The sequence below is a fragment of the Artemia franciscana genome, unplaced genomic scaffold (genome assembly GCF_032884065.1).
Source record: "Artemia franciscana unplaced genomic scaffold, ASM3288406v1 PGA_scaffold_32, whole genome shotgun sequence".
Lineage (NCBI taxonomy): Eukaryota > Metazoa > Arthropoda > Branchiopoda > Anostraca > Artemiidae > Artemia > Artemia franciscana.
The window spans coordinates 3050039-3194217 of record NW_027062665.1 but is presented as its reverse complement, the minus strand read 5'-3'; the positions used below and the strand labels follow the sequence as shown (position 1 = coordinate 3194217).

Here is a 144179-nt window from a genome sequence, read left to right as displayed (position 1 = left end):
ATACCAGGTGTATGTAATAGATATAAATAGTATGTAAATATATGTAATAATATGCGAGTGTTACAAATGATGTAATTATTATGTAAATCAGATATATTAATATGTAAATAAAGAGTTGCATATGGAAAATTCAGAAATGAGTTGAGGGATCTATTTTAGGGGTTTTCTGCTCCAGAACGATGTAGCTAGAAGAATATAACCAGTCTCATTGGATTTTAATAATAAAGATGAAATTCATGTTTTATCCAGGTATGAAACTCTAGGTGTATCCAGGAGGTACTTATCGTCATACCCCCCCCCCCCCGCCAACTCTCCCCTCAAATTTGTAAGAATGACTTCGTCGGGTTTGAGCTATGACAGGTGCCAGTCTCTCACTGCTGAAGGTGTTGCAGGTAGAACAGACTTAGGAAAATATTTGTGATTTTAGACTCTTTAAACTTGTCCTTTTTAATTATTTGGATCATTACGGATTAAAAACTGCAGCGTCATCCGATTAATGCTATAAATTTATGCCTAACTTCCAACACTCATGTTAGTGCTGAGGCTCTTTACTAAATCAATGGCGAGACTGTGTCATTTGTGGCACTCTAAAGATATCCGTTGCTTTTCATAATCAAACTTAAAAAAATGAAAAATAGAATTAAAAAAAATGAAAAAATAGATTGAAATAAAGAAATGAAAAATAAAATTACATCATTTTGTGGAACTGTGTAACTCCATATCCCTGAAGATAACCATTGTCTCAGAAACAATTCTTATATAAAACTTCCTTGTTTGTCTTAGAAAACTGTTTTTCCCAGTTCTTTTCTTCAAATAAAAGGTGGAATAATTTTCAGATGTGACAAAAGAACTAAAAAGATGATTGTACTCGCGCAATTTTTTATTACATGCAAGTTTCTCTTTGTAGCTGAGATGAAACTGAATCTTTGTACCCTCAAATACATTGGAAGCAAGTAATAGGAATAAGAACTAGATAAAACTGGCTAATTGGATAGAGCTGGAACTGGCTAATTGGACTAGATAAAACTGGCTAATCGTTTTACTAATTTGTTGGCGAAAAATGAAGATCACTAGGCAACAGTGGTTTAGTTAATGTGGCTTTTGGTACTGATTTTATATACGGATATAATTAACAAGCTGAATCCAAATATCAAAATAATTTAGGCTGGGATCTTAAATTTTGAAGATTTAATTAATCTAGCAGTCAAATTCAAATCTTGGTTTTTATTTCTAAGACAATAAACAAAACAAGAAACCTTAAAACAAATTAACATGAGTAGGGCTGACAACCCTTATGCCTTCTCAAACCACAACATAATTTGTACTTTACTATTTAAAAATACAAATAAATATGTTTTGTCAGTTTAATGCACATAATTATGCCGGTGCTTATTCCTTAAAGTCTTAATAATTTTTAAAATTAAAAAAGTGAAAATATTTGAAATGTGTTTTTCAGTGAAGCAAAAATTTTGTTCTGGTCTTGAGAAAATATGGACTTTATCAACTCTATTGATGTTAATTTCTGCTTGTTTTGAGTTTGACTTGGTTGTTTATTGTAAATTTTGCTTCTCTTAAAAATGGCACTAGAACGTTTGATTTTCAATCAAAATAGCTCCTTTAAAAGTTTTAATGATATTAATAGCTATGATAGAGCAGCACTGCCTGTGATATTGATTATATTCCCTTTTGGACCTCTGCCTGCATATATTCTTTTTTTTTCTTTATTGAAAATAAGAAAAAGTGCCCTTTCTCTTAGAAAGGGCACTAGAACGTTTAAGTTTCAATCAAAATAGCTACTTTAAAAGTTTTAATGGCATTAATAGCTATGATAGAGCAGCACTGCCTGTGATATTGATTATATTCCCTTATGGACACCTGCCTGCATATAGTCTTTTTTTTTATTGAAAATCCTCCTTAACGTTTCCTGAAAGTTTCACGTTAAAAACTTTAATGTGATTAGTTACAGTAAGCGTAGAAGTAGTGTTAAATTATGTACATAGTGGCTTCTAATTAATTCAAAATCTGCCAAAACTTGACCGGAAAGGTAATGTAAGCCGTTCTTCATATATTGCTTTGTTACCCTTTTGACTATCTACATACTCATAGTTTGTTATGATTTATCTCCATATCTGCCTAATTAATTCTTCAGAGCTTTTCCTTAATACCCTTAGCTTGTGTAGTAGCAAAAGTTGTAGTAGCAGTAGAATTAATATTAGTAGTCGTAGCTTTAGTAGTAGTAGTAGTAGTAGTAGTAGTAGTATGAGTAGAAGCAGTAGCATTAGGATGCAAATATTGTCTTTTCGTTAGTTCAACTTCACCCACAACAAGCCTTGTAACTTTCAAGTAAACGCACAAAATTATTTTTAAGATATTGCCGACATGCCCTTATTACAACCTGCATACTGACGGGGTATTTTGACTGTTTCAGTGGGATTAATAATAGTTGCGGTAGCAGAAGTGGTAATGGTAGTTACAGTAGTAGCGTGCAAACATTGCCCGTTTTGTTAATTGATCATGACATTTATCATTTCCTGAAAATACCAAATAAGTATACTTAGTCATTTTTGAGTTACACCTATTTGACAACCCGCATGCACATAAAGTGCATTGATTTATTTGGACAGTCCCCTCAACATTCTGGGAAACGCTCACCTGAATGCTTTTCATCTTTTGGAAAGTAAGATACCAATCTTGCTCAATAATATATACCATATGTAAACGATGAACGAATTACCTAGCTTAAAGCCTTTGCCCTGATGGCTGTAGGGGTTTTGGAATCCTCAAAGGCATAATTACCGGACTTTTCAACAATTTTGAACAACATAGCTGTCTCAAAATTTTGATTTTGAATGCGTTTTGGGAAATGATGAGTGTGGGATGAAGGGCTGGTTGCCTCTCAATAAGTTTTGACACTAAAAATTCTCATTAAATGAGCCAACACCGGAGTTTTGTTATCTGACCTTTGAACTGTTTAACAAAAAATGGCTATCTCAAAATTTGTATCGGATGGGTTTGGGGGGGGACTGAGGCCTCTCTGAAGACCAGACGACCATCCCTTTCATAAGAACCATAGATGCCCCCAGGATATAACTTACAACGCCTGCCCCGGGACCTGGGTGGTTGTGTCGACACTGGAGTTTTGTTTTATAATTTTTGAACTATTCTTAAAAAAAATGGCTATTTTAAAGTTTGAATCGGATGGGTTTGTGAACAAAGGTCGTGGGGATCTAGTTGCCCTCTGATCTCTTTTGACTTAAAAAGTGATCCAGAACTTTCAATTTCCAATCAAATGAGCTCTCTATGAAGTTTATATGAGCATCTCTTCCATAATAACCATATATTTCCCCGGGCTATAACTTACAACGCCTGCCCTCAGGCTTTGGGGGTTGAATCGACACCGTAGGTTTTCTTATCTGATCTTTGAACTATTTTCAACGAAATGGCTCTTTCAAATTTTTATCGAGTGGGTTTGGGGGAAAAAAGCGTGGGGGCTAGTTGCCCTCCTATCTATTATGACTCTCAAAAACTGAACTAGAAATTTCAAATGACGCCTCTCTGAAGTTTATACGAGTATCCTTTCCATAAAAACCGTATATGTCTCAGGGCATGACTTACAACGCCTGCCCCCAGGCCCTGGGGGGTTTTGTTGACCCTGGAGTTTTCGTTATATGATGTTTGAACTATTTTTATAAATGGCTTTTTCAAAGTTCCTCGGATGGGCTTGAGGAAAAAGGGCGTGGAGGGGATGGGACTACTTACCCTCCCATCTCTTTTGACTCTTAAAAATTGAACTAAAACTTTCAATTTCTGATGAAATGAGCCCTCTCTAAAGTTTATACGAGTATCCCTTTCAAAAGAACCATATATGCCCCCATGGCATAACTTACAACGCCTTCCTCCGGACCCTGGGGGGGGGGGGGGTCCTGTGGGGTCTTTTGTGTACACCGGAGTTTATGTTATATGATCTTTGAACTATTTTTAACAAAATGGCTGTCTCAAAATTTTATCGGATGCATTTTGGAAAAAAGAACGTTGCGGGGGGGGGGGGGGGGGGTAGTTGCCCATCGATCACTTTTGACTCTTAAAAAGGGCACTAGAAGTTTCGATTTCCAATTGACTCCCTTCAAAGGTTATGCGACGACCCCTTCCATATGAAGTGCCTTTTGGAAAAATAAATAACAAAACATTGGAGTCGTATAGCCTTTGCTATAGGCAATGCTATAGCGTTGCCTATCAAAATGGAATTAGAAATTTCAATCTCCAATCAAATGAGCCTACTCTAAAGTTTATACGAGCATCCCTTCCATAAGCCCCCAGGGCATAATTTCAACGCCTGCTCCGGGGTCCTGGGTGGCTGTTTCGACACCGGATTTTTTGTTATCTGATGTTTTAACTATTTTTAAGAAAATGGCTATAAAAATTTTTATCGGAAGGGTTTGGGTAAAAAAGAGGTGGGGGTTTAGTTGTTCTTGAATCTCTTTTGACTCTTAAAAGATTGGCTAGAACTTTCGATTTCCAATCAAATGAGCCCTCTCTAAAGTTTATGCGAATATTTCTTCCGTAAGAGTCATATATACCCCCAGGACATAACTTACAATGACTGTCCCTGGGCCCTCTGGGGTTGTCTCGACACCAGAGTTTTGCTATCTGACTTTTTAACCATTTTTAACAAAATGGCTATTTAAAAAAAACTCTGCTGTATTTGGAGATAAATGGTGTGGTCGGGGGGAGGGGGGCCAGTTGTCCTCCGATTTCTTTTGACTCCTAAAAATTGAACTAGACCTTTCACTTTCCAAACAAATGAGCCCTCTCTGAAGTTTATAGGAGCATCCTCCATATGAACCATATATGCCCCCAGGTCATAACTTACAACGCCTACCCCCGGGCCGCGGATGTTTTGGAGCATCTGAGTCATAACATCCTTCTACATATCCATTTAGCCAAAAAAATATAAATATGTAAATTTCATTTTAATTATTCGTCTGCCGAGAGCCAAAATCAAAACATGCATTATTTCAAAAACGGTCAGAAATTAAATAAAAAAAAACAAGTTTTTTTAACTGAAAATAAGGAGCGACATGAAAACGTAAAACGAACAGAAATTACTTCGTATATGAAAATTGGACGATGAAATTTGACGATGAAATTTGGACGATGAAGGACGATGAAATTTGGCAGGTGTATCAGGGACCGGACCAATTTGAATTAGAAATAGTCTTTTTCCCGATTTGATCATCTGGGGGGAGTGGGGGGCCCGTTAATTCGGAAAAAATAGAAAAATTGAAGTATTTTTAACTTACAAACGGTTGATCAGATCTTAATGAAATTTGATTGTTGGAAGGATATCGTGTTTCAAAGCTGTTATTTTAAATCCCGACCAGATCTGGTGACATTGGGGGGAGTTAGGAGGGGGAAACCTAAAATCTTGAAAAACACTTGGAGTGGAGAGATCGGGATGAAACTTGGCGACAAAAATAAGCACAAGTCCTAGATACATGATTGACATAACCAAAACGGATCCGCTCTCTTTGGGGTAGTTGGGGGGGGGGTGTAATTCTGAGAAATTAGAAAAAATGAGGCATTTTAAACTTACGAACGGGTGATTGGATCTTAATGAAATTTCATATTTAGAAGGATATCGTGTCTCAGAGCTCCTATTTTAAATCCCGACCGGACCTGGTGACATTGGGGGGGGGGGGTTGGGAGGGGGAAACCTAAAATCTTCGAAAACACTTAGAGTGGAGGGATCGGGATGAAACTTGGCGGGGAAAATAAGCACAAGTCCTAGATACATGATTGACATAACCGGAACGGGTCCACTCTCTTTGGGGTAGTTGGGGGGGTGTTAATTCTGAAAAATTAGAAAAAATGAGGTACTTTTAACTTACGAATGGGTGATCGGATACCAATGAAATTTAATATTTAGAAGGATATTGTGTCTCAAAGCTCTTATTTTAAATCCCGAACGGATCTGGTGACATTGGGGGGAGTTTGGGGTAGAGGAACCTAAAATCATGGAAAACGCTTAGATTGAAGGGATCGGGATGAAAATTGGTGGGAAAAATAAGCAGAAGTCTTAGATACGTGATTTACATAATTGGAACGGATCTGCTCTACTGGGGGGGGGGGTTAAATATAAAAAATTAGAAAAAAGACGTATTTTTAACTTACGAAGGAGTGATCAGATCTTTATGAAACTTCATATTTAGAAGGACCTCGTAACTCAGATCTCTTATTTTAAATCTCAACCGCATTCAGCGTCATTGGGGGTGGCAGTTGTGGGGACCAGAAATCTTATAAAATACTTAAAGCGGAGAGATCAGGATGAAACTGGATGGGAAGAATAAAAACTTGTCTAAAATACGTGACTGACATAACCGGACCGGATCTGCTCTCTTTGGTGGAGTTGGGGGGGGGGGGTAATTTTGAAAATTGAGGTAGGCTATTTGGAACTTACGAAAGCGTGACCAGATCTTAATGAAATTTGGTATTTAGAAGGGTCTTGTGCTTTAAAGCTCTAATTTTATATTCCGACCAGATCCTGTGACATTGGGGGGAGTTGGAGGGGGAAACTGGAATTCTTGGAAAACGTGAAAATTGGGGTATTTTTATCTTACGAATAGGTGATCGGATCTTAATGAAAATTTGATATTTAGAAGGAATTCATGTCTCAAAGCTCTTATTTCAAATCCCGACCAGATCTTTTGACATTGGGGGGAGTTGGGGGGGATCTTGGAAAACACTTGGAGTGGAGAAATCGGGATGATGCTTGGTTGATAAAATGAGCAAATGTCCTTGATACGTGATTGACGTAACCGTACTGGATTCTCTCTCTTTGGGGGAGTTGGGGGGAGGGGTTCAGTGATTTGGCGAGTTTGGTGTTTCTGGACGTTCTAGACGATGAAAATTGGTAGTCGTGTCAGGGGACTGCACACATTGACTTGATAAAGTCGTTTTCCCAGATTCGACCATCCGGGGGGCTAAAGGGAGAAGAAAAATTAGAAAAAAGTAGGTATTTATAACTTACGAGTGGGTGATCGGATCTTAATTAATTTTGATATTTAGAAGGACATCGTGACTCAGAGCTCTTATTTTAAATTCTGACCGGCATTAAGCCTCTGACTTTCCTTTTAAATCAATCTATTGATTCGCAGAATTTTGTTAAAGCTCATACCTTATGAGCTCTTGGCTCTTAGCTCTTCTTGCCTTGTCACAAGTGCCTTATGAGCTCTTAGCTCTTGTTATTTAATCAAGAAAAATGATAGTCTGGACGCGCTATAGACACTTGAAATACAATTACATGGTGTGTTTTGCATCTAAGTATATAAACCAATTTTATTTTTGTTTGTGCATGACAATAAGATAAATACATTTAAATATAGGCCGTAGGCCTATATTTCCTAATTCAACACTGATCAGATCAGAATTGACTTGACAAATTGACAAATTGACTTGATAAAGTCGTTTTCCCAACACTGATCAGAATACATTTATTATTCTGTTTACATCGAAAAGATTAAATTTTTTCATAAAACAAACCTAAGTGCACTTAGAAGGACTCTGAACGTGTCATGAGAATGCACGGAAAGATTTTTTCGACAATAGCAACAAAAATCACTGCAGCACGCAAAATTGGGCTATTGTAGGGTTCTAATAACAGACCATGGTGGCAACCTTATTACAGAGCAAGGCACTGTAATCCGATGGAGTTTTCAGTGTATAGTCGATTAGTGGCTGATTGGTATTTTTCCTTCTTTGCTCTTTTATTTCGTTTCATTTTTTCTTTTCCTTTTAATTATATAGTGGGTTTTCTGTTGGTTATTTTTTTTTTGTCATAGTAACTAGTAAAGTTGCCAGGGAAGAATACTGATGTTTACCTTAACTCGCAAAAAACAAAGGCCTCAATCAGTTTTATGTTCGTCTCCTATTTTAGTCATAAATGTATTGTTAGTGAATCAGCATCTAGTTATTTTTCTTTGAGTTTTCAGGGTATGGTTAAACTTCCAATATTAAAGGAGTTAATTTACAGAAACTGAATTCCTTGAGAACTTTATGAGAACTGACTTGCTTTGAGAACTCTAGTTCTGCAATTACCCCTTTGTTGGATTCTATCTCAACAGATAGACTGTGATTCATAGTTATGAGTGTCTTCACCTCTGAAGAACTCTATTGATGAAATAAGTATATGTTCTTTTCTAAGGTTAGGGTCAAGGTTCAATCGGATTTAATTAAAAAAAAAAACTTTGCATATTTCTTATATGCAAATGTTATATATATGTTTTTTAACCATTTTAATTGGTCAATGGTAATAATTGATTAAAATTAATGGGACCAAATAAAAGCAGAAGATGACATCATGACAAAATAATATCGTCTGAATCCACAAAAACTGACACTTTTGCATGGTTTTTCATCAATCGTACTAACATGCTTTGCTATCTCCCCCTTCTTGTGTCATCATTTTTTACCTCTTCTAAGTCATTTTTAGTTCAACGTTGAAATCTCCGGAAAGATATGTAATTGTTTAACGTAATTTTTTTTTGTAGAATTCCCCTCTGGTGCCTCAGAAACGTGGATGTCTGATTTGGACATTAATTATCACATCCATTACCTTTGGCATTTTGTCGTTTTTATGCTTGATGACCATTAAAGCGCTTGGACTTGAGAGTGAAGTTTATGGTTTCTTCCTTAAAGTGGAAGGTAAGCAATTTTCTTACTGTTTTTTGATTAATTGAGAAGACAGGCGTTTGATCTGGTGGTTTTTGCATTCAATGCCTGATACTTATGGATGCTCTATGGAGGAGAATAATTCCTTAAAGACCCCTCCCCCATATTTTCAAAAGTTACACATATATTATACAACTAATCGGCAGGCACATGAAACGGCAAAGATGTTAGAAAAATATTATACATTTTAAGGCTTCAGGCGCACTTTTCTTTCCAGAAGTGACAATATTTATCGGAAGTACTTTATAGTAGCTGATACGCAAGTATGCACCTCTTTACATAATCAAACTCTTTGCTTGACTTCAATCAATAGCAAACGAAAAAAAAAACAAACTAGTATATAAAAAGAATTAGATTGTCTTGCTGATTGATTTGGAGGGGGGGGGGTAAATAATATTTAGTTGTGCCTCCAATTTACTTCGACTGCGTCACTAACATATGAGGTCTTTAAATCATCAACTTTAAATCATCAAGGTAAGAGTAGAGATAAGCTGGGAGCTCTTCTTCAAACTGAATTTTGCCACTGATATGAGAAGGAGGAGGGTTTTAAAAGAATAAAATGGATAAATTTATGCACTATGAATGGGATAACTTGGTGGGCTTACGAAAGTATTTACCTGAGGGCTTATTAACCTAGGATTGGCCTTATCTTTCTGATCCCCTTGCAACTCTACGCTGCTAAAGAAACACGCTTAACATGCCATAGTCGCTCAAACAAGAACGGGTAATTATAAGGCCACTTAACACCCTTATACTGGCAGTCATGTGCATTTTGAAGCTGTGATATTTGCTGGTTTATTGTAGTATGGCTGTTTTGGCTGCTAATTTTCCACGTTCCACCTTTCCCATCACGTGCTTTAACTGTGTGTACACCATGATAAGTACGAGTCCTTTCAAGATCTTTTCAACTGACGAATAAACAGTTTGAGAGTTGATTAAACAGTTTGAAAAGAGCTCTTAGCTCCTCTGGCCTCGTCACAAGTGTTATATGAGCTCTTAGCTCTTATTTTTATTTCCGTTTTTTTTTCTCAGGACTTGCCTTCATACAGGGTAAATAATTGCTCAGGGTAAATATCAACTTTTTTAGACCGTAAAAGATCCTAGACTCAGTTGAAACACTCGATCAAGCATGGATGCTTGTCAAAAATATTACAGTGGAGATGGCGCCAGAGTAGTAATAGTGAGGGGAGGAGGGGGGAATGCATTTGAAGATGGAAAAAGAAAAGTAATTAATTTTTTAACAAATAAAATTCAACAAATTTTCAAATGGTGAAGATTCCTGGTAAAACTATCAATCTTTTAACCGGTACTTATAAATTTAACACCCAGTGCTCAAGAAGTGAAGTTAGCTTAATCCTAATCAAAATTACCGAAACATGATGAAATTATAGTACTTTAGAAACAAATTTTGGATATTTATTTGCACATTATGGGTTGGAGGGGTTGGCGGTTGGTACCTTGACTTAAAATAACCTACCTCCCCTCCCCCTACCTAATGTGCAAATAAATAGCCCAACTTATATAGTTCCAATGTATTCGGTTACCCGTCACTTGTTTTACACTGGGCGTAAACTAATTGTTTCTTAATACAGATAGATAAACCGGTTTGTTCTCTAGTTTTACACAGCGTAAACTTAAGTTTTGGCAGTAGAATACATAAGTACATTTAAAGTTATCATGCATTTAAATACTACGTATTTAAGATTAATCTATTAACAGGTCTCCAGTGGTATGCTCATCTCATTTATAGCTCGATAATAAAAATATCGCCAAATTTATCACGGAATCCCCTAATGCCTCTTTGCATAGGTACCTTGCTTTCCCTTTTTGATTTTAGAATAATTTTTCAATCTAACTCTCTTATATTTTTGGATGTTTGAAAATTAAACAGAATAGCCAAAGTTAATCAAATTTAAACTCATGGACCAGCTGTATAAAATAACCCTCTTTGCATTGATGCTTGGATCACACTGAACGTAAACGTGTTCAAATGAAATTCTTTACCAGGAGTGTGATTTTTGATGTGTAGTATATAATTGAGAAAAAACTTTGGAAAGTAGTGGAAAATTAGGTCAAGTTAAGTAAATGTGATAGTTACTAGGCGTGGATTGTCACTAGTGATACATCGCAAGAGGTGGCAAACCTGAGTGAAATGGGATTATGAAGAACCGATTATTTTTTCGAGAAGACACATTCTTGGGTAAATCCCTAAAATTTCTGGGATACTGGATACTCAGACAAAATCAGCCAACAAATTTTACCCGGCCATGAAAACTGCCAAGTAGCTTTGCTACTACGATACCCCACATTTTGCTTGGCGGAGCACAACTTGTGATTTAACCGTTTTTGTTTGAGCAAAAACTATTTTTATGTAAAAATGGTATTCGAGACAAAATCTGCCAACAAATTTCAAAACTGCCAAGTAGTATTGCTACTTTACTACCCCGCTTTTTGCACGGCAGGTTAGTACTAATTCCTATATTCATCCTCTCTATAGGTGGCATTGACATCCAAGGGGCTTGTCTCTGGATCTGGTCACTGTATCTGGGTTTGGCATTTTCTAGGGTTTATTTTTCATAGTTTATTCCAACGGTCATCTTTTTTTTTTGTTTTTGTAAGAATAATTTTGTTCTACGAGAACAATTTTCGATTTTGTTGGAACTTTTTTGCATTCTTTAAGAAGGTATTCTGGATTTTTTTGGATATTTTGTGTTTTTTATCAAGTAGGTACCATTTTTATTTTATTAGAACTACTTTGGATTTGTGTTAAGTATTTTTTGTATATTGTAATAATATTTTTATAAGGACTATTTTGGATTAATCTTACCCATCAAAAGTTACGAGTCTCAGAAATTTGCCAGATTCTTGAAAAAGGAGGAAACGTTCCCAATAAGAATATTATTGTAAATTACGCTATCAGATTCAGCAAGTTAGAGAACTTCACTATTGACTTTTCAAGCTCCATTCTTTACAAATGTGGAATTATGCATTCTGCCAGAAGAAAAGTCATGTGTGCGTTTTTATTTATTTATTCCCTTTGTTCTTCCTAGGGGTGATCGTATCGGACCAAAACGTCCTAGAATGTTGAAAGTCATTTTGAGCAAAAAGTAAATTTTTTAATGACCCTTTCCAAATACCAAAAAGATTGGAGGGTAAGTATCCCCCCCCCTTCCCATGGCTTTTTCTGTAGAGTTGTCTGGTTAAAAAGTTTGCTACAACCATTTTATTGGGCGTAGTCAGTATAATTGGAAGGCCTAATAACTATGTCTTTGGGAATGTGTGACCTCCAAAACAGCTGGAGATAGAGAAATATGTTGTGGTATTTGTTATAGGGGAGTATATCGACAATTTTCAGGAGAGATTTTCAATTGGGAGACTCACATACTGGGATGAATTTTTGGGGTTGAATTATTCAGGGAAAACTTTAAGCGAGGAGAAGTTGCCCGAAGTTACATAGCAATTTTTTTTACTTGTCGCACTCTCTCATTGATGACCCCCTTTACATGTGAGGATTCTATGGGAGAATATTTTCAGGGGAGTTTGAATTTTCGGGGGAATTTTTGCGTAGGAGAGGGATTTCCCAGAGGAGAAATTAACCAAGGGGGAGCTAATACCAGGAGAAATTTCCCGGCAAATTAGCAGGAGAATTTTCGGGGGAGATTTCTGGTTTACTTTTTATTATTTTACGAATAGGTGGGATTCTGTCATGGCTTTAAAAACGATCAGATATGAAATAAAAAATCAGTTGTTTCTTTTTGGTAAAATTAAGTTGAGGAGTATTTTATGCAGAATCGTAAGCAAGAAGCTTTTTCTTGGGGGAGGGGAATTTGCTATGAGGATGGTATTGTCGGAGGCAAAAAATTTGACATGGGAAGAACTTTCTATAAACGAATTTCCCGTGAGGGTTTTTTTCTAGGGAGAGAATGGATTTCCTGGCATCATTTGAAAAAATAGAAGAAATCAAATTAAAAAAAAAACAAGCTTTTTCTAATGAAAGCAAGGATCAACATCAAAACTTAACAGAAACAGTGTTCCGTATATGCAAGGGGTTCCCCCTCTTAAATATTCCACTCTTTACGCTAAAGTTCGAGCTGTTGTCCCAGTCCTTTAACAAAGATTCCTGAAACACAAGAAACAGAGCATTTTTTATGTACCAGAAAAACCTTTGGCAGAATTTTGAAGAGTGGAAGATTGAGAAGGGTACACCCCCTCTCAGAGGGAATAATATTTTTATTTTAAGTTTAAATGTTGCTCTTTACTTTCACTAGAAAACTTTGATTTTATATTTAATATTGCTTGTAACCACTTTATCTGATTGTTTATTTATACATTATTATGATATAAACAATTCAATTTTTTTGTCATTGGCAACTATACTAGTTACCGGCTATTACTGCTACTGCCTATTATATATTTAATATACTTTTTAGTTGTTGTTTTTTGCGTATTCTTAAATATTACTGATTTTGCTTGCTTACTTGTTTCTTCTTGTGGCTCAGAATATGTTTCAAAGGGTCTAAGTTAAAAGGTTCTTTTAATATTCATTGTCTGATTGAGGAGTTTAATTCAAATACTGAGCTAATTGCTAATAATAAGCACAAGTATGATAATATAAAAATATGTGTCTAAAAAATGGATTCATCTCAAGTCTTCGTATTGTTTGTATTTTGGTCTCTTCAATACTGTACATTCTTAAGGGTAGTATCACATTTTCGTTAGTGTTGTTATGTTAAACAATGACAATAAATAAGTCAAACAATTTTATTTAATTTTACCACGCTTTCCATCCGTAAACACCATACACCCCTCCCCCTCAGGTTCGAATTGGTTTAATATATCACTTGAATAACTGAACATGCTTCAGTTTTACCGAATTGTCCCTCATCGATTTTGGAGAGTCTAAGCACTGAGCCGTTGACGGATGTTCTCGATTACTAGGTGATAATCTGTGGTGCGAATATCAGGTGCCTTGCGCGTTCTGTAATTGCTTATGCATGATCGAAATCTCTGCAAGATGATGATATAGTCAAAAATTTTCTCGCTACGACCCTGATCACTGTACTACGTGGATTTGTGAATTTCTTTTCTGGCGAACAGGGTGTTCGAGTTGACAAGGTTGCAAATGCTGCCGAGCTGTTGGAGCCTTAGTCTGTTCTCACTTAGACGATCCAGAGTTACTGGTCAAACAACTTGTGACTATCGCTTACAGTAGCATTAAAGGTGCCCAGCAAAACTATAAAATCGTGAGGCGAGATATCAGAAAGTCCTCTGGTCTGGTAGGAAAAAAAATCATCTTTTGTTTCAGTTTCAGCTACATTTTTGTGGAGAATAACTGAAAAAGACTGTCACTTTTGTCTTACTTTTACTAAAATGAGCGAGGGTAATTCTATCTAACATAGACTGAATCAAAGTAGACAAACCTTAGATTTTTCGCTGAGGACCACTCCAATCCCTCTTCTCTTTGTGTTTTGTTATCCTGACAACAGAAGATGATATTCATCAGCAATTGGTTCAACTCATCTCTCAGCTAGACGGGTGTCTGTTATATTGGCGGCAAAACTGCAGATGGGGCTCAGTTCTATTGCAAAAGTGACTTTGTTTGTGGATCATTCAGCGTTATAATATTCCATGTGTTAATAGGGAGGCTATCTGGGTCAAAAGAATTCAAATGATTGTCAAATTTTTGCCTAGAGGCAAGGTTCTGGGAATCAAAATATCAATCATCTGAGGCAGTTGCTACACTCTTCACTGCAAGAAGTTTCAGGTGGAGCGTTGCTACTACAACAAACCCTAGGCTTAGGAATTCATTAAACCTAGGTAAGACCTATATATATATATATATATATATATATATATATATATATATATATATATATATATATATATATATATATCCTTGAGATGGGCTCCATTTGACCCATCAGAATGAGGCCACCCTTATCTAAAATAGGATAAAGATTATAAGTTTTTTTCAATACTTCCGCGTCACATTTTGACAGGCTATTAACATTTTGCATTGGAATATGAAGTATTTCATTTTTTAGACAAGGTGGCTTCACCTCCCATTTTGGCTTATCAGTCGCTACACGGATGCCTTAGAGGAAGGAAAAAAAACTTACAACTGTTATAAACGATGATTCGTTGGAATAAGAAAATTTTTTTCGAAGCATTCGAACTAACAAACGTGATTAGACCGAAAGCACGACACAAGCACCATAAATTTGTGATGGGTGAAAATTAACAGCCTGGACCGTCAAATAAGACTTGACATATTTGAGCGCCAAAGGATAAAAAAGAATATACATCCTTTAGACCATTTCTGGTGAATAGGGTGTCAAATCGATGTTTCAGTTTCTGGGTCTTTTTTACAGGGACAATTAGCAAGCTGGTCGCAAAACCTTGCTATGGCGGAGATTCAACTCTGGGCCCAGAATTGCCAAGCAGAGGATCAATCCGTTGTGCTGCATCAAGGGTTACAGCAAAGGGCATAGGAAAGATGTTTGAAATTGTCAAAATTGAACAAAAAATAAATATGTGGTTAGAAGATAAGTGACAGCGGGAATCAGAACGAGTTACTAACGAAAATGAAGAAAAAAGACGTTTGCGTCTAGAAGACTTGCAACAACAAGGACTTGCAAAAATTCTTCAGTTTATGCTCAGTTGACCGTGTTCAGTTTTCAGCACGGTTTTATTTTATTTTCCATCCATAAAAAGACATGAATAGTTAGACAACTAATTGTTCCTACAGTCTACTTCCCGCTTCGTAAGTACTTCAAAGTCTGTATTTGATACTAATTGACTAGTGTACTAGATTTGAAATATTTTGTCCGCGAGCATAGGAGTTGACAAATAGTATTGATAGTTTTCACTCCTTCTGATAATTTTGAAAACAAAAGTGATTTAGATTTTTTGCAAATTAATTCTGACCATTTTATATTTCAGGACCGTCCTACTTCCTTATGACGAGGTTCGGGATTTTGGAGTTATGTGGCTTATCCATAGTGTCCTGCTTACATTCAATAGCATCTCTCCAATTCAGCCGCCCCCACCAGCAGTGTCATCTAATATACTGCAGATGCTGTAATTGTAATGGTACATCACATGAACTAATATTAGCTACAGGTACGGCTAACCAATTAATTGTTCTATGGAAAGCCTTTTTCTTCGCAAAGAGAATCATAAACAGTTACACCGTTATCCCATGCATTCTTGCTATAGCTATTGATTCTTTCATCCCAAGGGTAAGAAACCTTCTATTTTCCCTTCTGTTTATTTTTTTTCAATATCTGGTATGCATGGTATACCAGAAATTATTGGATTTTAGGAAATGATATTGGTAGCTTACATTGAAAAAGTTAAAAAGTATTAAAGCGAATTATAGTTCTTGTTTTAGAAGACGAAAATATAATGGGCTGGATGAACCTTACGGGAAGTATATTTACGTATGGCTCAATTACTGTGAATAGTAACTGCTTGGTCAGTTTGCTGCTTGGTCAGCAACTGCTTGGTCAACTATCTTCTGGTTAGTTTTTATCTGGGGTACAAGGCTTAAAATTTTTCTAAAGAGGCTTATCCACCTTTTTCTTGATATGAACTGAAAGATCAATCGTTAGTGTTTGTACCATAGCCGATAATGTTGAATATAAAATTGGTTCCTGTTTGTGCAAGCTGGATTAGTCGAAAAAAATATGTAGGTACTGTTTGGTGTTACCTCCGACAACTATATGGTTGGAGTCCAATTTATATTTTAAACATAATTTTAATATGCAGTGAAAGTATAAAAGCCATTAAATTTTAGTTATGGATGTAAATCTACTCAAGGTAATAAGGCTAATAGATATTAAAATTTAGGAAAAATTGGCCTTTTCGAGCCTATTAAGTTGGCACATATCTGCCATTTTTTTTTTACAGTTCCACAACGCCTAGGGCGCGTGGTTTGTTCCACCTGTTGTAGAGGATTTCTGAAAATAAAGGCCCCTAGTATGAAATATGGCTTTATTCCGTTAACAGGAAATATGACTTCGACTTTCTGAATTCTGCCTAATAGAATGATGCCAAACAATTCAATGAAACTGTCTGAGTCCAATACATTTGATAAAATAATACTTTTCAAATTCCATTGGGCCATTGTGACGCACACCCACAAAAACAAAACAAAAAATGCAAGTTCAAAGCACAATTTTTCAACATTTTCGCCTTTCAAACACCTTCGTTTGTCATCATAAATTTTTCCAACTATTCTAAAATTTCTTTTCCTTGGGTCAAAAGAGGGTAGACAGCAGAGATGCTTCCAAGTAGGTTGTGTTGTCTTTGAAACGAATGCTGTTACTTCACCATCACTCTAAAGGAAGCTTTTTTTTTACTTTCAGCAGAAAGTCAAAGCATATTTGTTGTCAATACACACCTACTTATCAAATCAAAATTAGTGCATTAATATTCAAAATAAATTTAGAGCTCACAAACCCACAATTTCTATCAAAAACTAAATAGAATACAATAAATCATACGTTTTGGTTTAATGAATGTTCACTTGTGTGGGTAAGAGATCCATGAATCATTCTATTAAAACCGTACTATCCAGTTAGGGGCATAGTTAAGGGAGGGGATTTCCCTAGGTTGTGAGGGGGGAAGTTCGGTATGCGGTGCCAATACCTTCGAAATTGTAACTATTTACATTAGAAATCTAGCTTGTGAGTCGAAATTTGTCAGCATTTGTTGGACAATTTTTTGGACAAGTTCTTTAAATCCCTTCTCCATACTTAAAATACTAGTTGCATCCCTGTACCCAAAAAAGGAGAGGAGGAACAGCAGGTTGGATTGACAGCATGTTTGATAACAGACTTGCAACTTTGACAAGGGATGAAGAAGAGTCAGTAGATAATATTAATGAGGAACTAGAAAGGTACCTGAGTGAGGATGTCATTGAAAGGAAAAAAAAAGCTTCCTTTAGAGTGATGGTGAAGTAACAGCATTCGTTTCAAAGACAACACAACCTACTTGGAAGCATCTCTGCTGTCTACCCTCTTTCTACCCAAGGAAAAGAAATTTTAGAATAGTTGGAAAAATTTATGATGACAAACGAAGGGGTTTGAAAGGCGAAAATGTTGAAAAATTGTGCTTTGAACTTGCAATTTTTGTTTTGTTTTTGTGGGTGTGCGTCACAATGGCCCAATGGAATTTGAAAAGTATTATTTTATCAAATGTATTGGACTCAGACAGTTTCATTGAATTGTTTGGCATCATTCTATTAGGCAGAATTCAGAAAGTCGAAGTCATATTTCCTGTTAACGGAATAAAGCCATATTTCATACTAGGGGCCTTTATTTTCAGAAATCCTCTACAACAGGTGGAACAAACCACGCGCCCTAGGCGTTGTGGAACTGTAAAAAAAAAATGGCAGATATGTGCCATCTTAATAGGCTCGAAAAGGCCAATTTTTCCTAATTTTAATATCTATTAGCCTTATTACCTTGAGTAGATTTACATCCATAACTAAAATTTAATGGCTTTTATACTTTCACTGCATATTAAAATTATGTTTAAAATATAAATTGGACTCCAACCATATAGTTGTCGGAGGTAACACCAAACAGTACCTACATATTTTTTTCGACTAATCCAGCTTGCACAAACAGGAATTAATTTTATATTCAACATTATCGGCTATGGTACAAACACTAACGATTGATCTTTCAGTTCATATCAAGAAAAAGTTGGATAAGCCTCTTTAGAAAAGTTTTAAGCCTTGTACCCCCGATAAAAACTAACCAGAAGATAGTTGACCAAGCAGCTAACTGACCAAGCAGTTACTATTCACAGTAATTGAGCCATACGTAAATATACTTCCCGTAAGGTTCATCCAGCCCATTATATTTTCGTCTTCTAAAACAAGAACTATAATTCGCTTTAATACTTTTTAACTTTTTCAATGTAAGCTACCAATATCATTTCCTAAAATCCAATAATTTCTGGTATACCATGCATACCAGATATTGAAAAAAATAAACAGAAGGGAAAATAGAAGGTTTCTTACCCTTGGGATGAAAGAATCAATAGCTATAGCAAGAATGCATGGGATAACGGTGTAACTGTTTATGATTCTCTTTGCGAAGAAAAAGGCTTTCCATAGAACAATTAATTGGTTAGCCGTACCTATAGCTAATATTAGTTCATGTGATGTACCATTACAATTACAGCATCTGCAGTATATTAGATGACACTGCTGGTGGGGGCGGCTGAATTGGAGAGATGCTATTGAATGTAAGCAGGACACTATGGATAAGCCACATAACTCCAAAATCCCGAACCTCGTCATAAGGAAGTAGGACGGTCCTGAAATATAAAATGGTCAGAATTAATTTGCAAAAAATCTAAATCACTTTTGTTTTCAAAATTATCGGAAGGAATGAAAACTATCAATACTATTTGTCAACTCCTATGCTCGCGGACAAAATATTTCAAATCTAGTACACTAGTCAATTAGTATCAAATACAGACTTTGAAGTACTTACGAAGCGGGAAGTAGACTGTAGGAACAATTAGTTGTCTAACTATTCATGTCTTTTTATGGATGGATAATAAAATTAAACCGTGCTGAAAACTGAACACGGTCAACTGAGCATAAACTGAAGAATTTTTGCAAGTCCTTGTTGTTGCAAGTCTTCTAGACGCAAACGTCTTTTTTCTTCATTTTCGTTAGTGACTCGTTCTGATTCCCGCTGTCACTTATCTTCTAACCACATATTTATTTTTTGTTCAATTTTGACAATTTCAATCATCTTTCCTATGCCCTTTGCTGTAACCCTTGATGCAGCACAACGGATTGATCCTCTGCTTGGCAATTCTGGGCCCAGAGTTGAATCTCCGCCATAGCAAAGTTGTGCGACCAGCTTGCTTATTGTCCCTGTAAAAAAAAAGACCCAGCAACTGAACATCGATTTGACACCCTATTCACCAGAAATAGTCTAAAGGATGTATATCCTTTTTTATCCTTTGGCGCTCGAATATGTCAAGTCTTATTTGACGGTCCAGGCTGTTAATTTTCACCCATCGCAAATTTATGGTGCTTGTGTCGTGCTTTCGGTCTAATCACGTTTGTTAGTTCGAATGCTTCGAAAAAATTTTTCTTATTCCAACGAATCATCGTTTATAACAGTTGTAAGTTTTTTTTTCCTTCCTCTAAGGCATCCGTGTAGCGACTGATAAGCCAAAATGGGAGGTGAGGCCACCTTGTCTAAAAAATGAAATACTTCATATTCCAATGCAAAATGTTAATAGCCTGTCAAAATGTGACGCGGAAGTATTGAAAAAAACTTATAATCTTTATCCTATTTTAGATAAGGGTGGCCTCATTCCGATGGGTCAAATGGAGCCCATCCCAAGGATATATATATATATATATATATATATATATATATATATATATATATATATATGTCTTACCTAGGTTTAATGAATTCCTAAGCCTAGGGTTTGTTGTAGTAGCAACGCTCCTCCTGAAACTTCTTGCAGTGAAGAGTGTAGCAACTGCCTCAGATGATTGATATTTTGATTCCCAGAACCTTGCCTCTAGGCAAAAAATTGACAATCGTTTGAATTCTTTTGACCCAGATAGCCTCCCTATTAACAATGGAATATTATGACGCTGAATGATCCACAAACAAAGTCACTTTTGCAATAGAACTGAGCCCCATCTGCATTTTTGCCGCCAATATAACAGACACCCGTCTAGCTGAGAGATGAGTTGAACCAATTGCTGACGGATATCATCTTCTGTTGTCAGGATAACAAAACACAAAGAGAAGAGGGATTGGAGTGGTCCGCAGCGAAAAGTCTAAGGTTTGTCTACTTTCAGTCAGTCTATGTTAGATAGAATTACCCTCGCTCATTTTAGTAAAAGTAAGACAAAAGTGACAGTTTTTTTCAGTTATTCTCCACAAAAATGTAGCTGAAACTGAAACAAAAGATGATTTTTTTTCCTACCAGACCAGAGGACTTTCTGAAATCTCGCCTCACGATTTTATATTTTTGCTGGGCACCTTTAATGCTACTATAAGCGATAGTCACAAGTTGTTTGACCAGAAAACTTTGATAGTGAAAAAGAAACAGAGAGGAGTATCTGAAGTTGTGCAGCCAAGTTTTCATTTCATCAAATCACGGCACTACCAAATTCTTTGAACTTTCAAACTTTATGTTGAACTTGTGCGCGTTACCTCGCTCAAGTGCTGGTGCTGAAAGACAGTTTTCTCAACTAACAAACATTAAAACTAAGTTGCGAAATCGGTTGGAAGTGAAAACTGTGGATTCCCACATGCATGTAAAGCAGATGGTTACTCGTAGTGCTGCAGTCGGTGGATCGGTGGCAGATTCCACCAATATTACTTAACAACTTTTCGAGGTGGTACTACAAGGCTGACAACAAGGGTGAGCAAATAGAAAATGAGTCTGAACCTAACCTATTTGACTGACCAATCAAAAAACCAAATAACTGAAATCAGATTGCAGTAGCCGAAGTTTTTTTTCTCCAAAATGGTTAACCACTAAAAATTGATTTTTTTTTTTTTTCAAAACCGAAAGTGAAAGCTTTGAACAGATTTCTTGTAAAGGAATTCTGCATTAAAGTTTCCCTTCATACTCTCATATTCTTGTAATCTTGTACTTTCTTTCTTGAAAAACTTGGCCTTTTCTGAACCCAGGGTGTGGCTGGACCTCTGTATAACACTTCTGAATTGGAATCCGATTCATTCTGTATCTGCTCACATTTCATAAGCCTTCATAACATGGAATGCAACGTATGTGAAATCCAGCACAGTCTTTCCCTTATAAAGGTCTCTTCATGCTGTCTAGGTTTTTCGGGTCGGTCCATCTTGAGCCGCGAAGATGGCAAAGGCCTAGCGCAAAATATTTCGAATTTCTTAGACATTTGTTGTGCACCATTCTGCTTTTGGTGAAAAGGATTGCGATTAAATAAGCCTTTCCATTGTCTTTTACAGACGCCGTCGACCTCTTCTCAGAAGAAAGAGAGTGAGCAGAGAGAAACGGATTTTCCTAAAAAAAAACTATAGCTATTCTTGACGCCAAAAAGCCTTTTTCTTTGGTTTTCTGTGCTTTTTCTTTTTTATTTCAAGATTTGATTGAGCACATGTGATATTTATCTTGTCACTATTTGCAAAGAATTTGATATTTCTTTGTTTTTTGAAGAATAGATTAGCTTTATGCAGAACAAGTGATATTTGTCTTGTCATTATTTCTCTCCTTATCAAGTTTGATCTCTTGGTTAATTGATCTCATGAATACATTAATGTTTGGATGAAATAACGCTGTGGATGTGTATTTTTCCGAGAGTAGCGTTACCAAACACGTTGGCGAAAGCCAGGTGAAAAGGAGGTGAAGAACGTTCCAAGCCAAGCGCGTTTAACTCGCTTTTCGATATCAGTCTGCGTGAAATGGTCAACAAAATTTTGCAGAAGATCTGATATGCTACTGAAGGAAAAGAGGGAGCGAGGGCAATTAAGCCGTGTCGGCAGCGATAGATATCGCATCTGTGGTCTGCTGGCGCAAATCTTTTAAGCCCTATCTTCATTATGGCGTTTTCCGGCCGAGACGGCTGGGGCGGCTCATAGTGAAGACAGGTTTTATCGCCGTTTTCGTTTTCTCGCCGTACAGAGTAGTCATTTTGGCTGAAAACGTAAAAACTAAACAACGCATTTTGTCATTCATCTTAGTTGTGCTCCAACTTTTCTTTGCGTTCCTGTAACACCGCAAACGCAGCACAAATGATTCAGAATCTTTTGCAGTTCCTGAAATAAAACTGTGCTTTTGAATTTTTTGCCAAAAACGACGAAAATGAAAACTGTCGTCCAAAAAGCAGCAAAGCCGGCTCTGGTGCAGGAAAACCCCATAATAAAAACAGGGCTTTACTGAGTTTTCGGAAGAAGAATAACTATTACAACCGAAGGTTTGAGAGAACCCGAAAAATTGTACTGAATTCTTTTTCTTCTTCGCGTATTAGGCGATTTGAGGTTTTACATGGGATTTTACTTATTTTAAGAACTGCTTCGCTTTTACTTGAAAAAGAAGAACGTAAATCTGGCGCTGGAGTTGCGAGAAAACTTTAAGTCTTTTTTCGTCAACTTTTAAAGTATATTGGCTAATTTTCTAGGAGGACACTAAAAGAGTCTCTTTTTTGCTGCATTTGACACTTTAGTCCCAAAAAGCTTTGGCAACCCTGCTTGGACAGAAAACATTGCAACGCTGATCGGATTTCCCCTTCATCACCATCATTAAGTTTTCGGACATTTTGTTATTTTGGCTTGCTTTTCAGCCAGCCTTTTGGCTGGCTAAAAACCAGTAAAATAAAAAAAAAATTGGTAATTATAAAGCTCTTTGTACCCTCTATAGATGTAAAGTTGACCTGTTCTAATGGAAAACTAGGCTAACAAAAGCTGCAGGCATTTGGTGTGTATATTTAGGCTATAGAACTTTGTTAACAGAGTCATACTCTACTGCATTAATGTGCAAATATGTACCCTGCATTGCTTCCTGAATCCAAAATCATTGTTCTCCCTCAGGTAAAACAGAAGGATTTATGGTAAATATGGGATAGTCTATATTTCTTACCTTAAATAAAGAGAGTATACCACTTTATACTTTTTTTCGTTATTTACATCCTTTGTATTAATATGAATAGGACACTCATTTCTCAGTCTTCCCTTTTTGTGGGGAAAATGGTTTGTGTTAGTGTTAAAATGTGTGCTGAAGAAGAAACATGCAGTATAACTTATAAAAATGGTTTTCAAAAATGAAAAGAAAAGTATGATACAATTAGGCCTAAAAGGAAATAGAAGTACACTATCATATGTTATATATTACAAGTAAAACATTGTTTTACAAATCAGAGGTGTATTACTTATGATTAAAAGATGCATTATAATAAGTCAACCTTAATAACAACATGACCAGTTCTTTTTAATATTGCATCTCATATTCTACCTTTCTAGGGTTGAAATTTGTTCCATCACCTAGTGAATAGGCAAAATAAATTTGTAATCTGTTTAATTTTATGTGCTGGCAAGAGGGAGTGAGGAATAGAAAGAAGATTTATTTTTAGCTTTTGCCAATCTATATTAATTCATTGTCTTCCCCTACCTTAACAGTTTTAGCAAGTTAGCTGTAGAAGTACATGTCACTGTCTTAGAATTTTTGTCTTTAAATTTCCTTGGCATAAAGTAAAGATTTGAATATAAGTTGCTTCTGGCTGGCAAGGCTATTATAATTTTACCCTTATGTGAAGATTTATTTCAGCTCTTTCAAAGATGCTGTCCATGCTATTGTTTCTATTTCATTAATTGAGCAACAATTGTGTACATGAAATTTTTTATAATTTTCATTTCTAAAAATTAGCTACAATATTTTTATGAAATATTAGATATGTTTGTGCATCTGATACAGTGTTTTCTCTTTGCATGACTATATTTTCTTTTCTTGAAAACTGGCATTTCTTATTTAACTGCTCCTGCCTGTGGATGAGCACTGTGATGGCAAGGGGAATTCTGGTCCCCCTGGCCCAGGGAACTGTGTTAACCCAGAAGTTTTATTTTTCTGATGTCTGCAACAACCTAGGCACCATGTTGTGGTGATCCTTCTGTTGTTTTTGAACAACATACGTTTCTCCATGAACTTATGTGTGCTAACCACTTTCTTTTTTAAATGGCCAGAGGTACATGGTAGGAGGGACTTCAGTTGATGACTCATTAAAAGTTGAGATGGCAAGGCTAACCCATCCACAGTTTTTCTGTATTCAAGCAGTGCTAAAAAAAGGTCATCATTATTTTCTGACACCTTAGTCATGAGATTCTTTATTTAACTCAGGCACCAGAATCAGAATTATTTATCATAAAGGAGATACAAATTAAAAATTTAATCAATTTCTTTATTAAAGCCTTTTCACACCTTTCTTTAGTGCTCTTTCCATGACTGTTTTCAATCTTCTGTCATGTTCTTCTTGATTTGATCCATACACAAGAATATTGTCAATAATGATGGCTACACCTTCTAGCCCATCAAAGGCTTCTTCAATACAACGCTGGAATTTGTCTTGCACTGAAAGTAGAATAAAGGGCATTCTCAGGAAATGATAGCTCCCATTTATTGTGCTGAATTTTGTCATCTCAGATGCGGTTTTGGAGAGGACTAATGATCAATAACCTGACCTGGCATCCATTTTGCTGAAACCAGTTGCACTATGCAGCTTGGCTGTGACATCTTCTAGAGTAGGTATGGGGTAGTAAGGGTGCTTTACGCATTTGTTGAGGTCTACTGGATCTATGCATAATCTAATGGATCCATTTTTCTGTTCAATCATGACTACATAGTCAACATACAGTTGACCCATTCAGTTGGTTCTGTGACCTTTTTTATGAGTATCTTTTTCCATTCTGGGAAGCTCTATTTAAGTTTGTCCTTCAATGACTCTGGTACCCTTCTAGCTGGGTGGACAGTAGATACAGACCCAACTTTTAGATGTATATTGCATTCACCCTCAAGTCTTCCAATACCTTCAAAGACGCTATTGTACTCATCAACTATGCTAGTTTGTTTAGAGTTAATATTTAGTACCAGTTTGATGAGATTCAAGTGTGTGCTGGATCAATACCCCACAATAGGAGTAGAAGCTAAGTCAATCACATAAAATTTGTAAGACCCTTTAGGATGCTGTTTGTGGCTACAGACAAGGTCACAAGTGCAAATGACAGGGATTTGGGCTCCACAGTAGCTGGTCAATTGTTGATTTGATGGCAAGAGATTCAGCTTTGGGTCAAGCTTGATGAAGACCTTCTTGGGAATGACATTGGCTTGGGCTCCTGTGTCAATTTTAAAGCTGACTAACAGACAGTTGTTCAGCTTTAATGGAACAAGGGCTTCACCTTTGCCACTTTCTCTCTTGATGGCATCAGTGGCACTTTCATTCTTGTTACTGCAGCAGACTTTTGCAAAATCATTTGGTTTTTTGCAATGAGTGCAGATTTTTTCTTTTGCTGGGCATGAATAATTTGCTGAATATGGGGACCCATAAAAATAGCATTCTCTACTCTTGGGATTATTTGTAGAAGATTTTGAAGTTTTGCTACTGTTCTGGATGGTACCTCATGTGATAGCATCCACCTCTTGCTTAATGGGCATTGCTTTACTCTTGCAAAACGATTTCAACTGAGCCTGGGTTGTTTTGTGGGTTCTACATCTGGACACTGCACTCTCTAAGGTTAATGAGCCCCCTTCTGCCAACAGCTTCTCTTGAAAGGCTTGATTTCTGATTCTGCACACAATGCAATCCTGTATCATTTGATCTTGTTTTATGTAAAGACATTGTTTGGCTAAAGTTTTTAATTCTGTAACATATCTTTCAATACTTTTGCTTTCTAACTGGTCCCTCATCTGGAACATGTATCTTGCAAGCACAGTGTATTTCTTTGGGCTTGCATAACTTTTAAAATATTTAAGAAGGGCTCAACATTATTGGCTTCAGTCTGTTCCAATTGGAATGTGACCTTTTTTATGAGTCTATCTTTTTCCATTCTGGGAAGCTCTATTTAAGTTTGTCCTTCAATGACTCTGGTACCCTTCTAGCTGGGTGGACAGTAGATACAGACCCAACTTTTAGATGTATATTGCATTCACCCTCAAGTCTTCCAATACCTTCAAAGACGCTTTTGTACTCATCAACTATGCTAGTTTGTTCAGAGTTAATATTTAGTACCAGTTTGATGAGATTCAAGTGTGTGCTGGATCAATACCCCACAATAGGAGTAGAAGCTGAGTCAATCACATAAAATTTGTAAGACCCTTTAGGATGCTGTTTGTGGCTACAGACAAGGTCACAAGTGCAAATGACAGGGATTTGGGCTCCACAGTAGCTGGTCAATTGTTGATTTGATGGCAAGAGATTCAGCTTTGGGTCAAGCTTGATGAAGACCTTCTTGGGAATGACATTGGCTTGGGCTCCTGTGTCAATTTTAAAGCTGACTAACAGACAGATGTTCAGCTTTAATGGAACAAGGGCTTCACCTTTGCCACTTTCTCTCTTGATGGCATCAGTGGCACTTTCATTCTTGTTACTGCAGCAGACTTTTGCAAAATCATTTGGTTTTTTGCAATGAGTGCAGATTTTTTCTTTTGCTGGGCATGAATAATTTGCTGAATATGGGGACCCACAAAAATAGCATTCTCTACTCTTGGGATTATTTGTAGAAGATTTTGAAGTTTTGCTACTGTTCTGGATGGTACCTCATGTGATAGCATCCACCTCTTGCTTAATGGGCATTGCTTTACTCTTGCAAAACGATTTCAACTGAGCCTGGGTTGTTTTGTGGGTTCTACATCTGGACACTGCACTCTCTAAGGTTAATGAGCCCCCTTCTGCCAACAGCTTCTCTTGAAAGGCTTGATTTCTGATTCTGCACACAATGCAATCCTGTATCATTTGATCTTGTTTTATGTAAAGACATTGTTTGGCTAAAGTTTTTAATTCTGTAACATATCTTTCAATACTTTTGCTTTCTAACTGGTCCCTCATCTGGAACATGTATCTTGCAAGCACCGTGTATTTCTTTGGGCTTGCATAATTTTTAAAATATTTAAGAAGGGCTCAACTTTATTGGCTTCAGTCTGTTCCAATTGGAATGTGCTGAAGATATCCCTGCCCTTTTCTCCCACCCAGATAAGGAGGTATTCACACTGAGCTTTTTCACTCTTGTCTGCTGGTTGTCCAATAAGCATCAGCCATGCATGCTGTTCAAATGGGTTCCACTCATCTGCAAGGGATATGGCATTCCAATTGATGGATGGCTGCTGGGCTTCCATTGTGATGCTAATAGACTTCAATGCCAAGATCCTACTTCTGACATGTAATGATCAAGAAAAGCAATATGTAAAGGCAAGCATAGCACATGCAGCAACATACAAGAAAGCCCAAACAAGCATTCATTATTAATTACTATACTATAAATCATCACAGTAACTATTAGACAGGCTTGTTTTTTGGGAATAATGACATTATCGTTTTGAAAAATATATGACTATGTTTGGCAAAGTATCAGTAAGTAGATTATTTTCACAAAAGAACCCATTTAGTTTTTGATGAATTTCACAGGAATAATTTATTTTATTCTGTAATGTTGCAGCCTTCTTCTCAAACTGTGGCAAAACAAGATCTTGTTAAAGAAGCATAATATTTGGGCCAATTAAATATAAAATGATTTAAGACAATATCAGCACCCATGGCATGAGAAAGATTTATTATTGGTTAAATTTTCAAATCTGGGATTTCTTGTTTTATTACCAGATATTGGTTATTCATTTTTAAATATAATATTTCTAGAGCAAGAATTAAGTTTTCTCTATGGAATAATTGACTGTTTCAGGTAAACATAAAATTTTTACAAATATTTCTACAATTTGGCTTATCCACTAAATCCTCTCCATTAACAAACAAGGGTGGGCTACCATTATCTCCTTTCTTCCCTGAAATCCCTTTTTTCGCCATTTTATAAACTCTACTTGCAGGTTGTCTAAAATGTAACTTCTCCAGAAATTCTCAATACAAATTTTTCTTTGCTTCTGCTGTTTGGCAGCTAAAGGCTGCATATTGTCTTTGACACATTAGAAAGTTTTCATAGTTTGGGAACCGCCTCTACCTTCTTCTTGTCTCTAATAACTGTTTCTTTGCAATTGTACATTCATTGTTCCATCAAGCACTCAGTTTATGGTAACTAGGAACTCTTTCGCTATTTGGAGCCAGTTCTTGTGCTATTTCTAGTTGTGAATTTTAAATGTATCTATTTTCCCATTGACATCTTCATAACAGTTCACTTGTGACTCAACGTCTGTTTTTTGCAGTTTATTCTTAAAAGCTTCCCCGTTAATCTCCTTTAAATCAACTTTACTAGGTTCTTCATAATTTATATATATACTATTATCTTGATAAATCTCTACCAAAATGGGAAAAAGATCAGTTTATAGGGTAGATTCCTTATCACTTATTACTGAAACTTTTGGCGCTAATGAAGCTGACCATATGGTCAAGTCTATGGTCACTGATCTTCCTGTTCTGCTATTGATTCTAGTTGGTAAATCCTTTGGAGTAAGCAGGGAGATATCTGAGGTTTTCATTAAAATTCAAAGATTGTTTTTCCATTTCTATTATCATTTCCACATCCACACCAAAGACCATTGTGCACATTTAAATCTCCTATAACCAATAGTTTCTCCCCTCCAGGCACTTTATCTATAATTTTTATGGTCACTTTAGAGTAAGTTACTGTCTGGTATACAAGTATTGAATATATTCAGCTTTACTTTATTTTTAAGATATAGTTTGCATCCAACAACCTCCATTTGATAATCCTCCAGTATTGACAAATAAATTGGGATATAATTGATTTCCTTATTAATTCCAATAATCAATCCACCTCTCTCTTTATTCCATCTATTTAATCTCACTATTTTATAATCTCTGAATGATGGATTTATATATGGTTTCAAATAAGTTTCTTGAATGCAAAACATGTCAGTATTATTCTTAATGCAATAGTCTAGTACTAGATCCTAATTCACTTTAACCAATGATCTTGCACTCCAAGACATAATTTTTATGTTTGATTTAACAGTCAAAAAAATGAATTAAAAAAAAGGCTGCTATTTGTTTGCATGATTCCCAAACTTTCAATAAAATTACAGTTTATCTACTTTTTCTCTGATAGGCATGTTCTCTATGCATAAAATTTATGGTGAGACCAATCACATCAATCACATAATTATTGTGTAACATCTTGTGTTTGGTAGATTTCAACAAGGCGGGATTCTTTTTAATTAGTCTACATTTCTATATAACAATACAGGCCAAAGGAAAGATATTGACTACCAAGGTTTTCAGTTTTATTTGCTCCAGACACTTTTATAGGCTATAAAAAAATAAAAGAAAAAGGCTGGTAATATTGGTCTTAAGTTTCCCCTATTGAAAAATACAACAGTAACTTGCTTCAAGAAACAATTAGTCTACCATTGTTTTTAATTTATCAAAAGGATTGCTTTTAAGGGAGGAAATCCGTGTTGTCTAGGCCCTATTTATTTTTTAAGACACACAACTGTCATAATATTCTGTGGGGGGAATTTAAGACCCATATTAGCAGCTTATTGTTGTTTTTTTTTCAGCTTTATTTAGCCAAGGCTGCTAATATTGGTTGCAAGTGTTCCAAACAAAATTAGACTATAACATCCTCTTGTCTCATGAAACCAAGTGTCTTTAAAAACTTTCAAAATACCATCAGTGCATGCCAATGGCTTGGAACTTTTTTTACCTCTTCCCCCTTAGTAGTACCCCTGTTCTTACAACCTTTTCACAGCTCATTTGGGGACAATCTACTTGTCAGCTTAGTGTTTGTTATATAATACACATTGTAAGTACCATTTGAAGGATTTTTAATAGCCTAGTTGCTTTTGTAATTTTATAGATTTATCTTCTAAGTAGTCCTGACTGTAAACTAGTACCCAAATCTCTAATTAAAAAAATACCCTTGGGGAATTCTGACTGCTAAAGTTGTCATAATTTTCAGTTCTGGTCATGATCCTCATTTTTAATGCTCTTCAGCAGTTTTAAATGGTATAGCTGAAGGCACCATTCTTAGACTAACTGCCTAAATGATGTGCCATGATGATGCTAAATGATGTGCCATGTCTTCTATTAAATCTTGTCACAGTTTATGTTAGCAATTGTAGATTATTAATTAAAGCTGCTCCAGCTTCTGATACGTGATCTGTCCATATTGACTATGACATTCTTGGAAATTTGGTTGCTACATAGATCCTTGCCTTCAATATTAGGGAATATTATGAGCTTGATTTTGGCAAACATAATCAACACCAGCAGCCTCCAAGGTGATCTACTTAAAAGTTTAGAGATCAGGATGAAACTTGATTGGAAGAATAAGCACAAGTTCTAGATATGTGATTGACATCACTGGATTGGTTCTACTCTCTTTGGGGGAGTTGAGGGGGGTGTGTGTTAATTCAGAAAAAAATAGAAAAATTTAGGTATTTTTAACTTAGGAACAGGTGACCAGATCTTAATGAAATTTGATACTTAGAAGGAACTGATGTCTCAGAGCTCTAATTTTAAATCTTGACCAGACCTGGTGACATTGGGGGGAGTTGGAGGGGAAAACTGGAAATCTTGGAAAATGTTTAGAGTGGAGAGATTGGGATGCAACTTGGTGGTTAGAATAAGCAATTGTCCTAGATATGTGATTGAAATAACTGGACTGGATCCACTTTCTTTGTGGGAGTTAGGGGGGTCCAGTGCTTTGGTGAGTTTGGTGCTTTTGGATGTGCTAGGACTATGAAAATTTCTAGGCATGTCAGGGACCTGCACAAATTGACTTCAAAATGTTGTTTTACCTGATTTCACCATCTGGGGGGAGAGGCTTGAAAGGAGAGGAAAAATAAAAAAATGAGGTATTTTTAACTTATGAGTGGGTGATCAGATCTTAATGAATTTTGATTTTTAGAAGGACCTTGTGTCTCAGAGCTCATATTTTAAATCCCAACCGGCATTAAGCCTCTGACTTTCCTTTTAAATCAATCTATTGATTCTTAGAACTTTGCTAGAGCTCATGCCATATCAGCTCTTGGCTCTTCCAACCTAGTCACAAGTGCCATATGATCTCTTAGCTCTTGTTTCTTTTGTTATTGGTATTAGTTTGTTTTTTTGATGATATACCATGCTTAAGTATGCCTTTAGTCATAACAATTCACAAATGTTTTCCTGTTTAATCAGAAATATTTATGCTCTCTTTTGTAGTTGTTTGCTATGATTAGCAAAATTTGGTCATAACTCTTTTTTTTCTGACATAGGCATTTTCTTTCTTAAAGTTTTAACTCTTTAGTCAGAATGCTCTAAAGTGTGCTTTCTTTTTATAAAATCAAAGTATTTACATATTCTTACTGTTATTTTTATATTATTAGGAAGTAACTAAATAAGTAATATACACAATAAATAAGTAAATGAACAAATAACTAAAAAGTAAATAAATTATTTGAAAGTGGTAACTAAAACTATTTATTAGAAAATTATTCTTGTTAATTAGAACCTTGCTGGCTTTTGGCTTCTTTTTTTTTTACACTTCCTTTTTATGGTGGTGGTGGTGTAATAATATGTCCTCATTCAAGTGCCTTAATGTGGCAACAATGGGAACAGTTTCCTTTTTTTAATATATTATTTTTGAAAGTATATTCTACTATTAGATTCCTTTCTGTCTTTTTTTTGTCCAGTCTCGTCTGGTTTTGTTCTATTATTGGATATTATAAATGCCAAAATAGGCTCATTTTTTATGTAACTAACCTAATTTGTCTTTGATTTTAGAATAATCCAAAGATCCAAGAAATAATTTTTAAAACCGAAGGACAACCCAGAAAAAGACTACAAGGTATATATCAACTATGCCAAAAAGAAAATATCTGCAGAGGTTGCCAGGTAACAATTAAATTTTTAAGTGATATATATAACAACCAAAGACCTATTTAGCTGGCAGTTCTAAATTAAAAAGTATAATTTTTTTAACACTCTTTCATTATTTTTTTTTCATTTTATGTATGATTGAAAAAAAGTGTCAAGTGTTTAGATTATTTTACAATCTAAATCTAAACACTATTAATCCAACACCAAAAATCGTGATTTTCTCTTTAAGCCTATGAAAGTAGTACCAGTTTTTTGACATTTTCATTTCGTTTCTAATTATTAAGAGAAGACAATATGCTTGAGAAATTCTAAAAAAAAGGCACGAATGACGTGAGAGGCTTAAGAGGGTAAAGTTGTTTACCAAGATTGTAAGGTGTGAAAAGTTGGCAATGTGTGAAAAGTTGGCAATGTGTGAAAAATGCTTTGGGGGTGTAGAGGGGCGGTACATTACACTTACAACATTAAAATATTTGAAACATGATTGTAGTGGGTTGTGCCATCTGTGCTGCCCGGGCATGGTTTGTTTTACCCTATCCAATAACAACTTGAATGCGTCCACACTGGTTGTGGTCACTGTTCTTTCATTATGGGAGTTCAAACATGCCACAACATATCCCCAAGTTGTTGCTTTGTGCATAGTCAATTAGAAGTATATTATTTCCGTCTATCTCTCCCATGCTATGTGGTCCCAGAAGCTCAGAACAGTACTTGAGCTTTGCACCAACCACACAGAACATAGCCACATCGCCAACCACACAGAATACAATTTACTAGAGAACATCTTTAGTGGCTGTTTGCAGCATGTAGTAGAAAACATCCTTTTCTTTATCATCACCTTCGTTAGTTCGAGCATAGCAACTGATTACATAGCATATTTTTGTATGATTGGATATGAAGTGGGCTGACATTAGGTATTCACTAATGGGGTTCCAGTTCGTCATTGCTTTTTATGCAAATGGTAACATCATAATTCTTACTCTATTGCAGTGGACGAAATGGTGACCGCTAGATGCCATAGTATATCCATCCCCAAACTTTTCTAATCCAACTCCTGTCCTCTTGTCAACTCACTGAGATCAAGTATATTTATGAAGTAATGCCTCGTTTCTTTAAGAATTTGCTCTTTACTGCATATCTGGTTCGTCTTTCCCACGCTCCTATTTTTAGATTTGTTTTGTAGTAAACCGATCTGGGGGGATGCAGGGGTCGATATTTGGGTAGATAATGTATTCGAGGCTATTGTAAACGTTTGTTTGCAGATTTATTTCCCCTGAGGGTTGCCCCTCAAGATTTCAGGTGTTGGTTCTAATCTCCCTGCCCAACTCTCCTCATTAGTGGACTTGGGACCGTAATGACCCAACTACTTGCAAGAAAATAGAATAAATCATTTTATTCTCTTTGTTCACCCTATCTTTGTGAGGAAGGATCTTTACATGGTTGTGTTAAAGTTTTTTTTTGCTTCATAAATGAAAATGTGAATTTATGTACATGGAAATATCATTAATATGCTTATGCAGCGAGGAAGCATTAAATGTAAAAACCTAACAAAATAGAAAGAAAGCAAAGCAGTTATTAGCAAAAATATTTAAAAGGGAACAACTTATTATCCCATATTGACTATTTTTTTTATTATTTATCTGTTAGATTTTTTTTGCTTTTATGTTTTTTTTTTAACTTATGGGGTAGAAGATCAAAAGTGAAAAACAGGAAGGTTTGGTTTCTGCACCTCTTGAGTGTCTAGAGCTATGGTTTCTAACGTGGGGCGCAGGTCCCACTGGTGGGTCATGGCTATATTTTGGATGGTAATGAGTGGGACGTGGAACCGCCTGCTGACTTTACTTTGGAACCTTAATTTTGAAAAAAAATTTACATGTGAAAATGTAGAATTTTGTATCAGAAATTGAACTATATCCGAGCAATTTATTAAAAAGCTGCTTTTTTCATTAGATTATGTTTTTGATAAGTTCAAAGTTTAATTAAAACCAAATCAGCTGTAGTTAATAATTCGCACTACATTGCTTTCATAAATTTCAAGTGGCTTCGACTCAGAATTGTACTGTATACCAATAATATTATTATCGAATGTGCTTATATGGACTAAGTTCAAAGCTATATTTATTTATTTTTTTTTTGGGGGGGGGGGCTGAGTTTCCTGTACACCAAATTTTCAAGATATCTCACCATGTCATTCGTGCTTTGGTATAATTTGTGTGTTTATATTCCCTCTAGACAATTATTCAAATATTTTGGCATCAACAACATGAATCATTGCTGGTCAGTGTGCTTGATCACATTTTAGCTTTCTCTGAAAGTTTGAACTTAACACCCAAATTAATTCTTGAGATACGGTCTTTTGACAATGTACATACGCATTGCTTCTTTTGATTTAGTTCAAATTTCCCCTCAATATTGTAAAGGAGTAGGCTGGTAGCAGTAGTAGTAGTATTAGCAACAGTAGTGATAGTAGTAGTGGTAGCATGCAAATATTGCCGTTTTGATCATCTTCCCTATCATTTCCTGAGAGCTCCAAATAATATACCCAGTCATTCCCGAGTTACGTCTTTTTGAAAATCTGTATGCACAAAACGTATTTTTATTTAGTTCAATCCTCTGCTGATTTTTCTCTGAAAGGTTCACTTGAATGCCCTTTGACTCTTTAGAAAGTAAATAACAATAACCTTTCTCAATAACATTTACTTTATGTAAACAATGAACGAATTGCCTAAATTAAAGCCCTTGTCCTGAGGACTGTGGGGAAGTTGACACCCCCCAAAGACATAATTACTAGATCTTTTAACAATGCTGGACAGAATAGTTGTCTTAAAGTTTAGATCAGATTTGTTTTTAGAAATGGAGGCTTGTGGGGGAAGGACTGGTTGCCCTCCATTCACTTTTTACTCTTCAAAAGGGCACTATAACTTACGACCTGCAACCGAATGTGAACCATTCGACCGAAGTTTATAGGACGATCCGCTCCATAAAAACCTCATATGCCCCAGGACATAACTTACAACTCTTGTCCCTAGGCTCTAGGGGTTGTTTCCACCCTGAAGGCATTGTTATATGCTGTTTGGCCGGTTATATCACAATTTCTACCGGAAACGTTTGGGGAAAAGAAGGTGTCAGGGACGGGGAGGGGGCTAGTTGCCCTCGATCAATTTTGAATCTTAAACGGGAACTAGAACTTTAAATTTACAGTCAAACGAGCCTCCTCTAAACTTCAAAAAGCCACCCCTTTCATAAGAAACCTTGTTTTCCCCTGGGGCATAACTTAAAACCCTCGCCCCCGGTCTTTGGGGAGTTGGATCAACCCCAAAAACCTCATTATGTGATCTTTGTATTGTTTTTGAACAAGTGGATGTCTTGAAAATTGTGATTGACGTATTTGGGGAATACGACGTGAGGGGTGGCTAGTTGCCCTCTGCTCACTTTATGATTCTTAAAATCGGCACTAGAACTTCTGATTTCCCATCAAATGAGCCCCTCCGAAGTTTATATAACCACCATTTCCAAAAAAACAGTTATGCCCCAGGTCAAAACTTACAACCCTTGCCCTTAGGGTTGTGGAGAGAGGGGGGGGGGTCGTCATCAAATACATAATGTCTGTACCCTTCAACTATGCTGTACAAAATGGCTGTCTCAAAATTTTGATTGGACGTGTTTGGGGAAATGATGGGTGTGGTTGCCCTTTCAGTCACTTTCAACTATTAAAAAGAGCACTAGCCCTTTGAATTTAGAATCAAATGAACCTTTTTCAAAGTTTCTACGACAACTACTTCTATGCAAAGAGCCCTGGTCTAAGAAACACAAAAGAAATAATACTAATGCATTGTGTCCATATCACTCTTCACTTAGGACATGCAGTAGCCCTGAGTATGATTTTGTCAGTTTTTTTTTTTTTTTTTTTTTTTTTTTGGCGTTTGGAGTAGAAAAAATAAATAATCTTCGAATACGAACGAAAAAACAATGTTTTCTTTTTCAACCTGAATTTTCAAATTATAATCTCTCTTTGCCGGATTTTTCTACTTCTTCTCAATTTCCATGAAAACTAAAACAAATTTGGGAATTGGGTCCCCTGTAGACTTTCGCTTCCAAGATTGAGTAGACTGAAGCCAGTAATAGCTGTCAAAATCATGTCTAAAGGAGATCATTTCCCCTGGACATATGAAGCACCAACTATGGAGAAAGAACCCCTTGAGGAACAATCCAAGGTGGAGGAAGAAGTGTCGTTGCTAATACCGATTCTGAGGATATAGCCATTCCTGCCAATGGAGGATGACGAGTTTTCGGTGACTCTCCTTTTTTTTAAGATACGGCTGTTGCCCACCCCCTGCCGTTATGAAGTGGGTGGGTGGGATTATTGAGATGGTGTAAAACAATGGTGATATCTCGCCCCACCAAGTAAGGGTCTTCTAAAAAAAGGCAAGCTCTATAGAAAAATTCCACACGCTATATGCCATTTTCTTCTTCTTTGGGGTTTATCGGCAATGTGTCTTTGTGGCCTGAGCCTTGGCTCAATTTTATGATTCTGCCCATAAGAGTAATAGTATTTACATTTTTATTTTGAAAGTTGACTGTGTTTTTAGAATAGTACACTTTTAGTGATTTTTGTCTCACACATATGTATTGTCATACCACATAGACAATATCTCCATATTAATACTAGTCTCCCTAGATGGGTCTCCCTAGATTCTTTATCCCTCCTCCTATCTAAGGGTAGAGTTTTGACAATAATTATTTATGACAAAAGGAACTTTGACAACAATTATTACATAAAAAATGGCTTTTTATGGTGATTCAGAATATATTAAGTTTAATTTCATACATCGAACCTTATGAGCCTGAGAAAATTTGCCTGATTTTCGAAAATGGGAAAACACCCGTAAAAGGCCAGTAGCCCTAATAAAAACCACACCGTTAGATTAAGCGTAAAATGAGATCCCTACTGCGGAGGTCTTGAGCTCCTATCTGCTAAATTTTTTATTTTTATTTTTTCCTCGAAGAAAGAGCACGGACGCATGTTTATTGGTTTGTTTGTCTCTTTTCCAGGGGTGATCGTATCAAACCGGTCATCCTAGAAAATCGGGAAGGGGCTAATTCGAACGGAAATTGAAAGTTCTAGAGCGTTTTTACAGTAACCGAAAAAAATTGTGCCATGGGAAGTTTCGTTTTTTGCCATTTTGTGGCACCACGTTACGATTTTGCCCTATGGAAGGTCAAATTGTTATTGATTAAAAATTATGAAATATCTTTAATTTAAATGTGCCAAAGAACTATATATTTGAGCTTCCCAGTAGGGGAGGAAGTAATGCCAAACGATTGCGTATTCGTTCCTGAAAAGTTACTTAATCCATAAAAGTAAAGATACTTGAAACGGGAAAGCTGTCTCAAGCACCAATACTTTTTGTGAACTAGGCTCTGTTAATTTATGAAAACGTCCTTTATTTAAACCATTGCTTGCTGATTTGGAATAAGGAGCTCTTGAAATTTTTAATTGAAGTTAGAGTTTGACTCATTATTCTTTAAATTAGAAAAAGAAACGCCCATTAAAGGTACTTTAGACAGGAAACCTTGTTATGTATGCCTGAAAGGACGCGTTCTTGATTGTAAGGAGGGAACTGGTATCATGTGGCATATTTTTTGGTAAAGGATTCGTGTATTAGGAAAGGGGTATCCCCTTCCTCATTGTTTTCAGCGTCGAATGAAACATTTTAAATGGTAAAGTACGTTATTAGAGCAAATGGGCTGATGAAAATATATGGCGTAAAATCTATGAAACAAGATCAATCTCAACAGACAGAGAAAAAAAATGAAGTAATTTTAATAGCATTATCGCCCAAATTAGTTGGTAGCAATGACCAACCAGTGGGTTAAATCTATTGCCCCCCTTCCCCTCCCGAAAATTTTGGCTAGTGACCTCTCGTCGGTACCAAGCAGTGTCTTTAGGAAGTAATCACTTGTACGTACTTCTTAGTCCCAGCCTGTTACCACTGTGTATTTCCACAGTTGCCAATAATTTCATATTTTTAAATTATTTTGTTTAACTGTTATCTTATCCTGCTGTGTTTAACTCAACCCTAAAGGATAGTCTACACTATACATTCTGGTTATATTTTCGGATTTAAGTTGAATATTCCATAATTTCTTTCTTTCTTCATTATTTTTGTTTGTCTTACTTCCCTTTTGGCGGACAACGAGAATCCATATATAGAAGCCTGCCGCGTGCCATGCTGGGGCCTGGCGGCCCCATATATATATATTTCTCAAGTATGATGAAGAGCATAGATTATCTTTTTATTGGGAAAATTTGAAAATTTTAGTGTCAGCAACTGGTGTAATGATGGAATCATCGAAAAAGAAAACAAGTACAACGAAAGTTGCTTGAAGAAATCTTTCTCTATGGAATCAGTCAGCCTTGAGATCTTTAATATTTTCTTTTTCTCGTCTTTCAGGCTTAGCTTACCTACTCACTTCAATTTCAACTACGCTCCCAGCCTAGCTTCCTCTGAATTCTACTGAACGAGAATCCTACCCCCCCCCACACCCATACACCAACATTCTGTAAAAACGGATATTAATTATATTTTTAGTAATTATTTCCTATTTTCAATTTAGTAAATGCTCAAACTCAAATCCTCTCTGGTTGGATCGGCCTTTCTCCTGTTAGGTTTTACTGTCGTTATTCTGGTTCAATTTTGCCTCTTCCTTTGTCTTTTTTGACTCCGCTGGATAGAATTTTGAACCCTCCACTCCTATCTAAAAGCTAACATGCACGTTAGCCTTTTGGTTTCCTAATGCTTTGCTTCCTACTTGCTTTAATTCAGGTCCCCTCATCGTGTCTTAGTTTTTCTGAGCTACACTCAAAAGCTTCGAGGTCCTGTCGTGTTCTTTTGTACTAAGGCACCCTCCCCAGTTAAAGCGTAGAAATAAATGACGTTTATTTTATCCTTTTTTTTAGTTTTACTTTCGAAATTGCTTTGACCAGGGCACTCTTATTCTCTCAGTTTCTGCTCCACCCTTTCCTGTCATGGTTTCACTTTTTCTAGTATTAACCTCATTGATTCCGAACTTGTATTGTGGCATAAATTAGGGGAGGGGATCATGATTGTAAACCTTCAGCGTTAGGGTGGGGGGATTATTAATCATTGGAGATAGAGTGAAAGCGGGAGTGGGTGTCTGAATTAATTCAAGTATGACAGTACAAACTAGTTGAGCTAAATAATTCAATTATACCTCGATTTTATGTTAGATTGGGTGGAGGGTTTTCTATTACAAGACTAGATGGAATACCATTTGGTGAAGATCTAAAGAAGTCATAGGAGATCAATGAAGAAGTGAACTGTTCCTGAAGGGGTCAAGAAAGGTGCCTGTGGAGTAGATTCCACATCTCCTCTATCAGGTTTGGAGCCATGATTAAGACTAATTTTGCCAATTATGTCATTTTGAATCGGAGGAAGTTTTGTAGACCATAAATTGACTTTAAATTGGAAACGGTTGGCCAGCTATTGACAAAAAGAACTTAAATCATACTGAGAGTCGTCAAATCATAGATTTTCCCACGTTAAGGGCAGTTAAAAGCCTAACTGCAAAGTATATCAATATAGGAACTCTGCATAAATGAAAATTGGTACTCTAGGTAGCTTTTTTTCCTTTGAGTGCATAGATTTTGCGAAACTATTTAACAATGTCCAGTTAAGCTATTTTTGCAAGCCCAGTGGTTAAGCTGACATCAATATCTTTTTTTCTCTGAATTTTCTTCTCCTTACGTGTTTCTCCTCTTTCTTTGGATTCGCTGGACATCGATATTAAATAATGGTATTATCAGGTTATTCATGTTTCATATAATTTATTGTTGTTTGTTGATTATTTTCTTCTTTTATTTTAAATAGGTGTACGGCCCGTTTTATACATTAAAATGGAGCTGTGTCAGAAAATTACACTTCGCGAATGGTTAAGCAATACAACCTCACGAAATAAAAGGGAAATCTTCAGGATTTTTAACGACATGGTTAATGGCATTGAATATATTCATAATCAAAAAATCATTCACAGAGACCTAAAGGTAGATTGTTTTTTCCTTTTTTGGTCCTGTTTTTTGTTGTATACCTATGGATTAGCCAGTTATGTGCCTAGAAATTTTTCTGGAAGTTTTTTTTTGTGGGGGGATAAGTTTTTTCTAAATAGGTTGACACTTAAACTGACCAAACTAAATAAATAGGTTTTAATTCAAAGTTTTGTTTAATATATTGGTTTTATAAATATCTGAAAAAAATAGCTTGGAAAGAAGAAAACATTTAAGAAAATCAGCTAGATGTACAAAATTAGCTACTACTAATTATCACAAATGTGCAGAAATAGAAAAAAATTACTATTGGAGGGCTGAGCAGTGTTTTAAATTTATTCAATGGCATAACAAAGAAGAAAAAATGTTCAAAATATTTTTTTTTTCTTTCAGTTAAGTGCAAATCTTATTTGTAGTAAATTTAGCACCGTTTCACTACTCGCACTCAGGTTCATCTAAAGTTTAACATTCTTTGTAAGTCAATTTCCGTTTCTTTTAACTTTTAATTTGCTTTTTACTGGGAAACTGTTTTTATGGCACTCGGTATTTTACCAAGTGCCATGTAGCGATTGTAATTTTTGTCCGTTGGTCTGTTGGTCTGTCAGATTGTCGGTCCTGTTTTTACTACTTCGGGCACTTCCAGATAAGCTAAGACGATGAATCTTGGTAGGTATATCAGGGACTGGACCAGATTAATTTGTGGAGGGACGGTTAATTTGGAAAAACCAAAAAATGAGATATTTTTAACTTACGAACGGGTGATCGGATCTTAATGAAATTTGATATTTAGAAGGATCGCGCGTCTCCCCTATGCCTTCCCAAGGTCAGAAAATAATTTGCACTTTACTAAAATAAAAAATGAATGTGCATTATCAGTTTAATTTATTTATTTTTTATTAATTTCTGTCTATTCTATACTGACGTAGTCTTTTCAAGGAGAAAGACAATACTAGTTTAATTATTTTCGGTTTTCTTTAAGATATTATAGTTTGGCCTGCTATGTGTACACTGGAGAAAATTTTTCAATAGTTTTAATAGTTTTGAAAATTTGGATACAAATTGTAGTTTTTAATTTAGCTTTTACCTCCTCTAGTTGGCCTTAAAAATGAAACTTAGTACCTTACATGTCTTTTATCTCTAATCGCTTAACGTCATTTTTCTTTTCTAGGCTAAGCAGTAGCTGAGCAGTAAATTTCGCAGTAAAAACTAACCGTGTAAGCCTGTACACTGTTGCCGTCTTTTTGTGTGATAGCCTTAATTTTCACAGAAAAAGGCGTTGCAATAGACCAGGCTTCTTGTAATGTTAAAGTTAAAAGAAAAATCAAGGGCTTTCAATCTTAAATTCGTTTCATTCTCTGTAAAATTCTTGTTTATGCCTTTTTTCTCCTTCTTTTTCACATTTTAAGAGAAATAGAGCCCTTAACATTTTCGAACTAATTATATTTTTTGTTCATCCTTTGCTAAACGAATTTACTGCTCATCCTAGCTCTTCTGCTCTTCGTGAAGTCCAAGAAATCGCATCGTTAGTCAACATACAAGAAAATACATTGGATATTCTGATAGTTTATCATCTTGTTACTACTTGCTGTTCCTAGAGTCAGGAAGTAATTAAGGAACACTGATAAAAAAGGTTGATCAGCAAAGTTTTAAACTCGTGTAGTAATTAGCGTGTATCTGCCTACAAATTATAACAACGAACAATCTGATTCACGATTTGCGTCTGCCTGCAAGCTTTTAGTCAGGTGTCTTAAAAAAGTTGCCTCTACATCTGTTATCATTAACAGAGATTTTAATGTAGATATAACAAACACAATGTCTACCTGATCACATAACTTTCGGGGCTGCGCTCCTCCTCACTATTGTGTATGGCCTAAGAAGGATAGCTTTTCATATATTGGGCCAATTTCCTCAACTTCCAACTTAAATCACGATGTTGCTTCGTTTGTCAGTCACAAGGCCAAATTTTTAAAAGAAGGATTCTACTCTGACCACGTTCCTATCTCCACTTACTTTTATTCATCCCCACCTATGACTCAAAATATAGAATCAATCCTCAAAAGATTTTTAAAGCTATCTATAAAATCTATTGCACTGTCCATGATTTGGCACCTTTTCAGTATCAGGTGGTGTCATTGAGGTAAGAGATATTTCAAATAATTCTCCTGGTTTGACTATGAAAAAGAATCCAGCATCAAAAAGCACCCCAATCACCGGATAAAATTAATTGTGTAAGATTGTTATTGTAACTACTACGATCGGTCACGACTTTCAATTCAGACAGGCAGCTGAATGTAATACGGGCTAACAAGATGGTCACCGCAAGTGTATGACAAGAAAACCTCTAAATAATAGTTAGAGTAGAGTCATTATTAAGCCGATGAAGAAATCAAGCAGCAAACCGCATAATTTGGATAAGTGGACATCGTACACCCAGAGGTGGAAAATAGAATTATAGATATCTTTTTCAGTTCATCCTTTACTTCCAAACATAACTAACAAAAAATAGAATACTATTTCCCTCCACCCTGTGTATCTACGTGAGTCTATATTTAAAATAAGGAGATTAAAATTATTTTCCTCTAGCACAATGTGAAGCGACAGGCTTCAACTGCGCGTTGCAATTACCATTGAATTCGGTAGCTCTAGTGAGCCAAAAAGGCAGAGCGACTGATCTGGTACAGTACATCATCTGAATGTTTTGCTATGCTACTTTTGAGTGTAGCTGACTCAAACTGATCAACTGTAGATGGACAGTAGTTTATCCCCTACGGGGGGGGGGGGCAACAATACGGCAAAATAAAATGCTTTTACGACAATTATTCATTCTTAATAAGAACTTACCCTTGCCTCAAAACCTGACATACACTGAAAATTTTGAATTTTCTAATCCAGGGTGCCTTGACATAAAGAAAATAGTATATCTTTCCAAGAATAAGCTACCGCATTCTTTTTTTTTATTTCTGGGAAAAAAAATAGTGAACAATCACTTAGATATCTAAGAAAAATGCCATCCCACATCATATGCCGCCTAGTCACATCTAGCTTTGCCTTGTAAATTATATGCATTGATTATACGAATTATATTTGTACTTATTTTATTTTTCTTCTTTATTTTTGTTTTTACTATATATAAGACCGAAAATGAACTAACGCCTATGTGAAAGGGTAAAATAGTCAACCACTTAAAAAAAAGCTCTTTAATCTTATCTATACTTTTAACTCTAACATAGTAGGTTATATAACCATAAAAGGTTACACTTTTGTTTAATATAACCCTGATTCATGGTATATATTCCTACGCGAGAGAAATAAGTTTTCCATCATAGCTGTTATGACGGACTTTCCTAGAAATGATTTGATTCTGAAAAGTAGTCTTTTCATTGGCTTCTTAGTAATCCCCGAAGCCGTACCGAAAACAGGCGATGCACCGCTCCTGACTGTACCGGTGGTTTGCCCCTGCCCAGTTGGACTTCCTGGCTGAAGGGCCACGAAACGAAAATCATTGACAGCGGCATATGGGGGAGGGGGCACATTTTAAGAGGCAAGATGAAATAAAAACATAAGAATAGGCAAATGAAAAAAAAAAAATAATAATAGAAAAGTTGCAGGAATTTTTATATTTCACGATGAAGGAGAGAGCTGATGCTCACCTTATAAACTATATAAAGTCAGAGTTGATCCAAAGTTTTTGTTCAGGGGGGAGAGAAGGGGCTCATAGATTTTATTTATTTCAAATTTGTGCCAAATTTTCCCAATCTCCCTTAAACTGAATGATTTTTTTCTATAATATTTATACACCCCCCCCCCCCCCCTCCTCAGAAGTATTTGAGCTTTGGCTCTGTGAAAGACTACATTGTAGCTATGTTTCAATAAATATTTAGCTGGTATTTTAGATAGGTTAGGTTACATTTTACATGCAGCCCAACTATACTCAACCTTCCCTATTTCCCAAATACGCAGCAAAAAATTATGTATATCCTAGCTATATCCCATACGTCTCAGTTGTTTCAACCCCGTACCTGTATATCTAAATTCTAGAGTGCGTACAATGAAACCCAATTTGGAAGAAATATGAAATAGAGAGGAAAAACCTGTAATATTTCCTAGTAAATGATTTCATTTCAATTATTTAAGATATACATGTAACTGAAGAAAAATGATATATGAAAAATAGACAATACAGTTTCAAAAGAAATAGCAGTTTTCTAGGTGTCTCTGTGCAACAAAACGAATGACACTACAACAGAACAAATGGCAACATGGAGAGTTTCAATTTTTTCATAAAGCAAGTGACCACCATTTAAAACCAGACGAGGATTTACGCATAGCCGCACTAGGCCCAGGGACGCACAATGCCGAGGGGCTCAATTTTTGAACAATGTCGGGTTCAATTTTGGAAGCCTTCAACATATTTAATGATTCTATATGTGAAATGAAACACAAAAACATTGAAAAAAACTATTTAAAGATTTTTAGTTTAAAGATTTCTTTATTAGTCAATTCTTCCAAGTTTATACATAGTAAGCGATTATAAATAGAATGAAAAAGCAGTTGTACACTCAGCCTTTCTTTCTGCTATTCTTGGATATTTTCTAAGTGTTTCAATCAGAACTGTCCCAAGACTGATACAAGGCGACGATATACAGGACATCCTCTATGGGGGAGGGTAACATTGTATATATTTATGACCATAAAGCGGTTATGAAATTTTCAGAATAAGAAATAAAAATGGTTTTCGTATAGTGGATTTGATTTGCTTGTTCTAGTTGAAGACGAACAGAATACTTTGTGTGTGGTAGTTTGTGATCAGCTCAAAAGGTTGCTCAGTGGTTTTTCTGATAGTACTCTGCATTGGATCATTGTTTTATTCACTTGTGACTGGGTGTATTGATAATGCTGATGAATTGGACCTTCAAATGAAATTACAGCTTGCAAAGGAAAAGCAAGACAGGACAAAAGTCAAAACAATCCTCAGATTAAAGAAAAAACGTTCCGTTTTCAGTTTAACGTTCACCATGAACGTTGTGAACATTATTTTACATATCCTTAAGACCCTATTTTTCGCATATGACGTCATCTTCTCAGAAAACCCTAAGGCTGTTTAAATTTCCTTGATTGTAACATTTGTCATGGAAGCACTTGTTCCACATGTATGTAAACTTTTGTTCCTCATTCCATTTAAATTACGAGATTGTTCGGTATGTATGCTTTAAAAAAGATTTTAATTAATTTGCATAGGTATAACAGAAAAGGTCCGAAGCAATCATATTTAATCATAAAATCATATTTCTTATTCTAACAGACGAAGAAAGAATGTGATGGATAGTGTATTTTTGTAGGTGGGACAGGATTGAAAACAACAGTGATCAGACCAGTGCTGCAACAAGTACTCCAAATTTTTACTTAAGCATCAAGTATTAAGTACTCATTGTTTTTTTACTTAAGTATCAAGTAATAAGTACTCTCCCAATTCTTACTTAAGTATCATGTACATGCGAAAATTTTACTTAAGTAGTACTTCAAGTACTTACTCTATGCATTTTTACATAGCTATATATATACATATATATCTATATATATAAAAATAAGTTGTCTGTCTGTGGATCAGGTGACGTCATGTTTCTGTGTCGGCTGACGTCATGAAATTAGTTGTCGTCATTTTTGCTATGACGGTAACGTCATTAATGGTATTTAAGACATGCGTTCACGGAAAAATGTTTAATTGTAAAATGACTGAAGAACCTACAATGGCAACAGCCGAGGAAGCTGCTCAAAGAGTCTATGCCAAAAAACTTGCTGCTGATAGAGAAAGTAAGAAAAGAAAGCGTGCCGAGAAATCACAAGAACAGCAAGGAAACAGGCTTGCAGCTGATAGAGAAAGTAAGAAAAGAAAGCGTGCCGAGGAATCACAAGAACAGCAAGAAAACAGGCTTGCGGCTAAAGAACGCAAAACCGCGCAGTTAGATGAAAATCCACCTGGAAAGCGAGAGTCAAAACATATCAAAACTGAAAATGATAGCGATGATGATTGGGTTTGGGATTTTGACTTGGATAAGGTCATCAATGCCTACCAGATTTAAGTTAAAAAACAAAGGTTCGGCGATATGTACTTCATAATGACGCTGAAAAATAAAGAAGAAAAAAAAAACTGAAAAAATGTAAAAAACTAAAAAGAAAAAACACTCAAATAAAATTACAGACCGGGACACAAATGACAACCGACACAGAGGGAATATAAATGACGGCCAGGAACCTCAAAGAAAGATTACAGACTGGGACACCCGGACACAAATCACGACCGGGAATATAAATGACGACCGGGACGCAGGGAAACAACTACAACGGGGACGCCGGGAGCACAGGCTGGATATATAATTGACGACTGAGACACAGGGATTGTTTGAATAGAAATTACAGACCGGGACACAAATGACAACTGGGACACAGGGAATATAAATGACGACCGGGACACTCAAAGAGAAAATACAACCTGGGACACTAGGACACATTTGACGACCGGGACACAGGGAATATAAATGCTATTTATATGCACAGACAATGGGACAGCGAAGAATGTTGTATATTTGGATGTTTTACGTAGTTAAAAATATATATTTCTATTCACAGGTGGGACACAGCTACAATGGCGCGTAACTAATATGGCGCGTAACGACTTACGCGCGCGGGGGGGCGAAGCGCCCCACCAACTAGGTGTTGGGGTGGCGCGAAGCGAGTTGTGTGTATACATGTTTGTTTGTTTGTAAAAAGAGCGTTTGCATATGACGTCATTATTAGTACATAAGGCTTTGTATATGCACAGACATATAAATATAAATGCTATTTATATGCACAGACAATGGGACAGCGAAGAATGTTGTATATTCGCATGTTTTACGTAGTTAAAAATATATATTTATATCTATCTCTATTCACAGGTGGGACACAGGGACACAGCTACAATGGCGCGTAACTAATATGGCGCGTAACGACTTACGCGCGCGGGGGGGCGCGAAGCGCCCCACCAACTAGGTGTTGGGGTGGCGCGAAGCGCCACCCCAACAGTTAGTATATATATATATATCAAGCCCATGCTACCTTTTTGTTAAAGCCATTCTGAAGGCTTTTTAGCCCTTTCACTTGCCTATAACATGTCACCCCCCGCCATTCCTCTCCTGAAAATCTTAATCAAGAACCAGACTTTCAATTTTGTCGTTTTTAACCATTTTCTTCGTTTGGCAACACACCCAACAAAGTCCAAAAATAATCTGAACCGATTTTCAACACAACGGCTTGAAATGCAAAAGACTGTCAAAACAATTAAGTGCAGCCAAAAAAACTTCTGGTGATTAGTGTTCAGTCAAATCTGGCGCGTTTGAAGAAATACAGGGTTAATTTGAAACGTTTGGGAGTGGTTGAAAAAATCGGGAAAATAGAAAAAAAAACTTAGGATTTGGCTTTAAAACAGATAAAAGGTAATAACGTAGTCAATTCTTCAATAAGCAAAAACCTTAGCAAAAAAACACAAATTTAAAAGTAAAGAGTCAATTGAATCAGTTGCAGACTTTTTTAATTAGAGAAATCAAAGCTCAATAAAAAAAGAGCAGCAAAAATTCACACTTTCGGCAGCTAGCTGAAGGTCACTGGCTGTCAGCGTGCTGAAAGAAAAGAACAGTACGAAAATGAAGTCTTGATTCATACGACTTCAGCTTTGCTGCACATATCGAAAACGTGATTAAAAGTGCAAATGCTAGTCTACTGACTTTAAACGGTATGCTTAGGTTCAGTGCGAACACAGAGAGTATCAAGAATGCATACATAAAGTACATCCACCCCATTCTGGAATATACTTGCCCTGTTTGGGCGCCCTCAGCACTTAGAACAGCGTATCTTTGTCAGGAGCTTAAATTGATTCAGAAGTGAGTGGTATCGATCATCTTGGGCCGCTGTGACATCCCCTACGAAAAGGTTTTGAAAGTGCTTGGACTGTCGTCACTCCAAAATCGGTATGAAACACTGATAATGAGTTTTGGAAAGTTCTTGCTTTCTAAATCTTAGAACCGTGACATTCTACTTGATCAACCTCTACCATCAAGAACGAGAAAGCAAATAAGTTAGCTCCCGTTAAATAATTAATAATAATAATAATTTATTTGTTACCCGCTTGTTTTGACAAATTAAGCGGAGTAAAAACATTAAGGAAAGAAAAACGAAATAACACAAACAATACAATTAATACAGTCTAATCAAAGGGTGGTAAGGGCCCAAGCGTTGACAGGCCTCAGCACCTAATCTAGCATAGAGTTTTTTATAAACGAAAATAATATCAGTGGCACAAAACTTTCTGATAATCTTCTGATTTCTATAAGAACGCGGCAGATACAATAAATATTTACAATAACGAAAATACAAAACTCTTATGCCCTGCAAATCTTGATTATTAAACAACGGGCGCAAACCGGAAAGAAACAATATAGAATGATCGCAATATGTAGAATAAAGTCTGGATAAAGCCTTTCGTGAAAATCTGCCTCGGTTCGGGACAATTTTCGCGTACCGTTTTTTAAGTTTACTTTTAATATCATTTAGCCCACAGGATCGAAAAGCCGATAAAGATGAACAAATACTAATACCAAGCCACCGAAACGAAGAAACGAGCTTAACTGAAAAATAACCACAATCAAGATCACTACTTTGATGCTTAGCATTAAGAACTAAATATTCACATTTTTCAGTATTAAGTTTGAGGCCGATTTCCTCAAAAGACTTAGAAACAAGCTGGGTCGACTTAATTAGGCTAGATTTAGTGTGGCTGATCAAAAGTAAATCATCTGCATATGCAATGTACGAAAGATTAGTTAGGCCTAAAAAACATGATGGATTAATACGTGGCAAAACAGAATAAAGACAAGCATTAAAAAGATAAGGGGATAAGACTCCTCCTTGCCTAAGACCAGAATGGATGGGGATATTACCAACGTAGGTGTCACCTGACTTGAGTCGAACATATGAATTAGCATACCAAAAACGAAGAGTTGATATAATAGACACGTTTGCACCAAGTTGGATTAAAGAATACCAAAGTTGGTAATGACAAATTGAATCAAAAGCTTTTGAAACATCGAGTGCACAAAAATGAACCTCAAAACCATTTTTATGCGCTTCAAGTAATAGCGAAACTATAGCACGATGAGCATGTTGGCATCCTATATACGGCTTAAAGCCAAACTGATTAGACATATAATCTACATTAGACAGGAGATCAGGGAGCAAAACATATTCAAATACTTTACTTAAAGTACAAGCAACCGTAATAGGCCTATACGAAGCGCAACTAGTTGGGTCCTTACCACGTTTCAAAATTGACGTAATGTTACCAACTAAAAAAGAATCAGGGACTAAAGAAGAGCACAAACACATCTGAAAAAGTAACTGAAAGCGATAAACTAATTCCTCCGAATCGGTGTTGAGGTGAAAAGCACTGATCCCGTCTATATCATAAGATTTCGATTTAAGTCTCTCTACACTTCTTTTGACATGGTCAACACTAACGGGAGGTACATGACCTTGAATGATTTTGTTAGGCAACAGATTAGAACAGAGCTTGGCAAAACGAAAATGAACCGCATATATCACTGTATCGAAAATGTTACTATAATGATTGATCCATGATACATTAGGGATTCGGTCAGCCGTAGGCGATCTATCAAACTTCGCGATATTAATCACTTTTTTCCACTGGCTAGGAGACTTAGGAAATTCAGCACCATTGTACCTAATTTTTCGAAGATAGCGTTTAAAATCAAGCTTTGTTCTTTGTTTAATATCGAAAACATTACCCCTTAAGGGGCGGCCGCAAGCTATCCAAATTTTTAGCTACAACTTAGCCCGATTTTTTATTGTTTTGAGCTCTGGGTCATTCATCCAAATTGAACTTCTTGTTTTTGCTCTAAAGCGACATAGGGGAACAGCTACTTCTTCAGACCTCTTTAAGCACGATACAATGTGGCTATAATAAATATTAAGCTGAATTCTGGCTTGTGGGGACCCAACGCTTGTACACAACAGATTAAAAGGGACTTTAATCGTTGATAGAAGGCTAACAAGCGTAGAAAAATAAAGAGGCCAGTCAGCTTTGTTCCATTCTCTTTTAGAAATCCATTTTCTAGAATTGGGACGAAGGTTCTTCTCCGCAGTAGCATTAAGGGTAACAGTGAGGTATGGGGGGAGATGGTTGTAATCACGCTCATCCTGATCAACATGGACTTCGCCACAGATGAGACCAGAAGAAACGATACAATGGTCAATGTCTGAAAGTTAGCCACTATTATGGATATAGGAATGGGAGGCATCTTTCTTCAAAATTTTGTAACTATTCGGTAAGGAATCTAACAGAAGCTCAGTCCGCACTGATGAAGAGTTAATGTTACAGTTCAGATCACCGATTAATAACCAATCCAGTCCATTACTCTCAATGCCATTCAAAAGACTTTTTATTAATGAGCAAAATTTTGTAAATTTAGTTAAAACTTCGGAGGGATTTCTGGTCGCAGGGGAGATAAACATTAATGAGGACAAGGTTGGCAAGACGAATAGCAATATAACAATCACTCTCGTGATAGCATAAAGGGGGTGGTGAAAACAGCGTCTTTTTTATTAAACATGCTAGGCCACCTGATGGTCTGCCAGAGGTTTTGCGTGCACTTTTAGAAAAAACTGAGTGTTCGTTACTTCTCTGTAGGGAGTTTAAGCTCACTAAAGGTAGGAGATGCTCCTGGAGGAATAAAACATCAAAATTTTCTAATTTCTGATCTAAAGAAACGTCTTTATCCTTAGTACCGTTAATATTGAACGAACATATAGTGAAATTAGTCTTAGCACTCATTTTGTAGCATAGGACGATCGTTTCGACAGAAGTTCACGAAGAATTCGACATTTCCTTGAAAATGACACATGATTGCCTTGACAGTTCGCAAATTTTGGTGTAGCCTGGCACGGAGAATCAGGCGAGGATTCATGTTGCCCTGCGCAACGGGAGCAGCATTTTTCTTTATCACAATTTGATTTTAAGTGATTTGGTGATTGGCAATTATAACAGCATTTGGGTGGGCGTTGGTATTCGTAAACTCGATATATCTCATACCCAATCTTTATACCAAGTCGAAGTGCATTAGCGAGCGCAACAGCGTTTTCAAAAAACACTCTAACAGCCAAAGAATTGCCTATTCGCTTCGCATGAGTAATATTATTGCAATCAATTAACATTTCCTCATCAAAATTGGTCGGTATACCTTTAATGATTCCAATATATTTCGTTTCTTTTACTTTGACGTCACAATCTCTCATTACAGTTGGAACGGCATTGCAAAAGTTCCTTGCAGCAACCTTGTCAATTCGTACCACTAGCTTATCGCCAGAGGGCTTAATGATGTGAATACATTCATGACCTGGAATAGTCTATTATTTCGCGACGCTTGGCAGGATTATCTAATTCTGATGGGACTTTAGAAATAACAACGGTCGTCAGATCGGGATTCAATGACTGAGCGCCAGGGCTGATAAGAGGGGGGAATTTAAGATCATACGACGAAATCTTCTCACGGATTTGCTTAAGTTCCGAATCAATGCTTACAAGCTTTGAGGCGAAGCTAGAATAAGCCACAGCAGGAATAACAGGAACCTCGGTAGGTAAAATAATCACGTATGTAGGCAAAGACAAATTTTCGCTGTCGCATTTCTGGAAGATTTCCATCATGTCCTTAATGTGACGGTAATTAGCTTGATCGCCTTGGCGTCTTTGCACACGTTCACCCTCGTAAACATGAGACCAAAGTTCTATTTTAGCCGCCATAATAGACTTCTCATCGAAAAACCCAACAGCATGGTTAGCAATAACTTCATCACTTACTCCTTTTTTAAGATTTGATTGCACGAAATTCAACACCGACGAATGTACATATTCCGTCATAATGGTATAACCAACAAATATGGACAATTAGCCAAAGTCCAAAATCAAATCAGTTTATTACTCACCATGCTGTCAAACAGCTAACATCCGATTAAATTAGTTTCAAAATAATCCTTTTCAAAGTAACTGAATTCGTTATTTTCGTCACACTAAAGTAGACCGGTTTTACTCACGGTTCATAAATATCCAATTCAAACCAAATCCTTTTACTTTGAACTCCGAATCAATATAATCCAGTTATTTGAGATGTTCTCACTCTGAAAGCTAGGTTACAACTGAAAGCAAGAACAAACTGATATGATAATTCTTTCGCGTCGGTTTTCGTCGATATGTACAATAAGAGTCAATGTTTATAGTTTGATTTATCAAGCAAATCATCGGTAGCTGTCAAGTTTTGCTATTGAACCTGCCTACTACTACTACTATTTCGGTGACATTTATCACCCTCGGCGCCTTTGCAAGGAAACTGCCTCAAGTTTTCAAGTTACATTTCAGACGCGCAATGAAAATGTATGGCATCTACTTCCTACATGTCTGGTTTTCAATCAAGCAAGCCGCATGCTGCGTAGTCAATTTAGATGGTCAGTAAAACTCTCTACAAACGTATATTGGTAAATCACTGGCCTGAAGCAAGCCCGCTGATTCAGACGCATTCCATACGGTTGGTCAAACTGCAGAAGTTGCAACTTATCTATTTCTTGGAGTAGTTTTCACACCACGAAGTGGCAAAAACAATGAAATCAAATCGAAAATCTCCCGAGAAAAAAAGAATAAAAAAGTAGTCTTTCTCCGGGGATGGAATATTCGGTTTAAGGTTGGCTTCAGTATGGCTCATTTCGGAAAAGGATTATTTCTAGGCTTTGGGCAAGCCATGGGTAGAATTAAAAATCATGAAATTATGAGACCCAGACTAAAAAATCTTACAGCTTCACTACAGCTTTAAATTCTGAAAAAGGGATATTTTTTGCTTCTGATTTTCCAGATTATGGGTAAACTATATGCAAGATATTAAGCCTTATTCTAGAAATTGGGAATCTACTGACTAAATCTTTTCTGACTAAGACAGTCTAATTTTATTGACACATCCCAGGTAATCCCCTGTTTACTAGTAGTGCCAGGTCTTTATTGAAAGCCGGCATGCCGGTATTTCTTTAGTACATGTATCTGTTTTTCAGAAACTAAACACAACCCCGTGGTTAATACTTGAGCCGAGTGAATCAGGAGCTCTTCTTCACGTTTAACCCCACCTATTTGTATAAACGAACGTAAGAGGCCAATACCACCATAGCCCCTCTGTCAACTGAGAAATCTTTAACACTGAAGAATTTTAATGCACAAGGAATAAAAAGTTGGCACATAACATTCAAATTTTTAGGCCCCTATTAGCTTTGAGAAGAACCAGGCTTTCGAACCTATGATCTGCCGAGGAGCTACGCCTTGGACAGAGAATCACTCCCCCCCTTCGAAAAAAGACGCTCCACTGGCGCTGATGTAGGTGGTATGCAGTTAAACTTCCGAAAAACCAACTCCACCATAGGATCTCGAAACTGACACATTTTATCTAGAGTCACTTAGATAACGCAAGACTTCAACTCTTGTTGTTTTCATTTCATTTCAGTACGTCGTAAACTGTGGTCAGTTTTCCAGCTTGGTGGCATTCAAGAATTCTTTTCAGTGCATCATATTCAGAGTTCCATCTTGTAGCATTAGGGCGAATCAACTTTTTCTCAAAAACATCCATGACAAGATCGTTATTCTTTGAGCTGTGGCTTAATGAATTCCACACTGACTGACACTTTGCTCTGAAGTTTAACAGTGCTCTCCTGAAGTTAAGGTCTTTCTAAGGCGTGCTTTGCATCAGTTGTTGCCAACAGGTTCAGCGTATGGCTGCAACAGCGAAAATGCTGTGGCAAATACATCTCCAGCTCGTACTCAGACCCTTCACCTTTAAACTTATGAACATGGTCACTGTTGTCACTCGTAGTTTCCGTTCCTGGTTTTTTGTTAGAAGCTAAAGCGTGATTCACACTGCCACTATCTTCACATACAAGGGAAAAAGTTGTGGTAGCAGATTCACTTATGTTGACTGATGGTGACACTAAACCAACACGTCCATAAGTATCAAAAATTTCGTGCAAATCAGTAGTCTCGATATTATCTGGCTCACCCTCTTGAAAATCAATGTCTGTATCCGAGTCACCTTCTTCAATCTGTGGCTCAATGGTAAGCTTTGCATTTTGTTTGAATGCTTTTACAAAATTTGATGCATTGTCCGTCACAATAGCTCTCACTTTTTCTAAATTGGTGTCCAAACCGTACTCTCGAAAAATGCTGAAGATCATTTCAGTTATTCTGTCAAACGTATGTGAACCTGTAAATCTTCTAACAGCAAGAATCATTGGCAAAAAATGATTGTTACCATCTAAGACATGAGCAGTAACACCCATGAAACTCCGGTTTCTGCTAGACCAGATATCGCAAGTCATTGTGACGTAATCGGTTTTTTCCAAAATCTCAGTAATTCTTTTCTTTGTTTCGAACAGCGATTGGTCGATCTTTTTTGCTAACTTCTCTCTAGACATTATTGGGCCAACATACGGATTGAGCCCTAAAATCATGCTTTTGAAAGCTTCACTATTCAAAGTGCTTAATGGTCGCATATCCGTCACAACATAGTCCATGATCAACTGGTTAGCTTGTTCTTTCATGCATCTTAGCTTCTTTCCAAAGAATTCCCTTTTTACAGTTTCATTTTTAGTTTCATCTGATACATTTTCCCGAATTTCACTTGTTTTCGCTTCCCTGATTTTCTTGAATTTGTAGCTATAAACTCAGTGTATGCGGTGGGATGACCTGCCTGAAAATAAAAGATTCTATAGAGCAAGAACAACAGGTCTGGTGAATTCTAGCGGGATCAAATGTGGTGGTATTGTGTCAAATTCATTCCTGCAAATTCAGGTATTCAGACGAATCCGATTTCAGATTCGTCGCTCCATCCATAAGTTATAGGCCCTAAAAAATTGAAGGCAAAGTCAACTTTCTTAAAACTTGAGACCGCCACCCTCGCCCTGTTTGAAATAGGGTTTGTAATATCAGAATTCGGTATAATCCCTAATCTTAGGCATCTTTGGTATAGCTTTCATTTGGATTCATTGCTCCATTTGCAAGTTATACTAAATTAAACAAAAACCTCAATTTTTCTGAACTTAAAAACCACTCACCCTCGTTTTATTTGCGCTAGGGTTTTCATCTCAAAACTTGATGCGTCTCATGGTTTTGGGCATCTTTGGTTCAATTTTCATTGATATCCATCATTCCATTCGCAAGTTGCACTGAATTAAATGAAAAACTCAACTTTTTTTAGCACTTAAAGCCCCCTACCCCTCGCCCTAATTAAGCTAGGGTCTTCATCTACAAGTACCATGTGTCTTATGGTATTTGGCATCTTTGGCTTATCTTTCATTGAGATCCATTACTTCATTCGCAAGTTAAACTGAGTTAAACGAAAAATAACTTTTGTACCACTTAAAGCCCCTCCCCCTCCTCCTATTTGAGCTAGGGTCTTCACCTTCAAATTTAATGTGTCTTATGGTCTTGGGCACCTATTGTTCAATTTTAATCCAAATCCAACTGGCGGTTCTCTTGATTTCGCTATCCATTGCCCAGACGGACGGACGGACAGACGGATCCCAAAAAACCTATCTTGATGGATTTTTTCCACCATCCAAAAGTTGACAAGATGACAAAAATTAAACACTAATGGACTACAGTATTTAGGCAACATTTAGCACAAAACAAGGGATTTTAGCTCACTGACGACCAGTGAACTTTGAAATAATAATAAAAAAAATATTATATAACTTTTAAATGAAATTAAACTGAGTGATAATCATACTATAATTTTTTTGTCATAAACAATTACCTTATTTCACATCCAAAAATAGGACATGGAGCTATATGTGAGTTTACTCTAAATCCAGAGGCAGACTTTGGCAGTTCAGACATAATGAGGATTTTATCTTGAATTTTTGTCCATAAAATCTCTTGTGAGTCACAGCTTTAGTTGAACACCACCAATTCCCCATTAAGAGGTCGTTATCAGATTTTTTTTTAGAAAAAAGAAGCTGATTCTTAGATATAAATAAAGATTGGATCTATATAACAGCTATGTAGACACTGTATCATGAAGAAGAGTGTGAAAAAAATGTTTTATGACACAGATACCATCTGTCTGAATGCAATATTTTCAGTCTGAATCTTCAGGAAATCTGCATTAACTGTAGGTGCAATTTGATAAGTTTTTCCTCATAACAAGAGCTAATAGCTCATATGGCACTTGTGACGAGGCAAGAAGAGCTAAGAGCAAAGAGCTCATATGGTATGAGCTCCAGCAAAATTCTAAGAATCAATAGATTGCTTTAAAAGGAAAATCAGAGGCTCAATGCCGGTCAGGATTTAAAATAAGAGCTCTGAGTCACAATGTACTTCTAAATATCAAATTCATTAAGATCCGATCACCCACTCATAAGTTATAAATACCTAATTTTTTCTTATTTTTCCTCTCTCTTTAGCCTCCAGATAGTCGAATCTGGCAAAACGACTTTATCAAATTAATTTGTGCAGCTCCCTGACACGCTTACCAATTTTTATCGTCCTAGCACGTCCAGAAGCACCAAACTCGCCAAATCACTGAACCCCTTCCCCCAACTCCCCTAAAGAGAGCAAATCTGGTATGGTTACGTCAATCACATATCAAGGACATTTGCTTATTCTAACTACCAAGCTTCATCCCAATTCCTCCACTCCAAGTGTTTTCAGAGATTTCCCCCTTAAACTCCCCCCAATGTAAAAAGATATGTTCGGGATTTGAAATAAGAGCTCTGAGACATGAATTTCTTCGAAATCACCTATTTTATCACCTATTCGTAAGATAGAAATACCCCAATTTTCATGTTTTCCAAGAATTCCGGTTTCCCCCTCCAACTCCCCCCAATATCACAGAATCTGGTCGGAATTTGAAATTTGAGCTTTAAAGCTTAAGATCCTTCTAAATATCAAATTTCATTAAGATCTGGTCACTCTTTCGTAAGTTATAAATACCTCAATTTTCGAATTTCACTTCCCCCCAAATTCCACCAAAGAGAGCAGATCCAGTCCGGTTATTTCAGTCACGTATCTTAGACAGGATTTTATTCTTCCCATCCAGTTTCATCCTGATCTCTCGGCTTTAAGTATTTTCTAAGATTTCTGGTCCCCCCCCCAACTGCCCCACCCCTATGACGCTGGATCAGGTTGAGATTTAAGATAAGACATCTGAGTTACAAGGTTCTTCTAAACATGAAGTTTCATGAAGATCCGATCACTCCTTTGTAAGCTAAAAATATATCATTTTTAATTTTTCAGAATTAACCCCCCCCCCTAATAGAGCGGATCAGTTCCAATTATGTAAATCACGTATCTAAAACTTCTGCTTATTTTTCTCGCCAAGTTTCATCCTGATCCCTCCAATCTAAACGTTTTCCATGATTTTAGGTTCCCCCACCCCAAACTCCCCCCAATGTCACCAAATCCAGTCGGGACTTAAAATGAGAGCTCTTAGATACGACATCATTCTAAATATCAAATTTCATTGATATCCAGTCACCCGTTTGTAAGTTAAAAACACCTCATTTTTTCTAATTTTTCAGAATTAACCACCCCTGTCCCAACTACCCCAAAAAGAGTGGATCCGTTCTGGTTATGTCAATCATGTATCTAGGACTTGTGCTTATTTTTCCCACCAATTTTTATCCCAATCCCTCCACTCTAAGTGTTTTCCAAGATTTTAGATTCCCCCTCCCAACTCCCCCCCCAATGTCACCAGATCTGATCGAGATTTAAAATAACAGCTCCAAGACACGATATCCTTCCAAATATCGACTTTCATTAAGATTTGATCCACTGTTCGTAAGTTAAAAATACTTCTATTTTTCTATTTTTTTTTAATTAACAGGCCCCCTACTCCCCTCCCCCCAGATGGTCAATACCGGAAAAAGACTATTACTAATTTAATCTGGTCCGGTCCCTGATACGCCTGCCAAATTTCATTGTCCTAGCTTACCTGGAAGTGCCTAAAGTAGCAAAACCAGGACTGACAGACAGACTGACCAACTTTGCAATTGCTATATGTCACTTGGTTAATACCAAGTGCCATAAAAAAGGCATCGAGTGGTATGTTCATTTTATTGGTAAGTCATTTACATGAACTGTCATATTTTTTTGAAAATTTGTCAATTTTAAGAGCTCAAAAAGTGCTTCAGTTCGAATTTATGGTAGAAGCAATTATTATATTCGTAAAGAGCATAAAAAAGGCATAGAGTGGTATGTTCGCTTTATTGGTAAGTCAGTTATGGTAAGACAACTGGTACTGGGACACTTTAATCACTGCCTATTCTGGGACAGAAGCTTTGATTGGATTACAACATGTCCAATGCTGGGACAAAAGAATTAATCTTGGACACCCAATGTATACATTTTTCTGGGTTGCTTCCAAAAAACCTGTTGTCTTTTGTCCCAGTATTGGAAATGTTGCAATCCAACCAAAGATTCTGTCCCAGAATAGGCAGAGTGATTTAAGTGTCCCAGTACTGGTCATCTTACCCTATATGAACTGCCATAAATTTACCACAAGCCTACTTTACGTATTTATAGTTTCGTTGGAGGGGGATTTTAGAAAGCAAAAAAAAATGGATGTGCTTCTGTAATAATGACAAAGAAACAAAATGAGAATCTTGCTATATGTAGTAATACACACTTTAGAGCATTGGAACGAAAGTTGACATTTACCAATGGGCCATCAGTCCCTGGAGTGATGGAGTGGCCCATTAATTGATGGGATAAGGCTAACTATGACACTAAAGAAAAAAGACACATGACATAAATACAAATAGGCAGCAAATAGGATTTATTTACCTTCAAATGCTTGTGGAAGTTGGTCGTTGTATGTATGTGTCCCTTTACAGTTTTGTTAGGGCAAAACTTGCAGGATGTATTCACAGACCCGTCTTGGTCAATTTCCCCCTTCACAGTAAAATACCTCCCTTGGAGTATAAATGGAAGCTATTTCGCCATGCTGACTTTTCAGTTAGTTTGAGATTAAAGACGCTTATGATCAGGGCTGCCAAATTTTTTTTTTAAGGAGTGTGTCATATTTTTCCGAAAAAGTGCTTTTTGTGTCATCTCAGATTCCATAATGTGTCACAAAATGTGTCATATTTTTTTGCTACAGGTGGTATCATATTTAATTGTCAAATCTTTATTTAGAGTTTTGAATATGTAATCTTTTCCAAATCAGTTCAAAAAGGAGTAAACTTAACCTTATCCTATTATCTTGGGATCATGACCTTTTTGTGACGTCATGAAAGAAATAGAAACATTCGATTAAATTAATGTTACACACTATGAATTTGTGTCTGGGCGGCCAACGAGGCAAGTTTACATTTATAAAAGTTTTAGGGACAATCAATTCCGACAGCAAATTGAAAATAGACTTTTCGTATGACGTCGTAATCGTAATCGGCTCTATACGTAACCGGCTTTATTGGCTAAGCTTTTTATTTACTCAATATGTAAGCCATTCAACCAGCTTCAATCTAGTATTTCTGTCATATTTTTTGGTGCCTTTTTAGGCCAGATGGATTATTCTGAAGGAAAGAAATCTCTGGAAGTTTGTAATCTTGTCCAAGGTTGGATACCCCTCCTTTACTCCTAAAAATGGGAGTTGCTGCTTATGCACACAGCTTTGGTAAACTGCATGCTGTTTAAATTTTACTATTAAGTACGTACCAGTTGGCTACATCATATACTCAATCAAGAAGCCAATTAAGTTCAGATATTCAGCGTGCATTTTGATTTGAAATTTCCGCCTATGGCTGTTTTTTCGCGTGGTTTAAATTTTAAATATGGTTATGGCATCTGTCCTGTATTCTGCACTGTTTGTGTACTACTGCCACCGTTAGGCAGCACTATTCCCTTCCATTAATTTGTAGCTTTTCTGGAGGTAGAAAATTGAAATTTTACTTTTCTTTTATTACATTTAAAAAACAAGACTTGGATGACAAAAATGTGTAATTTTTTTTAATGTGTCATTTTTGTCGATTGTGTCATTTTTTATTGAAAAATGTGTCATTTTCGTCGATTGTGTCATCATTTCGTCTGAATGTGTCATTGTGTCACGCAACATCAAATTGTGTCATTTTGACACAAAATGTGTCAATTTGGCAGCCATGCTTATGATATAAAAGGTCCTGCTTCTTCTTTAAACATGCTGTCGGGAATTCGGTTTATTCACCAGCATCTGTTCTCAGCAACTTGTTACGGTTTTTGATAATAGATGTCTCTATTGCGCAATGTTTTTTTGTACATTGCCAAAACACACGCACACAAAAGTATTTGAAAAGTATTTGAAAAACAAGTACATTAAAAGTATCTTAAGTAATAAGTATTTCGTAATCTTACTTAAATATCAAGTAATAAGTACACCCTAGATTTTTTACTTAAGTACAAGTACAAGTAATGGAAAATTTTACTTAAGTAGTACTTCAAGTAAAAGTACTTCAAGTAAGTGACAGCACTGGATGAGACTCATCCACCTTCTTCTTTCTTTGTAGAGTGTATAATGGCGTATATAAAAGTGATGTTTGTTTTTTCATTATATTATCGATCATACTTCAATAGAAGATTCTCGTATGTACCGACAATCTTTGAAATGGGTCGTTTACATGCAGCCATTGTTCCAAAGTAGACAGACCTCCGAAAATTTCTTTTTTGTGCTTTCTTTATTTTACTCTGACTCATACTGCTGATTACAAACAAACTACCACACACAAAATATTATATCTGATCATCGTCGCCTTGTATCAATCTTGAGACAGTTCAAAGAAATTTTTAAGCTAAAAAATAAAATACAAAAAACACTACAGTTCTTTCCTCCTTGTGAAAATATTTGAAAAAAGCAAAACTAAATACTTCTAAATATTGCAAAATTTCGTTAAGTCTAAAAATAATATTAAAAATAATTTAGGAAATTTGCGAAACCCCTTCTCTTTCGAAAATTAAACTTTTATTGTTGGTGTGCAAATAGTAACTAAAAAATCAGAAGAGGAAAACAAAGACATAAAAGCGTGCTGTTCATAAGACAATATTGAGATAATAAATCAATACTTATTTTTTATAAGCGCCGTTTGGAGCTGTCTTTCGCATCTTATAACTCCAGAGGCTAGTAGCTGTCGTTGAAGGCCGGTTTATAGACAAATGCTTGCCCCTTTCAAAGTAAAAAAAAACAATAATCTTCTAAAACTTCATTTTAGCATTTCAGGCATCCTGCCAAAGAATTTTTTGGGTTGTATTTTTATCTATGGACGATAGTATTCGAACAACGGCTGTAGAAAACATTGAAAAGTTCTATTCAAAAGAAAACTATCAATTCTAAGGTTTATTTTAAACAATAAAGAACACTGTAACTCGATAAATTGCTGTTTCCCACAACTTTTGGCCGCAGATCCCAATTTTGGCTAAAATTGGGCCTATGTGTTTTAGGAACAAATTTATAGATAGCATTTTTGTTTTGACTATCAAAAGCCTTTGTGAAGGTGTGCCAGTTTTCAAGGAAACGCTCCCACTATCTGCTGCTACTACTATCAACTCACCGCAGTACCAAGTCGCCTGAGGTCAACACAGCTACACACGCTCTTTCTCCATCCAAATCTATTCAAAACCTTTCTATTTACACCCTCCCAGGAAGTTCCTATTTCCTCTAAATCTTTCCTTACAACTTCCTCTCAACCCAGCCACGGACGACCAGCTTTCTGTTTAGTCCTAGACGGTCGGCTGAAAAGGATAATCTTAAGTAATCTGTCATCCTTCGTCTGCAGAACGTGCCCTAGCCATCTCAATCTTTCTCTCATTGTAGCCCTAGAAAGTTGGATTCAGCCCCAATTGCTGTACAGCCTACTGTTTGAAATACGGTCAGTTAGTCATGTACTCAAAACAATGCGTTGGCAATTTCTCTGGAAAACATCTAGCAAATCTTCCCCCTTTTTTCGTAGCGCCTGTGTTTCAGGAACATATTTGACCACTGTCGTCACTGTAGTTTCCAATATTCTCATTTAGGTTTGCAGACTTATCTTCAAATGTTTTCTAACTTTTTTCAGCTGTCAAAAACACCCTGGAAATTGCCTATTCTACTTTTAACATCTTTCCTGCACCAACCGCCTTTACTAATAATACTTATGATTTAAATATCAGAAAATATAAAAACAGACAGAATCTTAATCTAAAAGAATAATTCGGGTTTAATATAATGTGTTCGAAAAAATCGTGGCCTCAACAATACCGGTTATATTTTGTTAGTTTTGGTGCATATTTTTTTTTGTAAGTACTATTGTTGCCAACGTAGTACAATTGCACTGTTTTTGGTAAAATGTAGAGGTCCAAAGTACAATTCAGTACATTAGGATGTATATTTGGTACATCCTAATGTACCAAGTTCAATGTACAAACAAAAATGTCCTTATTGTTTTGGTAAATTTTTCACTTCCTGTTTGGACGGTACAAATTAATTTCTTGTGGTGCAATTTAAGTCGGAAAAATGAAATAATTTATTTCACAGCGTTGGCAACGATGGTACTTATACTAGCAGCAGGATCAGGTGTTTACGCCTCAGTCTGCCCCTTAACAAGGCTTCTGAACAGGGCCGGATTTAATCTTTAGCACCCCTAGGTGCAAGCGGTTTGGAACCCCCAGACCCTATAAATTTTTTCGGGGACACAGGGATTTACGGGGAAATCCCCATAAATTCGGGGATAGTGTAAGCCCAGAACACTAGGCAACTCATGAGTGATAAACTAAAAGTAATGCAAGAGAGAGGTAATACCGAGCTCTGATCTGCCAATCTTGAGAGGTATCTGACAGATAATAAAGGGCTACAGAATTTCTGTTTTGTTTTAAAATCTCTCTCCAGTGAAGAGGCAGCAAAGTGCATCTGGCACTTTGACGATAAATCACATCTATCCAGTTTTAGTTAAGACAAAAATTCCCTATCCCCGAACCTAGTGAGGCTATGTGTAAATCCTGGCCTGATTCCAAATGATGGTCATTACTTTGTAAAACAATTAATCTTTCCATGTTGCCATTCGTTCTGTTGTACAGTGACACCTGGAAAACTGATATTACTAATAAAACTAGATGAAACATTTTTCAGATATAATTTTTGTTCAAGTATATGTTTTTTTTTTAAATAATTGAAGAGTGATAACAGCTAGGCTATTACTAAATAATTATAGGTGTTTTTTTGTCTTTTGCTGAAGCTCAAAGAAGTAAGTTGCACAAAACATGCTCATAATTTTGCGCGTGGATTTGGGTGTTTTTAAACTCTGTAATTACCAAAAGCACTCATGGGAGGGGACAGAATTGAACCGTTTCCTAAAACACCCTTTTTTTCTGATTTTTCATTTAAAAATTCGAAAGAAAATGCCCTGTCCCTCTAGATTTTGATAAAAAAAAAATTGCATCTTCATTTAAAAATTGAAGATATCCATCCCCCTAAATTTTCATAGAAAGGCTGTTACTAATCAAGTCTCACTGAGCTAAATCCATGTATTAATAACTAGAATTAAGACACAATTTGTGGTTATAATCGAGCCTCTACCCTTAGATTCTTTGCACACAGAGACTGAAAAGACATTAAACCTTATTATTTAAGAAAACACGATGCCTCATACCTACCCGGACGAACTTTCTGATATTATTTATACTTAAGTAACAACTACTTCTCAAAATTTCAAAAATACAATCCCTCCCCCAACCTCCCTAACAAATATTTCCAAGCCTAACTCCCAACAATCCCCTAAAAAATGATGCAAAGACTCATCCATCTCTCCATACATAGGACAACTGTAAGGACCATCCCTCAATCTATTTCTCCCTAAATATTTCCTACGTTCTCCAAGAGGCATAAAATTCTCCCTTACATACATTACCCATTTCAAATCATCCGGAGCCATTCCCAGTTTTAGGTAAATTTCTTCGCCCCATTTCTCCTTGACCTCCACATATATCCCAAGAGACGGCGAGGTGGCCTTCTCAGTTTGCTAAACCTAAACTTCCTGAGATTCTAGCCTAGTAGCAACTAACCTAGATGCAATCACTACCATCTCTCCTACCCCTTTTCCCTCATTCCAGCAATTACCTAGCCCTGCGCGGTCAATATATTCTTCACCTGATTTGGCCACGAACCCTTCCTCCTATCTTAAAGCATCATTAAAAATGCTTGCTTAGCTAGCCTATTATCTTCTATCGATGACACCCTTTCCCAATATTTAACCATACTAATTAACCTACTCTGTCTCATACTCTTTATTCCTATATCCCCTCTTAGCACTAACCCATTAAGCTTATTATCAAGGCCTAACATACGCTTAAAAAACCTTAACTGCATTCTTTCTAAATTCATATATTTTCGCATTCTTTAAATGCTACTTAAATGCATGAAGGATGACGGATTGCCAAAGATAGTCTTTGTTGGCCAACCATCTAAGACCAAACAAAAAGCAATTCGCTCCCGAAAGATGTGGAAGGATGTTGTGAGGAAGGATTTAAGGAAAATGGGAACTACTTAGGAGACTGTAAAGAAGGAGGCTTTAAATAGAGTGGGATGTATCCACATAGGATTGAAACCTATTTTGCTATCTTTGCCCACAATTAAAGAACTTTAAGAACCTGTCATTTCACTGTAATGGTAAAAATCGAGGTAGGTAAGTGACGAAAATGAAAAACGGCTTTTCGCTTCCTCACACCTCACTTTCCTTCCTCACAACATCCTTCCACTCTTTCTTTCCCTCTTTTCACGAAACCATGGGTACCAAAGACATATAGAGACACGTTTTGGCAAAAAAAAAATTGAACGTTGAGAGAATGAAACAAGAGCTAAGAGCTCATATGGCACTTGTGACGAGGCGAGAAGAGCTAAGAGCCAAGAGATCATATGGTATAAGCTCTAACAAAATTCTATGAATCAATAGATTCATTTAAAAAGGAAAATAAGAGGCTTAATGCCGGTCAGGATTTAAAATAAGAGCTCTGAGTCACGATGTCCTTCTAAATATAAAAATTCATTCAGATCCGATCACCCACTCGTAAGTTATAAATACCTAATTTTTCCTCTCCCTTTTGCCCACCAGATGGTCGAATCTGGTAAAAAGACTTTATCAAGTCAAATTGTGCAGCTCCCTGACACACCTACCAATTTTAATCGTCCTAGCACGTCCAGAAGCACCAAACTCGCCAAATCACTGAAACCCTCCCCCCAACATCCCCAAAGAGAGCGAATCCAGTACGATTCTGTCAATCACGTATCAAGCACATTTGTTTATTCTATCCACCAAGATTCATCCCGATTCCTTTACTCCAAGTGTTTTTTCCAAGATCTCCCCCTCTAACTCTCCCCAATGTCAAAAGATCTGGTCGAGATTTGAAATAAGAGCTCTGAGACCTGAATTCCTTCTAAAAATCAAATTTCATTAAGATCCGATCATCTATTCGTAAGATAAAAATACCCCAATTTTTACGTTCTCCAAGAATTCCGGTTTCCCCCTCCAACTCCCCCCAATGTCACAGGATTTGATCAGAATTTAAAATTAGAACTTTAAAGCACAAGATCCTTCTAAATATCAAATTTCATTAAGATCTGGTCACCTTTTCGTAAGTTACATATACCTCAATTTTCAAAATTACCCCCCCCCCAAATTCCACCAAAGAGAGCAGATCCGGTCCAGTTATGTCAGTCACGTATCTTAGAAAGGTTTCTATTCTTCCCATCCAGTTTCATCCTGATCTCATCACTTTAAGTCTGTTCTAGGATTTTCGGTCCCCCCCCCCAACTGCCCCCCCAAGTACGCTTGATCCGATTGAGATTTAAAATAAGAGATCTGAATTACGAGGTCCTTCTAAATATGAAGTTTCATGAAGATCCGATCACTCCTTCGTAAGTTAAAAACACGTAATTTTTTCTTATTTTTCAGAATTACCCCCCCCCCCAATAGAGCGGATCCGTTCCAATTATGTAAATCACGTATGTAAGACTTCTGCTTATATTTCCCACCAAGTTTCATCCCGATCCCTCCAGTCTAAGTGTTTTCCATGATTTTAGGTTCCCCCACCCCAAACTTCCCCCAAATATCACCGAATCCGGTCGGGTTTAAAAAAGAGCTGTGAGACACGATATCCTTCTAAATATCAAATTTCATTGAGATCCTATCACCCGTTCGTAAGTTAAATATACCTCATTTTTTCAAATTTTTCAGAAATAGCCCCCCCCCCAACTACCCCAAACAGAGAGGATCCGTTCCGTTTATGGCAATCATGTATCTAGGACTTATGTTTATTTTTCCCACCAGGTTTCATCCCGATCCCTCCACTCCACTCTTGGAAGTGTTTTCCAAGTTTTAGGTTTCCCCCTCCCAACTCCCCCCAATGTCACCAGATCCGGTCGGGATTTAAAATAAGAACTCTAAGACACGATATCCTTCTAAACATCAAATTTCATTGAGATCCGATCACCCGTTCGTAAGTTAAAAATACCTCATTTTTTCTAATTTTTCAGAATTACCCCCCCCCCCCTAACTACCCTAAAGAGAGCGGATCTGTTCCGATTATGTCAATCATGTATCTGGGACTTGTGCTTATTTTTTTCATCAAGTTTCATCCCGATCTCTCCACTCTAAGTGTTTTCCAAGATTTAGGCCCCCCCTCCAACTCCCCCCCTAATGTCATCAGATCCGGTCGGGATTTAAAATAAGAGCTCTGAGACACAATATCATTCCAAATATCCATTTCATTAAGATCCCATCACCCGCTCATAAGTTAAAGATACTTCATTTTTTCTATTTTTTCCGAATTAACAGGCCCCCCCAATCCCACCCCCCCTCCAGATGGTCAAATCAGGAAAACGACTATTTATAATTTAATTTGGACCGGTCCCTGATACGCTTGCCAAATTTCATCGTCCTAGCTTACCTGAAAGTGCCTAAAGTAGCAAAACCGGGACCGACAGACAGACCAACAGAATTTGCGACAGAAAAGTAAGCAGACGTCTTAGATGCATGATTGACATAATTGGAACGGGTTCGCTCTATTCGGGGTAGTTCAGGGGGGGGGGGGTTAATTCTGGAAAATTATCTTTAAAGCACAAGATCTTTCTAAACATCAAATTTCATTAAGATTTTATCACCGGTTCATAAGTTACAAATACCTCATTTTTCCGAATTACCCCCCCCCCCCCCAACTCCACCAAAGCGAGCAAATCTGGTCCGGTTATGTCAGTCATGTATCTTAGACTTGTTTTTATTCATCCCATCCAGTTTCATCCTGATCTCTTTACTTTAATTATTTTTTGAGATTCCTGGTCCCCCCAAAGACGGTGAAACCTAAAGTAGCAAAACCGGGACCGACAGACAGACTGACAGAATTTGCGATTGCTAAATGTCACTTGGTTAATACCAAGTGCCATAAAAATGACCAAGGTTGTCAGCAAAATGTTTAGGATAATCATTTTTTTTATTTACAAAGGCCTTTGGACGTAATTAAGCCGTTTTCTGCTTAAGCATCGAAAGAAAACTGACCCGTTTCTTTCGATGCTTGATTTATGCAGGCTTCTCTAAGTTTCGACAAGATTTTTGAAGAAACTAAATTTCGACTGGGGTGGGAGAGGGAAAAGGGAAACTGGTCTTCGAAGGGGGACGTCAACCCCCTACCCTATAGCAAATTATGACCCTGGCATGGTAAACAAAATGTGAAGGAAATTTAGGATCTAAAGAACTTTTTTCATTTTTTCTGCGCTATTGTGAAAGAGATATACGTTTGCTCTTGAGTCTGTAACCGACCAACAAAAATTGAAAATAAGACCAAACGCCATCTGCCCGGGGAAAAAGTTTTTCTTCTATCGCCATCTATTGCTTTTAGTTCTATAGAGCAACTGCAGGCAAAGTCTATTTTTTCTCACATTTCTTTCAATTTTTAGTAACATTAAACCATTTGAACCTACTTAATCAGCAGCACCCACCCAGTACTAGTTCCCATCTTCTTGGGGCTAGCCAACACCTGTGGTTGGTTTATGAACTAAAATAATTACAAACATTGAAGTTGTCTAAACGATTAAAAACTGAAAATCAATACGATCACTGTGAAATGGATAGAGAGCAATATTCGTATATGAGCCAACAAATTCAAATCGTGCTGTCTCAAGTGTCTGTGACGTGGCTGCGTTCTTTTCCCCAAGAAAAAAAAAATCCCCAAAATACAATTGACAAAAGCCATGTAAAAAACAAATAAGGACAATAGAGTGACATTTTCCAGGGACTAAGTTTTCTGTAGATTTTTATAGTTTCAGCATCTTCTTTTTTTGTCGGGAGATGGTTCAGAAACTCGGTAGATCTCCCAAATAATCCGTAGAAGCGGAAACACCAAATGGGAGCAATCGTGTCCCTCGGCAGCCTTTTTGGTGTTACTTTGGGTGGAAAAATAGTAGTACCTTCGTTTATAAAAAGTGTTACTTTCCAAAAACTGATTATCATAAAATTTTGCATGATTAAAAGAAAAAAAGTTTTTTTTTAACTGGATGTAAGGAGAAAAATTAAAACAAAACGAACGGACATTATTCTGTACATGAAAGGGGCAGTACCCTTCCCAACGCCATGCTCTTAATCCCAAAGTTTTTTATTGTTTTAAATAGTAGAGTTGTGACAAAGAATCAAAACTTAGCGTAAAGAGTGAGGCGTCGAGGAGGGGACAGCCTCTTTCGTATACGGAATAATTTCTATTTGTTTAAAGTTTTTACGCCCCTCCTTACTTTCAGTAAAAAAAATGTAATTTCTGAACGTTTTTCAACTAATGCAGGTTCGAATTTGGTTCACTGTACATGAAAAATTAAAACGAAATTTGCATATTAGTTTTGGCTGATTTATTCCGTATATGAAAGGTTGTCTCCTCAATACCTTGTTCTTTACACTAAAGATATTAGTACTTCTAAGAAAGCTTCTAATTCTAATTACACTGCTCCTGTTTTTCAGTAGCCGTTCTTAAAAAATTGGGACAAAAGGTCAAACTTTAGCGTAAAGAACAAGGTATTGAGGAAGGGGCAACCCTTCATGTACGCAATAATTTCTCTTTGTTTTGAGTTTTAATGTTTCTGCTTGCTTTCAGTAAAAAAAATGTGTTGTTTTTAGTTTGATTTCTGATCATTTTCTTAAATAATGCCGGTAAACCTGGCACACTCTTCATGAAATATCCCCCCCCCTGGAAATTTCATCCAAAGTAAAGTACACATATCCCGTCAAATTCTCTCCAGACGATCCATCCACTCCGTAAAATTCATTTCGGACGATACAGCATGAAAAATTCTCCATGGCATTCTTTCATCTAAATAAGGCTTTAACCTCTAATTGGGTTCTCGATCAGTCCAGAAACTTTCCCTTTCGTGGAAACTTCTTCTCAGAAATCAATATATGTGAAAAATAGGCCCCGGATAATTCTCCAGAACATGTAAAATTTGGCAAAGAAAATGTGAGACAATTAAAAAAAAGAAAATGTGTAACATTTTCCCTGGAAAATTGAGCCCCCCCCCCTATTTCCCTCCCCAAGGAAATCCTCCTTACCGAAATTTGACCGAAACACAAATCCCCCCCCCCGAAAAATGTCTGCATACTGCCCAATAACAAAAACTACACGTAAACAAGAGACAAATTTCATAAATTACAGGCCTCTCCGGACGAACTGTGGGGGGTCATTTTACACTTAAAGACATAGTTATTTGATATTTCAAATATATTGAACAAAATGGCTATCTTAAAATTTTAGTTAGATTAATTTGGGGAAAAAAGGGGTATGGGAGAGGAGCCAGTTGTCCTCCAATATCTTTATTCACTTGAAAAAGGGCACAAGAATCTTTAATTTACGTTCGAATGGATCCTCTCCTGATCTTCTAAGACAATTATTTTAATATGATCACCCCTGGGGAATAAAAATAAAATAAACAAGCATCCGTGATCTATCTTCTGGCAAAATTCCTTGTTTTTATGTATAGGAGCTTGAAACTTGTAGAGTAGGGTTCTCAGGTACGCTGAATATTATGGCGTGATTTTCATAAAGATTTCTTGAATTTTCAACGCTCGAGTTGAGAACTGTCCCAAAGAGAAAGCTGTCACACATCAAGGCAAGGGAAAAAACGAAAGCCGTAATTGTGACATTCAACTGTGCCAAATTCTTAACATTCTTTTGTATTCATTTGTCAATACATTAAATCTGAATTTCTTAGAAGTTTTAGTTCCACCTTACAGGACAGTTTTACCGCAAGTCCCATGTCTGCTGTTTAATACGCTTGAACCAGTTTTGATGTATCTGACAAGTTGAAAAACTGTTGAAACCCAATTGACGCAACAGTATTTTGCCGATTTAATGTGCTGAAACTGTAATATTTTGCTACAAAATTCTCACCATCCGTTTTTAGTTCCATGCTTTTCACCACGAAATTTCTTCGCATTTTTTACTCAACCATTTCTTTTCTACAACGTTGGAAATATTCAACCGCTTTTTTCTCGAAATTTTGTGTTTTTCACTTACGCGATTTCCACTTCCATGCAACGCTATCGAACAAAATTTGGGTTCTAATTCGAATCCCAGTATGGAGTTGCACCAACACGTGGATTAGGGCAAACAAGTCCCTCAGTTTTTTCTTAATTTCGGCTACCTTGGCCAAAGGCTCTGAGTTAACGCAAACTTGACCCACTTTCAAGCCTCCTCCCTCTCAAATAAATCTTGAAGTGTACTTAGGCTAGCAATCAAAATTAAGAATTCAGAAAATTTCAAACTAATTTAGATTTTTTTTTTTTTTTTTAGCCAAAATGCAAGGTAGATAAGTATGGTAGATAATCATTTTTTGTTCTTCAAGAAAAAAAAACTTTTCACAGACACTGAATTTCCAAAGATTAAGAATTTCCAATAGAATTTCCAAGGAATTCAAATACAAAGCTTTTGGGTCTTTTCGAACATATTTACAGAGAAACTAATGTTTTTTTTGTGCAACCGGGTCTCCAAAGCCCAAAGACACAAAGTGGCAAAACAATACCATAGACAAAGTGCCACACCTCTGTCTCGCTCTGGCTGAACTTAAACTTAATTTTTTCTTTTTCGAAACCGGATTAAGTCAGTGAGGATCATTTATAAACATAAAATAAAGAATACATGAGCCACAAATCTGATTTTGTCATTGGTTCAATGGTTTTCCTTTCTTGAGCCTTGTTATTCTTTTCACTTTCTTTTTTCCTCTTTTTGTGGAACTAAATAAAACAAATGTGAATTAATTACATCCATGTTTTCTTGGGTAAATTTTGGCTTGCTTCGAAAATCTGATTATTATGCATTTCGGTTTTGGACAATGTTTGGCTTTTGTTTCTTTGAATAAAATTTGTAACAATCAGACAAATTTGTACCACTAATTTCAGAGGATGATGGTGTATTACAAAAGAAAAACTAAACACAAAAAAAAATGTAATTAAATGGTAATTACTTCAAATTATTTGTGAGAATAATGACCATGAATCAATGAGGATCTAGCTCGTTAATTCACAAGCTTCCTAAACTCTTGCATGCACTCTTTGAAGCTTATAGAAATTGCTTCAATGAGAATAGTTTTTCTTACACAAAACAAATTTCAAAGCTTTCTCACCTGTATGCAGTCTCTGGTGCGTTTTTGAATTATACACTCGAGAGAAGATTTCGTCACATAAGTCACATTTAAAGAGTTTCTCAACTGTGCGCATTCTTTGATGAATGTTTTCAAAGTTGCTGCACAAGAAAAGGTTTTGTCACATGCATCACATTTAAACAGTTTCCTGCCTATATCTACTTACAGTGCAGGTTCAAAATATTCACTACAGAAAAGGTTTTGTCATATAAATCTCATTTAAAAGGTTTATCACCTGTGTGCTTTGTTTGATGCCTGTTCATAGAGTCCCGTCGAGAAAAGTATTTCTCACATACATTGCACTTGAATACTTTCTCACCCGTATGCACTCTGTGGTGCCTGTTCAAATGTGTTGCTTGAGAAAAGGTCTTGTCACATTCATCACATTTATACGGTTTTTCACCCGAATGCACTCTGTGATGCTCGTTTAAAGCATGCACTACAGAAAAGGCTCTGTCACATATATCACATTTGAACAGTTTCTCACCCGTATGCACTCTGTGGTGAGTTTTCAAAGTAGCTGCATATGAAAAGTGTTTGTCACATACATCACATTTAAATGGTTTCTCACCAGTGTGCACACTTTGGTGTCGTTTCAGATCGTATGCTCTAGAAAAAGCCTTGTCACATACATCACAATTATACATTTTTTCCCCGCTTTTTCCCCGCGATTTTCTACGCTTTTTATTTTGAAGGTGACGTTTTAAACATGTTTTCTGGTTTTTAAAGCCTTTTGTTTTAGATTCCGATGCACAAGAATTTGAGGAGCCACTCGTCGAAGGATTCTTTGAAACAGCTTCAGAAGTATTCCTCAATAAGCGTACTCCAGACATGTGAGGTGAAAAGCGACCTAAAAATTTTCAAAGTCTTGGGAGTTAAAATAAATCATACCTTTCGATACGCTTAACGACAAACTTTGTTTTCGATCGCTCTTTCCTCTCTCCTGCTAGTACCTACATTAATTTATAAAATTAACTATTCTGATTTAAGTAAAGAGCAAAAATAAAACTTTAAGTGATATAGGAAATACCCAGTTTTACAGAATTGAAGAGCCAGTTTTGCAACAAATATAAAACTTTTTTTAATGGATGAGCGAAAAGGATGCAAACCATTTGTTGAAGTCGAATATTTTTTAGGAAAGCGCAAAGCTGAACATTATATTATATAAAGCTAACCTTGTGCTTATACGTTTCAGAAATCATGGTTGTAACATGTTCAAGTTCACTGTTTATATAGCCATGTCAATTATTCCCGACAGACTTTACTTCCTAATAGTGAAGTGCAAGAATAAATATTTCCCTAAGACACAAAGACTATGGACGATAGCCAGCAAGAAAGGAGAGATGCCAGAAAAATGAGATGAAGAGGGGGCTCATTCCATGGGAAATTTGAAGTTCTAGTGCCCTTTCTATGAAACAAAAGAGATTAGAAGGCCACCAGCTGCTTCCCCACTGCACTCTTTTTCCCAAAATACATCTTATCAAAATTTCAAAACAGGAATGCTGTTCTAAGATATTCCAAAGGCCAAATAATTATGCCTCCGAGTTGAGAAAATCCCCAACTATCTCCGGGGCAACACGTCTGAAATATTTATGGGTGGGGGGAATAAACTTTGGAGGAAGTTCATTTGATAATTAATAAAAAGTTCTACTCCCCTTTATAAGCGTAAAGTGATCAGAGGGAAGTCAGCCCTTCTAACCCCACTTCCTTTTTCTCCCTAATACCTTCAATCAAAATTTTAAGGCAGCCATTTTTGTTCAAAATTTTTCAAAAGAGCTCACCCCATTCCTCAAGACAAGGGCTATAAGTTATACACGTCACCCATTATTACCATATGTTTGAAATCATAGTTTCTAGTGCCCTTTTTAAGAGTAAAAATTAATCGGATGTTAACTACCCCCTCCTCTCTACCAAGATAATAAAATCAGAGGGGTCGTCGTCTTATAAATTTCAAAGGTGGCTATTTGATGGGAAACTGAAAATTCTGGCTCCCTTTTAAGAGTCAAAAGCGACGAAGAGCAGCTACCCCCCCCCCCCCGAAGCCCATTTTTCTCCAAACAAGTTCCATTGAAATCTGGAAACAAAAATTCTGTTCAAAACAGTTCAAAGAGCAATTAACAATGCCTCCAGGCTTGACAAAAAAACCCAGAGCCAAGGGGCAAGGGTTGTAAGTTATCCTTTTGGGGTATATAAGGTTTTATGGAGATTAGTCGTATGAACTTTGGATGAGGCTCATTTAACTGGAATAATGAGAATTTATAGCGTCAAAACTTATTGGGAGGCGACCAGCCCTTCATCCCACACTCATCATTTCCCAAAACGTATTTTGGGTATTCTCAAAATCAAAATTTTGAGACAGCTATGTTGTTCAAAATTGTTGAAAAGTCCAGTAATTGTGCCTTTGAGGATGCCAAAACCCCTACAGGTAATTCGTTCATCGTTCATATGGTATATATTATTGAGTAGGATTGGTATATTACTTTCCAAAAGATGAAGAGCATTCAGGTGAGCTTTTCACAAAATGTTAAGGGGAGTGTCCAACTAAATCAATGCACTTTATGCGCTTGTGGGTTGTCGAATAGGTGTAACTCAAAAACGACAAAGTATACTTATTTGGTATTTTCAGGAAATGATAAATGTCATGATCAGTTAACAAAACAGGCAATATTTGCACGCCACTACTATATTGCTACTTCTGCTACCTCAACTAGTATTATTACCACTGAGACTGTCAAAATACCCTGTCTGTATGCAGGTTGTAACAAGGGCATGTCGGCAATATCTTAGGAATAATTTTGTGTGTTAAGTTGAAAGTTACAAGGTTTGTTGTGAAGGATGTTGAACTAAAGAAAAGACAATATTTGCATCCTAATGCCACTGCTTTTACTCATACTACTACTACTACTACTACAGAAGCTACGGCTACTACAACTTTTGCTACTACACAAGCTAAAATGTGTATTAAGGTTAAGCTTTAAAGAATTAATTAGGCAGATATTGAGGTAAATCATAAGGAACTATGAGCATGTAGATAGTCAAAAGGGTAACAAAGCAATATATGAAGAACGGCTTACATTATTTATTTATACCTTTCCGTTTAAGCTGTGGTGGATTTTGAACTAACCAGAAGCCACTATGTTTACAATTCAATACTACTTCTACGCTTACTGTAACTAATCACATTAATGTTTTTAACGTGAAACTTTCAAGAAACGTTAAGGAGGATTTTCAAGAAAGAAAAAAAAGACTATATGCAGGCAGGTGTCCAAAAGGTAATATAATCAATATCACAGGCAGTGCTGCTCTTTCATAGCTATTAATATCATTAAAACTTTTAAAGGAGCTATTTTGATTGAAACTTAAACGTTCTAGTGCCCTTTTTAAGAGAAACAAAATTTACAATAAACAGCCGAGTCAAACTCAAAACAAGCAGAAATTAACATGAATAGAGCTGATAAAGTCCATACCTTCTCAAGACCAGAACATAATTTATGCTTCACTGAAAAAATACATTTTAAATATTTTCACTTTTTTAACTTTAGAAATTATTAAGACTTTAAGGAATAAGTACCAGCACAATTATGTGTATTAAACTGACGAAACATATTTATTTGTATTTTTAAATAGTAAAGTAGAAATTATATTCTGGTTTGAGAAGGCATAAGAGATGTCAGTCCTACTCATGTAAATTTCTGATTGTTTTGAGTTTGAATCAGTAATTCATTGCAATTTCTGTTTGGTTAGGGTTTTGAAAAGAGAATGTTGCAGCAAACTGCATTAAAGAAAGTCGCCATCTCTATCAAGAAAGATGGGATAATATTATTATGCCGGATTACTGTGTCAGTTTGAAAAATGTTCCAATAAAAAAAATTAAGAATATAACACAAAACAGCTTCTGAAGTTTCAAATAGTTATTTTAGCGTGACGTTTCAAGGTTTAAATGTAACAGTACATTCAATTTAGTTTCTACAAGGATATCTAGAGTTTTTTGTTTTGTTTATTGTCTTAAAATAAAAACCAAGATTTGAATTTAACTGTTTGATTAATTATATCTTCCAGATTTGAAATCCCAGCCAAAATTATTTTGATATTTGGATTCAGCTTGTTACTTATACCGTATATGAAATCAGTACCAAAAGCCACATTAACTACACCACTATTGCCTAGTGATTTCGCAAACAAATTAGTAAAACGATTAGCCAGTTTTATAAATAGCCAAACTCGTCTCCAACCCCTCCGGAGGGGTGGTTTGCTTTCCTACTCTTCTTAATCGTAAAATGTCTAGACTGACCTCTTCTATGAATCTTGGACCTTTTTGTTTTGCCTTATGAGAAACATGTTAAGAATAGTGTTCATATGAGAATAATGTTCATTTACAATAGGAGCCAGAATACTAAGTATCCCTAGGGATTACCTTATGGATCGATGACAATTTGTTGCGTTCTTCAGTTGCATTAAAGTTCTATTTTTTGTGCTATATCTTACTTTGTTTTGGCGTTAAATAAAAATTTTAAAAATAAAAAAAAGCCGTAGAAATAAGCATTAGACATCAAATAAGCCATTATGGCTGATGTCTCCTTCAAAAGAAAATTTCCACAAATCTCTTTTAAAAGTAACATTTCACGACTAAGACTAATCTATCTAATAATCGCCATTCATGAATAAGTTACAAATGAGAAATTTGGCTCACAATCCGCGTTTCTAAACACGTTAAAAGCTTGTCTTAGAGACGTTAGTGACACGTTAAATGCGTGTCTCAACACTAAATTGAAAAGCTAAAAGTGTTTTTTAAACATGTTACTGACACACTAAACGCGTGTTTTAAACACGAGCGTGTTTAAACACGAGAGTGTTTGTTTGTTCTTCACTAGGTTACAGCTACTGTTGTAAACACTATTTAATTCTGCGACAAGCCTACTGTTTTAACTTTCATCAAATAGACATAGATCCATTAGATAATCCGTATCATTGACAGTTTTACAAGGTAGGACGATGTTTGACGAATAGCTGAATATTTTTTATCTACAACTCCGCAGGGGTTATACCGACTACTAAGAGGTTATATGCCAAGGGTAATATATCACTTAGACTCTATGTAAGCTTGGTTTTGGGGTAATTTTAAAATAGAAGCGCAATACAGTATATTTTCTATGGTCTACTTGTAACAAGAACTCATGCTGATGTAGGAAGAATTCTTAAAGGTTTATTGTTTATATTTCAAACCCCGAAAATGAACATAAATTAATTTGAATAGACAAAGACTTTCTGACGGAAGTAAAAAGACAAGCTCAAACACAAAGTGAAGTAAAAGTATAGTTTTGTGCTTATGCCATATATACCAAATATGCCTGAAACACTGGCTCAAATCTACCGACTCGCAACACAAAACAATCAAACAAGGGTGTTCGACTGATGAACTATTCAATATAAAAAAATCCTCATTGATTTATTTTTTATTGATTTAAAACCAGATGAAAAGGTAGAAGCCAATACAGAAATACTATCAGGGCCGGAGGAAGGGTGATTTGACTGATTGGGTCCAATCGGGCCCAGCGTTACCATTAAAGTGAACAAAAGAAAAAGATCTTGAAATTAAAACAATTTAAGTTTGCATTACCAGATGAGATTTGTTAAAGACTTAATAATATATAATATAAACTTTATAATTATAAAACTGATACCTGTAAAAGTTTCATGTCCAATTTATTGAATCTCCTCATGATAGTTCTCTATTAGAGAGATTTGTACTACGTACGTGAACTGCTTTACGTACTTAAACTATTCTGCAAATACATTTTATTTACATATTTAATATATAAAGGGGGCTCCGCAAAAATTTAAATCCAATTCGACCCAGCATCTATTCAATCCAGGCCTGAATAAAATAAAGAAAATCTGCATGAATGATTAAGTAATCAATGTTCGTAATAGTAAACGTAGTAGTAGCAGTAGGTCGTAGTAGTAGCAGTAGGTCGTAGTAGTAAAGTGTTTGAGAGAAAGTGACAAAGGTGTATTAGGATACCGTATTTCGCGTTATACGAAATACCATATTTTGCGAAACAATACATAAAAAAGCCATTTTAATTGAAAAGTGTTTGGCTGTTTTTCTAGATGCTGGGCAGTCATTCAAGAATGGAACCACAATCAAATACCCTTTTTTTCTATCAATATTTTCTGGCACTGATTCCGCTCTGTTCCATCAATTTCGTGTTCTCGGTAAAACACTGAACATTACAGAAAAATTATTCCATAAATGTAGGGACACATGTTTGTTGCAAAGATTGAAAATCAATATTGTTTTTTCGTCTTAAGTTTCAACGTTGTTTATCATTTCTATCAGGAAAATCGCTTTTTTTATTATTTTAAGCTGCAAAAAAGATACCCGTGCTTCTGCTAATAAAATGTTGAAAAGAAAAAGTGAGGTCATGGAATTGTACGAGTTGTATAAGAACCATTTTAAATATGTAAATAGCCACAGCCACAGCAACGGCTGAACTTGTTCAAACCCTTCCAAACTACAGAAGAGTTGCGAGCAAATTCACTGCTCACATTTTATAAAAGTAGATAAAAAAGTTAAACTAAGACTACTAATTAGAATTTAAAATTATTTGAAATTAAAACAAATTTTAAAATGACATACTAAGATGAAATTCCTCATTTAATTCATATGAAACATGAAGTTAATACGCAGGAAGTTAAAATTACTGACTGGAACGCACCCAATGTATATGGATGTTTCATATAAAAACTCGTTCGTAGCTACTCCATTAAGAAGAACTTCAATGGTTAGCGCTATATGTGTTGTGCCAAAAAATTGACAATTTAAGAAAAAGTAGGATCTGTAAGTAACACTTCACAGTCGTTATCTCTGTGACGAGAAGTTGGCATTTTTATGTATTCCTATTACTTGCTTCCAATGTATTTGAGGATATAAAGATTCAGTTTCATCTCAGCTACAAAGAGAAACTTGCATGTAATAAAAGATTGCAAGAGTACAATCATCTTGTTAGTTTCGTCATAATTAATAATAAAACTTGCATGTAATAAAAGATTGCAAGAGTACAATCATCTTTTTAGTTGAGTTCTTTTGTTATAAACTTCTGCAAATTAGTCTATCTTTTATTTGAACAAAAGAACTGGGAAAACAGTTTTCTAAGACAAACAAGGAAATTTTAAATAAGAATTGTTCCTGAGACCATGGTCGTCTTCAGGGATGTGGAGTTACACAGTTCCACAAAATGATATAATTTTATTTTTCATTTCTAGATTTCATTCTATTTTTCATTTCTTTAAGTTTGGTTATGAAAAGCAACGGATATCTTCAGAGTGCCATTAATGACACAGTCTCGCAATTGATTTAGTAAAGAGCCTCAGCACTAACATGAGTGTTGGAAGTTAGGCATAAATTTATAGCAATAATTGGATGACGCTGCAATTTTTAATCCGTAATGATCCAAATGATTAAAAAGGACAAGTTTAAAGAGTCTACAATAATAAATATTTTCCTAAGTCTGTTCTACCTTCAACGCCTTCAGTAATGAGGAACTGGTAAGGGGCTGGTACCTGTCATAGCTCAAAATCCCAACAGAGTCATTCTCACGAATTTGAGGGGAGATTTGGGGGGAGGGGGGGGGGGTATATGACAATAAATACCTCCTGAATATACCTAGAATTTCATACCTGAATAAAACATGAATTTCACTTTATTATTAAAATCCAATATGATTGGTTACGTTCTTCTAGATTTATATTCAAAATAAATTGTTGCAAAGCAGTAAACCACTAAAACAGATCCCTCAACTCTTTTCTGAATTTTCCATATGCAACTCTTTATTTACATATTAATATATCTGATTTACATGTTAATTACATCTATTGTAACACTTGTATATTATTACATCTATTTACATACTATTTATATCTATTACATACATTTGGTTGATATATTAATTTATATAGAGATATACACTATAAATATGAATAGGGAGATCTAACAAGAGCTAAGAGCTCATATGGCACTTGCGACGAGGTCGGAAGAGCCGAGAGCTCATATGGTACGAGGTCGAACGAGCCAAGAGCTCATTAAGATCTGGTCACCCTTTCGTAAGTTACAAATACCTCAATTTTCAAAATTACCTCCCCCCTCCCAATTCCACCAAAGAGAGCAGATCCGGTCCAGTTATGTCAGTCACGTATCTTAGACAGGTTTCTATTCTTCCCATCCAGTTTCATCCTGATCTCACCGCTTTAAGTATTTTCTAAGATTTCCGGTCCCCCCAACTGCCCCCCCCAATTACGTTTGATCCGGTTGAGATTTAAAATAAGATATCGGAGTTACGAGGTCCTTCTAAATATGAAGTTTCATGAAGATCCGATCACTCCTTCGTAAGTTAAAAATACGTTATTTTTCTTATTTTTCAGAATCCCCCCCCCCTGCAATTGAGCAGATCCGTTCCAATTATGTAAATTACGTATGCAAGACTTTTACTTATTTTTCCAACCAAGTTTCATCCCAATCCCTCCAATCTAAGCGTTTCCCATCATTTTAGGTCTCCCCACCCCAAACTTCCCCCAATATCACCAGATCCGGTCAGGATTTAAAATAAGAGCTTTGAGCCACGATATCCTTCTATAAATCAAATTTCATCGAGATCCAATCACCCGTTCGTAAGTTAAAAATACCTCATTTTTTCTAATTTTTCAGAATTAACCCCCCCCCCAACTACCCAAAAGAGAGCGGATCCGTTCCGTTTATGTCAATCATCTATCTAGGACTTGTGTTTATTTTTCCCACCATGTTTCATCCCGATCCCTCCACTCTAAGTGTTTTCCAAGTTTTAGGTTTCCCCCTCCCAACTCCCCGCCCCCATCACCAGATCCGGTCGGGATTTAAAATAAGAGCTCTAAGAAACGATAACCTTCTAAACATCAAATTTCATTGAGATCCGATCACCCGTTCGTAAGTTGAAAATACCTCATTTTTCTAATTTTTAAGACTTACTCCCCCCCCCAACTACCCCAAAGAGAGCAAATAAGTTCCGATTATGTCAATCATGTATCTGGGACTTGCGCTTATTTTTCCCATCAAGTTTCATCCCGATCCCTCTACTCTAAGTGTTTTCCAAGATTTTAGGTTTCCCCCCTCCAACTCCCCCCCAATGTCATCAGACCCAGTCGGGATTTAAAATAAGAGCTCTGAGACACAATATCATTCCAAACATCAAATTTCATTAAGATCCAATCACCCGCTCATAAGTTAAAAATACTTCATTTTTTCTATTTTTCCGAATTAACCGGCCCCTACTCCCCCCCCCAGATGGTCAAATCGGGAAAACGACTATTTCTAATTTAATCTGGTCCAGTCCCTGATACGCTTGCCAAATTTCATCGTCCTAGCTTACCTGGAAGTGCCTAAAGTAGCAAAACCGGGACTTTTAGTTTTCCCCCTCCAACTCCCCCCAGTGTCATCAGATCCGGTCGGGATTTAAAATAAGAGCTCTAAGTCACAATATCATTCCAAACATCAAATTTCATTAAGATCCAAATACCTGCTGATAAGTTAAAAATACTTCATTTTTTCTATTTTTTGCGAATTAACCGGGCCCCCACTCCACCCCAGATGGTCAAATCGGGAAAACGACTATTTCTAATTTAATCTGGTCCGGTCCCTGATACGCTTGCCAAATTTTATCGTCCTAGCTTACCTGGAAGTGCCTAAAGTAGCAAAACCGGGACAGACCGACAGACCGACAGAATTGGCGACTGCTATATGTCACTTGGTTAATACCAAGTGCCATAAAAACTATAGAGAGATCTATAGATTTATATATTAGAGATCTATATATCTTTATAGATCTATATTATTCTTATATGTATTTATAGATCTATAGATTTATGGCCTATTATTGGGTTTTCGCAAAAAAATATTCGCCCAACTACTTTTAAGAAAATATTTGGAAATGTTCATGTTGATGTAATGAGATGGCTAGGCCATGTTCTGCAGATGAAGGATGAAAGATTGCCGAAGACTGTCCTTTTTGGCCAACTGTCTGAGGCTAAACAGGAAGCAGGTTGTCCTTGTCTGAGGAGGGACGATATCTCCAATAAAGATTTAAAGGAAATGGGAACTTCGTGGGAGGGTGTAAAGAGGTAGGCCTTGAATAGATTGGCTGTAGGAGGAGTGTGCGTAGCTATGTTGGCCTCAGGCGGCTTGGTGACGCGGCGAGTTATTATTATTATTAGTAGTAGTAGTAACATATTTTGGATGCACACCCACTATACTTTACCCATATCCCCCCAAATGTACAAATATATAGCCCAAATTTGTTTCTAAAGTATTAGATTTTCATTATATTTTATGATATTTTACTAGGATTAATCAGAGAAACAGGCTTTACTTAGCTTCTATATAGATAGATGCTATAACAGACAAGTACCATTTAGTTTCTTCAAAAATCATTGTCAAAATTAAGATGAACCTGCATAATTCAAGCATCAAGAGAAACATTTCATAGTTTTCTTTAGTGCATTTTTGCAGTTATAGCACAATATGGCTCATTTTTCACTGTCATTTTCGCTTGATTAGGGAAAACTAGCAATTACTTCCTTACACTTAAAGTTAGCTACAACTTAATGCAACCCGATTAGGGAAAATTAGCTACAGCTACAATTAGCTAAAACCACAAAAACAGTTCAGTAAACACCTGCACATTAGAATAAGATAAAACAAGTTGTATCTTAAGATTAAGTCCCTTTGTCTAATTTTTGTTACATAAAACATTATCTGATACCTTGGAATCTAGAATGACTAAAAGTTTGAGATGTACCTTTATTGTCAGAACGTGTGGCTTCCAATACTAGGGTGTCATATTCAAACTTATATGGTCCTGAATCCCTGGGTAAAGAAAGGAAAGAAACATCTTCATGTTTCAGAGACAAGAGGTTTGGAATGTGAGAAGTCTATGGAATGTGTGTGTATATTCAACATACATATATACATTAAATCGGATGCATATGCAGGTTTTTTCGCAAATCTCAACTTACCAGGATGCACTGAAACAACTTAATTTGAACTCACTTGATAGTCGTAGGCATGGCTTAACATATAGATTTGGACGAAAATTGTTTGAATTCCCCAACTCATTGTTGTCTACTACCCAACCTTGAGAGCCCCCCAACTGAAGGACCAATTACTAGACTCTGACAAATAAAAAAGAATTATCCACAGTTACTGACTTGCTCAGCCTATAGTACTGAGAGATATCATTAATCACTTGTCCCATATTTTACCTGTCATTTTAATAATATTGACACAATTAATATTTAATGTTTGATTAATATAATGTTTGTTTATATTTTCCTCATGTCATGACAAAAATTATTTTTGTCATGACATGCTAATGCTAGCTCCAGCTATTGTAGTGAATAAATATATTCTATTCCATTCTAAAAACGTTTTTAAAATCTGCTTTTTATAAAGCATAAGAAAACCTGAAACATTCAACAAAATTCAGAATTATTCAGAATTAAAGCTTACTAAACAAATCCAAATGCTATTTCTTTAGTTAAGTTCAAAAAAATATACAGATGTTACATGTATATTCAATATTTTATTATACATTTAATCAGATGTATATGCAGGTTTTTTTCTCAAATCATCTTGACAATCTGCTTTTACAAAGCAAAAGACTGAAACATTCAACAAAATTCATAGAAATCCATTAAAATAGCATGTCTTGAATTAGCATAAATTAACAATGATTAAGTGATTAAGAAAAAACTTAACAACTCAATAATTAAACATAGATAAAGAAAATAAACGTTTTTAATCAAACAAACAAAGAACTTTTTTACAGAGATAGATGTAATCAAAATACCAATCAATTGGGGTTTTTTGCATCAAGTGGATTAGTTCCCAAAATTCAAAAAAACAAATGTAGCTTCCCAAAGTTAAGCAGCTGAATCCAACTAGCTTTATCCCTCTCTTACACATCTTGTAGCATAATATTCCTATCTGAGTTCAATATTCCCATCTGAGCTTTTATGAAAATTTATGAATTTTAGCATAACATTCCCATCTGAGTTCAATATTACCTATATTATATTTATAAAAGATCTTGCTGGCTCATTAATACCACACTTTTGTGGTAACATTTTGCTCATTATACCTAAGCACAAGAGAGAGAAAGAGAGAGAGAGAGAGAGAGAGAGAGAGAGAGAGAGAGAGAGAGAGAGAGAGAGAGAGAGAGAGAGAGAGAGAGAGAGAGAGAGAGAGAGAGAGAAATTATCCTTACCAGATGATTAACTGAGTTTATATGTGGAGAAAAAACACAGTCAATGTTTCACAAAATTGCCATCCCCCTCAGCTCTTAATGGTAAGATAAAAGTGTATATGCAGATACCCTTTTTTATAATTTTAGTACCACTTAATGAGTAAGAAGGATAAAAAGTGGAGATTTCATTTTACTCTGTAATAGAGAATTATACTATATAACTTACCTTTTTTGATGAAAGAGCCCTCAGAAGATGAGATGAGTTCAGACATATTTGGAATTTGAGGCAGATCTGAAAAAGATGGTAGGCCTAATGCAATTTGTGAAAGGAATAATACTATGATCAACACTTGAATACAGCATTCAGGTTTTATTGCAAAACTACAATAAACTCACTGTTTAGAATTATAGAATTTGTATCACACATATAGAATTGCAATCATTTCCATTTATGTTGATTGGATACTTGAAATTGCAAATCTGTAATAGCTTAGAAACAATTTTGGGCTATATATTTGCTCATCAGGGGGCGGGGGTAAATCATAGCATATATTAAATACAAAAACCAACCACTGCTGTATTTAATACATGCTATACTTTACCCCCTCCCCCTAATGTGCAAATACATAATAACTCCATCAGGTTGTGGTAATTTTGCATAAGTGAAAAGATGTTCAAAAAGTCAAAATGCATCTATTAACAATAGTTTCATGACCCTAAACAATTGTTCAGGTAATAGGAACATTGACTCATTTAATTTGTGTGGGTTTCAGAATAACACTCTGGCCATTTAGAATACCCCACTTAGCCATATTATCGGAAGATTCATTTTCAGTATTTTCAACATTTGCTGGAACCCACACCAGTAGTAGCCTATATCATTCCCCAAACACTCTAATGACCTGATAATTTGATGAATAGGCCTACTATGAACTATCTCATGACTAGGGTAATGTTCATTCATCAGGTAATTAAGGGCTGCTGCAGAGGACTTGATGAGATACACAGAAATCAGACTAATTACAATTTACAGACTTTTGAGATTTGCTTTTTACTTTAACATGAGTGTAGTTCAATTATCCACGTTTCGCTCTAATTTTGAGTTTAGCGCTAGTACTGCCAGATTAGAAGGAGAGGATTATGCTTTTTTGTAGCCCAAAGTTATGCTTTTTGGATTAAATTACGCTACACTTTTTGTTCTTAGTCCCATATTTCTTGACAAAGTGATCAGTAGTATATAGGCATTTATTCTGATGAATATACGTTGAATTTCGTTCTACTTGATAAAGGGTCTGAATAGAATCTGATAATAATAATAGTTCCCTTCAAGCTCGCAAAGGGAGTGAGGGCACCCTATAAACAAATAAAAGAAAAAGTGCAAACAGAATGACTAAATGCAGAATAACACAATTGTACTCCAAACTGTCTTTAATCTTAATGGATTGAATGCCCTTTGTAGCATATTATCATACATAGTCCCCAAAGTTTCACTTTATAAACATATAAATGGGTAAACATTCAGCTCAAATAATCCGACGTATATTATCTTAGCTTTCGGACTTGTTTTCTTGATTTGGGGATGAAGGGCCTACACAAAGGCTCGTGGAACTGTTTAGCCTTATCTTAGTAGCGACTTTATGAAAAGGACAGCTTCAATGCTTTCTATTTTCAACTTACATCCATTTTGCGTCTTTACATCACTCATCTTTGATAAAAATCTTTCCGAGTTTAAGTTTGAATATGATAGGGAAAGGACGCTCACGGTTAGTTCTGCCAGAGCTGGAAAAACGTTCTTCAGTGAAGTTCTTTAGTTCGATTAAACTTCATATAAATTCTCCATATAAAATTTGTAGTAATTTCGTTCAAATATTTTTTCTGGAGTCACTTAAAATACATGACAGCTTGTGCTACTGGCATTCAATATCTATAAGACTAAACAATCGGTTCACTACTTTACATTGTGACAAAATAGTTGTTCTTTCGCTTCTAAGGGCTATCTTGGCATTGACCAATTGAAGGGACTTAAAGAGGCATAATCGTGTGGGAATCATTTCAGCGTATGTGTTGCTGTTATAACACAAAAACCTGAACACTTTTTGGAAAGTGCTCACGTCCTCGGGAGTTACTTTATCTCTTTGTATTGATTTCACAAGATATTACAAATACTCATCTCCTGAAAAACGTCTTTTAATTACTGCAAATTCAATTTGTTTGACAAATTAATGTTTGTACAGTCTTTGAGGAACTTTTCTTGGAAAAAGTTGCTGCACACATTTTGATGAGCTTTTCAAAAACTAATACCACCTAGGAGTATTTTCGGCTCTTAATAAAAGGCTCCATTGCAAAACCTCTCACTGTTCAGCATCAAACACGTAACATTCCACTTAATCCAAAAATATATCATCTTAAATCATGCGTATTTAATTTCAGATATCTTTAACACGTTTTTTTCCAAACATTACATAAGATCATAACTACGAAAATTCATATGGTTAATTACACCGATATTAAATCAAGAGTTTTGTTTTAATTTAGTCAAAAAGTCATTTTCGGTGTTTGTCTTATTTTCAGATGTGATGTTACAGGTTACTCTACTTTTTCTCAGATTATTCTTTTTTAGGGAGGAATATACCTGGATGCTTTGCTGTCCCAATTGTCCTACATTCTGATTAAAAATACTAATTCTGGCAACATTGATTAACGCAAACTATCAGCAATGTGAAGTCGTGACTGCTTAAGACACGTCACCAATTTTTCTCGGGCGGCTTCATATCAGTTCAATTTTCTTATTAGTGAGGAGTTTTAAATCTATTTAAAACACTCCAAGAGACATATCATTCAAAGAAACAGACATGTCTTTTAAAGCATTTTATAACTCCAAGGGCATGTGCTACTTTCGAATAAACGGTAGTCTTCACTTCGTTCCGTGTTTGTGTTATCGTGACACCGTCTGTTGTACTCAATTAATCAAGGCAATCATAGCATACCCTTAACCCCAATGTGTATTACAATAGTTAAGCAAGAATCTGTTTTGTTTTTTTTGTACGGTAGAATACAGAAAAACTTCAAGCTGAGTTCATTTGGGCGAAGAGAAAGAAAAACAACAGAGATCTACTATATACATTTAACTTATTGCATTTAAATTACACCCAGTTTGGATGCCTTAACTAGGACACAATTTGAACAATGGAAGCCGCAATGAATAAAAATGAAAGTTTAATCTGCTTTTTATCTTCCTGGTAATAGGTAGGAGTGTCACAACGGGGAGAGGCAGAAACCCGAACTTTTGAGACTTGGTGACAATTGGACTATAATTCGAAATTAAACTGAATAATAATAATAATAATAAAAAAAACAAGTTTCAACACAGGGATCCCAGAGTAAAAATTTCAATCCGATTTCGATATTAATTCCATGGTCCCGCACTACAGGTCCCAAATTAATTGTACAACTTTTAAATTCTGTGAAGGAACTCGTAGTGCTCCGTCTAGCTATTAAATGTACCTAAGGATGAATAAAATCGTATAGTAAATTAAAAAACTTATGGTTGATTCCAACTTTTCTTACTAGGAAGGAGTTTCAAATCTGTCTAAAACATTTCGAAGAACATGTTTTTTAAATTAAAATAAACAGACAAGTTTTTTAAAGACCTTTAGAACTCAATAAGGAACATGTTACTTTTAAAATTTACGATAGAATTCACCTTCCTCCGTATTTGTCTTTTCGTAACACCTATTGTTGTACTCAATAAAACCCAGCAATTACAGAACAATAACATTAAACACAATGGGTATCACAATAACAAAGAAAACGTTTGTGCTTTGTATTCAGTAGAACCAACAAGAAGTTCCGACTTATTTCGTTTGGGGGTGGGGGGTTGAGTGCTTCTTACATGTACCTGAAAGCATTTAAATTAGACACAGATTGGAGGCCTTAACAAGGACAAAATTTAAACAATAGAAGCCACAATTAATGTAAATTCAAGTTTATTTTTGCTTAATATTTTCCTGTTAATGGGCAGGGGTATCACAACGTACCGTAAATTTGAAATAAATTGTGGATTTGGTTGAATTTTGTGCGAAATTTTCATTTTATTCCTCTTTTTTTTCCGAAAATCCAAGTCAATTTTCGGGAGATGTGATAATGCGAAATTCGATATCTTTATATTTTCACAGTTTCGGAAAATAGGCACAATTTAAACTAAGAAAGTAAAATCTGTTTCTTTTTAAAAACGTTATTCGCTTACCGCATTTACAGCTTTTGCATTGGTTTGACTTATTTTATTTTTCATCTTTTTTAGCAAAGTTGAAGAGTGAACGATGAAATAAGCAAGATATGGCCTTGGTTGCAATAGTTTAAGAATATACTTTCAACTCATGGCTTCTAAAATTTACTCTTGGCTTAGATTCGTTGATCTGAACTTAAATTTTCATCTGGGTTTTAAATAAAATAACAAATGAAGGTATTGACCCCCCCGGTTCAGCATCCAAAATTCGAAACAAATTAAAACTATCACTGCTCTTTCAGTGCTATCATAAATTTAAGCAGTTCAAATCTTTTGTTAATCCGTGACATTTTTAAGATTTTTTTGAGTTTTAAGATTTAAATAAAAAAAACTGCAACAAAGGACTCTAAAAACTAGAGCATAGGGATGGAGTGACCCCGGCACAAGAGGCGCCTACGGCTCGCCGTTCTTCCCTTAAATACACATCACCTATTCTATCTGTTAGCTCTTATTCCCATTTACTGGTCAGAACTCAGATTGGCGGTACGCAGGCATACTAATACAATTCCTCCCCTCCGGGGTATCGGCAGCGCACAGCAGGTAAAACGGTGCGGTGTTGGAATTCAAAAAATACAATGAAACATTTGAATAGCTTAAAAGTAAGGAATTCTTTGACTTGTCAGTCAAGTTTAGATTATATTCAAAAAAGGCTGGATGATGCTTTAGTTGTGAAACAGCGAATCGGTAAATCTAATGCTATTAAATCTGACGAAATGAATAACTATTTATTGCAAATTATAGCACTAAATTCGTCGAAGAACATTAAGAATCTAATGCTCTCTTAATTACAAAAGAGCTGTTTCAGTAAGCTTATTTTTGTGGGTAAAATTACTATGCTTAATTTATTATTGCTCAGTATATTAATTTACCTATAGTTTAAGCAACTTTTATAATATTTTGCGGTTAATATCTAATAGACTATATTTTTTGCTTTTACGTTGAAATGTCATTGCATGATGTCTTAGGGGGGAGAGGGTCTTTTTTCTGTTACTTTATAGTGAATATTAAAAAAACGTGTTTTTTCAGAATATAGCGGACAACTAGCCTCTTGCCTCTACTTGGATCCCCTGCTTTTTGTTCTTCAGGGTCTCTAAAAAAGGTGTTGTAAAAAAAAAAAAAAAATCACAAAATGTTAACCAATTCATTAGGCTCCCTGAACCTCTCCTGAAGTTTACCGTCTTGGCCTTAGACCACGAGATTTCATGGATTTCGTGTAAAGTTTAATTTTTAATTAAAAATTAGTTTAAAGTTTAATTTTTAAGTTAGTGTGGGATATTGAAAGATAGTAAGAACATATAAAAAAAATTAGATGCAAATAATTATCAAAAACACGAATATATATAAGAATATCAAAATATTGGCAATTTTGAGGAAATCTGATTAGAATAAACAATATAGAAATCAGGTCTTTAGGGTCTGTTTAAGTAATAGCGTAACCCTAATCATTACCAATGCACCAAATTTCAGTGCTATGGAAAAATCAAAGGGATGACAAACAAAAACGACATGCTAGCCAGTCTCGCTGCTTTAATTTAGCACAAAGCTAAAATAGAAATAAGCAATAAAACATAAATAATAAGGTATTTTTCAAATTCTAGAGGGGGGAGGATATGTTCCCTCCCCCGTAATCAGTGCTCATGTTTTCTTTTATAATTAATACAACTATATTTTTTTGGGAATTATTTTTGCTCTCTTTATTTTTCCTCTTTTTTGCTTTATTTAGAAATATTTTGCTTTTGGGACAGAGATCTACTCAGAAAGACTTGATTCTACAAATAGGGATTTGGCAAGATTGTATATTCAAACATCGCTTAATTTAAAGCAAAAAGAAACCTGATTCAGAAACAAAACTTAGAAATAAAGGCTTACGCAACCATATACATCTTAGTCAATAAGAAAAAAGGAAGAATTAATTTTTACTGAAAAAGACCTCCAAATGTAGTTGTGTATTTTTGTTAGTTTAGGTGGACTTAGAAGGTAAGGCAAAAGGTTTCTAAACTTTAGAAAGTTTACTTGTCCTTAAGTCCTTAGAAAGTTTAGTTGTCTTTGGGAATCAACAGAGTGTTAATGACAACTAAAAACGTCAAAATAGAAAGTGTATCGTTAAAGCTAGAGGACCCTATATAGTCTCTAGGGAGCAGTCTGAGGGCCCCAGCTAGACTACCTCTAACACTATTTCTCTCACCCCATCCCCGTTATGGAATAAAAAAGCGTCATTTCAAAATTTTAACGTGACAACCAGAAAGGCCAAAATGAAAATAAAATTGTATCTATAACGGCAGAGTCCTGAGCAACTCCATTATTTTGAACACAAGGACTTAAAAATAAATATTTCACAAAAGTCAACATTTTTTTTTAAACAAATGAATTGGAAACTATATGCAGATATATTCCTGCATAAGTGGAACGAGATAACGCATTTCTCTACACTATTTTCTTTATCTCACCGATCCAGAGAGTTGCTCAAATCAAACGATTGTCGTAGAATACCCGAAGACCCTTCATGTTGGAATCTGGTAAATCCTGATGTGAAATTGAAATACATAATTTTTTTTCTCAGGGCATACGTCTTTATATTTCCTTAATATGATACTAGGAACAAACAAAGCTAAATTAAAAAAATAAAAGTGTCAAAGAAAAATTAAGAGGAGCACTGAAACGGAATTTCATCAATATCAGAATAAAAACTGGACAAAACCATAATTTATCCTGCAATAAGTGTTTCTAAATCAAACAGAAGATAGAAAATGCATAAAATTTGATTGCAACAGATTTGACAGACCTTTGGCATATTTTTCATATGAATTGCAAATATAACAATCTCTTGGTCTTCAAAATAGAAGCTTTGGAATTTTTAATAAAGAGAATAAAAAGACACTTTTATGACATTTTTATTTTATAATGTAGGATTGATTGATTTCAAGGAAGAGTCTTAATATTGCGTTTACAGCTAATTCGATAATTGTTATTAGTTAACTTTAATTTAATTGAAAATAAACCTGGAATTACAGATTTTATTGGGTAGCTCAGTAAATTTTACACGAATAGGTAAAGAGAAACAAAAATATAGAAAACACATTCTTCAGAATTATAGTTTGAAGTAGTTAACGCAGTTTCATGTAGCAAATGGTTGATTGTTTTACTTCTATACTACCAAACAATTGAAAAAAATAAGTAAATTCATCAGGCCTCATTTTCCACAAAAATTCGCTCAAATTCCTTTCTATGGCTCAACAATCTTCCGCAACTCAATTAGAAAACATACAGCTTTTTGCTTTTACTTTTTACTTCCAATTTAACTGGACCTCCACCCTCCCCCTTCCCAAATATATACAAATACGTTGACCAAGGTTATATATAAACAAAAATTATGATCTAATAGAATTAAAAAAAAATTATTACTCACCGAGAGTTGGTTCTCAATGGCGAACGTCATTTAGACAAAAAAAAAGAAAAAAAAAAAAAAAGAATAAAATCAGAAAGTTAAGAATAATGCCTGAAAATATAGAGGGAAATCGCTCCCAAACCAAGTTAAGCTTAAAGCAAAGCTGAACAACCAGCAACTGGAATTTACTTAAACCAAAACAAAAAAGATCATTCGAATACATTTTTTTTTACATTGACACAAGGTTCAAAAACAATGAATAAACATTTCCAGCCGATTTGAGACCCATTAGCCAATTTTGTCCCGCTTAGCAAAGGAATGTATTGTTATAAGTTTGAAGCGTCTCTGATTTTTTTATTATTTTTAAACTGAAAATTAAGTCAAATCATTTAAAAAATTAATGTTAAATCGGACATTTTAAGATAATTTTTGTTTTTATTTTGGGGGGGGGGGCGAAACTTATTCCTTCACTACTTTTGTGTGCATGACAGTCCTGAAGCACGTCAAACTTGTCAGTGAAAGCCCAGACCGTATTTTAAAAGACTGTTACAGTTGGAGTTCCGAAGCCAATGGAAGACTTTTTTTTCTTACTTTAAATCCCGATTCAAGGCTGCAAGGGCACTTATTTCAGACCCAAAGAACAAGTATTTCCATCTTTGTTTTAGAAAAAAACTAAATTTAGTTAGCCCATTTTCAGGCCCCACTTACCCCTCAATTAGTCCGCCAGGCTAGTAAAAAAGCCAAATGTCTCAAAAATTTCAAAAAAAATTCAGAAAAACAAGCATTTTAGCCCAAGTTGAAACAGAAATGGGTTGAAAATCTGCATTGTAGTTAATTATTATTTTGTTTCGAGTAGGAAAAAGAAAACTTCTTCCGAGAATTGACAAATGCAATTTCCCGAAATAAATAAGGATTTTGTGTCTTTTGGAAAATATTTTACGGACAAACCATGGTGTTTCCAGTTCTTTTTCGTACGTTTGGGTTTTCTTGGCCCATGGACACAAAGTGGTTGAAAAATACCGTTGCTAAAGAGGAACCCCTCAGTCTTAAAAAGACTAATTTTATCCTATATACTTTTTTTACTGCAATCTTATTACTACATTCTTGCGAAAAATGCATAACCCTTAGTGCATGGTCAAAAAATTCGCTATAGAAAAGACTTTATCAAATACGTCTCATTAAGAAGGTTTATCATGCCGTGTTTTATACCTGTTCAAAGACTGCCGTTGAGAAAAATATTTCTCACATTCATCACATTTGAATGGCTGCTCACCCGTTTGCACCCTCTGGTTCTTGTTCAAATATATTGCTTGAGAAAAGGTCTTGTGAAATATACTACATTTGAATGGTTTCACAACCGTATGCACTCTTTGATGCGTGTTCAAATGTGCTGCTTGAGAAAAGGTCTTGTCACATACATCACATCTAAACGGTTTCTCACCCATATGCACCCTCTGGCTCTTGTCCAAATATACTGGTTGAGAAAAGGTCTTGTGACATATACTACATTTGAATGGTTTCACAACCGTATGCACTCTTTGATGCGTGTTCAAAGATGCTGATTGAGAAAAGGTCTTGTCACATACATCACATTTAAAAGGTTTCTCACCCGTGTGCACTCTTAGGTGCCGTTTCAGATCGTGTACTGTAGAAAAAAATTTGTCACAAAAACCACAATTATACGTCTTTTCCACTTTACGTGTTCTTTGATGTCTTTCCGATTTTCTATACTTTTTACTTTGAAGGCGACTTTTCAAACATGTTGTCTGAATTTTTAAGCGTTTTTTTCAGATTCGAAAGCAAATGAATTTGAGAAACAATTGGCAGATAAATTCTTTGAAGCAACTAGTGGCGTGTTCCCCTGTAAGTGTAGTCCAGGCACGCTTGATGACACGTGACCTGAAAATAAAAAGAAGTCTACCAAGTTTAAAAACAAGTTATGAAGGAGGAAAAAAGAAAAGAATGCACATCATTTGTTGTAGTCAAACGTATTTGGGTATAACTGCAAAGTTGAATACTACGTCAGCCTAGTGTTGTAAATGGTAAAAGTAAAATTCTGTATTTTACAGATTTTACCGTAGCCTTAGGGGTCCCGTAACATTCATATTATACCTATTTTTATTGTTTTATATATTTTACGGTATTTTACTGGTATTTTATGTATTATACCGATATTTTATATATTTTACGGCATTTTAATAATAATAATAATCATTTATTCTTACCCTATGCATACAACACAAATGCACTATAGAGGAGTATCAAAAAATTAAAAGAAAAACAAAATGGGTACAAGAAAAAGAAAAAATAACACGCACAATCCTTGACAACTTCAGACACTTTAAGATACCTTTTTTCTTATTAAAAGTAAAATATCCTTCAGTCAGCTACCAAAGGGTTCTCCTTATGATATTACATAATTCCTATGAAGTGTTGTGGGAAGTGCGGGTACTTGAGCTGCCTGTCTCCAGCAGTTTAAGGTCTATAGGCCGGTCGGTACCGGATTTTCAAACTCACTCCCACTGCCTTCTGCACATTACATAAATAAAACTGAATCAACCCTTTATTCATTGTCTTCTTCATGCTTTAGTGTAGTATTGGGTTAAACATCATCAGTTTTCACAGCTGGCGAGGCTAAAAAAAACAATAACACGTGCGTTTGAATTTACATAGTTATGATGTAACATCCATGTGTGCACAATACGTCATCCTCATTTATATCCGGGGGTACCCCGCTTGACTGGCGGCCCTGAGGGGAAAACATCTTGAAAAAAAGAGGAACCAGAGATAACGCTAAAGTGTTGCCTAGGTCAGACGGCTCCAACGTTTATCCCTGAATGTTTTAAAAACTCATTTCATGTTGTTTAGTCGGACAGGAAGTGCCGTTGATTTAATTGGAAAATTATTTTTTAGTAATAGGCCATTGAAACAAGTAGCTGCGGTGAGACACCTTGGTTTTAGGTTATCAGCCACTACTAACAAGTCTTTGACTTTCTAATGTGGCTGATGTGGTTCTTTTGTATATTGACGAGATGTATAATAAAAGTGTCTCATTGCATGTCTGTCTAATGCCCTTTTCAAGAGTAAAAAATGATCGGAGGGCAACTAACCCCCCCCCCAGGGCCTTTACCCCAAATACATCCGACAGAACTTTTGAGGTAGCCATTTTGTTAAAAATAGTTCAAGATCATATAACAAAACTCTGGGGTCACCACAACCTCCCAGAGCCCGAGGGCAAGCGTTGTAGGTCATGCCCCAAGAGCAAATACAGTTCTTATAGAATGGATACTCGTATAAACTTCAAAGAGGACTCATTTGATTGGATACTAAAAGTTCTAGTTCACTTTTCAGAGTCTATAGCGATCGGAAGGGAACTGCCCCCCCCTTCTATGCCCTTTTTTCCCAAATACATCCGATAAAAATTTTCAGATGCTGTTTGGTGAAAAATAGTTCAAAGATCATATAACAAAAACTCTGGTTTTTACACAAGCTCTCAGGGTTCGGGGGTAGGCTTTGTAAGTTATGCCCTTGGGGCAAACATGGTTCTCATGGAAGGGATGCTCGAATAAGGTTCAGAAAGGGCTCATTGGAAATTAAAAGTTCTAGTTCATTTTTTAGAGTAAAAAAAGATCGGAGGGAACCTAGACCCCCTCCCATGCCCTTTTTTCTCAAATGCAGTAGACAGAAATTTTAAGATAGCCATTTGTTATAAATAGTTCAAAGGTCAGATAACAAAACTTGGTGTAGACACGACACCCCATGGCCCGGGGACACGCGTTGTAAGTTATGCCCTTGGGCATATATGGTGCTTATGGAAGCTCGTATAAACTTCAGAGAGGGCTCATGTTTTTGGAAATTGAAAGTTGTAATTCACTTTAAAGAGTTAAAAGTGATTGGAGGACAACTAATCTCCGACTTCACGCCCTTTTCCCCCAAATGCATCAGGTAAGTAATTTAAGGTAGCTATTTTATTAAGATTAGTTCAAAGGGTCAGATAAAAAAAATTTCAGTGACGATACAACCGCCCAGGGTCCGGGGAAAGGTGTTGTAAGTTATGCCCTGGGAGTGTATATATGGTTCTTATGGAAGGGATGATGGTATAGACTTAGGAGAGGCTCACTTGTTTGTAAAGTGAAAGTTCTAGTTAACTTTTTAAGAGTAAAAAAAAGATCTGAGGGCAACTAGCTCCCCCATCCACCACAACCTATTTTCCTCAAACCCATCCGATAAGAGCTTTGAGATAGCAATTTTTTATAGTTCAAAAATTATACAACAAAAACTCCGGGATCAATACAATCCCTCAGGGTCCAGGGGCAGACGCTGTGTGTTATGTCCTTGGGGAATATATGGCTGTTTTGAAAGGAATGCTCGTATAGACTTCAGAAAGAGCTCATTTTGTTGGAAATTGAATGTTCTAGTCGAGTTTTCAAGAGTAAAAAGAGATCGGAGGGTAAATAGCCCGACCCATCCCCATTCTTCCCAAAATGCATCCGATAAACTTTTTAAGATAGTCATTGATAGTCATTTGATCAGATAAAAAAAAAATCCGGTGTCGATACAATAGTCCCGGGCCCGGGGGCAGGCGTTGTAAGTTATGCCCAGGGAGCATATATGGGTCTTATGAAAGGGATGCTCGTATAAACTTCTAAGAAGCTCATTTGATTGAAAACTGAAATTTTTAGTTCACTTTTTAAGAGTAAAAAAAGATTGAAGGGCAACTAGTCCCCCCTCCACGCCCCTTTTTCCTCAAACCCATCCGACAAGAACTTTGAAAAAGCCATTTAAAAAAAATAGTTGAAAGATCATATAACAAAAACTCTGGAGTTGACACAACCCCACAAGACCTGGAGGCAGGCGTTGTAGGATGTGCTCTGGGGGCATATATATTTCTTATGGAAGGGAACCTAAAATAAAATTCAGAGAGAGTTCATTTGAATGGCATTTGAAAGTTCTAGTTCACTTTTTAATGTTCAAAAGAGATGGGAGGGCAACTAGTCCCCCAACGCCCTTTTTACCCCAAACCCAACCGATACGAATTTTGAGACAGGAATTTTTTCTTAAATAGTTCAAAGGTCAGAAGAAAAAACTCCGGTATGAACACAACCCACTAGGCCCCGATGGGCGAGCGTTGTAAGTTAAGCCCCGAGGGCAAATATGGGTTTTACGTAAGGGATGCTCATGTAAACTTTAGATAGGGCTAGTTTGATTGGAAATTAAAAGTTCTATTTCGTTTTTTCCAGATTCAGAAGACATCGGAGGGTTACTAGCCCCGCCCCTCCCATGTCCTTTTTTCCCAAATGCAGCATATAAAAATTTTGAGATAGCCATTTTGTTAAAAATAGTTCAAAGGTAAGATAAAAAAAAACTTCGGCGTCGTCAAAACCCTACAGGGCCCGGGGGAGACGTTTTATATTACACCCTGGGGGCATATATGGTTCTTATTGAAGGAATACTTGTATGAACTTCAGAAACGGCTCATGTAATTGGAAACTGAAAGTTGTAGTACACTTCAAAGAGTCAAAAGTGATCAGAACGCATCTAGTCTCCGCCCCAAACCCTTTTTCCCAGAAATGCATCAGATAAAATTTTTGAAAGTCATTTTGTTAAAAATAGTACCAAAGTCAGATAACAAAATTTCCAGACATGACAAACCCCCCAGGGGCAGGCGTTGTAAGTTATGCCCTTGGGGTATTTATGGTACTTGTGGAAGGAATGCTGACATAAACTTTAGAGAGGGCTCATTTACTAAAACATCCGGGGCCCGGGGGCAGGCGTTGTAAGTTATGACCTGGGGGCATATATGGTTCACATGGAGGGGATACTCGTATAAACTTCAGAGAGGCCTCAGTTGTTTGGAAAGTGAAAGGTCTAGTTCAATTTTTAGGAGTCAAAAGAGATCGGAAGACAACTAGCCCCCCTCCCCCCGACCACACCTTTTTTCTCCAAATGCATCAGAATTTTCTTTTTTTTAAATAGTCGTTTTGTTGAAAATGATTTAAAAGTTAGATAGCAAAAACTCTGGTGTCGAGGCAACCCCAGAGGGCCCAGGGACAGTCATTGTCACTTTTGCCCTGGGGCATCTATGGCTCTTACGGAAGAAATATTCGCATAAACTTCAGAGAGGGCTCATTTGATTGAAAATCGAAAGTTCAACCCCCCACCTCTTTTTACACAAACCCTTCCGATTAAAATTTTGATAGCCATTTTCTTAAAAATAGTTCAAAAATCAGATAACAAAAACTCCGGTGTCGAGACAGCCACCCAGGACCCCGGGGCAGGCGTTGTAAATTATGCCCTGGGGGCTTATGGAAGGGATGCTCGTATAAACTTTAGAGTAGGCTCATTTGATTGGAGATTGAAAGTTCTAGTTCAATTTTGATAGGCAGCGCTATAGCATTGCCTATAGCAAAGGCTATACGATTCGAATGTTTTGGTATTTATTTTTCCAAAAGGCACTTCATATGTAAGGGGTCGTCGCATAAACTTTAAAGGGGGCTCATTCAATTGGAAATCGAAACTTCCCTTTTTAAGAGTCAAAAGTGATCGGTGGGCAACTACCCCCCCCCCCCCCCCGCAACGCTCTTTTTTCCGAAATACATCCGATAAAAATTTTGAGACAGCCATTTTGTTAAAGATAGTTCAAAGATAATATAATATAAACTCGGGTGTAGACACAAGACCCCCCCCCACGGTCCGGGGGAAGGCGTTGTAAGTTGTGTCATGACGCATATATGGTTCTTATGGAATGGATGCTCGTATAAACTTTAGAGAGGGCTCATTTCATCAGAAATTGAAAGTTCTAGTTCACTTTTTAAGAGTCAGAAGAGATGGGAGGGTAATTGGTCCCCTCCCCTCCACGGCCTTTTTTTCCCAAACCCATCCGAGGAATTTGTGATAGCCACTTATAAAAGTAGTTCAAACATCATACAACGAAAACTCCAGGATCAACACAACCCCCCAGGGCCTGAGGGCAGGCGTTGTAAGTCATACCCTGGGGATACATACGGTTTTTATGGAAAGGATGCTCGTACAAACTTCAGAGAGGCGTCATTTGAAATTTCTAGTTCAGTTTATGAGAGTCATAAGAGATTGGAGGGCAGCTAGCCCCCAAGCTTTTTTTCCCCCAAACCCATTCGATAAAAATTTGAAAGAGCCATTTTGTTAAAAAATAGTTCAAAGATCAGATAAGCAAACCTACGGTGTCGATACAACCCCCAAGGCCTGAGGGCAGGCGTTGTAAGTTATGCCCCGGGGAAGTATAAAGTTATTATGGAAGGGATGCTCATATAAACTTCATAGAGAGCACATTTGATTGGAAATTTAAAGTTCTGGTTCACTTTTTAAGAGTCAAAAGAGATCGGAGGGCAACTAGACCCCCACACCCTTTGTTCCCAAACCCATCCGATTCAAACTTTGAAATAGCCATTTTTTTTAAAACAGTTCAAAAATTAGATAACAAAAACTCCAGTGTCGACAAAACAACTCAGGGCCCGGGGCAGACGTTGTAAGTTATATCGATGGGGCATTTATGGTTCTTATTAAAGGAATGCTCGTCTAGTCTTCAGAGAGGCCTCTCCCCATGCCCCTCATGGGCATCAGAGCTTTGAGATAGCCCTTTTTTGAATTGAAAAGGGAATAGTTGTGAGAAAAGTCAAGTCATGGCCAATTGTAGAAAAAGCCAAGACAGATTGTTCAATTAAAAGGGCATCAGAGCTTTGAAATAGTCCTTTTTTAAAAATAGTTCAAAGATTATATAACGAAAACTCTGGGGTCAACACAATCCCTCAGGGCCTGGGAACAGGCGTGAATTACACCCTTGGGACATATATCGTTGTTTTGGAAGGGGCACTCGTATAAACTTCAGAAAATGCTCATTAGATTAGAAATTGAAAGTTCTATCTCAGTTTGTCTATGTGGTTCTTATGAAAGGAAAGCTCAAACATTCTTCGAAGAGGGCTCATTTCAATGGAAATTGAAAGTCCTGGTTCACTTTTTAGGAGTCAAAAGAGATAGAAACGCAGCTAGTCCCCCACCCCCATACCCATCCGATACAAATTTTAAGATACTCATTTTTTTATTAAACAGTTCAAAGGTCGGATAACAAAACTCCGGTGTTACACAACCCCCAGGACCCCAAGCAGGCGTTGTAAGTTAAATCCATGGTGCATATATGGTTCTTATGAAAGGGATGTTCGTATAAACTTCAAAGAGGGACCATTTGGTTGGAAACTGAAAGTTCTAGTTAACTTTTTAAGAGTAAAAAAGAGAACGGAAGGCAACTAGTCCCCCCATTGCCCTTTTTCAAAAAAGAATGAAATCGAATGATTTTTTCCAATCAAATGATTACCACGGGATTCATTCGATTGGAAATCGAAACTAGATTGGAAATTAAAAATCAATACTGGGGTGGAGGAAAAATGTTTACCCCCGTGTTGAACTCAAATAGATGGATGCTGCAATGAGTAGTTAATATTAATACTCATCAGAATCTAGAAAAATGGCTGCACCCACATAAAGAAGACATGGACTTAGTATTAGTTTCTAATAGTTCTAATAATCTCTTTGATTCTACTTTAGCTTGTCATATATTTAATAACCCCAGTCATACAATGCTTTTTGAAAAATCTTGTTTTATTAGTAGTGCAGCTACCCCCCCCCCCCGTGGCACTTTTTTCTCCAAACAAGTTTCATTGAAATTTGGAAACAAACATTCTGTTCAAGAAGTTCAAAGAATAATTAACAATGCCTCTATGCTTGACAAAAAAAACCCAGAGTCAAGGGACAAGGGTTGTGGGTTATCCTTTAGGGGTATATAAGGTTATATAGAATGATTAGTCGTATGAACTTTGGATGGGGTTCATTTAATGAGAATTTTTAGTGTCAAAACTTATTGGGAGGCAACCAGACTCCTCATTTCCCAAAACGCATCCAATCAAAATTTGGAGACAGCTATGTTGTTCAAAATTGTTGAAAGGTCCAGTAATTATGCCTTGGAGGATGCCAAAACCCCCACAGCCATCAGGGCAAGGGCTTTAAGCTAGGTAATTCTTTCATTGTTTACATATGGTATATATTATTGAGCAAGATTGGTATATTACTTTCCAAAAGATGAAAAGCATTCAGGTGAGCCTTTCCCAGAATGTTGAGGGGAGTGTCCATGTAAATCAATAGACTTTATGTGCATGCGGGTTGTCAAATAGGTGTAACTCAAAAATGACTAAGTATACTTATTTGGTATTTTCAGGAAATGATAAATGTCATGATAAATTAACAAAACAGCCAATATTTGCACGCTACTACTGTAACTACCACTACCACTTCTGCTACCACAACTATTATTAATCCTGCTCAAACAGTCAAAATACCCCGTCTGTATGCAGGTTGTAATAAGGGCATGTCGGCAGTATCTTAAAAATAATTTTGTGTGTTTAGTTGAAAGTTGCAAAGCTTGTTGTGGGTGATGTTGAACAAACGAAAAGACAATATTTGCATCCTAATGCTACTGCTTCTACTCATACTACTACTACTACTATTAAAGCTACGGCTACTACTATTAATTCTACTGCTACTACAACTTTTGCTACTACACAAGCTAAGGGTATTAAGGATAAGCTCTAAAGAATTAATTAGGCAGATATGGAGATAAATCATAACAAACTATAAGTATGTAGATTGTCAAGGTGGTAACAAAGCAATATCTGAAGAACGGCTTACATTATTTATTAATACCTTTCCAGTCAAGTTTTGGCGAATTTTGAAGTAATTAGAAGCCACTATGTACATAATTCAATACTACTTCTACGCTTACTATAACTACTTATTACTATACTATTACTATACTACTATTATATACTTACTACTATATATACTATAGTATACTACTTACTACTATATATATACTATATATACTATATATATAGTATATACTTATATACTAGTATTATTATATACTATACTACTATTACTATAACTATCATAGCTATTAATATCATTAAAACTTTTAAAGGAGCTATTTTGACATGAAAATCAAACGTTCTAGAGCCATTTTTAAGAGAAACAAAATTTACAAGAAACAACCGAGTCAAACTCAAAATAAGCAGAAATTAACATGAATAGAGCTGATAAAGTCCATACCTTCTCAAGACCCGAACATAATTTATGCTTCACTGAAAAAAAAACATTTCAAATGTTTTCACTTTTTTAACTTTAAAAATTATAAAGACTTTAAGAATAAGCACCGGCATAATTATGTGCATTAAACTGACGAAACATATTTATTTGTGTTTTAAATAGTAAAGTACAAATTATGTTGTGGTTTGAGAAGGCATAAGGGTTGTCAGCCCTACTCATGCTAATTTCTGATTATTTTTAGTTTGAATCAGTTACCGATGAATCAAGAAAACATAAAACAAATAAACAAAAGAGTGTTCACATTCTTCCTCCATATTCCATAGTTGCAGCAATCCAGATTAAAAGAAAATTCATGTCGTGTGTTTTTTTATTGTTTAGTAATTGATTCAACTACTCCGTATATGAAATGGGTTGTCCCCTCCGCAATTCCTCGCTCTTTACGCTAAAGTTTGACTCTTTGCCACAATTCTACTTTTTAAAACAATTAAAAGCTTTAGCGTAAAGAGCGAGGAATTGCGGAGGGGACAACCCATTTCATATACGGAGTAATTTCTGTTCGTTTTAAGTTTTAATTTCGCTCCTTACTTTCAGCTAAAAAAAATTAGTTTTTTTTATTTAATTATTTGAAGAAAAGAACTGGGAAAACAGTTTTCTAAGACAAACAAGGAAGTTTTACATAAGAATTGTTTCTGAGATCATGGTTATCTTCAGGGATGTGGAGTTAAACAGTTCCACAAAATGATGTAATTTTAAGCATTAATCGGATTACGCTGCAGTTTTTAATCCGTAATGATCCAGATAATTAAGAAGGACAAGTTTAAAGAGTCTACAAAAGCAAATGTTTTCCAAAGTCTGTTCTACCTGCAACACCTTCAGCAATGAGAGACTTGGTACCTGCCATAGCTCAAAATTCTGACGGAGTCATTCTTACAAATTTGAGGGGAGAGTTGGCGGGGGGGGGGATGTGACAATAAATACCTCCTGGATACACCTAGAGTTTCATACCTGGATAGAACATGAATTTCATCTTTATTATTAAAATCCAATGTGACTGGTTATATTCTTCTAGATGTGTATTTAAAATAAATCGTTCTGAAGCAGAAAACCACTAAAATAGATCCCTCAACTCATTTCTGAATTTTCCATATGCAACTCTTTATTTACATATTAATATATCTGATTTAAATATTAATTACATCATTTGTAACACTCGCATATTATTAAATATATTTACATACTATTTATATCTATTACATACACCTGGTATATATATATATATTAATTTATATAGAGAGATATACAATATAAAAGTGAATTGTCAAAACTATACAGAGATCTAGAGATTTATGGCTTATTATCAGGTTTTCTCAAAAACAATATTTGCCCAACTACTTTCAAGACAATATTTGAAAACGTTCATGTAAGACCACAAAAACAGTTCGGTAAACATACACAAACAAGTTGTATCTTAAGATTAAGTCCCTTTGTCTAACTTTTGTTGCATAAAATAATAACTGATACCTTGGAATCTAAAATGACAAAAATATGAGATGTACCTTTATTGTCAGGACATGCGGCTTCCAATCCCAGGGTGTCATATTCAAACTTATGTGGTCCTGAATCGCCGGGTAAAGAAAGGAAAGGAACATCTTCATGTTTTAGAGACAAGAGGTTTGGAATGCAAGAGGTCTTCTCACTGTCATCTGGTAAAGCATCATCAACTTCTAAAACAAAATTTAAATCAAACAGACATAGAAAATATTCAGAATTAAAGCTTACCAAACAAATCCAACTATTTTTTCTTTTAGTTATGTTAAATAATAAAAAATATACAGCCACTACATGAATATTCAACATACATATATACATTAAATCAGATGTATATGCAGGTTTTTTTCACAAAACGTTTTTAAAATCTGCCTCTTACAAAGACTAAGAAAACCTGAAACATTCAAAAAAATTCAGAATTATTCAGAATTAAAGCTTACTAAGCAAATCCAAATGCTTTTTCTTTTAGTTATGTTCAAAAAAAATATACAGATGTTACTTGTATATTCAATATATGTATATATATTTAATCAGATGTATTTGCAGGTTTTTTCTCAAATTGTTTTGACAATATGCTTTTATAAAGCAAAAGACTGAAACGTTCAACCGAATTCATGGAAATCCATTAAAATAGCAGGTCTTGGATTAGCATAAATCAACAGTAACAAGAGCTAACAGCTCATATGGCACCTGTGACGAGGTTGGAAGAGCCAAGAGCCAAGAGCTCATATGGCTTGAGCTCTAGTAAAATTCTAAGAATCAATAGATTCCATTAAAAGGAAAATCAGACGCTTAATGACATTCAGGAGTTAAAAAAAGAGCTCTGAGACACAAGTTTGTTCTAAATATCAAAATTTGTTAAGATCTGATGACCCACCTTTGAGTTAAAAATACCTGATTCTTTCTAATTTTTCCTCTCCTTTCAAACCCCCCCCCCCGGATGGTCAAATCAGGGAAAAAAATCTTTCTCGAGTCAATTTGTGCAGGTCCCTGACATACCTACCAATTTTCATCATCCTAGCACATCCAGAAGAACCAAACTCACAAAAGTACTGGACCCCCCCCCAAAAAAAAACTCTCTCAAAGAGAGTGGATCCAGTCCGGTTACGTAAATCACGTATCTACATTATTTACTTATTCTACCCACCTAGTTTCATCCCAATCTCTCCACTCTAAGCATTTTCCAAGATTTCTGGTTTCCCCACCCAACTCCCCAAAGTGTAACCAGATCTGGTCAGGATTTACAATAAGAACTTTGAGACATGAGTTCCTTCTAAATATCAAATTTCATTAAGATCTGGTCACACGTTCTTAAGTTAAAAATATTTCAATTTTTCTGAATTAACAATCCCCCCAACTCCCCCAAAGAGAGTGGATCCCTTCCAATTATGTCAATCACGTATCTAAAACTTTTGCTTATTCTTCCCATCAAGTTTCATCCCAATCTTTCCACTTTATGTGTTTTCCAAGATTTCTGTTTCCCCCTTCCAGCCTCCTATGCCCCCGGATCCAATTCAAAATGAAAATGGAGCATCTGAGACATAAGATCTTTCTATATATCAAGTTTCATTAAGATCTGATCACCCATTCGTAATATATAGAAACCTCAATTTTCATATTTTCCAAGATTTCCAGTTTTCCCCTCAAACTCCCCCCAATGTCACCAAATCTGGACTTGATTTAAAACCAGAGCTTTGAAGCACAAGATCCTTCTAAATATCAAATTTCATAAAGATCTGATCAACTATTTGTAAGTTACAAATGCCTCATATTTTCTAATTTTTCTCAATTACCCCCCCCCAACTCCCCCAAAGAGATCGGATCCTTTCCAGTTATTTCAATCACGTATCTAGGACTATTGCTTAGTTTTTCTACCAAGTTTCATCCCGATCCCCCCACTCTAAGCCATTTTCACGATTTCTGCCCCCCCCAACTCCCCCTGATGATAAAGGATCCAGTCAGGATTTAGAATAATAGATCTGAGTTACAAGGTCCTTATAAATATGAAATTTCATTAAGATCCTATCACTCCTTTGTAAGCTACAAATATCTATTTTTTCAGAATTAACACACACCCCCCAACTCCCTCAAAGAGAGCAGATCCATTCGGGTTATTTCAATCACATATCTAGGACCTGTGTTTGTTTCTCCCACCTAGTTTCATCCCAATCACTCCAACTCTAAGCCTTTTTCAAGATTTTAGGTCCCCCCTAACTCCCCCAATATCACGTGATCCAGTCGGGATTTAAAATAAGAGCTCTGAGACACAATATTCTTCTAAATGTAAAATTTCATTAAAATCCAATCACCCACTTGTCAGTTGAAAATCTTCAAATTTTTCCAAATTAACTGTCCCCCCCCCCAGATGGTCGAATCGGGAAGAGCAACTATTTCTAATTTAATTTGGTCTGGTTCCTGATACGCCTGCCAAATTTCATTGTCCTAGCTTATCTGGAAGTACTGAAACTAGCAAAACCAGGACAGACAGACAGACAGACCAACCAACAGAATTTGCAATTGCTAAATGTCACTTGGTTAATACTAAGTGCCATAATTAATTGAGTAAAAAAAATGACAACTCAATAATTAAACAAAGATAAAGAAAATAAATCTTTTTAATCAAACAAACAAAGAACCTTTTTGACATAGTTAGATGTACCCAAAATACCAATCAATTGGGGTTTTCTGCGTCAAGCAGAATAGTTCCCAAAATGTAAAAAAAACAAATGCAGCCTCCCAAAGTTGAGCAGCTGAATTCAACTAACTTTATCTCTCTCTTACATATTTTTAGCTTAACATTCCCATCTGAGTTCAATATTACCTGTATTATATTTATAAAAGATCTTGCTGCCTCACTAATACCACACTTTTGTCATAGCATTTTGCTCATCATACCTAAGCACAAGAGAGAGTGAGAGAAAATTATTCTTGCCAGATGATTAATTGAGTTTATATATGTAGAAAACACACATTAAAGTTTCACAAAATTGCCACTGTTTGTAATAATTCAGCTCTTAATGGTAAGATCCAAGTGCATATGCTGATACACTTTTTTATACTTAGTACCACTTAATGAGTAAGAAGGATAAAAAGTGAAAATTATTTTCTAGAGCAAAGCAGATTCCATTTTACTCTGTTACATAGAATATAACTATATAACTTACCTTTTTTGATTAAAAAACCCTCAGAAATTGTGATGAGTTCCGCCATATTCAGAACTTGAGGCAAATCTATAGAAGATTGTGGAATCAAGTTAATGCAATTTTGAAAAGAATACTATTATGATCAATACTTGAATACACTGATCTGATTTTATTAAAGAAACTAGTTGGAGAAGTCTCTGAAAAAAACAAAAGCTGTAATGATTGATGAATAATAATGACTTTCAACCACTGTAACCACAACTGTCAGCTTATCATAACACAGTTAAAAAAAATGGGTTCAAATCCTTAAACAGTCAAGAGCATTGGAAATGTGATGAGTTTTGTTTTGTTTTTTAAAGGAGAGAGAGCTAAAATTCTAAAATCATCGTTCTGATATAACTTTTCAAAGCACTTTTTGAGCTCTTAAAATGACAAATTTTCAATAAAAGTATGAGTTATTGGTTGTTTTAGACAAAATAATACTACATTTTCTCATTGCCAAAATTATTTATAGTTAGATTAGGTCAAAAAGTGCTTAAATTTGAATTTGTAATTTGTTTGAATTTGAAGTGCTTAAATTTGAATTGTGTGCTTAAATTTGAATAGGCTAGAAGCAACAATTATATTTGTAAAGAGCATAAAAAAAGGCATCAAATGGTATATTCACCATTTATTTTATATTTTATATATTTTTTATTGGTAAGTCAATTATATGAACTGTGATACAATTACCCAATATGTTTAGATATATATAAAATTAAATTAAAAAAACTAAAAAATTTAGATAAATCAAATAAATCATACACAAAATACAATAAAGACACAAAACTTATAGAACATTATGCAAATTGTATTTTTTAAATACTTAAGTCAATAGGGATACAGCCCTTCTATGGGACCACTTAGGGGACTTGCACAACTCAGAATTGTACTCATTGCAAAATGCTTTAAAATTAAACTTTGAAGTACATTTCTTTGTACATCATATTTCCTACACTTCATCAGCCTATGTCTAACACATAAAACTTATTCAAAATATCATAGAAAGGAGAACTAAGTCTGCCCTTTTTATGCAAAACTGAATGAGTTTTTGCATGACCTGTCCTTAATCTAAAAATAGTAGGAGCAACATATCCAATATCATGTACCAGTCCATCAGATGGTAGCCTATATCATTCCCCATACACTCTAATGACCTAATAATTTGATGAATAGGCCTGCTATAAACTATATCACAACTAGGGTCATGTTCATTCATCAGGTATTTAAGGGTCGATGCAGAGGGCTTGATGAGATACACACAAATCAGGCTAATCCCAATTTACAGACTTTTGAGATTTGCTTTTTTCTTTACTGTGAGTGTAGTTCAATTGATTAGGCAATTGTTTGCCTAATCCGCAATCCCTCTTTGCCACAATTCTACTTTTTAAAACAATTAAAAACTTTAACGTAAAGAGCGAGGGATTGCGGAGGGGACAACCCATTTCAGATACGGAGTAATTTCTGTTCGTTTTAAGTTTTAATGTCGCTCCTTACTTTCAGCTAAAAAAATTAGTTTTTTTATTTAATTATTAGGAAGGAGTTTCAAATCTGTCAAAACATTCCAAAGGAGATGTTTCTCAAATTTAAATAAACAGACAAGTCTTTTAAAGACCTTTAGAACTCAATAAGGAACGTGCTCCTTTAGATAAACGGTAGCAATCACCTCCCTCCATATTTGTCTTTTCGTAACACCTATTAGTGTACTCAATAAAACCCAGCAATGTCAGAACAATAGCTGTAAGACCAATGGGTATCACAATAACAAAGAAAACTTTTGTGCTTTGTGCTCAGTAGAACAAACAAGAAGTTGCGACTCAGTTCATTTGGGGGGGTGAGTACTTCTTACAAGTACCTCAAAGCATTTAAATTAGACCCAGAAGGACAAAATTTAAACAATAGAAGCCACAATTAATGTAAATGCCAGTTTATTTTCCTTTATGTTTTCCTGTTTATGGGCAGGGGTATCACAACGGGGAGGGGCGGGAACTCACACTTTTTGCTATTCGGTGACATCTGGACCAAAAGTCCGAAATTATACTGAATTCAAGAGATAAAGCAAACTCGCTACAGAGAAATCTAGAGTCATAATTTGTGATCCGAATTCGATATGAATTCAAAACTCCAGTAATAGAGGTCTAAAATTCAGAGGTACAATCTTCTAATTCTGCGAAAGAAGTCTTTTCGTGATAGGTCTAGTTATTAATTGTAATTAAATATGAATCAAAATCAAAAATCGTACCGTAAATTTGAAAAAAAAAATTAGTTGAATTTAGGTTTTATTCCTCTCTTTTTTTTCCGAAAATCCAAGTCAATTTTCGGGAGATATGGTAAAATGCGAAATTCAATAACTTTATTTTTTTATAGTTTTGGCTAAATTAAAAAATAACAGTGTCAAAGAAAAATTAAGAGGAGCACTGAAACGGAATTTCATCGATATCAGAATAAAAACTGGACAAAACCATAATTTAGTCTGCAATAAGTGCTTCTAAAACAAACAGAAGATAGAAAATGCACAACATTTGATTGCAACAGATTTGACAGACTTTTGGCATATTTTTCATATGAAATACTAACGATATTGCAAATATAACAATCTCTTGGTCTTCAAAATAGAAGCTTTGGAATTTTTAATAAATAGAATAAAAAGACATTTCTTTTATGATATAGGATTGATTGATTTCAAGGAAAGGTCTTAACCCTATATTGCATTTACAGCTAATTCAATAATTGTTATTAGTTAACTTTAATTTAATTGAAAATAAACCTGGAATTAAAAATTTTATGGGGTAGCTCAGTAAATTTTCCACGAATAGGTAAAAAGAAACAAAAATATAGAAAATAAATTCTTCAGAATTATAGTTTGAAGTAGTTAACGCAGTTTCATGTAGCAAATGGTTGATTGTTTTACTTCTATATTACCAAACAATTGAAAACAAATATGTAAATTCATCAGGCCTCATTTTCAACAAAAATTCGCACAAATTCCTTTCTATGACTCAACAATCTTCCGCAACTAAATTAGAAAACATACAGCTTTTAGCTTTTACTTTTTACGTCCAATTTAACTGGATCTCCACCCCCCCCCCCCCTACACTTCCCAAATATATACATGTTGACCAAGGTTATATAGAAACAAAAATTATGATCTAACAGAATTAAAAAAATTATTACTCACTGAGAGTTGGTTCTCAATAGCGAACGTCATTTAGAGAAAAAAAAAAAAAAAAAAAAAAAAAAAAAAAAAAAAAAAAAAAAAAAAAAAAAAATCAGAGTTCAAAACAATGCCTGAAAAAATAGAGGGAGTTGGCTCTCAACCCAAGTTAAGCTTAAAGCAAAGCTGAACAACCGGTAACTGGAATTTACTTAAACCAAAAAAGGTCGTTAACAAAAAAAAATTTAAACACAAAAGGTCATTCGAATACATTTTTTTGCATTGGGGTTTTCTTGACACAAGGTTCAATAACAATGAATAAACATTTTCAGCCGATTTGAGACCCAAAGACTTGATTCTTTTTGGTCTCAGTGGCAAAAATATACAGTATGTAGGCTCTTTTCAAGCGAAATATAATACTAAATTTTGGCCCAAAATTTTGTTCCGCTTAGCAAAGGAATGAATTGTTATAAGTTTTAAGCGTCTCTGATTTTTTTATTATTTTTAAACTGAAAATTAATTTAAATCATTTAAAAAAATTAAGGTTAAATCAGACATTTTAAGATAATTTTTGGTTTTATTTGGGGGGGGGGGAGGGCGAGACTTATTCCCTCACTACTTTTTTTGTGCATGACATGAAATTTTGTGCGCATGACGGTCCTGCATCACGTCAAACTTGTCAGTGAAAGTCCAGACCGTATTTTAAAAGACTATTGCAGTTGGAGTTCCAAAGCTAATGGAAGACTACTTTTCTTACTTTAAATCCCGATTCAAGGCTGCAAGGGCAATTATTTCAGACCCAAAGAACAAGTATTTCCATCTTTTTTTTTGGAAAAAACTAAATTTAGGTAGCCCAGTTTCAGGCCCCATTTAACCCTCAATTAGTCCACCAGGCTGGTAAACAAACCAAATGTCTAAAAAATTAAGAAAATTCAGAAAAACAAGTATTTTAGCCCAAGTTGAAACAGAAATGGGTTGAAAATCTGCATCATAGCTAATTGTTATTTTGTTTCAAGTAGGAAAAAGAAAACTTTTTCCGAGATTTGACAAATGCAATTTCCCAAAATAAATAAGGATTTTGTGTCTTTTGGAAAATAGCTTACGGACAATCCATGGTGTTTTCAGTTCTTTTTCGCGCGTTCGGGTTTTCTTGGGCCAAGGACACAAAGTGGTTGAATAACACCGTTGCCAAAGTGGAACTCCTGAGTCCCAATAAGACTAAGTTTATCCTAAGTACTCTTTTTTACTGCAATCTTATTACTACATTCTTGCGAAAAACGCATACCCCCCCCCCCCAAAAAAAAACAAAAAACATTTTGAGTGAAAATTTATGAGAAATATTTGAACTGATGATACTTAGTTTACTTGGGACAATTTTTGGATGCTTCAAAATCCTACTTATAAAACGCTTAAGTTTCTACTAAAACGCTTCAATTCCTATACGCTTCAATACGCTAATACGCTTAATACGCTTCAATCCTGTTTTTTGCGACCCGATGCCACGCGAAATGCTAGTGAAACATGTTAAACTCTTTGGTGTCACAATTTCAAATGATCTTAAGTGGGACACACATGTTTCCAACATTGTTAAACAAGCAAATGTTTCACTATCCATGTTTTAGCTGCTAAACGAATTTAATTGTCCTAAGATACATTATCTCCGTGTTTACTTATCCTTTATTAGGCCGTTATTGGAATATGCATGTCCGGTGTGGCATTCGCAACTTTCAAATGAACTTAGTGACAAAATCGAGTCGGTCCAAAAGCGTTCGCTCAGGATCATTTACAAAGAAGGCAAAATTCCATACTCCTTCCTCCTTAATGCTGCGAGCATTACCACCTTAAAAGAAAGGATTTTCGCTAAATCAGTCATTTCCAATCCCCGTACTGAGGACTTACTCCCTGATTTTCACAATCCCATTAGACTCTGACTCCCCCGGTCAGCCTCCTTAGCAATCCCAACTTACTCTCCGATCCATGCTGTTACAGAAAGGTTTCGCAAAAGTTTTATACCCTTTATTCTGGAGCACCTTAACAATGATTCGTGATTAATTGCCAAATTCCCCTTTTCCTCTATTGCCGATCTATTACTCTCCGATCGATGCTGTTACAGAGAGGTTTCGTAAAAGTTTTATCTTCTTTATTCTGGAACACCTTAATAATAATAATTCGTGATTTTGTACTTGCCAAATTCCCCTTTTTCCTCTATTGCCGTTTTTATTTTTTATTTACTGTAATGTTTTTGTAATTCAATTGTCAAGTTTACTGATTTGCCCTTTATCTTTGATGATTTTGCCTTTTTAATTTCTTTTTATTTTCAATTGTTTGACTTAATATACTGATTTGAAATTTTTTTCCTTAACTTTTACTGACATATAAAGTGAATTCGGCTCTATAGAGCTTGTGATAGTCTTTTGAAAATAAATATTATCTTATCTTATCTCTTATCTTACGCTTAAGTTTTGGATACTGTAGACTTCTATTAGACTTTCAATGTAGGAAACACTTTTCTTATAAACATCACATTTAAAAGTTTTCTCATTTGTATGCATTAATTTATGCACGTTCAAATAGTCCAGTAAAGAAAAGCATTTCTTACATACATTACATCTAAAAGGTTACTCATCAGTGTGCAGTCTTGTCACAGAGGTTTTATCAAATGCAACAACGGTTTCTCACCCGTATGTATTCTTGGTTGTGTGTTTAAATTATGCTGTAGAGAAAAAGTTTTGTCACAAGTAAAACATTTCGACAATTTCTCACATGTATGTATTCTTTGCCTCATTTCCAAAATATTCGCTACAGAAAAAGCTTTGTCACATACATCTCATTTAAAAGGTTTATCATCTGCATGATGTGTTTTATTCCTGTTCAAAGACTCCCGATGAGAAAAGGATTTCTCAAATACATCGCATTTGAATGATTTCTCTTTCATATGCACTCTCTGGTGCTTCTTCAAATGTGCCGCTTGAGAAAAGGTCTTGTCACATTCATCACATTTAAACGGTTTCTCACCCGAATGTACTCGTTTGTGTGTGTTTAAATTATGTACCCGCGAAAAGCTTTTGTGACATACATCACATTTAAACGGTTTCTCACCCGAATGTACTCGTTTGTGTGTGTTTAAATTATGTACCCGCGAAAAGCTTTTGTGACATACATCACATTTAAACGGTTTCTCACCCGTATGCACTCTCTGATGCGTCTTTAAAGTTGCTGCTAGAGAAAAGGTCTTGTCACATACATCACACTTAAAAGGTTTCACACCCGTATGCACTCTTTGATGCGTGTTTAAATTACGCTTTAGAGAAAATTTCTTGTCACATTCATCACATTTTAACGGTTTCTCACCCGTATGCACTCTTTGATGCATGTTCAAAGATGCCGCTTGAGAAAATTTCTTGTCACATACATCACATTTAAAAGGTTTCTCACCCGTATGCACTCTTAGGTGCCGATTCAGATTTTGCACTGTAGAAAAAAATTTCTCACATAAACCACAATACATCTTTTCACCTTTACGTGTTCTTTGATGTCTCTCCGATTTTCTATGCTTTTTACTTTGAAGGTGACTTTTCAAACATGTTGTCTGAATTTTTAAGTTTTTTTCTTTTAGATTCCAAAGCAAATGAATTTGAGAAACAATTGGCAGATAAATTCTTTGAAGCAACTAGTGACGTGTTTCCCTGTAAGTGTAGTCCAGACACGCTTGATGACAAGTGACCTGAAAATAAAAAGAAGTCTACCAAGTTTAAAAACAAGTTATGAAGGAGGAAAAAAGAAAAGAATGCACATCATTTGTTGAAGTCAAACATATTTGGGGGTAACTGCAAAGTTGAATACTACGTCAGCCTAGTGTTGTAAATGGTAAAAGTAAAATTCGGCATTTTACAGATTTTACCGTAGCCTTAGGGGTCCCGTAACATTGATATTATACCTATTTTATTGTTTTATATATTTTGCGGTATTTTACGTATTTTACTGGTATTTTATGTATTATACTGATATTTATATATTTTACGGGATTGTTACCCTCTGCATACAACAGAAATGCACTAAAGAGGGGTATAAAAAAATTAAAAGAAAAACAAAAAGGGCACAGAAAAAAAAAGAACACGCACAATTCTTGACAACTTCAGACACTTTAAGATACTTTTTTTTTTATTAAAAATGAAATATCCTCCAGTCAGCAATCAAAGGGTTCTCCTTATGAAATTACGTAGTGGGAAGTGCGGGTACTTGAGGTGTCTGTCCCCAGCAGTTTAAGGCCTATAGGCCGGTTGGTACCGGGTCTTCAAACTCACTCTCACTGCCTTCTATGTATTACATAAATATAACTGAATCAACCCTTTATCTATTGTCTTCTTCATGCTTTAGTGTAGTATATGGATTAAACGTCATTAGTTTTCACAGCTAGCGAGGCTAAAAAAACAATAACACGTGCGTTTAAATTTATATTTTTATGATGTAACATCCACGTGTGCGCAATACGTTCATCCTCATTTACATCCGGGAGTATCCCGCTTGACTGGCGGCCCTGAGGGGAATAGATCTTGAAAAAAGAAGAATCAGAAATAACGCTATAGTGTTGCCTAGGTCAGATGGCTCCAATGTTTATCACTGAATGTTTTAAAAACTCATTTTATGTTGTTTAGTCGGACAGGAAGTGCAGTTGATTTAAGTGGAAAAACATTTCTTAGTAATAGGCCATTGAAATAAGTAGCTGTGATGAGATACCTTGGTTTCCACCTTGATCAAACTCTAAGTTGGAAAGCACATAGTGATTAGGTGACAGCTAAGGTATCTAAAGGGCTTGGTCTGATTCGGCGTCTGAGAAAAAGCAGTTACCCCGTTCTGCCTTTTTAACTCTTTATCATTCTATCATTCAAATTTTAAACAAGTTCAGGTTTTACAAAATAAAGTTCTTGTTGTTTGTTGTTGTTTAGTTGACGTTTGAGCGAATCAACCGCTCGTACCCGTGCGATCCTCTTTTGAAATTTGGGCTTATGAAGCCACGTCACTTTTAAAAACACACAAATAAAATTTTGGCACAGGCCACGTCAACACTTAAGATGTCTTGGGAGAGGACGTTGTACAGAGTGTTCTTGCTTAAATCACTGGCACTAGTATGTATATAACACCTCTATTCTGCTAATATTGCTTAAAATATCTGTGAAAAGAAACATACACAGATTTAAATAAAGCTAAAATACAGGATTAAACAAGTAGATAAAAAAGTCAGTACAATAAAAATAGAAGTTAATGCAGTTACTACAATTAAAACATCTATAAATGGAAACATAAATACGAAATAGAAAGGTCAATACAATGAATATAAAAGTCAATAAATTATGACTTAAAAAGAAAGAAAGAAAAATCAGAGAATGTTATGCAGATTAAAACCCTTTATATACTTAGTCAACAACAGCATAGTCTTTCTTTGGACCCACTTAGGGGATTTAGCCTTACCTAGGATTGCTCTCATTGTAAAAGCACCAAAATACTTCATAATTTGGTTTCTGAACAAATTTCTTTGTGCTGCATATTTTGTGCACTTCATAAGAATATGCCTAACATCATCATACTCATTACAAATATCACAGAAGGGCGAGCTAACTCTCCCTCACTTATGTAAAACTATACGGGTTTTGGCATGACTTGTCCTCAATCTAAAAACAGTAACAGCAACAGATCTAACATCATACACAAGTTCATCAGGTGGTGCCTTATAATCATAAAGTTCTGAAATTGGATTTTTGCAGCTTCTAATAAAACTATTGGTCTCTCTATCACATAACACCTTATAAATACGTGCAAAATATTCATTTTGAGCGGGTTTTACACTTATAATCTGACCATTTAAAATACCCCACTTTGCCATTATATCAGCAGATTCATTTCCTGCAATTCCCACATGTGCTGGGACCCAGACTAGAAATATATTATTTCCCACAAGCTCTAACGACCTAACTATTTGGTGGATAATACAAACTAATTCAAGAATTGGTTCATGCTCATTCATCAGGTACTTAAGGGCTGATGCTGAGTCAGAGCATATCATCTAACTCTGGACATACCCATATGATTTAATAAATTCCAATGCCTTATATATAGCAATCATCTCAATTGAAAAAATAGACAAGCTGTTAAATGTTTTAAAAACTCATTTTATGTTGTTTAGTCGGACAGGAAGTGCGGTTGATTTAAGTGGAAAAAGATTTCTTGGTAATAGGCCATTGAAACAAGTAGCTGTGGTGAGATACCTTGGTTTCCACCTTGATCAAACTCTGAGTTGGAAAGCACATAGTGATCAGGTGACAGCTAAGGTATCTAAAGGGCTTGGTCTGATTCGGCGTCTGAGAAAAATTAGTTACCCCGTTCTGCCTTTTTAACTCTTTATCATTCCATTGTGATGCCTTATATTTCTTATGGATGTGTGATATGGACTAGTGGGTTTTATACAAATTTTAAACGTGTTTTACAAAATAAATTTATTAGAATATTAGGAAATTATGTCCACAATGACAATGATACAGGTAATTGTTATAAGAAACTCATGATTCTTAAATGTTAGCCAACTTCATGATTATCAACTTGCTATTTTTGTATTTCATAGTATTTATGATTTGTCCCCTGAAATTTTTGTCAAATGTATACAAGGAATTCTTCATACCACAGTTATGAGACTAAAAATATGGATGATTAGGTAGATGAGTGTCGCAGCTCTCAAAGGTCAAGTTTTAATTCCAGGTTTGCTTGACCAGTAGTATGGAATTCGTTACCAACGAGTATAAGGTTATCAGTAAAAGTTTGCCAGTTTAAGAGTAGACTGAAGAACCACCTTCTGGGAAGAGATTAAGTAAATAATTTAAATGGTATGGCTTATTGTCTTGTTTTTTTAAGTAAATAATTTAAATGGTATGGCTTATTGTCTTGTTTTTCAAGTAGGATTTTTTTCTTCTCTCTCTCTTTTTCATTATTTTCCTTTTGTTTTCTTTTCCCACTTTTTTGTCTCATTTCATTTCCTTTTTTTGTTAATGTTGCTCATTGAATGTTTATCAGCCACTACTAACAAGTCTTTGACTTTCTAAAGACGCTGATGTGGTTTTTTGTATATTGACAAAATGTATAATAAAAGTGTCTCATTGCATGTCTGTCTAATGCCCTTTTTAAGAGTCAACAAAAGCTAAGAGCTCATACGGCACTTGTGACAAGGTCGGAAGAGCCAAGAGCCAAGAGCTTATATGGTATGAGCCCTAGCAAAATTCTAAGAGTCAATAGATTGCTTTAAAAAGAAAATCAGAGGCTTAATGCCTCTCAGGATTTAAAATAAGAGCTCTGAGTCATGAGGTCCTTCTAAATATCAAAATTCATTAAGATCCGATCACCCACTCGCAAGTTAAAAATACCTCAAATTTTTCTAATTTTTCCTCTCCCTTCAGCCCCCCAGATATTCGAATCGGGGAAAACGACTTTATCAAGTCAATTTGTACAGCTCCCTGACACGCCTACCAATTTTCATCGTCCTAGCACGTCCAGAAGCACCAAACTCGCCAAAGCACTGAACCCCACCATCTAACTCCCCCAAAGACCGCGGATCCAGTCCGGTCACGTATCTACGACATTTATAAGCATTTTCTAAAATCTCTGGTTTCCTCCTCCAGCTCCCGGGGCAGGTGTTGTAAGTTATATCCTGGGGGCGTCTATGGTTCTTATGAAAGGAATGCTCGTCTAGTCTTCAGAGAGGCCTCAGTCCCCGCCCCAAACCCATCCGATACAAATTTTGAGATAGCCATTTTCTGTTAAACAGTTCAAAGGTCAGATAACAAAACTCCGGTGTTACACAACCCCCAGGGCCCCAAACAGGCGTTGTAAGTTATACCCATGGGGCATATATGGTTCTTATGAAAGGGATGCTCATATAAACTTCAAAGAGGGCTCATTTGATTGGAAACTAAAAGTTCTAGTGGACTTCTTAAGAGTCAAAAGAAAACGGAAGGCAACTTGTCCCCCCATGCCCTTTTTTTCCAAATCGAATGATTTCCACGGGACTCATTCGATTGGATATCGAAACCAGATGGGAAATCGATACTAAGGTGGAGGAAGAATGTTTATCCCCGTGTTGGCCTCAGATAGATGGATGCTGCAATGAGTAGTTAATATTAATACTCATCAGTATTAATACATGCACCTGAATAAAGAAAACATACACAAAGTCTTAGTTTCTAATAGTTCTAATAATTCCTTTGATACTACTTTAGCTTGTCATATATTTAATAACACCAGTCATACAATACTTTTTGAAAAATCTGGTGTTATTAGTAGTGCAGCTACCCCCCCCCCGAGGCACTTTTTTCTCCAAACAAGTTTCATTGAAATTTGGAAACAAACATTCTGTTCAAAATAGTTCAAAGAACAATTAACAATGCCTTCAGGCTTGACAAAAAAAAAAAAAAAAACAGAGCCAAGGGGCAATGGTTGTAAGTTATCCTTTAGGGGTATATAAGGTTTTATGGAATGACTAGTCGTATGAACTTTGGATGGGGCTCATTTAATGAGAATTTTTAGTGTCAAAACTTATTGAGAGGCAACCAGCCCTTCATCCCACACTCCTCATTTCCCAAAACGCATCCAAAATCAAAATTCTGAGACAGCTATGTTGTTCAAAATTGTTGAAAAGTCCAGTAATTATGCCTTTGAGGATGCCAAAACCCCTACAGCCATCAGGGCAAGGGCTTTAAGCTAGGTAATTCGTTCATCGTTTACATATGGTGGCTTATATATTATTGCGCAAGATTGGTATCTTACTTTCCAAAAGATGAAAAGCATTCAGGTGAGCCTATCCCAGAATGTTGAGGGGAGTGTCCAAATAAATCAATGCACTTTATGTGCATGCGGGTTGTCAAATAGGTGTAAGTAGAAAATGACTAAGTATACTTATTTGGTATTTTCAGGAAATGATAAATGTCATGATCAATTAACAAAACAGGCAATATTTCTGCTACCACAACTATTATTAATCCCACTGAAACAGTCAAAATACCCCGTCTGTATGCAGGTTGTAATAAGGGCATGTCGACAACATCTTAAAAATAATTTTGTGTGTTTAGTTGAAAGTTAAAAGGCTTGTTGTGGGTGATTTTGAACTAACGAAAACACAATATTTGCATCCTAATGCTACTACTTCTACTCATACTACTACTAAAGCTAGGGCTACTACTATTAATTTTACTGCTACTACAACTTTTGCTACTACACAAGCTAAGGGTATTAAGGATAAGCTCTAAAGAATTAATTAGGCAGATATGGAAATAAATCATAACAAACTATGAGAATGTAGATTGTCAAGGGGATAACAAAGTAATATCTGAAGAACGGTTTACATTATTTATTTATACCTTTCCGGTCAAGTTTTGGCAGATTTTGAATTGATTAGAAGCCACTACGTATAAATTTAACACTACTTTTACGCCAACTGTAACTAATCACATTAAAGTTTTTAACATGAAACTTTCAGAAAACGTTAAGGAGGATTTTCAATAAAAAAAAAGAAAAAAGACTATATGCAGGCAGGTGTAAATAAGGGAGTATAATCGATATCACAGGCAGTGCTGCTATATCATAGCTATTAATATCAATAAAACTTTTAAAGGAGCTATTTTGATTGAAAATTAAACGTTCTAGTGCCCTTTCTAAGAGAAAACCACTAAAATAGATCCCTCAACTCATTTCTGAATTTTCCATATGCAACTCTTTATTTACATATTAATATATCTGATTTAAATATTAATTACATCATTTGTAACACTCGCATATTATTAAATATATTTACATACTATTTATATCTATTACATACACCTGGTATATATATATATTAATTTACATAGAGAGGTAAACACTATAAAAGTGAATTGTGAAAACTATACAGAAATCTATAGATTTATGGCTTATTATCAGGCTTTCTCAACATTTGCCCAACTACTTTCAAGACAATATTTGGAAACGTTCATGTAAGACCACAAAAACAGTTCGGTAAACACCTGCACAAACAAGTTGTATCTTAAGATTAAGTCCCTTTGTCTAATTTTTGTTGCATAAAATATTAACTGATAACTTGGAATCTAAAATGACAAAAAATATGAGATGTACCTTTATTGTCAGGACATGTGGCTTCCAATCCCTGGGTGTCATATTCAAACTTATGTGGTCCTGAATCGCTGGGTAAGGAAAGGAAAGGAACATCTTCATGTTTCAGAGACAAGAGGTTTGGAATGCAAGAGGTCTTCACACTGTCATCTGGTATAGCATCATCAACTTCTAAAACAAAATTTAAATCAAACAGACATAGAAAATATTCAGAATTAAAGCTTACCAAACAAATTCAACTACTTTTTCTTTTAGTTAAGTTAAAAAATAAAAAAATATACAGACGTTACATGTATATTCAACATACATATATACATTAAACATGTATAACAAATACATATAACATATATACATTAAATCAGACGTATATGCAGGTTTTTTTTTCAAAAACGTTTTTAAAATCTGCATCTTACAAAGCATAAGAAAATCTGAAACATTCAACAAAATTCAGAATTATTCAGAATTAAATCTTACTAAACAAATCCAAATGCTTTTTCTTTTAGTTATGTTAAAATAAAATATACAGATGTTACATGTATATTCAATATATGTATATACATTTAATCAGATGTATTTGCAGGTTTTTTCTCAAATCGTTTTGACAATATGCTTTTATTAAAAAAAAGACTGAAACGTTCAACGAAATTCATGGAAATCCATTAAAATAGCAGGTTTTGGATTGGCATAAATCAACAGTAACAAGAGCTAACAGCTCATATCGCACTTGTAACGAGGTCGGAAGAGCCAAGAGCTCATATGGCTTGAGCTCAAGCAAAATTCTAAGAATCAATAGACTCCACTTAAAGGAAAATCAGAGGCTTAATGTCAGTTGGGATTTAAGATAAGAGCTCTGAGACACAAGTTTGTTCTAAATATCAAAATTCATTAAGATCCAATGACCCACTCGTGAGTTAAAAATACCTGATTTTTTCTAATGATTCCTCTCCTTTCAACCCCCCCCCAGATGGTCAAATCGGAGAAAACACTTTCTCAAGTCAATTTGTTTAGGTCCCTGACATCCTTACCAATTTTCATAATCCTAGCACATCCAGAAGCACCAAACTCACCAAAGCACTAGACCCCTCCCCCCAAAAAAACTCTCTCAAAGAGAGCGGATCCAGTCCGATTACGTAAATCATGTATCTACATTATTTGCTTATTCTACCCACCAAGTTTCGTCCTGATCTCTCCACTCTAAGCGTTTTCCAAGATTTCTTCTTTCCCCACCCAGCTCCCTCCGGTGTAACCAGATCTGGTCAGGATTTACAATAAGAGCTCTGAGACATGAGTTCCTTCTAAATATCAAATTTCATTAAGAATTGGTCACAGGTTCTTAAGTTAAAAATATTTCAATTTTTCTGAATTAACAACCCCCCCCCCCCCAACTCCCCCAAAGAGAGCGGATCCCTTCCAATTATGTCAATCATGTATCTAAAACTTTTGCTTATTCTTCCCATCAAGTTTCATCCCAATCTTTCCACTTTGTGTGTTTTCCAAGATTTCTGTTTCCCCCTCCCAGCCTCCTATGCCCCCACATCCAATTCAAAATGAAAATGGAGCATCTGAGACATAAGATCTTTCTATATATCAAGTTTCGTATATATAGAAAACTCAATTTTCATGTTTTCCAAGATTTCCAGTTTCCCCCTCCAACTCCCCCCAATGTCACCAAATCTGGACGTGATTTAAAACCAGAGCTTTGAAGCACAAGATCCTTCTAAATATCAAATTTCATAAAGATCTGATCACCTATTTGTAAGTTACAAATGCCTCATATTTTCTAATTTTTCTCAATTACCCCCCCCCCCCAACTCCCCCAAATAGAGCAGATCCTTTCCGGTTATGTCAATCACGTATCTAGGACTTTTGCTTAGTTTTTCCACCAAGTTTCATCCCGATCCCCCCACTTAAAGCTATATTCAAGATTTCTGGTCCCCCCTCACTCCCCCTGATGACACTGGATCAGGATTTAGAATAATAGATCCTTATAAATATGAAATTTCATTAAGATCCTATTACTCCTTTGTAAGTTAAAAATATCTATTTTTTCAGAATTAACACACCCCCCCCCCCAACTCCCCCAAAGAGAGCATATCCATTCCGGTTATATCAATCACATATCTAGGACCTGTGCTTATTTCTCCCACCAAGTTTCACCCCAATCCCTCCAACTCTAAGCGTTTTCCAAGATTTTAGGACCCCCCCAAACTCCCCCAATGTCACCAGTTCCAGTCAGGATTTAAAATAAGAGCTCTGAGACACGATATTCTTCTAAATGTCAAATTTCATTAAGATCCAATCACCCACTTGTCAGTTGAAAATCTTCAACTTTTCAAATTTTTCCAAATTAACTGTCCCCCCAACCCCCCCATATGGTAGAATTGGGAAGAATGACTATTTCTAATTTAATTTGGTCTGGTTCCTGATACGCCTGCCAAATTGCATTGTCCTAGCTTATCTGGAAGTGCCTAAACTCGCAAAACCAAGACAGACAGACAGACAGACCGACCAACAGAACTTGCAATTGCTATATGTCACTTGGTTAATACCAAGTGCCATAATTAATTGAGTAAAAAAAATGACAACTCAATAATTAAACAAAGATAAAGAAAATAAATAATTTTAATCAAACAAACAAAGAACTTTTTTGACAGAGTTAGATGCACCCAAAATACCAATCAATTGGGGTTTTCTGCATCAAGTGGAATAGTTCCCAAAATGTAAAAAACAAATGCAGCCTCCCAAAGTTAAGCAGCTGAATTCAACTAACTTTATCCCTCTCTTACATATTTTTAGCTTAATATTCCCATCTGAATTCAATATTACCTATATTATACTTATAAAAGATCTTGCTGCCTCATTAATACCACACTTTTGTGCTAGCATTTTGCTCATCATACCTAAACACAAGAGAGAGTGGGAGAAAATTATTCTTGCCAGATGACAAATTGAGTTTATATGTGGAGAAAAAAAGCAGTTAATGTTTCACAAAATTGCCACTGTTTGTAATGTTTCAGCTCTTAATGGTAAGATCCAAGTGCATATGCAGATACACTTTTTTATACTTAGTACCACTTAATGAGTAAGAAGGATAAAAAGTCAAAATTATTTTCTAGAGCAAAGCAGATTTCATTTCACTCTGTTACAGAGAATATAACTATATAACTTACCTTTTTTGATTAAAAAACACTCAGAAGTTGTGATGAGTTCAGCCATATTCAGAATTTGAGGCAAATCTATAAAAGATTGTGGAATCAAGTTAATGTAATTTTGAAAGGAATAATACTATGATCAACACTTGAATACAGTGATCAGATTTTATTAAAGAAACTAGTTGCAGAAGTCTCTGAAAAAACAAAAGCTGTAATGATTGATGAATAATAATGACTTTCAACCACTGTAACCACAACTGTCAGCTTATCATAACACAGTTAAAAGAATGGGTTCAAATCCTTAAACAGTCAAGAGCATTGGAAAGGAGAGAGAGAGCTAAAATTCTAAAATTGTCTTTCTGATATAACTCTATTTAAAGTGTACTTTTGAAGCACTTTTTGAGCTGTTAAAATGACAAATTTTCCATAAAAGTATGAGTTATTGGTTGTTTTAGACAAAATAATACTACATTTTGTCATTGCCAAAATTATTTATAGTTAGGTTAGGTCAAAAAGTGCTTAAATTTGAATTTGTGATAGGCTAGAAGCAACAATTATATTTGTAAAGAGCACAAAAAAAGGCATCAAGTGGTATATTCACTTTATTGGTAAGTCAATTATATGAACTGTGATACATTTACCCAACATATCTAGTTATATATAAAATAAAATTAAAAAAAAATTAAAAAATTTAGATAAATCAAATAAATCATACATAAAATACAATAAAGACACAAAACTTATAGAACATTATGTAAATTGTATTTTTTAAATACTTAAGTCAATAGGGATACAGCCTTTCTATGGGACCACTTAGGGGACTTGCACAACTTAGAATTTTACTGATTACAAAATGCATAGATAACTTCAAAGACCACACTGCCTTTCCATGATGAAAGTAAAACAGTTCAAAATAGGGATGATACCTTTTTATTGACAGTGAATAGATATAAAATTATTTAACTGGATATTTCAAACACATATACAGTGTTCATCATCAGCAGTAAAATTAAAAGACATGAATAAAAATAAACAAAATTTATACCTAATAAACTAATTACATATAGTTTATTACTCTTATTTTTTTCAATGCAACAGCGGAGACAAATCTCTTTGAACTTTTTCAGTTCTGGTTCATTAAAATTATCTGACATATTACATGGACAGAGGTCATAGCTCTTAGGTGAGGTAATATTTACTTGATTTGACCTCAGTAAATTATCATAAATTGAGTTCAATCCAAATTCACCTGTATCTCTGTTTATGGAATTATTCTTGAATAGAGTTTTTTTAATTTTGATTGTTTCCCTGAAAATTTCCTTTAAACCTTGGTCCCTAGACATCAAAGAAACATTTTCAAACAAAATAAAATGATTTGGAAAATTATATTTATTTTGTTCCAAGAGGCCCAATGTGAAATCTTTAGGTTTGGTATTTTGCTTTAAAGATGATGAAATAGAATTATGATGTTGTAGCAATCTCCTTTTTAAATTCTGGTTAGTACATCCTACATAAGAGCTTCCACAAGTACATGGGATTTTATAAACCCCACTTTGTTGTTCTACAGAAGTCTAATCCTTTCCAGAATTTAAAAATAAATTGAGTTCAATGGATTGAACTCAATTTATGATAATTAACTGAGGTCAAATAAAGTAAATATCACCTCACCTAAGAGCTATGACCTCTGTCTACATAATATGTCAGATAATTCTAATGAACTGGAACTAAAAAGGTCAAAGAGATTTGCCCCAGCTATAAAATATAAAAATAAGAGCAATAAACTATATGTAATTAGTTTATTAGGTATAAATTTTGTTTATTTTTATTCATGTTTGTTAGTTTTACTGCTGATGATGAACACTGTAATTAGTTTATTAGGTATAAATTTTGTTTATTTTTATTCATGTCTTTTAGTTTTACTGCTGATGATGAACACTGTATATGTGTACAAAATATCCAGTTAAATAATTTTATATCTATTCACTGTCAACAAAAAGGTATCATCCCTATTTTGAACTGTTTTACTTTTGCAAAATGCTTTAGAATTAAACTTTGAAGTACATTGAACATCATATTTTCTACACTTCATCAGCCTATGTCTAACACATCAAAGTCATTCCAAATATCACAGAAAGGAGAACTAACTCTGCCCTTTTTATGCAAAACTGAATGAGTTTTTGCATGACCTGTCCTTAATCTAAAAATAGTAGCAGCAACAGATCCAATATCATGTACCAGCCCATCAGATGGTAGCCTATAATCATAAAGGAGTATCATTGGGTTTGCACAATTTCTAATATTGCATATTCAATACCATCCCTATCACATAGGCTAATAAATTATAAATACACGTTATATATTTAGTTTGTGTGGGTTTCAGAATAATACTCAGGCCATTTAGAATACCCCAGTTAGCAATATTATCAGAAGATTCATGTTCAGCAATTTGAACATGTACTGGAACCCATACCAGCAGTAGCCTATATCATTCCCCACACACTCTAATGACCTAATAATTTGATGAATAAGCCTGCTATAAACTATCTCACGACTAGGGTCATGTTCATTCATCAGGTAATTAAGGGCTGCTGCAGAGGATTTGATGAGATAAACAGAAATCAGGCTAATCACAATTTACAGACTTTTGAGATTCGCTTTCTACTTTACCATGAGTGTAGTTCAATTGATTAGGCTTATCCATGTTCCACTCTAATTTTAAATTTTGATAAACATTGATAAACGCAAACTACCATCAATGTGAAGTCGTGAATGTTTAAGAAGTTAAGACACGTCACCAATTTTTCTCGGGCGGCTTCATGTCAGTTAAATTTTCTTATTAGTGAAGAGTTTCAAATCTATTTAAAATACTCCGAGAGACATGTCATTCAAACTCAAAGAAACAGACATGTCTTTTAAAGCATTTTATAAATCCAAGGGCATGTGCTACTTTCGGATAAATGGTAGTCTTGACTTTGCTCCGTGTTTGTGTTATCGTGTCACTGTTCGTTGTACTCAATTAAACAAGGCAATCATAGTATAATACCCTTAAACCCAATGTGTATTACAATAGTTAAGCAATCATCTGTTCTTTGTGTGCTGTAGAATACAGAAAAACTTCAAACTAGGTTCATTTGGGGAAAGAGAAAGAAAAACAACAGAGATCTACTATTTACATTTCACTTATTGCATTTAAAGTACACCCAGTTTGGATGCTTTAACTATGACACAATTTGAACAATGGAAGCCGCAATGACTAAAAATGAAAGTTGAATCTGCTTATTATCTTCCTGGTAATAGGCAGGAGTGTCACAACGGGGAGGGGTAGCAACCCAAAATTTGAGATTCGGTGACAAATTGGACTATAATTCAAAAATTGAACAGAATAAAAAAAAAACAAGTTTCAACATTGGGATTCCAAGGTCAAAATTTCAATCCAATTTCAAAATAAATTCCAAGGCCCCATACTACAGGTCCCAAATTAAAAGGTACAACTTGTAAATTCTGTGAAGGAGCCCTTAGTGCAACGCCTGGCTATTAAATGAACCTAAGGCTGAATCAAAATCGCACCGAAAATTAAGAAAAGGTTATGGATTTATTAGAATTTAATACTAAATTTTTATTTTATTCCTTCAATTTTTTTCCGAAATCCCAGCAAATTTTGGGTAGCCTCTATATTTAAAAAAAAAACTCGTAAACCCGAAAATTCGAAACAAATTAAAGCTATCATGGCTCAGAGGAACATACCCGGATGCTGTGGTTTCCCAATTGTTACATTTCGCATAATTATACTACGTCTGCCAACATTGATTAACACAAATTACCAGAATGTGAATTCGTGACTTCGGAGGGCAGGCTACCAATTTTCCTACGGCATGATGCTGGTTGATTCCAACCTTTTTTATTAGGAAGGAGTTTCAAATCTGTCCAAAACATTCCGAAGAAGATGTTTCTCACATTTAAATAAACAGACAAGTCTTTTAAAGACCTTTAGAACTCAATAAGGAACGTGCTCCTTTAGATAAACGATAGCATTCACCTCCCTCCGTATTTGTCTTTTCGTAAAACCTATTACTGTACTCAATAAAACCCAGCAATTTCAGAACAATAACTTTAAACCCAATGGATATCACAATAACAAAGAAAACTTTTGTGCTTTGTGCTCAGTAGAACAAACAAGAAGTACCGACTCTGTTCATTTGGGGGGGGGGTGAGTGCTTCTTACAAGTACCTTAAAGCATTTAAATTAGACCCAGATTGGAGGGCTTAACAAGGAAAAAATTTATACAATAGAAGCCACAATTAATGTAAATGCAAGTTTATTTTGCTTTATATTTTCCTGTTAATGGGCAGGGGTATCACAACGGGGAGGGGCGGCAACTCACACTTTTGATATTTGGTGGCATCTGGACCAGAAGTCCAAAATTATACTGAATTCAAGAGATAAAACAAACTCGCTACAGCGAAATCTAGAGTCAAAATTTGTAATCCGACTTCGATACAAATTCAAACTCCAGTAATAGAGGTCTAAAATTCAGAGGTACAATCTTCTAATTCTGTGAAAGAAATCTCTTAGTGATAGGTCTAGCCATTAATTGTAATTAAATATGAATCAAAATCAAAAATCGTACCGTAAATTTGAAAAAAAAATTGTGGATTTGGTTGAATTTTGATTTTATTCCTCTCTTTTTTTCCGAAAATCCAAGTCAATTTTCGGGAGATGTGGTAAAATGCGAAATTCGATAACTTTATATTTTCATAGTTTCGGAAAATATGCACAATTTAAACTATTTTATTTTCATCTTTTTGCTAAAGTTGAAGAGTGAACGATGAAAGAAGCAAGATATGGCCTTGGTTGTAATAGTTTAAGAATATACTTTCAACTCATGACTTCTAGAATGTATTCTTGGCTTAGATTCGTTGATCTGAACTTAAGTTTTCACCTGGGCTTTAAATAAAATAACAAATGAAGGTATTGATCCCCCCCGGTTTAGCATCAAAAATTCGAAACAAATTAAAACTATCACTGCTCTTTCAGGGCTATCATAGATTTAAGCAGTTCAAATCTTTTTTTAATCCGTGACATTTTTAAGACTTTTTTGAGTTCTAAGATTTAAATAAAAATTTGTAATAAAGGACGCTAAAAACTAGAGTATAGGGATGGAGTGACCCCGGCACAGGGGACGCCTACGGCTCACCGTTCTTTCCTTAAATAAACATCAACTATTCTATCTGTTAGATCTTATTCCCATTCACTGGTCAGAACTCAGATTGGCGGTACGCTGTCATACTAATACAATTCCTCCCCTCCGGGTATCGGCAGCACGCAGCAGGTTAAACGGTGCGGTGTTGGAATTCGAAAAATACAATGAAACATTTGAATAGCTTAAAAGTAAGGAATTCTTTGACTTGTTAGTCAAGTTTAGATTATTTTCAAAAAAGGCTGGATGATGCTTTAGTTCTAGACCGGCGAATCGATAAATCTAATGCAATATTTTTTTGCTTTTACGTTGAAGTGTCAATGCATGTCCTGCTTTTTATTTTTCAGGGTCTCTAAAAAAAAGCTGTAGTAAAAAGATTCACCAAATGTTAACCAATTTATTAGGCTCCCTGAACCTCTCCTGAAGTTTACCGTTTCGGCCGTAGAGCACGAGATTTCATAGATTTCGTTTAAAGTTTAATTTTCTAAGTTTGTGTGGGATATTGAAAGATAGTAAAAATAATTCTCAGATTTATGGAAAACATCTTATGAAAAAAAAATATTTAGATGAAAATAATTATCAAAAATACGAATATATTTATGAATATCAAAACATTGGAAATCTGAGGAAATCTCATTAGAAAAAAAAATATATAGAAATCAGGTCAATAGGGTCTATATATATTAGCATAACCCTAATCATTATCAATGCACTAAATTTCAGTGTTATGGAAAAATCACAGGGATGACAGACAAAAACGACATGCTAGCCAGTCTCGCTGCTTTAATTTAGCACAAAGCTAGAATAGAAATTAGCTATAAAACATAAATAATAAGGCATTTTTCTAAGTCTAGAGGGCGGGAGGGCATGTCCCCTCCCCCGTAATTAGCGCTCATGTTTTCTTTTACTATTAATACAACTATCTTTTTCGGAATTATTTTTGCTCTCTCTATTTTTCCTCTTTTTTGCTTGATTTAGAAATGTTTTGCTTTTGGGACAGAGACCTACTCAGAAAGATTTGATTCTACGAATAGGGATTTGGCAAGATTGTATATTCAAACATCGCTTAATTTAAACCAAAAAGAAACCTGATTCAGATACAAAACTTATTTTGGCTCGCCTTAGAAGGCAAGACAAAAGGTTTCTAAAGTTTGGAAAGTTTATCTGTCCTTAAGTCCTTAGAAAGTTTAGTTGTCTTTGGGATACAACTGATTGTTAATGACAACTAAAAACGTCAAAATGGAAAGTGTATCGTCTAAGCTAGAGGACCCTATATAGGCTCTGGGGAGCAGTATGAGGGCTTCAGCTTGACCACCTCTAACACTATTTCTCCCACCACATCCCGTTGTGGAAATAAAAAAGCGTCATTTCAAAATTTTAACGTGACGACCAAAAAGGCCAAACCGAAAAATAAAATTGTATCTATAACGGCGGAGTCCTGAGCAACTCCGTTAGTTTTAATGCAAGGACTTAAAAATAAATATTTGACAAAAGTTATTTTTTTTTAAACAATTGAATAGGACACTGGGTGCAGATATATTCCTGCATAAGTGGAACGAGTTAATGGAATTTCTCTACACTATTTTCCTTAACTCAGCGATCAAGAGATTTACTCAAATCAAACGATTGTCGTAGAATACCCGAAGAACCTTCATGTTGCAATCAGGCAAATCCTGATGTAAAATTGATGAAATAGATAAATCTTTTTTCTCAGGACATACGTCTTGATATTTCCTTAATAAGATATTAGGAACAAACGATACTAAATTAAAAAAAAATAACAGTGTCAAAGAAAAATAAGCAGGAGCACTGAAACGGAATTTCATCGATATCAGAATAAAAACAGGACAAAACTATAATTTAGCCTGCAATAAATGTTTCTAAAACAAACAGAAATATAATATAAAATATAACAATCAAATATAGCAAATATAACAATCTCTTGGTCTTCAAAATGGAAGCTTTGGAATTTTTAATAAATAGAATAAAAAGACATTTCTTTTATGATATAGGATTGATTGATTTCAACGAGGGGTCTTAACCCTATATTGCATTTACAGCTAATTCAATAATTGTTATTAGTTAACTTTACTTTAATTGAAAATAAACCTGGAATTAAAATTTTATGGGGTAGCTCAGTAAATTTTCCACGAATAGGCAAAAAGAAACAAAAATATAGAAAATAAATTCTTCAGAATTATAGTTTGAAGTAGTTAACGCAGTTTCATGTAGCAAATGGTTGATTGTTTTACTTCTATATTACCAAACAATTGAAAACAAATATGTAAATTCATCAGGCCTCATTTTCAACAAAAATTCGCTCAAATTCCTTTCTATGACTCAACAATCTTCCGCAACTCAATTAGAAAACATACAGCTTTTAGCTTTTACTTTTTACGTCCAATTTAACTGGATCTCCACCCCCACCCCCCACTTCCCAAATATATACAAATATGTTGACCAAGGTTATATACAAACAAAATTATGATCTAACAGAATTATAAAAATTATTACTCACTGAGAGTTGGTTCTCAATGGCGAACGTCATTTAGACAAAAAAAAAAAAAAAAAAAAAAATAAGAGTTCAAAATAATGCCTGAAAAAATAGAGGGAGTTGGCTCTCAACCCAAGTTAAGCTTAAAGCAAAGCTGAACAACCGGTAACTGGAATTTACTTAAACCAAAAAAGATCATTAACAAAAAAAAATTTAAACAAAAAAGGTCATTCGAATACATTTTTTTGCATTGGGGTTTTCTTGACACAAGGTTCAAAAACAATGAATAAACATTTCCAGCCGATTTGAGACCCAAAGACTTGACTCTTTTTGGCCTCAGTGGCAAAAATAAACAATATGTAGGCTCTTTTCAAGGGAAATACAATACTAAATTTTGGCCCAAAATTTTGTTCCGCTTAGCAAAGGAATGTATAGTTATAAGTTTTAAGCGTCTCTGATTTGTTTTTATTTTTAAACCGGAAACATACCAACACCATAGTCCTCTTTCATCTGGTATTTCATTGAGCCCATGTTTGCCACTTAAAGCACGAATCCTTAAAGCCGTCAATGGTTAGACGATTGCTCAAGTGGTAGTAACCATCCGCTTCACACATACCAACAATATACTCATTCTCATATGGGGTTCCCATCTAGCCCATGTCCACTGCTCTTTTTGTAGTCAATTATAGACAGTTGAATTTTTTGTTTCTGGCCCAAATCCCTTGGTTTATAATTGCAAGTTCATTTGCATAAATTTTCAAATAAGTCAACCCGTAGTCAACCTGCGTGTGTTCCCCAGCGAGAACCTCCAACAGGTACGACTCTAGTTCGGCATTTGTGAAGGGACACACATGCACGGAGAGGTGTAGCATAAATGGGAGACAGTACCAACGGCAATCAAAGGGATAAAATTAACCTTGACTGGGCTGCCCACTTAATTGAACAATCTGTCTTGGCTGTTTTCTACAAGAGGCCATGACTTTGACTTTTCCCACAACTATTCCCTTTTTTTTAATTCAAAAATCAACGTCAAATCATTTAAAAAAATTAAGGTTAAATCTGACATTTTAAGATAATTTTTGTTTTTATTTGGGGGGGGACGAGACTTATCCCCTCACTACTTTTTTTGCTCATGACATGAAATTTTGTGTGCATGACGGTCCTGAAGCACGTCAAACTTGTCAGTGAAAGTCCAGACCGTATTTTAAAAGACTGTTGCAGTTGGAGTTCCAAAGCCAATGGAAGACTTTTTTTCTTACTTTAAATTCCTATTCAAGGCTTCAAGGGCAATTATTTCAGACCCGAAGAACAAGTATTTCCACCTTTATTTTAGAAAAAAAAATAGTTAGCCCATTTTCAGGCCCCGTTTACCCCTCAGTTAGTCGACCAGGCTAGTAAACAAACCAAATGTCTCGAAAATTTCAAGAAAATTCAGAAAAACAAGTATTTTAGCTCAAGTTGAGACAGAAATGGGTTGAAAATCTGCATCGTATCTAATTATTATTTTGTTTCAAGTAGGAAAAAGAAATTTTTTTTCGAGATTTGACAAATGCAATTTCCCAAAATAGATAAGGATTTTGTGTCATTTGGAAAATAATTTACGGACAAACCATGGTGTTTTCAGTTCGTTTTCGTACGTTTGGGTTTTCTTGGCCCAAGGACACAAAGTGGTTGAAAAATACCGTTGCCAAAGTGGAACTCCTAAGTCCCAATAAGACTAAGTTTATCCTATATACTTCTTTTTTTTACTCTAATCCTGTTGCTACATTCTTGCAATAAATACATGACCCCTAAGAAAAACATTTAGTGGGAAATTATATGAGAAACATCTGAACTGATGATACTTAGTTTACTTGGGACAATTTTTGGATACTTCAAAATCCTACTTATAAAACGCTTAAGTTTCGGATACTGTAGACTTCTATTAGACTTCCATATATTTGATTATATATTAGATTATATTTACAAGAGAAAAGGTTTTCTCACATGCAACAATGTCATTTAAACGGTTTCTCACCCGTATGTATTCTTGGTTGCGTGTTTAAATTATGTTATAGAGAAAAAGTTTTGTCACAAGTATCACATTTCGACAATTTCTCACATGTATGTACTCTTTGCCCCATTTCCAAAATATTCGCTACAGAAAAAGCTTTGTCACATACATCTCATTTAAAAGGTTTATCACCTGTATGATGTGTTTTATTCCTGTTCAAAGACTCCCGCTGAGAAAAGGATTTCTCAAATACATCGCATTTGAAAGGTTTCTCTTTCGTATGCACTTTGTGGTGCTTGTTCAAATGTGCTGCTTGAGAAAAGTTCTTGTCACAGTCATCACAATTAAACGGTTTCTCACCCGAATGTACTCGTTTGTGTGTGTTTAAATTATGTACCAGCGAAAATCTTTTGTGACATACATCACATCTAAACGGTTTCTCACCCGAATGCACTCGTTTGTGCGTGTTTAAACTATGTACCAGCGAAAAGCTTTTGTCGCATACGTCACATCTAAACGGTTTCTCACCCGAATGTACTCGTTTGTGTGTGTTTAAATTATGTACCAGCGAAAAGCTTTTGTCGCATACGTCACATCTAAACGGTTTCTCACCAGTATGCACTCTTTGATGCGTGATCAAAGATGATGCTTGAGAAAAGATCTTGTCGCATACGTCACATCTAAACGGTTTCTCACCCGTATGCACTCTTTGATGCCTGTTCAAAGATGCTGCTTGAGAAAAGGTCTTGTCACATACATCACACTTAAAAGGTTTGTCACCAGTGTGCACTCTTAGGTGCCGTTTCAGATCATGCACCAGCGAAAAGGTCTTGTCGCATACATCACACTTAAAAGGTCTCTCACCCGTGTGCACTCTTAGGTGCGTGTTTAAATTATGCACCAGCGAAAAGGTTTTGTGACATACATCACACTTAAAAGGTTTCTCACCAGTGTGCACTCTTAGGTGCCGTTTCAGATCGTGCACTTTAGAAAAAAAATTGTCACATAAACCACAATTATACATCTTTTCACCTTTACGTGTTCTTTGATGTCTTTCCAATTTTCTATGCTTTTTACTTTGAAGGCGACTTTTCAAACATGTTTTCTGAATTTTTAAGTTTTTTTCTTCAGATTCCAAAGCAAATGAATTTGAGAAACAATTGGCAGATAAATTCTTTGAAGCAACTAGTGACGTGTTTCCCTGTAAGTGTAGTCCAGACACGCTTGATGATAAGTGACCTGAAAATAAAAAGAAATCTACTGATTTTAAAAACAAGTTATGAAGGAGGAAAAAAAAAAAGAAAAGAATGCACATCATTTGTTGAAGTCAAACATATTTGGGGGTAACTGCAAAGTTGAATACTACGTCAGACTAGTGTTGTAAATGGCAAAAGTAAAATTCTGTATTTTACAGATTTTACCGTAGCCTTAGGGGTCCCGTAACATTGATTTATACCTATTTTATTGTTTTATATATTTTGCGGTATTTTACGCATTTTACGGGATTTTAATAATAATAATAATTTATTGTTACCCTCTGCATACAACACAAATGCAATAAAGAGGATTATCAAACAAATAAAAGAAAAACAAAAAGGGAACAGAAAAAAAAAGAACACGCATAAAGCTTGACAACTTCTTTAATTCTTGACACTTAAAGATACTTTTTTTTATTAAAAATGAAAGATCCTCCAGTCAGCTACCAAAGGGTTCTCTTTAAGAAATTACGTAATTCTAATAAAGTATTATAGGAAGTGCGGGTACTTGAGGTGCCTGTCCCCAGCAGTTTAAGGCCTAGGCCGGTTGGTACCGGGTCTTCAAACTCACTCCCACTGACTTCTATATATTACATAAATATAACTGAATCAAACCTTTATCCATTATCTTCTTCATGCTTTAGTGTAGTATATGGATTAAACGTCATTAGTTTTCACAGCTAGCGAGGCTAAAAAAAAAACAATAACACGTGCGTTTAAATTTACATTTTTATGATGTAACATCCACGTGTGCGCAATACGTTCATCCTCATTTACATCCGGGAGTATCCCGCTTGACTGGCAGCCCTGAGGGGAAAACATCTTGAAAAAAGGGGGAATTAGAAATAACGCTATAGTCTAGGTCAGACGGCTCCAATGTTTATTCCTGAATGTTTTAAAAACTCATTTCATGTTGTTTAGTCGGACAGAAAGTGCAGATGATTTAAGTGGAAAAATATTTCTTAGTAATAGGCTATTGAAACAAGTAGCTGTGGTGAGATACCTTGGTTTTCACCTTGATCAAACTCTGAGTTAGTAATCAGATAGTGATCAGGTGGCAGCTAAGGTATCTAGAGGGCTTGGTCTGATTCGGCGTCTGAGAAAAATTAGTTACCCCGTTCTGCCTTTTTAACTCTTTATCATTCCATTGTGATGCCTTATATTTCTTATGGTTGTATGATATGGACTAGTGGGTTTTATACAAATTTTAAACAAGTTCAGGTCTTACAAAATAAAGTTGTTTTTGTTGTTTAGTTGACGTTTGAGCGAATTAACCGCTCGTATACATGCGATCCTCTTTTGAAATTTGGGCTTATGAAGCCACGACACTTTTGAAAACACACTAATAAAATTTTGACATGGGCCACGTCAACACTTATGATATCTTAGGAGAGTACTAGGACGTTGTACAGAGTGTTCTTGCTTAAATCACCGGCACTAGTATGTATATCACACCTCTATTCTGCTAATATTACTTAAAATATCTGTATCACAGATTTAAATAAAGCTAAAATACAGGAATAAATAAGTAGATAAAAATGTCAATACAATAAAAATAGCATTTAATGCAGTTACTACAATTAAAAAATTTATAAATGGAAACATTAATACGAAATAGAAAAATCAACACAATGAATATAAAAGTCAATACATTATAACATAAAAAGAAAGAAAAAATCAGAGAATGTTATGCAGATTACAACTCTTTATATACTTAGTCAACAACAGCATAGTCTTTCTATGGACCCACTCAGGGGACTTAGCCTGACCTTGGATTGCTCTCATTGTAAAAGCACCAAAATACTTTATAATTTGGTTTCTGAACAAATTTCTTTGTGCTTCATATTTTGACACTTCATGAGAATATGCCTAACATCATCATACCCATTAAACATATCACAGAAGGGCGAGCTAACTCTCCCCCACTTATGTAAAACTGAGCGGGTTTTGGCATGACGTATCCTCAATTTAAAAACAGTAGCAGCAACAGATCTAACATCATGCACAAGTTCATCAGGTGGTGCCTTATAATCATTAAGTTCTAAAATTGGATTTATGCAGCTTCTAATAAAATTATTGGTCTCTCTATCACATAACACCTTATAAATACATGCAAAACATTCATTTTGAGTGGAATTTTCACTTATAATCTGACCATTTAAAATACCCCACTTTGCCATTATATCAGCAGATTCATTTCCTGCAATTCCCACATGTGCTGGGACCCAGACTAGAAATATATTATTTCCCACAAGCTCTGACGACCTAACTATTTGGTGGATATTACAAACTAATTCACGAACAGGTTCATGCTCATTTATCAGGTACTTAAGGGCTGATGCTGAGTCAGAGCATATCATCCAACTCTGGGCTTACCAATATGATTTAATAAATTCCAATACCTATTATATATAGCAATCATCTCAATTGAAAAAATAGACAGGCTGTTTGTTTTAATGTTTTAAAAACTCATTTTATGTTGTTTAGTCGGACAGAAAGTGCAGTTGATTTAAGTGGAAAAATATTTCTTGGTAATAGGCCATTGAAACAAATAGCTGTGGTGCAGTAGCTGTGGAAAGTACATAGTGATCAGGTGGCAGCTAAGGTATCTAAAGGGCTTGGTCTGATTCGGCGTCTGAAAAAAATCAGTTACCCTGTTCTGCCTTTTTAACTCTTTATCATTCCATTGTGATGCCTTATATTTCTTATGGTTGTGTGATAAGGACTAGTAGGTTTTATACAAATTTTAAACAAGTTCAGGTTTTACAAAATAAAGTTATTAAACTATTAGGAAATTATGTCCACAGTGAAAATTATACAGGTAATTGTTATAAGAAACTCATGATTCGTAAATGTCAGCCAACTTCATGATTATCAACATTCTATTTTTGTATTTCATAGTAATTATGGTTTGTCCCCTGAAATTTTTTGTCAAATGTTTACAAGGAATTCTTCATACCACAGTTATGAGACTAAAAATATGGATGATTTGGTAGATGAGTGTCGCAGCTCTCAGAGAGCAAGTTTTAGTTCCAATTTTGCTGGACCAGTACTATGGAATTCGGTACCAACGAGTATAAGGTTATCAGTAAATGTTTGCCAGTTTAAGAGTAGACTGAAGAACCACCTTCTGGGAAGAGATTAAGTAAATAATATAAATGGTATGGCTTATAGTCTTATTTTTTTTACGTAGGATTTTTTCTTCTCTGTCTCTCTGTTTCTTAATTTTCCTTCAGTTTTCTTTTCCCACATTTTCGTCTCATTCCATTTCATTTTTTTGTTAATGTTGTTCATTGAATGTTTATCAGCCACTACCAACAAGTCTTTGACTTTTTAAAGTGACTGACGTGGTTCTTTTGTATATTGACGATATGTATAATAAAAGTGTCTCATTGCATGTCTGTCTAATGCCCTTTTCTAGAGTTAAAAATGATAGGAGGGCAACTAGCCCCCAAGCCCTTTACCCCTAATACATGCGATAAAACTTTTGAGGTAGCAATTTTGTTAAAAATAGATCAAGATCATATAAAAAAAAACTCTGGGGTCGCCAAAACCCCCCTATGGCCCGGGGGCAAGCGTTGTAAGTTAAGCCCTAAGAGCAAATAGAGTTTTTATAGAAGGGATACTCGTATGAACTTCAAAGAGGACTCATTTGATTGGATATTAAAAGTTCTAGTTCACTTTTCAGAGTCTAAAGTGATCGAACGGCAACTGCCCCCCTCGTCTATGCCCTTTTCCCCCAAATAAATCCGATAAAAATTTTGAGATGCTATTTTGTTAAATATAGTTCGAACATCATATAATAAAAACTCTGGTGTTTAAACATGTCCTCAGGGTCCGGGGGTAGGCTTTGTAAGTTATGCCCTTGGGGCAAATATGGTTCTTATGGAAGGGATGCTCGTATAAGCTTCAGAAAGCACTCATTTGATTGGAAATTAAAGATTCTAGTTCATTTTTTAGAGTCAAAAGAGATCAAAGGGCGACTAGCCCCCTTTCATGCCCTTTTTCTCAAATGCAATAGATAGAAATTTTGAGACCGGGGACAGGCGTTGTAAGTTATGCCCTTGGGCATATATGGTGCTTATGGAAGTGAAGCCCATATAAACTTCAAAGAGGGCTCATGTTTTTGGAAATTGAAAGTTGTAGTTAACTTTAAAGAGTTAAAAGTGATTGGAGGACAACTTATCTCCACCTTCATCCCCCCCCCCACAAAATGCATCGGATAAATAATTTAAGATAGCCATTTTGTTAAGCTTAGTTCAAAGGGTCAGATAAAAAAATTCCAGTGACCATACAACCGCCCAGATCCCGGGGCAGGTGTTATAAGTTATGCCCTGGGAGTGTATAGATGGTTCTTGTGGGAGGGATGATGGTATAAACTTCAGAGAGGCTCCCTTTTTTGTAAAGTGAAAGTTATAGTTAATTTTTAAAGAGTAAAAAAGATCTGAGGGCAACTAGCTCCCCCTTCCACCACAACATATTTTCCTCAAACCCATCCGATAAGAGCTTTGAGATAGCCATTTTTTATAGTTCAAAGATTATATAACGAAAAATACAGGATCAACACAATCCCTCAGAGCCCAGGGCCAGGCGTCCAGTTTTTAAGAGTAAAAAGAGATCGGAGGGTAACTAGACCCACCCATGCCCATTCTTCCCCAAATGCATCCGATAAAAATTTTAAGATAGTGATTTTGTTAACATAGTCATTGATAGTCATTTGGTCAGATAAAAAAAATCCGGTGTCGACACAATTGCCCCGGCCCGAGGGCAAGCGTTGTAAGTTATGCCCAGGGAGCATATATAGTTCTTATGGAAGGGATCCTCAAATAAAATTCAGAGAGCTCAATTGAATGGAAATTGTAAGTTCTATTTCACTTTTTAAGATTCAAAAGAGATGGGAGGGCAACTAGTCCCCCAACACCCTTTTTACCCCAAACCCAAGCGATACAAATTTTGAGACAGTCATTTTTTCTTAAATAGTTCAAAGGTCAGAGAACAAGACTCCGGTGTCGACATAACCCACCAGGGACCGGTGGGCGGGCGTTGTAAGTTAAGCCCTGGTGGCAAATATGGGTTTTACGGAAGGGATGCTCATATAAACTTCAGATAGGGCTCATTTGATTGGAAATTAAAAGTTCTAATTCGTTTTTTTTCAGATTCAGAAAACATCGGAGGGCAACTAGCCCCCCTCCCATGCCTTTTTTCCCAAATGCAGCAAATAAAATTTTGAGATAGCCATTTTGTTAAAAATAGCTCAAAGGTCAGATAACACAAAAACTTCGGCGTCGTCACGACACCTATAGAACCCAGGGGCAGATGTTTTATATATGCCCTGGGGGCATACATGGTTCTTATTGAAGGGATACTCGTATGAACTTCAGAAACGGCTCATGTAATTGGAAACTGAAAGTTGAAGTTCACTTTAAAGAGTCAAATGTGATCGGAAGGCACCTAGCCTCCGCCCCAAATCCTTTTTCCCACAAATACATTATATAAAATTTTGAAATAGTCATTTTGTTAAAAATAGTTCAAAGGTCAGATAACAAAATTTCCAGTCATGAAAAAACCCCCCAGGGCCCAGTGGCAGGCGGGGTAAGTTATGCCTTTGGGGTATATATGGTTCTTGAGGAAGGAATGCTGGAATAAACTTTAAAGAGGGCTCATTTGTTTGTAAAGTGAAAGTTTCTAGTTCACTTTTTAAGAGTCAAAAGAGATCGGAGGGCAAATAGTGCCTCCCTCCACGCCCTTTTCCCCCTAATGCACCAGATAAAATTTTTAAGACAGGCATTTTATTTAAAGATAGTTAAAAGGTTAGATAACAAACCACTCTGGCGTCAACAAAACATCCGGGGCCCGGGGGCAGGCGCTGTAAGTTATGACCTGGGGGCATATATGGTTCATATGGAAGGGATGCTCGTAAAAACTTCACAGAGGGCTCATTCGTTTGGAAAGTGAAAGGTCTAGTTCAATTTTTAGGAGTAAAAAGAGATCAGAGGACAACTAGCCCCCCTCCCCGACCACACCGTTTTTCTCCAAATGCATCAGAATTTTTTTTTTGAAATAGCCATTTGGCTAAAAATGGTAAAAAGGCAGATAGCAACGCTATAGCATTGCCTGTAGCAAACGCTATACGACTTCAATGTAATATTATTTATTGTTCCTGAAGGCACTTCATATGGAAGGTGTCGTCACATAAACTTTGAAGGAGGCTCATTCAATTGGTAATCAGAACTTCTAGTGCCCTTTTTAAGAGTAAAAAGTGATCAGAGGGCAACTTAACCCCCCCCCCCAAACGCTCTTTTCTCCGAAATTCATCCAATAAACATTTTGAAACAGCCATTTTGTTAAAAATAGTTCAAAGATCAAATAACATAAACTCCGATGTAGACCCAACCCCCCCCCCTGGTCCGGGGGAAGGCGTTTTAAGTTGTGCCATGGGGGCATATGTGGTTCTTATGGAAGTGATGCTCGTAAAAACTTTAGAGAGCGCTCATTCCATCAAAAACAGAAAATTCTAGTTCACTTTTCAAGAGTCAAAAGAGATGGGAGGGTAACTAGTCCCTTCCCCTCCACGCCCTTTTTTCTCAAACCTATCCGATGAACTTTGAGATAGCCATTTATAAAAGTAGTTCAAACATCATATAACCAAAACTCCAGAATCGACACAACCCCCCAGGGCCTGGGGACAGGCGCTGTAAGTCATGCCCTGGGGACACATACGGTTCTAATGGAGAGGATGCTCGTATAAACTTCAGAGAGGCGTCATTTGAAAGTTCTAGTTCAGTTTTTGAGATTCAAAAGATATTGGAGGGCAACAAGCCCCCAAGCGTTTTTCCCCAAACCCATTCGATAAAAATTTGAAAGAGCAATTTTGTTAAAAATAGTTCAAAGATCAGATAAGAAAACCTACGGTGTCGATACAACCCCCAAGGCCTGAAGGCAGGCGTTGTAAGTTATTCCCTGAGGATATATATGGTTATTATGGAAGGGATGCTCATATAAACTTCATAGAGAGCTCATTTGATTGGTTGAAAGTCCTGGCTTACTTTTTAAGAGTCAAAAGAGATTGGACGGCAACTAGACCCCCACACCCTTTATTCCCAAACCCATCCGATTCAAACTTTGAAATAGCCATTTTTTTTAAAATAGTTCAAAAATTAGATAAACAAAAACTCCAGTGTCGACACAAACACCCAGGGCCCGGGGCAGGAGCAGTAGGTTATATCCTGGGGGCGTACATGGTTCTTATGAAATGGATGCTCGTCTAGTCTTCAGAGAGGCCTAATTTGATTGGAAACTGAAAGTTCTAGTGGACTTTTTAAGAGTCTTAAGAGATCCGAGGGCAACTAGTCCCCCCCCATGCACTTTGTCCCCAAACCCATCCAATAAAAATATTTATATAGCCATTTTGTTAAAAACAGTTCAAAAATAAGATAAGAAAAACTCTTGAGTCGATTCAACCCCCAAGGGCCCAGGAGAGGGCGTTTTAAGTTATGCTCTGGGGGCATATATGGTTCTTATGGATGGGATACTCATATAAACTTTGGAAAGGGCTCATTTGTTTGAATCAAAAGTCCTAGTCAACTTTTTATGAGTCAAAAGAGATCGGAGGGCAACTAGACCCCCCTTCCACACGCTATTTTCCTCAAACCCATCTGGTAAGAACTTTGAGATAGCCCTTTTTTAAAAATAGTCCAGAGATTATATAACAAAAACTCTGAGGTCAACACAATCCCTCGGGGCCCGAGAACAGGCGTAAATTAAGCCCTTGGGGCATGTATCGTTGTTATGGAAGGGGTGCTCGTATAAACTCCAGAAAGGGCTCAATTGACTGGAAATTGAAAGCTCTAGTTCAGTTTTTATATGTGGTTCTTATGGAAGGCATGTTCGAACATTCTTCGGAGAGGGCTCATTTCAATGGAAGTTGAAAGTCCTAGTTCACTTTTTAAGCGTCAAAAGAGATAGAAGGGCAACCAGTCCCCCCCAAACCCATCCCATACAAATTTTGAGATAGCCATTTTTTTGTTAAACAGTTCAAAGGTCGGATAACAAAACTCCGGCGTTATACAACTCCTAGGGCCCCAAGCAGGCGTTGTAAGTTATATCCACGGGGCATATATGGTTCTTATGAAAGGGATGTTCGTATAAACTTCAAAGAGGGCTCACTTGATTGGAAACTGAAAGTTCTAATTAACTTTTCAAGAGTCAAAAGAGAACGGAAGGCAACTAGTCCCACTTTGCCCTTTTTTCGTGATTCTAACGGGGCTCATTCGATTGGAAATCGAAACTTCTAGTGCCCTTTTTTAGAGTCAAAAGTGATGAGAGGGCAACTAAACCCCCCCCCCCTCCAACGTCCTTTTTCCTAAATGCATCCGATAAAAATTTTGAGGTAGTCATTTTGTTGAAGATAGTTTAAAGGTTATATAACAAAAACTCCAGTGTCGACCCAGCCACCCAAGTCCCGGGGGGCAAGCGTTGTAAATTATTCTTTGGGGCGTATGTGGTTCTTATGGAACGGAAGCTCGTACATACTTTGGAAAGGGCTCATTTGATTGGGAATAGAAAGTTCTAGTTCACTTTTTAAGAGTCAAAAGCGATCTGAGCGCAAACACCCACCCCCCTCATCCCCTAGTCATTTTCCCCCAAATCCATCTTATACAAATTTTGAGACAGTAATTTTTCTGAAATAGCTCAAACATGAGACAACAACAACTCCCTGGTCGACACAGCCCCCTGGAGCCCGGGGGCAAATGCATTAAATTATGCCCCAGAGGTGTATAAGCTTTTTATGTAAGGAAGATTGTCTAATCTTCGATGGTGGCTTATTTGATTGGGAATTGTAAGTTCTAGTTACCTTTCTATGAATCAAGAGTTGACACACGGCATCTATCCCCCTCCCCCTGAAAAATACACCTTCTTTTCCCCTAATGCATCAAATAAAAATTTTGAGATAACCAGTTTGTTTGAAATAGTCCAACAATAAGATAACAAAAACTTCGTTGTCAACATAAACCCCAAGACCCCCGCACACCAGAGCCAGGAGAAAGGTTGTAACTTATCCCGCGGGGCATATAAGGTTTTAGTGGAAAGGATGATAGCATAAACTTTGGAGGGGACTCAAATGATTAGAAATTGAAAGTTCTAATTCACATTTTGAGAGTCAAATGTGATCTGATGGCGACTAGCCTCCGCTCCTCCCGAACTTCTTTTCCCAAATGCGTCCAATCGATTTTGTATGTAGCCATTCTATATAACACAAGCTAATCAAATATAACAAAAGCTCCAGGGATAAAATAGCCCCAAAGAACCAGGAGGCAAGTATTGAAAAATGTGCCCTAGGGGCGCATACTGTTTTTATGGAATGGATGGTCGTATAAACTTCTTAGGTGGCTTATTCGATTGTTAATGAGAATTTCTAGTACCCTTCTCAAGAGTCAAAAATGATCGGAGGGAAACTAGGCCCCCCCTGAGGCCCTTTTCCCAAAATGCATCCAATCGAAATTTCGGGACAGCTATTTTGTTCATAATAGTTTAAAGATCAAATAACAAAAACTCAGGGGTCGACTCTTCCCCTCAAAGCCCGAGGGCAAGTGTTGTAAGCTATGCCAAAGGAAATACAAGGTTATATGAAAGGGGTGGTCGTATAAACTTCAGAGATGGCTCGTTTGATTGAAGTTGAAATTTCTAGTTACGTTTTTAAGTTACAAAAATAATCGGAGGGTATCTATCCCCCCTACACCTTTTTTCCCAAATACATCCAATAAAACTTTTGAGATATCCATTTTGTTTAAAATACTCCAAAATTCAAATTTCTCTAAAGAAGGGGTTAAAAAATCCTCTATAGCACCCGGACAAGAATTGTAACTTATGTAGATTGCACGTTCTTAAGAATCGAAAGTGATCAAAAAGTAACAAGCCTCCCCCCTTGTGCTTTTTCTCCAAATAC

The 144179-nt window shown here is 35.8% G+C and overlaps 4 protein-coding genes and 3 long non-coding RNA genes across 13 annotated transcripts in view; 3 read left to right on the top strand and 4 right to left on the bottom strand.

The window, feature by feature from the left end:
• Window positions 1-22837: 22837 nt before the first annotated feature.
• Window positions 22838-113885, top strand: LOC136041659 (uncharacterized). The gene is made up of 2 exons (XR_010621087.1): window positions 22838-23096; window positions 113611-113885. It is a non-coding gene; the product is annotated as an uncharacterized LOC136041659 (long non-coding RNA).
• Window positions 71242-85418, bottom strand: LOC136041652 (zinc finger protein 233-like). The gene is made up of 3 exons (XM_065726361.1): window positions 85365-85418; window positions 84536-84601; window positions 71242-72887 (listed from the first exon to the last, which is right to left on the bottom strand). Exons 2-3 carry the CDS (start codon window positions 84579-84581, stop codon window positions 72253-72255), a joined length of 681 nt encoding a protein of 226 aa, XP_065582433.1. The 5' UTR covers window positions 84582-84601; window positions 85365-85418; the 3' UTR covers window positions 71242-72252.
• LOC136041658 (uncharacterized) lies at window positions 78431-94127 on the top strand. Its single transcript, XR_010621086.1, has 2 exons — window positions 78431-78878; window positions 93771-94127. It is a non-coding gene; the product is annotated as an uncharacterized LOC136041658 (long non-coding RNA).
• Window positions 82874-87230, top strand: LOC136041657 (uncharacterized). The gene is made up of 2 exons (XR_010621085.1): window positions 82874-82978; window positions 86930-87230. It is a non-coding gene; the product is annotated as an uncharacterized LOC136041657 (long non-coding RNA).
• Window positions 93634-109911, bottom strand: LOC136041656 (uncharacterized). Its single transcript, XM_065726370.1, has 3 exons — window positions 106823-109911; window positions 103667-103834; window positions 93634-93878 (listed from the first exon to the last, which is right to left on the bottom strand). The coding sequence occupies exons 1-3, from the start codon at window positions 106866-106868 to the stop codon at window positions 93754-93756; spliced, it is 339 nt and encodes a 112-aa protein (XP_065582442.1). The 5' UTR covers window positions 106869-109911; the 3' UTR covers window positions 93634-93753.
• LOC136041655 (uncharacterized) lies at window positions 111826-127022 on the bottom strand. 3 transcript variants are annotated; one of them, XM_065726366.1, is made up of 4 exons: window positions 125960-127022; window positions 123311-123376; window positions 120144-120311; window positions 111826-113718 (listed from the first exon to the last, which is right to left on the bottom strand). In XM_065726366.1, the coding sequence occupies exons 1-4, from the start codon at window positions 125991-125993 to the stop codon at window positions 113552-113554; spliced, it is 435 nt and encodes a 144-aa protein (XP_065582438.1). In that variant the 5' UTR covers window positions 125994-127022; the 3' UTR covers window positions 111826-113551. The 3 variants fall into 3 exon arrangements, with proteins under 3 accessions (XP_065582438.1, XP_065582439.1, XP_065582441.1); XM_065726367.1 differs by having other exon boundaries at window positions 113498-113718; window positions 120144-120308; window positions 125960-126033; XM_065726369.1 differs by lacking the exon at window positions 123311-123376 and having other exon boundaries at window positions 113498-113718; window positions 125960-126009.
• Window positions 127023-131936: 4914 nt separating this feature from the next.
• Window positions 131937-144179, bottom strand: part of LOC136041651 (zinc finger protein 664-like) — an 87817-nt gene continuing 75574 nt past the window's right edge. For 4 of the 5 annotated variants that reach the window (XM_065726358.1, XM_065726359.1, XM_065726356.1 and 1 more), the window contains exon 4: window positions 131937-134234. In XM_065726358.1, coding sequence (XP_065582430.1) covers window positions 133150-134234 — 1085 coding nt within the window. In that variant the 3' untranslated portion in view covers window positions 131937-133149. The remainder of the gene's footprint in view (window positions 134235-144179) is intronic. The other variant, XM_065726360.1, reaches the window with a different exon arrangement.

Excerpts from the sequence above, each read along its gene's own strand:
- LOC136041652 (XM_065726361.1), bottom strand. The coding sequence starts at position 84,581 with ATGTCTGAACTCATCTCATCTTCTGAGGGCTCTTTCATCAAAAAAG. Across the intron at positions 72,888-84,535 it reads GGGCTCTTTCATCAAAAAAG|GTCGCTTTTCACCTCACATG; the intron begins GTAAGTTATATA and ends GAAAATTTTTAG.
- LOC136041656 (XM_065726370.1), bottom strand. The coding sequence starts at position 106,868 with ATGGCGGAACTCATCACAATTTCTGAGGGTTTTTTAATCAAAAAAG. Across the intron at positions 103,835-106,822 it reads GGGTTTTTTAATCAAAAAAG|AAGTTGATGATGCTTTACCA; the intron begins GTAAGTTATATA and ends ATTTTGTTTTAG. Across the intron at positions 93,879-103,666 it reads CGCATGTCCTGACAATAAAG|GTCACGTGTCATCAAGCGTG; the intron begins GTACATCTCATA and ends TTTTATTTTCAG.
- LOC136041655 (XM_065726366.1), bottom strand. The coding sequence starts at position 125,993 with ATGGATAAGCCTAATCAATTGAACTACACTCATG. Across the intron at positions 123,377-125,959 it reads TCAATTGAACTACACTCATG|ATTTGCCTCAAATTCTGAAT; the intron begins GTAAAGTAGAAA and ends AATCTTTTATAG. Across the intron at positions 120,312-123,310 it reads GTGTTTTTTAATCAAAAAAG|AAGTTGATGATGCTATACCA; the intron begins GTAAGTTATATA and ends ATTTTGTTTTAG.